This window comes from Chamaea fasciata, unplaced genomic scaffold (assembly GCF_029207755.1).
Source record: "Chamaea fasciata isolate MVZ Bird 193981 ecotype frontalis unplaced genomic scaffold, bChaFas1.0.hap1 SCAF_1, whole genome shotgun sequence".
NCBI lineage: Eukaryota > Metazoa > Chordata > Aves > Passeriformes > Sylviidae > Chamaea > Chamaea fasciata.
Genome location: NW_027094086.1, coordinates 3,509,692 through 3,653,870, shown reverse-complemented (window position 1 = coordinate 3,653,870; position 144,179 = coordinate 3,509,692).

Genomic DNA, 144,179 nt, shown 5'->3' with positions numbered 1-144,179 from the left:
GGAATCACAGAATAACAGGATAACAGAATAATAGAATGGTTTGTATTGGAAGGGACCTGAAAAAATCATCTTATTTCAACTGTCCTCTGTAGGCAGGGTTGTCACCAACTTGATCAGGCTGCTCAGGGACCCATCCAACCTGGACCTGAACATCTCCAAGTGGAGGTGCATCCACAGGGATGGAGTTTTCTGGACAACCTGTCCCAATGTCTCACTGCCTTTCTTCTAATGGACTACAGGGAACAGATCCACAACTGTTGGAGAAACTGGAGCCAATATCCAAATGAGCACAGGAATCTGGGAGGGGTGGAATATCCATAAGAATCTATACGGTGCTATTTTTTCTACAACCGTCTCTAAATTGGGCAGGATGAGGCAGGCTGGGGGATTGGAGGACAGACAATATCACAACTCATAAACCTTTAAATTAAATGGGAGCAGGGCTGTACATGCATAACCAAAACATGCCTTTATTAAGAGATTGGTGGGGGGTGGTGGCTATTTTCCCCTCAATTTCCTTGAAAAGGGGACAGGAATCAGACTTTGGTGGTTCTTGTGGGTCCCTTCCAACACAGGATATCCTATGATTCTGTGATTCCATGAAAATGCCTATTTTGAAAGTTTATTTTGCTATCAGAAAAAAACCAGAATAGCATTTTGCCATATTATCATGTAAACATTAAAGACTAAATTCTCAACTCATTAATATTTCATTAGGTGTTCTTCCATGCCTGAAAGTTCTCTGTGGTAAAGTGGATTTAAGTGATTTCCAGCTTTCCCCACTCCCAATCATTTCTTCCTGTCCAGGACTGTATTTTTCAAACTTATTACTTATGTCAATGCAGCTATAAAACAAGTCAATGAAATAAGCTGGCTCTGAAAATCAGAGATTGCTGCATTTTTTTGGAATATGTGGGTGAGTGTTTCGTTTGTTTTTCCTCCCTTGCAGATGTTTAGTTAATTCAGTTTGCAACATGGCTCCATGACAAAATGGGAATTAATCTGCTGCCTGCTGTCAGAAGAGACAAGAGATTCTGCTCTGTGAGGGTGGTGAGGAGAAGCTGTGGCTGCCCCACCCATGGAAGTGTCCAAGGCTAGGTTGGATGGGGCTTGGAACAACGTGGGATAGTGGAAGGTGTCCCTGCCCATGGTGGGGTGTTGAGACAAGATGGTTTTTATGGTCCGTTCCAAGCCAAACCATTCTGTGATTCTAGGATTCTCTCTAGAGACACGGCTAGGGTTTTTTAAGATGTTGTTCACATCTTCTTTCTGCTCTTTGCTCGTCCTTTTGAACGACAGTCACAATTCAGCCCTTTCAGCAGGATGATCTACCCCAGTAACCTTGGCCTTTCAAATTCAGCAGTGATGATCTGCTCCTCTTGGAATCAGGTCCTGCAGGCTTCTTGTCTTCACTAAATTTGTTTTGCTTGATTTCATTATCTCTACCTGATTTCTCATCTCTTTTTACAACAGCATAAAAATATTCCTCAGCTCCTCTTCAAGCTGTACTGTGGCATTACTGACTGCCCAAAAACATCCTGCTGGAAGCAGCTACAGTCGTGCAGAATTAATGAAGAAAAATCAACATTACACCCAATCTGTTGGTGTTGGAAAATAACAGAAAAAATACTGAGTGACACTCTTGGATCTTGGCCTCCAGCATCCTGCTCCTGAAGTTGACCAGCAGCTGGGGGTTGGGCAGGAGTTTAAGGAGAGATCACTCCTTAGAAAGTGCGGTGTGTCCATACAGCCTCCCAGTCTCTAGTGCCCTGTAGCTCTTAGACTGCCTGAGGAGAGGCCTCCCGTGGATCCTGGTGGATTTGTTTTTCATAGAATAGAGTCACAGAAAGTAATCATAGTATCACTGAAGTTGGAAGAGACCTCCAAGATCATCAAGTACAATGTTTTTTATTAATTCCTCCTTCTTTCTGAGGTTTATGGTTAAAGATGGCAAAAAGGACATTCAGCTGTGTACACAGCAGAAGTTTTCATGTGATGGAAGATGACTGAAATAAAATTGAAGTTTAAATTTTTTTTCTTGAGTTTCTCTCTATCTTAACTAGTTATTTCCTTGCTTAGAGAACAGCCAATTCCCTTTCAAAGGCAGGGTTTAACTGTCACAAAAGCATCATCCTGGCTGTTCTGAGTGTTCAGGCTAACCTAGAGCAGAGGCAGTGGATTTCAGAGGAAAGTGAGAGGGAAGATTAGCCTCTTATGGTCATAAAACCTCCTCCAGACCCCTGGGTCTGACATGAAATCCCATTAAGAGGCACCCCACACACAGCAGACCAGGAAATCAGCATCCCTGCTGCCTCCTGCAGCAAGGTGTCCTTGAGGAAGGTTGTGGCAGACACTCCTTTAAATGTGTGATGTTTTGTGCTCCAGCAGCCCAGGAAAGCTGCACCCTCCCTGCTCCTCCCAGCAGTTCCCAGTGAAGAGGAACATTTTGTTGTCCCCATGAATAAACACCGAGGATGGATTCCTGTTAAACAGCAAGGGCTGTCTCAACTACAGGAAATCAAACCCAACTTCTTTGGCTCATGACTGGATACAGGCTGATAAACGTGAATAGTGAGGAGAAATATTGTAATTTACAATAGATTTCTCCTTCCCTTTACCCCATAGCTTAGAGATATATTCAAAAACAATATTTTTTTGTCATTGTTTTTGTCTTTAATTACACTGATTCCCGAGGGCTGCTGTTTTACTGAAAAATAATCCCGCTTTGACAATGGAAGCTTAAGAGACTGGTGGAACAGATTGAAAACCATTTCCTATGCCTGGTTTAACTGCTTGACTGCCAGCCTGTGGAACTAATTTTCTGGAGAAGTATTTGTACAACTCTCTCTAGTTTTCCCTTGCTATTGGGCTACAATGACACCAAAGGAAATGTCTTGGTTATTGCTCTGCACAGGCACAGATGAGACACAGGGAGAAAGTAGGTGACTGCAGAGAAGAGGGTTTTGGCACTCCTCAAGTGGAAAAACTGTAAAAAGATAGGAATTCAAATAAAATAATACTAATAAAACACATTGTCTTAATTATTGCTCGCACTTCCACGCTAACTGAAGGAGGTGGTGGAAGTAAAACATCAGCTATGAAGAACAAGTTTCCTGCAAATCTCTTGAATTTAGTTAGGTTCATTACGCTGAACTTTGCCAGGTAAAAGATACATGGTGTGACTTAAACCTTAATTTAGTCCTCAGCAGCAGTTCACTGAATTCTGAGAAGGTTTCCATGGGGAAAATGATGTGATTTCCCTACTGATATTTGTGGGAGTTTCAGCTGCCCGAACACTTTGTATGAACTGTTTTTGTTCTGCTGAAGTGAAGGGAGCTGAAACTTTCTGTGTTGATCTTGTGCAGCAGGGTAAGGAGGGTGAATCTGGCAGCAATAGCCCAGCCTGCCCCTGGAGGAGCACCAAGCTTCATCTTCACTGGTGTGCTGTAGAAATTGTGTCTGACTGTTGATTTCAGAGTGAAAGATGAGAAACAGGTTGACATGGTGGTAAAGCAGTGATTCTGGCTGGGGTGGATACCTCAAGAAACTGATATTTATTCAGTGTATTATCATAAAAGCAGGGCTGTTGTCAGGGCCACACTCCTGAAAACCTCACACAGTATTACAGCAACCTGATGGGGGCAACAATGAAATGGATTCTGTGGAACTATTGCTTTCCAGGAGGAAAATAAAGTTGCTCATAGGTTTGTCATCTTCTGCCCTCACAGTCCTCTTTAACTCTTCATTTTCTTCTTTTTTTTTTTCTCTCATGAACAGCAAAGTTGAAGTCAGAGGAGGTTAGAAAATCTAACTGCTGTGCTGTGTGAACGAGGTGATGTTAATACAGATTTAGTTTGGTTTTTGAATAAAAGAAACTATTCCACTTTCCTCAAGCACTACGGCACCTCTTTGGACCTTCATCGAGGGTGGCAGAATGCTGGTCTCTGAGCAGACATCACTGAAACATGATATAATGATGTTATTTTTCTCCCTGGTAGAGACAAAAGTAAATTTTGAACCCCACAGGTCCTTAAGTCCTTTATCAACTTGTTTCAAACTCTCCAGCATGCAAAGTGTGAGCACATGAAGCAAGAAGAACAATAATTTCTAGTGTAAAATTACTCAGAAACAAGGTGAAAATGAATAGAGCAACAACAAATGTGTGAGTGAAGTGTATGTCAAGGGAAATTTCTGCCTTCTCCTGACACCAGCCCCAAAAAATCCATTCATTAGCTGTATATACTCTCTAGCTCCAACAACTCTCAATCTGTATTTATTTGTTTTCATTCTTCCTTGTGCCAAGAACTAGAAAAATATAAATGTAGCATGTCCTTTTGCTGGGGTTTTCCCAGTGCAAAGGCACTTTCTGGGTTTTCTTTTTTATTTTCTTTACCTGGTCCCTTACTTTTCCTTCAGTAACCTCATTAGTGTTCACAACTTTTTTCAGGATTATAACAGGCTTTTAAAAAACCTGCATCATGAGAAGATGCCACTGGACATGACATACACAACTGTCTTTGACTCATGGATTTAAGCTGAAGGAGAGAAGATTTATATTGGATTTTAGGAAAAACTTCTTCCCTGGGAGGGTGGTGAGACCCTGGAACAGGGTGCCCAGAGAAGCTGTGGCTGCCCCATCCCTGGAAGTGTCCAAGGCCATGTTGGATGGGGCTGTGGGCACCCTGGTCTAGTGGAAGGTGTCCCTGCCCATGGCAGGGTCTTGGAATTGGATGATCTTTAAAGTTCTTGCCAACACAAACCATTCTATTTCAATTCATCAACAGTTTCCAGAGACTGAACATATCAGAAAAGCAGGGCTGATGTCAGGGCAGGCTTAAGAGTGTGGAAAACTTTATCTACCCTCTTCTATTTTCTGTCTACTATAATTTTTATTTAAAAAGAGAGTGTGTGGGTGTGTGTATGTATATGTGTTTGTGTGTGTTTGTAGAGGTGTGGTTTAGATATGAATCAGTTTGGTCTAGAAATTTAAATAGAGCTCCTAACTGCTAAAGAAGTGAGGTTTTAAAAGGATTGTCTGGATCTTATGAGTTTAACAGTGGACTCTCATTTATCCTCAGCAAAATCTAGAACTAAGTTTCTAACAGAACAAAATCTAGAGCTAGGCCTTACAAAATCAAGGAATATAAATGGTTGTGAATGTTTACATTTTTTACATCCCTGACTGCAGGATTCAGGTGAGCTGCTGCAATTCTCTTAGTTTGCACACACAAAGCTTCAGAAGGGTACTTTCTCAACTTCTTACTTTTAAAACTTGCAAGAAATTATAAATGAAGATGACAATATCTCTTCCTCAAAGGATTATATATTTCTCGTTAAACTTTAACTTCATTTAAAATCCGTCCTTGATCCTCTTAAAGTATTTGCGTAAGTGAATGAGGGCTGTAAAACATGACTGAAGCTTTCCTCCTTGGGGAAGCAGCTTGACCAATTTACATATTTATTAAATATTTTATATTTTACCAGATTGCATGCACTTCGAAATGTCACATCTTATTTTTGGTCTGAGCACTGCATAACCATAATGGCTATTTCCAGTCCCAGACGAGGAAAAAAAAATAATCTGCATCTCCTAATTTGACCACTTCTAAAGGATTTAAGTTTTTTATTTCTGTGTTTTACTCTGATCTAAAAAATTTTAACTTTTAGTGTTATGAAGTTTTACTAGTTCTGTGCAAATTAATCTCCTGTGAGGCTACATGACCAACCTCTCATTTTCCCTCTGGAGTGAGATTCAGCTTTCTAAGCATCCAAAATGAACTTCTGAACTGTTTTGATGATTATTTTAGCTCTAAAAAGAATAAACACAAGGCTGTTGCAAACCAGAAATGCATATGGAGAAGTGCGTTCCCTTGCGGTACAAGGATCTGTCAAAGCAGAGTTGATATTTCTGGTGTAGTTCCTCCCCTCCCTCACCCTCACAGTGCAGCTGCTGGCATCTGGAGCAGAGACTTTTTCCTTTGTTAATGCTGTACAAGACTGGGGCATGCATGAGATGTCATTACTGGGGTTTCCTGTGAGCAGTTTGGAGTCTGGAGACTGAATGGAGCAAGGCTACAACAGGATGCACAAGATGAGGGCACATGCCCAGTTTTGCTGCTGGATTCCTGAGTGTTGTGGAACAAACTCCTTTGCTCTGCATGTCCCCATTTCTGATGAAGCAAGCCTTCTTCACGGGGTGCTTTGAGGTGTGACTGCTGAGAAAAGAGTGTGAAAAAACCCAATTTTATTTATAAGCCATGGAGAATGTCCATTACTTTCTTTTCTGGCCACCTCTGAAATGCATGATTTCCATGGATGGAACTCTGAGTCCCAGAATCACAGAATCATTGAATTTTAGAGTCATAGAGTCACAGAATAACAGAATCATGGAATCATAGAGTCATAAAGTCTTACAAACATAGAATAGTTTGAGTTGGAAGAGACTTTCCAGACCAGCTTGTTCAAACCTCCTGCCACAGGCAGGGAACCTTCCACTATCCCAGACCTCTCCAACCTGATCTTGAACACTTCCAGAGATGGGGCAGCCACAGCTTCTCTGAGTATTCTGTGCCAGGCCTTCAGCACCCTCAAATGGAAGAATTTCTTCCCAATATCTAATTTAAATTTACCTTTTTTTGGTTTAAAGTCATTCCCCTTTGCCCTTTCATGCTGTGCCCTTGTTTAAAGTTCCTCTCCAGCTCTCTTGTAGAACTTTAGGAACTGGAAGAGTCTCTAAGGTCGCCCTGGATCCATCCCTTCTCCAGAATGAACATACCCAACTTTCCCAACCTGTTTCCATAGCAGAGGAGCACCAGTCCTTGGATCAGCCTCGTGTATCTTCTCTGGACTTGCTCCTACAGATCCACGTCTTCTGTTGGGGGTCCCAGAAGAGGGTGCAGTGTATCATTCTTTTAGGATATATTCTTTAGGGAAAAGGAAATGAAAGCCAAAACCATAACACACCCCAAACCAGATTTGTAGATAAAAATATCTGACAAAAGAGAACTTGTCACATTGTCCAAGTGATCAATTATTGTAATATCATATTGCCCTTATCTATATTTTCAGGAAATGTTTTTTTTGCATCACCCTTTTTGCAGAAGTCAACATATCTGTCATAACTTTTGCCCCCATTTGAATTTTTGCATGGCCCTGTTATGCCATTTCCTTCCTTCTCTTGATAAAATAGAGACCAAGTTCCCTATTGAAGGAAAAGTCAGGCAAGGGTTAGACCCCATAACTGTTTCTTCAGCCTGGGTGAGGTAGGGACAAATTTTTTTTCAGAGTCATATCTTCCCTGGGGAGAGTCCACATTACTCATCCTTTCGTCTTCATAGGTCCTCTGACAGCCTTATCAGTAAGAATTTCTTCCAGGTCACTGCACAATAAGCACAAAATACAGTCTTTAAGACTCTACTAGAAGCAGACCAAGCTAAAAATAGTCCTGCATTCTAATAGCTGGATAGGAACTTTCTGCTGACCAACAATTGCTCCATCTGATGTGTGCTGTGTTGATTTCTTATTAAATGTTAAATATCTTATAGGGGTCAGATATGGATGTGAAAAAATTCCTGTGGGCTGATATCAGTGTCAGTTCAGCCCAGGAGAGTGTCCTTAACAGAGGCAGATGTTATTTCAACACATATTGGAGATTAAGCTCTATTATTTTTCTGGGGTTATAACCTCACATTAAATTGATGGTATTTCTTTTCCATGGATTTATAACCTTGTTATTGCTCATCTTTAACTACAGACACTGCATGACTTTGACTGGAGCTGACATGCATCTTTTAATGCCAGTTAGTCAGGTGTGGATACACACCCATAGCTTCTTCCAGCAATGAAGGTAAATTATATCCTAACTGGGCACAAATGGACACCCTCACAACGTCAGAGCAAGTAAAAGGAAAAAGTATTTCAGATGTTCCTTTCCACCACCCCTTAATTTCCTTCAAGCTGATATGATGTGTCGATCTCAACACATCAAATGTTGATGGCTTACATCAACACATCAAAAAGATGGCAAAGGACAGGATGAAAATTTACATCCCTTTTGAGGGCATTAAATAATGAAGCAATTTTTGTGATGAGGATTCATGCAGGTACTTCAAGGGCCTTGTGAGTAGTTAGAAACACTGTTTTCTAAATGCCATTTCTGTTTCCAAGTCAGTATAGAGAGAAGCACAGTCAGAAGAGGATACTGGCAAAGATCACCTGTGTGGAAAGGCTTAGAGGAAAACTGCTGCCTTCCTGTTTGGAGGAGAGACCACTGCTGCTATGAGGTTAAATCACCCTGTAATTGTGCTCTGCACCCTCCAAAACCATCAAAATTTCTACCGTGGAGATTTATTGTTTTGTTTTGGTTTTTGTGGGGGTTTTGGGTTTTTTTTGTTTGTGTGCATTTTGGGTTTTTTTTGTTTTGGTTTTTGTTGTTGTTGTTTGTTTGTGTGTTTGTGTGTTTGTTTTGTCTGTAGCAATTCCAAAACCATCTCTTCTTTTCCAACAAATCTGTCCTTTGCTGACACCCTGCTTAGTAATCCTTCCCATATAATCAAAAGATCATCAAATCATAGAATGGTTTGGGCTGGAAGGGACCTTAAAGACCATCTAGTTCCAACCCCACACCATGGGCAGGGATGACCAGGTTGCTGAGGGCCTCATTTGACTCAATCTTTCATTGCTGTAGTGCTGACAAAATCATGGTCAGGACGTGGATGAATGGGATTTATGAATCTATGGCCTCCCCTCTCTGACAGAAGGAACAGCCTCAGTGTATGAGCTCAGGACAGGCACCACAGCATTGCTAGGGTTAAAGGAGTTTCCCCAGGTGTTTTCTGAGAGTTCTTCCCTTTGCATTTAATGTCAATAAAGGAGGTGTAAAGATGGATTTTCTTTAATTCCTGAGCATGCAGAAAGCACAGTGTGTCTCAGTGAGCTGTGAACAACATTCACCTTGTCACTGTCCATAACATCTGAGCTGTGATCCTGCCTCGTGTTGCTACTGGCACCCAACACTGAGAAAAGGGTGGGAATTCAGCTCTGAAGGAATTTTTTATAGTTCTGACACAGGATTCTCTGTGCTTCTTATTCAGAAGGTTCTCGAAAGGTCCAGACCTACCAGCCCTTGCTTGGGGGGCTTTACTGATCTCTCTGAAAATCAGTATTCATTGAGTCACATTCGGATATTTGAGACATCTCTGTGAGGTCGGCAGGTGGAACAGGGGATGCAAGAGAGAAAAATCCTTCTGGAGCACCAGTAGGAAGAGAATCAGGAAAGCAGGAAAGTAGATAGATAGTTAGTATATAAAGCATAGAATTATTGAGAATGGAAAAGATCTCCAAGATCATGGAGTCCAACCACTAACCCAACATTGTCAGGTCAACCCACTAAATGATTTCTCAAGGCACCCCACTTACACATTTTTTTAACACTTCCAGGTTGGTGATTCCATCTCTTCCCTGGACAGCCTGTTCCAGTGCCTGACCACCCTTCCAGTGAATAAATTTTTCCTAATATCAATTCAAAACCTTTCCCAGTTCAAATGGGGTCTGTTTTCTCTAATCCTATCTTATGTTACCTGGGAGAAAAGACTGACTCCCCACCTGTCTATAACCTCCTTTCAGGTAATTGTAGTAATAGGAATTGTAGCCAAACCCAGAAGGGATGAAAATGAGTACAGGAGTAATATTGTACCACCTGTGATGGGATTAATTTCAAAATGATGGTGCTAGAAATTTATTATTTCCACAGGAGCTTCTTCAAAATAACTGAAAATATCTTGTGAGCTTGACCCAGAGCTTACTCTTAGTACCCAAAATTCCACACTCATCATGTGGCTGATGGACCTGAAGTACTGCCTTTACTGGAAATGGCATAAAACTTTGTAACCTCAGGAATGATAAAGAGATCCGAGCTAGTACTTAAGGTTGTTGCTGTGATTCATGGCTGCCTCTTCATTTACAGCGGCAGAAACCTAACTCAGGTTTTAGATTTTACACAGCTGGCGTTGAAACTGTTCTGACTAGCAGTGACCACAGGCTTTAAAAGCAGAGAAAAGCCCTCAGAGGTGCAATAAACCAATACTAAATTAAATTATAATCCCGAGTTAGGAGAGCATTTATACACTTGTGTGACAACAACCATACTGAAATGTCTGAAGCTGTGCAGCTACTGAAGAAAGAGCCGAATTAGGACCTACTAAATTAATCTAAAAACTGTAAAAGCACAATCAGCATTAGTTAGGTAAGCTATCTTCTCTACTCTCACAAGCTCTATTTGACTTGGATTTCTCCTGCAGACTGCAGATTCCTCAGATTCTTTTCCTGACTGAGAGGTTTAATTAAACTTTGCCAGGGTTTCCAGTAGAACAATGACACATTTCCACCCGACGGTGGAAGACACAAACTCTCCTTAGGTTCCCTAGGTATTTCTGGATAAATAATACAAAGAGACCTTGTATTTCCTCTGGCCCTGGAGAGCACAAGAATCAAATGTCAGTATATGACACGATATTTCTTCTCAACCAACAGAAAGAACTCTTTGATAAAGAGATCGTTGTCTTCTGTGTGAGGCCCCTGCAAGCACCACCACCATGAGGTCAGGGGATACAAACTGCATAAACTATTTCTCCAGCCTCATCACTGCCTTGATGAGCAAAAGAAACCTGTGAATATTAAAAGAGAAAATGCTCTTGCCTTAATAGTAGCTATCAGGTTGTATGGTGCTGTCTTGAAATGCCCCCAGGCTAAGTCAGATTTCCTTCACAAGAAGCTCCTCACCAGATAAACCTTTTTGCCTGCTATATTTTCCCTTTCTTTCAGGCAATGGAGTAGAGATAACAAAATGAGATTGGGAACTTGACCCTGTTACAACTAGATTTGGGACAACTGTTTTTTTCTGGGACTCTCTTTAAAGTAATTATACTATTCTTGAAAAATACAGTGCCCTGGTAGCTGTTCTTACCTAGAATGTTTTAAGGTACCAGTGTCAATTATTCCTGTGTATTTGTGTCTTTTTTTATTTTAGCTAAATCCAAAATTTGCATCCCAGTTTCATTGTTAGGAGTGGTTTTTGTGCCTGGAAAGGCCATGATGTGGGGGTGTTAATGCTCAGAAAATGTGCATGCAGGGCTCTTACGTGCAAGCTCAGAAAGCTGGCCCCAGATATTCTCAGAGTGATTAATCTGTCTGCTCTTCTCAGTTTCTTTAGTAAATGTTCTGTGACACACTCAATTAAATCTGGTGATAAAACATCTTCCACTGGGATGTCTGACGTGCTTGAAGTTAACCCCACATTGGAGGCTTTCTTCAGCTCGTGGACCTGTTACAAATTCATGGTGCTGAGAGTTTTACTGTGATAGGTGCAGGAGCTCAGTATTTCTTTTCATGGGCTCCTGGCATTTAGAGATGCACAAAAACCACGCCTAAAAATGAAACAGAAACCACCTCAAAGCAAAATACCCCCACACTAACATCACTAGGCCATGTATTCTAATCCTCAATCTAGTCTGGGGTTGTTTCTGCCAGAATATCCCCTGGTGCTGTGTCCAGATCAGTTTTAAAAGCTTTAAGTGGTGATGAGTTCACTGCCTCTGTGGGTCCATCATCATTCAGGCTGATAGATCTGTCTAATAGTGGCTAATGCCTGTCAGCATAAGCCTTGCTCTCAGTTTCTCAGTTTTATCTCTGCTGAATGAAAAAAAAAAAAAAAAAAAAAAAAAGGACTTATCCTTTTGCCTTGCTAGTGGTTGACAGAAAGTTAATTAGAGTGAGAAAAAAAAAAACTTTCTTCCTAGAAAGTTTAGCCAGAAGTGGCTTTGACTGAGGAGTCAGTCTAAAGAGTACTTTCACCACTCTACACACAGGCAGAAGTGCTGAAGTTTCTGATACACATATTTTTGAAGGAAAGCTTCCCTTTCAATATTAAAATGTGCATGAAATTGCACATAGCATCTTGAGTCCCCTGGGAAAGCAGGACTGCAGAATCAATCTTCACAGAGCAGCATGGCCAAGGCTCAGGTTATTTCATCTGCCTCTTCCAGCTGCTGAATTTTTAAACTGTACCTTCAACTCCAACAGTTGGGTTGTGAGCTTCATGCTGACACTGCACGTAGGTGGATGAGGAGCTCAGCATGACCTGGCCATGTGCACTTCCAGCCCAAAAACCCAAATGTGTCCTGGGCTGCATTCAAAACAGGGTGGGCAGCAGGTGAGGGGGGAATTCTGCTGCTCTGCACTGCTCTGCTCTGGTAAAATACAATCCAACTTTGGGGCCCCCAACACAGGAAGGATGTGGAATTGTTTGAGCAGGTCTAGAGAAGAGCCACAAAGATTCTCAGAGGGATGGAGCATCTCTCTGGAGTTGCTCAGCCTCTCATTAGCTGGTCATGCATGGAGGATGGATCCATTTTGATGAAATTATCTGAACTTTTCATAGATTTGGAGCTTGCCCAAGTCACTCAGTATCTGGCGTTATGTCCCAACAAGGATACAGCAATGAGGTAATTTCCTTCTTGTCTGTTTTAAATGGCCTCAAATTGTTGTGTCCCAAATAGGGTTTTGTACTGGGTACTGTCAGCATAGGTGTTTTCACAGAGCAGAAAAGAGAGCACCTCCCTCTCAGGCACTACAACAACCCTGATGCAACAACACCTTCACTTTTGGGGACCCACATCTCACTGGAGATATTCCAGGACTGTCTGGACACAATCCTGAGCCCTGCTCTGGGATGACCCTGCCTGAGCAGAAAGGTGAGACCACATAACCCCACTGTGGTCCCTTTCAAACTGGATCATTTTGTGATTCTGTGATTCTGCAGTTGGGAACAGTTCTGCCAAACTGAAATAACGCTGTGTGAGAGGTGGAAAATAGGCAAAATTCCCATGAATTAGGAGAATGTAAGAAGTCCTCATCACACGAGGATGCCACCCCAGGGTACATTCAGAGGTGGTGTGCAGCAGTCCTAGGTGGCCTCTCACCCAACAGCTTCCAGCTGCTTCCATTATTTACACCAAGGGGAAATGAACTCCATTTTCTCCTGAGGAAGCCTGGATCACCTGTGGGAACAGGATATTTCTGACGAAGAGAAGAAAATGACTTCTAAAATAACACAATGTTGTGACAGAGGCATCGAAATGACAACTCAAGACCTTCTCCTTGAAGTGGTCTAATGAAACCTCCATGCCTTATGTCACCCGAGGAAATACTGCTGATACCTGCTCTGATTTTAGAGGCAGGAATTATTACCTTACAGCATCACTGTCACTCTACCCCAGTCTGGACTCAGCTGAGACTACAAAGGACTTTTAGGGATTTTTTTCCCCCATTCTGAGATTTAAAAACTTCTTTTTAGCTCTTTGTCACTTTCCCAGACAGAAGGAATATTAAAGTAATTATAACATAAAGCTCTGAGCAAAATATTCAGGTCAGCTCATGAGAAGCACTTGACAATAGGCTTGTTCACTAATGGGAGGTGTTTGAAGCAGATTTTCAGTGGACTTTGTGAGTTTCAAATAAGATACTAGACAAGTTTAGTACTGTGGATTATTTTATGTTCTAATTTGGGAGGAGAATGCAGATCGGTGTGTGGATGAATAACCCAGATCCAACTGATGGCTTTCACTGGTGACACAGAGAGAGGCCAGGGCACCAACACTGATATTTACAGTTCAGTATGAAAAAGAAGGACAAAAGAAGATGCCCTTTTCCATGTGTCATGGGTGGAGTGGGAGCTTCAGAAGTTTATTAAAGAAGCCCTGATGCTGAGTAATGAGGTGCAGTGAGGCTTCCTAAACTCCGTCCCAGAGAGAGGAGCCTGGGGGAGCTGGATCCTATCTTGGCCTCAGACTATCAAAGGTTTAAGTTTTGAAACTTTGTCCTGCAGCTATTAATGATGGCAGATCAGGTAAATTTGTACAAAAATGAACTATCATTTAAATATAATGTAATATAATCATGATAAATGATTAAACAAAAATATCTCAATCTGAATTATTTACAACACAGTATGAAAGCTAAAGTACTAGCAGAGTGTAGTATGAAATAATTCATTATATTAAAATAATTATATTAAAGTAACTACATTAAAGCTAGCAAAGGAAAAAATTTTGTAAAGATTGATTTAACTCACCATATCACCATCTGCCCCCACTTGTGGGCAGATCTCTTTCTTTTCACTTTGAGAATTATCCTCGGTAGGTGTCCCCAAAATCCAAGAGAAGTATCTCCACACACGACAAGGAGGAATACGTTAGAAGAACCTTACAGGCTGAAAGAGGACCAGACTTCATTATTCTAAAGATCAAACCCCAACACTATTTATTCTTTTAAGGGTTGTTTCATTTTACTAAATGATTTTAATCATTCTAATTTTGTCTCAAAATTAGACATAATTTACATAGTTTAACATAATTTCTTTTTCTGGATTAACTGTAGTATTCAAAGTTTCAAATTGAAATGTTTGAAGGTTGAAACAGTTTGGATGGGAACTTAGACCATGTGAGGAATTTTGAAATTTTCTTTTAAAAATGAAAACTGCTTTCTGAGAAGATGAAATTTCCCAGAAGACAAAAATTCTATTTCCCAGACACTTCTGGAGGAAAACTCATGAAAAAGTGACATCTTTCCCTGCACTGCAAGAAAAAGTGGTCTCAACTGAGTGCTATTTAATACCAAGCCTACAAACTAGGACTCTTTGAAAAGCATAAATAGCATCAAACAAAAAACATCTCTTGTTTCCTTCAAAGTGGACATCTTACCTCTGTTTTGTATTTCTTTTGGTAGTTCTGGTTTTTAAAGAAAATTCCTTTTCTGACATGAATTGAAATATCATTCCCCTGCATTTGGTTTAACTGTGTGAGCTGATCATCGAATCACAGAATGGATTGGGTTGAAAGGGACCTTCAAATTATCTGGTTCCAATTTCCCTGCAATGAGCAGGGACACCTTCCACTAGACCAGATTGCTGATACAAAATTAATTTCACAAAAATGGGTTTACTTAGGTCAGATCATGGACCCAAGGTTTGTCCAGTCTTTCTCTGACAATTTCTCTCTGACATGGGCCAGTAGTAGCAGCTCCAGTATAGCATAGAACTGGAGATCTTAGAATCACAGCACGGTTTGGGTTGGAAAGAACCTTAAAGATCATCCAGTTCCACTCCCCTGCCATGGGCACGGACACCTCCCACAGTCCCAGGGTGCTCAGAGCCACATCCAACCTGGCCTTGGTCACTTCCAGGGATGGGGCAGCCACAGCTTCTCTGGGCAACCTCTGCCAGGGCCTCAGCACCTCTACAAAGAAGAATTTCATCTTAATGTCAAATCTAAAGCTTTTCTCTAAGTTTGAAGCCATTCCCACTTGTTCTGTCACTCCAGGACCTTGTACATAGTCTCTCTCCATCTTTCCTGCTGGCTGCTTCAGGTACTAAAAGATGGCACGCAGGTCTCCCCAAAGCTTCCCTTCTCCAGGCTGAACACTTCCAATTGTCTCACTCTTTCCCCATAGCAGAGCTGCTCCATCCCTCTGATCAAGTCAGTGGCCCCCTCTGTACTTGCTCCAACAGGTCCATGTTCTTCCTGGGCACCCCAGAGTTGATGAAAGCTTTTTAACCTTCTAGCAACAACCAGTGACTTGCACCAAAGTTAAACTAAGAGAACTTAGAAGGAACAGCAAGAAACTGTATCTTCTTCCTTTCCCCAAGCTCAAATTGCTTTATTTCACTTTTTTACGCCCTTTTGGGATGAAACACTTAGTGAAGAACGTTTTCTTACCTTTATTGGTACAACCCCACCATTTAAAGTTTCACTTCAGAAGGTGCCTAAGCACCCACTGAAGTCCCAGTTGTGTGCTCAGAGTGGAGCTCCTGCTCAAAGAAGGGTTTCTCTAAATGCTGCTCAAAACAGAGGGAGAGTTCATTACAAGCTCTGAACTAAATAAAAAGTCAAGAAGGGGTAATAATAACAAAATAAACGCAGAGGCAATGTTTGTAGAGGAACAAATAACGACTAAATTGCCCATGAATAAATTTAGGCTGGCAATTAGAAGAACATTCCTAATCATTAGCACACTCATGTTCTGGAAACTGATTTTTGGTGGGAATGATGAGGTAAAAAGGAGTCAAAATGGGGCTTCATGGGGCTTGATAAATATCTACAAGGAGTAGGGTCATACAGGCTTGCACTAAGAGACTTAGATTCTGTTACTCTGAGGGTCTCAGGAAACTGCCAGAAACATCACACTAAAGTAACTCTTGAAGCAAATCAAGGTGGTGCAATGTGTTACCTCAGTATTGAATGTGCCAGGTGAACCAAATTTCAGTGGGGCTCTAAGTGGTGACCAGTTACACAAGTTTACAATGGCTGAGGGTCTGATACTACAACTCAAGAGTTTACAGATCCAGTAACAAGTGCATTGAAGAAGAAATATATGGAACATATTTTGAACCTTTATTGATCTGTAATGTTTCTAAATTCAGTGGCCAGTAGAAATAGCTCCTTATTTACAAACACAAAAGAAGCCAAAACTGGTTTCTTGCTCAACTTCATTTTCTTAGCTCTATATGAGAAAACTTTGAATCCCATAATTTACCTCCCACGCTGGCTGTCTCTGATATCAATGATTTTTTTAGATCAACGACTTCTTTCCCCAGGTATGGGACAGTAATGGAGAGAAAAGTGTCATTTGACTTCATTTGTCATATGCCTTTAAGAATTGAACAAGAGTTTTCAAAGCATAAAGATAAAACACTGGGTTTGGAGATTTGCCTAATGACCTGTCAAAAATCAGCCCACTACTGTCCCCTCAGGCAGGGGAAATAATATAAGGATGGTTGCATGATTTCCATTAACAGTAGAGCTTAAAAAGCTACAAAATAATGGGCAGACTGAGTAAAATCTGTTCAGCTTTTCCTTTGTCTCCAGCAGCATCAGAGAAGCACAAGCTCTAAGCTGTTTCCTCTCAGGGAATAATATTCAGGTTTTAAGGAATGTTGGAACAAGTCCAGAAGAGGTCAGAAGGATGCTCAGAGGGCTGGAGCACCTCTGCTACGGAGACAGGATGGGAGATTTGGGGATGTTCAGCCTGGAAAGCATCTTCCAGTACCTAGAGAGGCTCCAAGTGATCTGGAGAGGGGACTTTTCAGAAGGATGTGGAATGACAGGACAGGGGGAAATGGCTTCAAACTGAGAGACTGTAGGTTTAGATTGGATATTAGGAAGAAATTCTTTGATTCTTTACCAGGGTGGTGAGGCCCTGGCGTAGGTTGCCCAGAGAAGCTGTGGCTGCCCCATCCCTGGAAGTGTTCAAGTTCAGTTGTTCAAATGTTCAGGTTGGATGTGGCTCTGAGCACCCTGGGATAGTGGAAGGTGTCCCTGTCCATGGCAGGGGCTGGAACTGGATGGTCTTGAAGGTCTGTTCCAACCTAAAGCATTCCATGATTCTATGACTTGCTGTATGGAGTGTGATCTTTACTTTGACCTGAATTTCTCAGTGTGAATCTCCCAACAATTTTTTCCCAGTCATCCACCATTAGAGAGTTTGTAAAGATTCATTTTTGTTATCCTTCAGAGAGTCATGGAATCATTAAGGTTGAAAAAGACCTGCAAGATCATCAAGTCCAACTTTCAAAGTTTTTTTTTTTTGTAACATTCCTGGTGTCCAGATGTCTTAATGGTGCTGTTTTACATTCTCCACTTTTTCACATGTAGTCAAATGTTTGGTAAAAGGGAATATGGAGAGATTTTAGGAGCATCTGATCACACCATGATCAAAGTGACTTGAAGTCCATTATAAAATCTACCACAGAGGGTCCTGCCCCAAGTGACTTAATGAGCCTGAGGAAAAATCCTGCTGCAGGCCAGGGCTTTGTCCTCCTTGCTGCAGCCTCTTTCTCTCCCTTGAAAAATCATTTTGTTCAGGATTAGAACTAAATCCCAGGGTTGTGTGGAATAAAGCTATCAGGATCACAAAATGAATGCAACCTTTGCTTAAAATCAAAACCATAGCAGGTTTCCCCAGAATGGAATTATTTTACAGACAAACACAGTAACAGATAAAACCTAGAATTCCCTGTAGGCTCCATAGCTTAGTTTATATATAATTCCTCTGCTGATTAGTAGAGTTAATAAAAAATAAAAATGTCTCCCTTTAATGCAGTGAGACTCACATGCTTGAATTTACCTATCTCCAGGATAAAGTTTTAATTACCTTGAGAAAAAGCTGGAAGAAAGATGAAACTCAGGCACCTGTTACAGCTGGGAAGAAACAAAGAGGGCCAGCATGTAGTAATTAAATCTCTATCATCCAGAAAGGAGCCTGCAGCCTGCGGTGTCTTCCTGGTGAATATCACCATGTTTACTTTTAAAACTGCTCCCTGCCAGCATGTCCCAAAGTCATTCCATATACACAGCTGGCTGGGAAGAGGTAGGCCGGAGCTGGGAAAAGCAGGATCTAAAAGGAGAAAGCAAAAAATTTAGCAGATAAAAGGGCTGGGATGGAAACCATTCCAAGTCCGGCAATAGGTGACCTACATTTACAAATCTCTGAAAAATCCAGATCTTGGTGTCCCTCTTTCCTGTAGGTGGTGTGTTTACTAACTCAGTGCTTTTCAGTTCTCCTGGAATTCTTGCTTTTCCAGATAAGGTGATAAAAAATATGGATTTAGGGACTGAAACCTCCCAGAGTAGGAGCAACAAGGCCACAGCTGGAGAGTTTTGTATACGGTGGAAAACTGGTCAGAGACCTTTAGCCACAAGTGTGAGGGATGGCAGTGGCAGCTCAGTGCAGCCGTCCCCAGCCCACCCATGTCACCCCCAAAAATCCACAGGGTTTTGGTCTGTTGGTGACCCTGGGCCATCCCAGTCTCTCTGGGTTTCATTCGTAAAGAAAACCAAACTGTGGCAAATGATTGTGTTGTTGTGTGTAAGGATAAGTGAACAGGCATCACATTTATTTATTCATTCATTTATGCACGTGTGTCCATCCATCCTCAGATGCATGAAGTTATGTCTGTGTGTACATTGATGTGTGAAACGATTTATTAACCTAAAATCACTGCTGGAGAAGTCAATCAGCTGCAGTAAATAGCCAAATGCCTTAGGGCAAAGGGAGATATTATTCCCTTCTGCCTGTATTTAGGTCTTCTCATGGAATCAAAGCACAACAAAGAGGGATTTGAGCTGCCGAAAACTTTGATGCTGTCCCTACTCCAAGTGACAGGTTGAATCAGAAACCTCCAGAAATCCCTCACAACTCAAGCTGTTTGACTCTCTGGCTGGTTTTTTATCAATGAAATCTGTTATGATCACAAGAGTGGCCCTCCTGAGACTGCATGGGCTGGAGGGACCGCAGAATAACTCAGGGCTTCCTCGGCTCATGGCCTGAGCATTGGAATATCAGCCAAGCAATCAACCTCTAATTTCTTTTCTTCTGACCCCTCCCCACTCTATGACCCTGGAGTACATCCTTCCTTCCTTCCTTCCTTCCTTCCTTCCTTCCTTCCTTCCTTCCTTCCTTCCTTCCTTCCTTCCTTCCTTCCTTCCTTCCTTCCTTCCTTCCTTCCTTCCTTCCTTCCTTCCTTCCTTCCTTCCTTCCTTCCTTCCTTCCTTCCTTCCTTCCATCCATCCATCCATCCATGGTGCTCTCCACAGAGAGGGTGAGGAAAGTCCAAAGGTTTTATTCGGATTCAAGCTGCACATGGCACCACCAATGTCTGATAAAACTCTTCTGATAAAACTCTTCAGTGAGCTCTTTCCCCACTCTAGTCTGGTATAATCTTTTAGCTCACAGCTCCACCACAAGATGTCCGTGTTGGGTGTTGGTGGGATTTGGACAACCATTTACTTGTCTTCCTAACAGAGTGGCAAAATAGATTATTTTAAAATGTGTTTTAAAAAACAACGGGCAATTTACAACCTGAAGTGGTTTGCTGCAATCCTGAGTGTACATGCCAAGAACTGAATATGTTTTTAAGTGTAGTTACGTTGCTTCGTTCTTTACCTTTCTCTGTGTGTGTTTGTGTGTTCTGCAGGGATTAGTCATGGATTCACAAAATGGATTTTCTCAGAAAAAAATTCTTTCTGTGTCTTATTTTTTTGGTACAACTTCAACATCTTTTTCAGTATAAATTTTTCTCCTCCTCCTCTCTGTACATTCGTGTGTCTGTGCTGTGGGTGTGTATAAATATGTACATATATTCTGGTTGGCTGGAAGTAGAAAAATTAATTTTCTTTAACAGTCATATCTCTGAGAAGCAGACTCACAGGAAAGCTTTTAAATACTAAATTAAAAGACTTTACTGCTTGGCTTTTCCGGTCAGCTTCTCCTTAATTCTTTTCCTTCTCCCTCTTGCTCTCTCTCTCATTCTTACCCCTGTGCTGAGTTTTTTGCTTAATTAAGGGGAAAGGAAATAGTGACATCAAGTCAAGGACATAATCTCTTTCCAAACAGGCAAAGTCAGAGTTTAATCCTCCTGGCATAGTCCCATCCAGGAATAAGAAAATTCCCTCCTAAAATATGAAGCTGAGTTAAGTTCTGATGTAGCACCTGTTGCAGACTGAAAAACCTTTCTGGCTGTTTCTTTTTTTGCTTTAGGTGCTGAATCCCTTTGTCTGTGGTAGAAATCTCTGGAGGCTGAGCATTGCCACAGCCAGAGGTTTTTGCTGAGCTGTCTGCAGCACCTTGGGATCAGAGGGCCCATTTCTGACTCAGGAGATAATTTCTCTTAAGTAGACTGATAAAATGCTCTGATTCAACCATCCAGAGAAGGCAGGACCAGAATCCTGTGTGGTTTCCTGTCTTCAGGGTGAGAGACAGCTTTCATCACCATTTACTCATGTTGTCTTACAGCACAACCTTTTTTCATTTCAACACCCTGTGTTTTGATTCACATTCAAATTTTCCATTCTGACTACAACCCACCTCAGCTAAGTCCAGCATCTTGCATAATTTATCTACAATAACTTCAAGGATATTCATATATTCATGTTCTTAGAGACCCTTTTTTGGAAGAGATGGCTTGCTTACAGAGCTCTGCTCTCCACTGATGGCAGAGTAGGTCTTCAAACCTACTTTAGATGTAGATCTTACAATTGTTTACCATTAGACATGGTGCTACCACTCTATGAGAGAAAAAAATGATACAGATGAGGAGCAGAACCTCCAGCTTGAATCCCATGGAGATTCTTAGTCTGAAAAGACACAGGGAGATCTCCTCTGATCCTCTTCAACGTGAAGAGGATTCAGCTCCTGTGACAGGAATCAAAGATAATGTCAGGATGCACCTTATGTTTATAGGAAAACATTTTTCCCTAGAGTCTCACGGCCATTTTGCATTTGTGGATCATTCATTATAACATTTTATGCTAGAGGAAATTTGTGATATAAGCTGTCAACTCTCTTTACCGCTAAATTCCTTGCTGCAAACTGTGGCAACCATAAGGTGCCCATATACAACAAATGACAAATGACTGCAGTTGTTGTTTTGTGAAATGCAGCACATTATTCCTCATTCTTCCTACAGAAATCACCTTTATTTGGCATATTGAGGGCTTCACCCATGTGAGCACTGGGAGCAGGTTTTGGAGTGTGGATTGGACTCAGGTGTGCAGTGGGGAGGCTGAATGACAGGGAGTCTACAGAAAACACTTACTTGCACTAAAAATGCAGCTATTTCCTGCCTGCAATGTGGCAGCTGAGATCACAGAGCAATTGTTTCCAGGCAGAGAAGTGTGGAACAGTGTCTCCAAATGAAATTATAGCTTGAGGAAAAGATTTCTTTGAGGCAGGACGGAATGTAATTACCCAAGTTGGACTTCTGCCAGGACAGCGATGTTTAAAACACTTCCAGCTCTTGTGGAAAGTGCCACAGGACCTTTTAATGACTGCAAAGGAATGGGCTTTTGGAATTTATTTTTTAATTTTTTTTTTGTTTGAGTATCTCATCCAAAAGGCAGGATAATAAAATGAGAAGGAAAAAACTATCAAAGAAAGAGCTAATCTTTGCAAAGTGTTGGAATATGTAAATCCCACTTTGAAATGGTAATTTATTAACTTCTTTTTAAGATAAAAATGCAATTAGTTCATTCTTTCATTTCCCTCATCCCCAAAAAATGCACATATATTGTTATCACGTCTTTTGCTCCTGTGTCAAATCTGTATCATTTAATTTTGTTGCAGTGAAACTTGTGGATTTTATAAAAGGTTTTGGTGAGGGTGTTTTTCTGCCTTGTTTCAATTCTGATTGTAAATAAAAGAATATATTACTATATTCAGAAATGATTGCTGTCAAAAATCTTCACTTCATTGAATTTTATAAAAGCTATGGGCTATTTTTATATTAGATGCCATATCAGTAAAGCATAATCAGAGAGTGAAAGGGACTTTTTATCATTCTCAGTTTATTCCCAGAAACACTCTCTTGGGCTCTGAAGGAAAAAAATAAAATATTGTCTGTGATAGAATTGTAAGCTTGCCTTATTTTCCACTTGATCATTTTTGGTAAGGGAATGAATGTAGCTGCATGTCTATCTATGCATCTCTATCCCCAGCACATGATTATTCCTAGCTAGGCAATCCAGCATAACTTTTCTGATTCCATTGCATTTTTATCACATTTAATTAAGATTATGCAAAGCTGGGTTTAACTGGCTGGTCATCTAAATTTGGGTAAGTACCCGTAAATGTCAAGCAAAATATAAAAATAAATAAACGTTAAATGAAAGAATTATTGTAGCTGTGGCAGACTTTATTTGATACCAGTGAAATCTGGATATTCCAGTTCATATTAATACACAAATTTGAACATTCATGGAGGGCATTCATGGAATTCAAACTATTTTCTGCCCATAGGGATTTGAATTGCCATCTAGGACTGAGAAGACACCTGTTCCCACAAAGCTCTAGTACAGCCCATGCTAGTCCAGATCTCATGGTCCTTGGCAGAGCTGCTTCATATTGCTTAAAATATTTAAATATGTACAAGTCTAAAAGAAAAAGAGTGAGAGGGAGTCACTTGTAAAGAATGAATAAGATTCTTTGGCAGTGAAGACAGGGAGGGTGGGATTCACCTCCCATTTTTAGGCCACTTTGGAGTAAATGCCTCCATCTGGATTATGTTGGAATCATAAAATTATAGAATATTCTGAGCTGGAAGGGATCCAGAGAGATCATCGAGTCCAACTCCTGGCTCTGCCCAGGACAGATCCAAGAATCCCAACATCTGGAGCTGCTTCTTTTCACTGGTGCTTTTAATTCAATGCAAAGATAGATTTAGATGTTGTACATGGTGATGGAACTGAAGAAAAAATTAAAGTTGGAGATGTGTGTGTGGTCAGAAAGAAACAACTCATTGAGATACAAGTTAAAGATTTCGTCCCCCTCCTCTGGATGTGTTGTGTCATCTCATGAGCGGAGAAACCCCTGCAGGATGGTTTGGGGTACACAACACCTCTCAGGAGGAAACCACACCAGGTTCAAGTCTGTAGAATCTCTATCCTCTCAATTTCTCTCCGTGAAACGCTCAGTGGAAAATCTGCACCTTCCAATCCATCCTGCTGCTGGAAATTCATGATCCTTCCAGCCTAACACGTCATGATTGCCATTTCACTGGCAGGATTTTTAGCTTTCTGCATGATCTCAGTGTCTTGCTGGATTTCAGTGCTGTGACTAAGGCAGCAGAAGAGGAGCCGGGGGACGGAGTGTGCAGTGATGTTTCCCCAAACCAGGAGTGAATCAGCTCTACTCCAAGTGCTGTGCTGGTATTTCAGCACCTGCCCCACTGAGGAGATGGAAGCACACTTCTGGGACAAGGATACGAATCACTGATTGTCTGCCCCCCCAGCACTGGTGAGGATGAAATCCTGGGATTTGGGCTTCCCATGCCCAGCATTTCTGGTAACCATGGTGTCCAAATGTGTGCATCCAGAGCTCCTGACATGCTGCCTGCAGCACCAGCAGCCTCACGAATTAAGGATTTGCCGTGGTGACCAGAGATTAAACACTTTTCATTAGCAAGTTTAGGGATTCTAAAGCCCTGTTACAGACATCTGCCACCCACACTGTGAGTGGAACAGCTGTACTATGAGAGATTATAAAGCAGGAAGATGAAGTGACGTTTTGGAACTTTATTGTCTCCATAACCTGAGCCTTAAAATCCCATGGAAACAATTATGTTTAATATGAAGCATTGCTGTTTCCTTCTGGGTGGGTTGGCTATTTGCTCCGTCTCCCCATAGAAATTAAAAACAACAATGCATGGCTCACTTTGTGCTTTGTTAAGATTATCTCACATTTCCATCACATTCAAAACAAAACAAAACAAAACAAAACAAATTACATAGAATATTCAAAATATTGTTCTATATAAAGCTCACAAAGCAGGGGAGAGCTGAATTGTTATTTTATATGTTCGTTATTTAACAATTATCACCATGAGAGTTTCTAGAACATAATTTTGTGGCAGAAAATAAATGAAATAAAATAAGCAGCCACCTTTTTTCAAAGTTTGATTCTGCAGAGCTTTAATTCCAATCAGCTATAACAAAACTGATGACAGAACGGGCTTTCAGCATGTTAATGGCATAGCAACATACTGGGTGCACTTGCAAATCCATTTGCTCAGAGCTGCTTTGATCACTTAATGTTCTACATGCAAAAAGCAGTGTTTTCTGAAGGCAACACCCAGTGTGTGAAGCATCTATAAAAGAAAATCATCTCCCTCATTCCTCAGAAATTCTCCATTTGTCCGGCAGAATTTACAGTCACCAAGAGCTCCTGGAGCCCAGATTTTTGTAGGAATCACAGGCCAGCACCACCCCTTGTGCATGAAAACTCAGCTTGTTGTTGCAACCACTGTAAAATATTTATTTGCAAACAAACATGGAGCGTTAGAGGCCACCTGCTCCCAGGGTGTCCAGAGCCCAGGTCCCCACACAGTGAGGCCATAAGGGGACTACTGCTACACTAGGAAATAAAACTGTGTTAGGAAACAATGCTGGGCACTGGAATTTGCTGATAAACATTTTTACAATGATCCCTGGTGGGGTTTTTGCCTGGGCACTGTCTTTACAATTCCTGGATGCTGACGGATAGCTGGCACAGGTCCAAAACCCTTCCCAGTGGTCAGTCTGGATGCAGCAACTTCAAATCCCAGTACAAAAAAAAGTTTAGTTGTATCAACATAGCTTGTTTCTGGCCTCAGTGCTGGAAAATGCACTCAGATCTCCTTAATTTATTTGTGGGCGTGTTGCCTTACCATAAAAAAATATGTGGTTACTGGTTTAGATGCATGCAGGACACAGTTTTATCTCCAGCCTTTGGCACCGTGGTGTGCAAAGTCTTTACAGCTGGAGCTGGCACAAAGCAGAGGCACAAAACACTCCCCCAGTGACCAGGAGGGGCTGTAAAGTGGCTGTTTCCTGGCAAAAGCCAGGAAAGCGTTGGAAATGTTGGAAAGTGCTCTTCCTTCAGGGGCTGCTGCACTGCATCTGACTGATGGACAGAGCAGCCAAGTGTGGGGGGACAGAGATTTACTGCTGGGGATACTGAGCAGATCAACCTGGAGCTCAGGAGTGTGACAGAGCTTTTCTCCAGCTGCCTCCAGGGCTGAGATAATCAGTGACTCAGTGCAGGGTCACATCAGGAGCCTGTGCTCACCCTCACAGCCCTGAGGAACTTCTCAGCCAGGTTTGTTAACTTGGGCTTAGTGCTGGTAACGTGGGGGGAACCCAAAAAAGAGCTGACTTGTGTTTGACCAGCCTGCAGAGAAGTAAAAATAAATATTCAGTTCTCAAGAACTGAAATCTTAAATTAGCCCAAAGCAGGACTTTTACAGAAAAGCTGAAGCATCTCGTTTTAGATGTGACACAGAAGGTTCAGTAGGTAGGGAGAGATCTCAGCAGTTCATCCGTTAACTGAAAGACAAAGTTTTAAAGGGTATTATTCTTAACCTCCTTTGCTTTCCACTTCTGTAGTCACATAACTGGTCAGAAGAGTTATAATGTTTTTTATTTTTACAAAGAGAATCACAGAATGGTTTTGGATGGAAAAGAACTCAAAGATTATTCAGTTCCAAGGCCCTGCCATGGGCAGGCACACCTTTCACTGTCCCAGGTTGCTCAGAGCCCTGTCCAACCCAGTCCTGAACACTTCCAGGGACGGGGCAGCCACAGCTTCTCTGGGCAACCTGTGCCAGGGCCTCACCACCCTCACCATAAGAAGTTTCTTCTTAATATCCAATCTAAATCTACCTCCATTTTGGCTTGAAGCCATTCCCCCTTGTGCTGTCACTGCGTGGTCTTGGAAAATGTCCCTCCCCAGCCTTCCAATACAAATTAACAATAATATAATTAATCACTAAAATCAGTCTAGATTTGTGGAACACCAAATAAAAAAAAAATGTGTAATGCATCCTTAGCAAAGCCTCAAAGCTGGGATATCTTGATGCCTGCAAATACCTCCTTGTTTGTTATATAAGGTGATGGGTAACACACGTCATCTGATTTGAGGTGTCTAAATCTAAGCTCTCATTTTTAGTTATGACAGATTTACTCACCAACAGAGTAATTTTATATCTTGATAAATCATGCAGAACCACTCAGAGAAGCCAGGAATCTCTCAAGCCTCTGCTGGTGAAGGGGGTGGACTTCAGTTGGCTGTCAGGGGATCCTGAGGTGGCTTGTGGATGTTGATGATTTTGATGCAGACAGACACCATGTGTAGTCATGTGAGAAATAGCCAAGGTCCTAAAAGTCTGCCTAGATGGCCACAGCTGGCTGAAATGGGTTTTACAGAATCTGGAAGACCACTAATTCAGCACCAGCTTGGATTTGCATCATGTGAGGATAGCAGCTATCAGGGTGGCCCTCTGGGTGCAGCACTCACAAGCCTATCCCTGCCTGTGGCTGGTGATCCATACTGGTGGGGCAATGTGTGGAAAGCAAGATATGTCTTGAGAATAACATTCCTTCCCTGGTGTAAACCTCCCAGCTGCTGCCTGCAAATGGCTTGGAAAATTATGAAGATAACAATTTCCTTCAGAACATGGGGTTTAATGGAGTCTGATCAGCTTGCCCTTCACCATACTTCCTTTGATTTTTTCATCCGGACATGGATGTAAACTGATTATTGTCAGCCCAAAGACGCACAGTAACGTATGTTGTGTCTTTGTTTAAAGAGGTAGTAACACTGAATGCTGGCAAATAGCTTTACTGCTGAGAAACCTATGATTGTTCAGCCTGGAGAAGGCTCTGAGGTGATGTCATTGTGATTTTTCAGGACCTGAATGGGAACAGCAAAAACGTTGAAGAGGCACTTTTGACATGGCAATACAGTGATAAGACAAGGGGGAATGTCTTTAAGCTGAAGGAGGGTAGATTTAGATTTGATATTTGGAAGAAATTCTTCCCTGTGAGGGTGGTGAGGCCCTGGCATAGATTTCCCAGAGAAACTGTAGCTGTCCCATCCCTGGAAGTGTTCAAGGTCAGGCAGGACAGGGCTTGGAGGAACCTGGGATAGTGGAAGGTGTCCCTGCCCATGGCAGGGGTTGGCATGAAATGATCTTGAAAGTCCCTTCAAACCCAAAGTATTCTATTATTCTGTAATGAGGAGAAGTTCATATGAATGAGGGAAGATGAGGTGGATTTGAGGCAAGATGAGGGCCAGTGGCTGACAAAGACAGACAAATATTTTGGATTTTATCCCTTGCCATTTTTCTTTCTGCTCCTAGAAGTGTTCTTTTTCAAAAATCTCACTTCCATGTTTGACATTGCTCCAGTGCTACAGGAACCTTCTTCATCAACAGATCAGTTATTTATAAAATATAAAAATATGTCTGTTTGTTGAACCATTTTACATGGATACTTTGATTTGTTGGTCCTTCATTGAGCTGACTTCTGAAATCAGAAATGTGTGGCCTTAAATGCCAGGATTATTGACTGAGTGCATGGGGTTGGAGGCAGGTGCAGGGTTACACCTGAGTGTTTGCTCTTGCTGTCAGCTTAAGTTCAGTGTCCCTGGATAAAATGTGCCCAATGCCTTGACTGTATTTGTTTCTTTCTTTGTGCAGCAGCGTTAAAGAAAACAGTCAATGCTTCAGCAAATAGTGGGGAAGGTTTGCAGTATGTGTTACGTGCCCCATTGCAAGAACAAATGAGTTCCATTCTTCACTCTGAGAGTTTAAACAGCAGATTACCCTCTGCACTTGGGGTAGATAATATTTCAGTTCAACATTATTATCTGAATTTTGCTGTCATTACAGAAATAATCAGGCTGATGTTGTGTTGGGTGCAATACAAAGAAGGAGAAAAAAAGTAGCCTGTGCCAGGAAGATTATTTCCAAATGCATTTTCACTATTGGAAATCACATTCTCAGTCTTTTCCGTCCAATAGGAGGACACAGATAATACCATGTTAAGTGTGCTGCTGATAAAAACAAATATCTGGTACTATTCCAGCCGGTCACATGAGCCTGAGATGTCACTATCAGCAAAACTCCACAGATAGTTACACCACTGCAGCACACGGAGCATGAAAAGGCTCTGAATTATTTATAACAACTGTGTCAGCTTCTCAGCAGGAGAAAACTGGCAGAGCTAATTAACTGATATCCCCCAACTGATCTTCCAGCTCATATTTGAGGAATAACTCCAAATAATTCACGGAAGTCAGGAGCTGCTTTGCCTGCGACAGAGTGTTTTGCTCTCGAGCTTGCAGGAGGAGCACATGGCAGGATGTGCAGAACAAGTTTTTTGAGTGGTTTGTAACCAAAATGTGCATGTGTGATTCCGTGCTGGAGCAAAATGGGATTCATTCCATTTTCCTTCCTTGCCCCACTACAGAATAAACCTCAAGTGCTGAAATAAAGGCCATATTTTATGGCAAGTACAGCGTGAGGGTCATTAGCTTTCCCATTCGGCTTCATCAGATGGCTACACAGCAGGATGCATTCCAAATTTATTTGATAGCTTGTCAATAAGCAGCTGCCTTTTAATAGCTCTTAACTTCATGGACTTGAAAAACAAAATGCCTCATGCTCACATTAAACCAAGTGGTCCATCACAGGGATCTCAGCTTTTTCTGGCATAGAAGGCAGAGCAGAAAATGACCTCTGACTGCAGCTTGCACTGTAATTTTGTGAGCACTCATCACCAGGGAACAGAGAGAGTTGCTGGGCTGGGAATTACAGTGAGGAGAAGAGGAGTGGATCCTGCTGGCTGTAGCTAGGGAGGGATGTAGGAAGGACATCAGCAGGGAACAGGGGCAGCAATGGGGACTCCAACGTGTCCCCTCTCTAAGTAGGGACAAGAGGGTAAAGTGATGAGCTTGTCAGGGTAATTCTAATTAGCAGTCAGCTGATCTTAGAGCTGCTTCTGCTGAGCCACCTCCTGCATATTCTGGAAATGCTTAAGGGTGATCAAAACTAAGTATTTCAAGGGAGGATGGGAAAATCCATTGTATCACATCCCATCCACAGGTAGGAGAGACTGTTCTGCAGGTGGTGCTGGGCTGAGGGGCTGGATTATCACAGGTATCTTATCAGCTGGAAACCCATGACCAAGGGTCAATACTTATGAGATCAAAACACAGAATCTCAGCAGTTTTATTATAAAAAGGCCAAACGCTTGCAGACCAGTGCCAGTACAAGGCACCTTTGTAAGATGTGCTGCTTGAAAGCTCTTCTCAGTATTAAATTTCTTCCCTTTATTGTCTCTCCTGTCTCTGAATTCTTTGAAGACAAACTTCTACTGTTACGCAATTTAAAAAAAAAATCTTTGGGTTTAATTTTTCTCCTTATTTTACCCCCAGAAAAACCTGAGAGATTTGCCCATCTGTGTGATTGTCCATTTCTCTGCCATCAGAGTTTGTACCATCCTCACACATCCCATGGAGAAGAAGCAGCACTAAATTGTGTCACCTAAAAACTGTGGAAGTAGAGCAGCATAATTTCACTCAGTGTTGCTTGGTCCTCCTCTACCAGATGGAAACAGACTCACAGTACTAGTTTTGTGCTCTAAACCTCTTTGGTACATGAAAGACCAGAGAAGTCATACCACAACTGCAGACCTAAAGTTTGAAGTTTAGCTCCTTTTCTCATAGAATGGCAGAATGGTTTGAATTGGAAGGGACCTTTAAGATGATTTGGTTCCAATCCCCTGCCACGGACAGCGACACCTTACTCTGGATTAAGATGCTCAGAGCTCTATCCAACTCAGCCTTGAACATTACCAGGGAAGAAAAGTGCACAAACAGTCTGGGCAACTCCCCCCTACCCAAATGTGCTTGGCCAGATTTTCTACATCCCACTGATTCAGCTTCCTCCATCTGCAAAAAAAGATGCCAAGTCCTGCGAAAGCCATTTGCAATCAGCAAGAAGGGAATACATGTTCACAAACTGGTGATTTTCAAATGCAGATCACATCCCCTTCCAGAGGTCTACAAAGAATCCCTTATTTCCTCAGAGCTGCAACCCCAAAGACAGCGTGGCATGGCCTGGTGGTGTGGGGCTGAGTGAGGTCTTGGCAGGTGCAGAAGTGAAGAAATAACCATGAGGGTGGAGTTCAGGACACAAATGAAACCAGAGGAGGGGAATTACCCAGATCCTGTAAAATGGTCAGTGGTTATTCTTTTCGTTCCCCTGAAATCTTCACCTAAGATTATACAGATAGTGTTTTTCCTCTGAGCTGTCTCTCACCCCAATTCCATTCTACTTATTCTCTCTTGTTATGCTGTGAACTTTTATCAGCCTGTTAAACTGACACTGAATAGTCTTTAGCTGAGAGTCTAAACTTGTTCTTATCTATGGATTTATTTGTGGCTGCATTTTATACCTTCCAAAACATCTGTAAATAAAGCTCAAGTTCAAAACAAAGTCTGCTGTCTCCCTACTTCGGTCAACTCTCTTTCCAGCCCTTGAGACACACACAGAAGCAACAAGAATTCTCCTGCTCTGTCACCAGAGTTAACTCAACTTTTAATTCTAATAGAATGATGGAAGAGGAATCATATTGAGTAAGCAGGCACTAACAAAAGGGTAACCACTACAATTATTAACTACAATTTACACCATGTCCTACCCTTTTGGGAAGGTAAAACCCAAGTCAGGTACCAGATATCCATTGTGAAATGGGGTTAGAAGTCCTTTTTTGCTTGAAATCAAGTTCATGACCCCTTCAGCTGAACTGGCTGGAGGAAATTTAGAAATACACTCATTAAATTTCCATGTGAGTGCTGACCATGGGTTTTTTTCCCTCTACATTGTGACACAGGCAACACAGGGAGGCATCATTGAGCTACAAAGTGGATTTCTCAGTAGGCCCTGCCAAAGAGAAAAGGATCATGTCAATATTTATTAGACTTCCCAGCAGCTTGTTAAGTCAGTAGGAGAGCTGAATCCCAGACAAACTCCAATTAGATTTAGTTTCAAAGTGAATGCTTCTTCCCAAACTCTCCAACAGGGAAATGTCACTGGCACTGCTGTGGGCTTCTTTCTTACCTCTTTCTTAACTCTTTGTTTTCTGGCATTATCCCTTTGGTCAAAGTTTTGATGGTGCTGGCATAGGAAGCCTTGCTCTTCAGAAATGGACAATGTAGTGCCCTACACTTACAAAGTGTTAGTTTAAAAAGCCCCTATTATTTACATAATTTTGGCAAAAGATCATGCTTGTGTTGAAAATGAGCAGAATGAGGGTGGATGTAGATTAGGTATTAGGAAGAAATTCCTTATTATGAGAGTGGTGAGGCCCTGGCACAGGTTGCCCAGAGAAGCTGTGGCTGCCCCATCCCTGGAAATGTTCAAGGCCAGGTTGGATGGGGCTTGGAGCAACCTGGGATAGTAGAAGGTGTCCCTGCCCATGGCAGGGGGGTTGGACCTGAATGATTTTTAAGGACCTTCCAACCCAAACCATTTTGTGATTCCATGAAAATCTCTTTTCCCAAGGAAGAAGAGCAATTTCTCTGTAGATGGGGATGGGTGTCATGATTGCAAAAATCCTCACAGCAGCACCTTCAGCTGATTCAGTCAGACTGAATGAGCCTCAAGGCAACCAAAATGTCCCGGTTTTTGAGGACAGCTAAAGCACAGTCCAGAAAGTTTTTGCAATAATTCATTTTCTGGTTTTATAAGTGGAAAACCATCTTTCCTGGAGGTGTATTTTTACTGCATGATGGAGGAGTGGAGCAGGTCTGGAAGGAAGGAAGTGGTGTGAGACATCTCCTTTCTGCAGCACTTGGGAGACTTGGAGGCAAATGTGAGATGTATCAAGCTCCTCTTCCCAGCTTGCAGCCGGGGTGGGACAGGGATTATAACCCAAATTCATTTATTTTGGAGACCACTGTGGACTAATTGCAAAGAAAAGAGTTGTGGAAAACAGGAGAGAGAGATGAAAGTGACTGCTTCATGAAGATTTACCCCCAGGGAGAGCTTCAGGGTGAAAAGCTCTCACCTTGCTAAAGAACGTGGCAGAAGGAACACTTTTCCTCTGAGTACCTGAGAGAAAACCTGGGATTCCCTGGGGAAAACAATAATATAAAACATTAATTCAGATCAGCAGCTATTTCCTCTGGTCCTGTGGATTTTGTCACTGAGTCCTCATTAAGTGCATATCATTAGTCAGAGATATTCCAATGAAAACTTCATTACTCACTGCCTAAGGAAACAGTATTTTTATCAAAACTGCCTAGATTCATGTCCCTACCTGTTTTTTCCCCTTGGGAGTTCAGCCTTAAGTTGCTTTTGAAAGTAAAATTCAGCCATTTCAGCCATATGACCCTGCACTGCCATGAGGAACAGTTTACACTGTGGGCACTCCAGTCCCTCACACTAAACACAAACCAGGGATCTGTATTCAAACCCCTCCTTTTCGGGCTTTCATTTACATTCCTATATCAAAGCCACTACTGCAGAAAAGAGTAAAAACCTGTATTTCTGTTTCAATGCCCCCGTTTTGCAATTCAAGACAGTTTTACTTTACCCAAGGAGCAAGTATTTAAAACCAAAGTGAAAAACCATTTGTTTGAAGTGTGCTTGTGGAGATTGATTTACTCTGTTCCCTTTCTGGGAGCACAAGTATAGAATATAATCCACCTGGGAAAAGAAGATTTCTATTGATAGCTTAATTTAGCAGTCCTTTTTTGCAAAAAACTACTTCTTTTACAAATCAGGTTATGTTCTTTCATGAAGACTCCAGCTGATATGTTCAAAATTCTACACATGTAAATAAACAAACAAACCAGGGATTTTTACTTCCTCGTGCTCTTCATACTTTCCCTTTCCATCTCTGACCTTTTCTTGCCTGCAAATGTGATTATTGAAAAAGCCTTATTTAAGCACACTGTTTCCTTGAAATAGTAAGGCTATTTTTTAAGAGGAAATTTCTACATAATGTCATGTGCAGGGCAAATAAGTTACTGCACTTCCTCCCCCTTTGGACAGTGACTTGTGAAGAGAGATGGATAGAGAAAAGTAATAAGACATAAGTCTTTCTGGAAAGAAAAAAACTGGCCTGTAATCCTGGTACCAATCTAGTAAATCTGAATTCAATTTAGCAGTTCCAGATATTGCCTGTGGGAAACAGCAGGTTGAATTTTAGCTGCTTGATGGAGTGAAAACCCAGATTACCTGGTCTCTAAAGTTATTTTAGCCTAAGTTAAGATTTTTTTCCCCTTTCTTGATAACGTTCATGACCTATGAAAATTCATCTCTGGCAAGGCAAAACAGAAGAGAGCAAATAACAGATCTTTGCCAGCTTTTCTCCTGGGTCTAATGATTTTTCCTACTTTCAACTTCTACCTTGGGTACATTTATTTCCTCTCCAGGATTTTTGTCCCATCTTTCACTGCTGATTTCTCTGAAATATTAGAGAGCCTGGTAACTTCTCTTTCATTCTCAGTCTGCATCCCCTGCATCCCCAAGGGCGTGCTGCAGCTTGAGATGGACTGACTACAACCCTCAGAGCACTGACAAAACACAACTTAAGTAATTTGAAAGTTGGCTAATGTCTAGATTAATCAATATATTGTTCCAAGATAGACTCGAGGTACCAAGACAGAGCCCTGATGTAAAACCTGGGACAGAGGAACAGCAGAACAGATAATGGGGAAAGCAGTTGAGTTGCAGAACTCCTGAAGGTTCCAGAACTCAACCACAAGTGAAACTGTACAGAGAATTGCAGCCCCCTGCTTTATCAAGTTATGAATTTGCAAAAATAAATATTGAAACATATGCAAATATGTTTGTGTTGGGGATTCACAGAATGGTTTGGGTTGGAAAGGACCTTAATGAAATCCAGTTCCCCATCCCTGCCATGGGCAAGGACACCTTCCACTATCCCAGGTTGCTCCAAGCCCCATCCAGCCTGGCCTTGAACACTTCCAGGGATGGGGCATCCACAGCTCGTCTGGGAAACCTGTGCCAGGGCCTCACCACCCTCACAGGAAAAATCTCTCTTTAATATCCAATCTAAACCTGCTCTCTTCACCTTAAAGCCATTCCCATTGTCCCATTACTACCTGACTTTGTAAAAAGTCCCACTGCAGAATTCTTTTAGCTCTCTTCTGGTTTTTAATTGGGTGATTTAAGTTGTTGGAGGTGTTTAATCAGGGTATGATGCTAATAAGTATCTTGAATGCTATAAATTTTATTACCATCATTTGAAAGGGGCAAAGAACCTGTACCAGCTCAGTAGCATAATTCTGCAAAGCCAGGCTTGAGCCTCCTTCCCCATGGAGACCAGGAGTTAGCAAAATTAATTGTTTTGTTTTTGCAATTGGCCATGGCTGTGCCAAGCTTTCAGAGTGGTGACTGACCACTCCTCTAGGCTACAGTGCAGGGGCACAAGAGGAGACCACCTGGAGAGCAACACACTGAATGGATCTGAAGTGGATGATTATAATTTGCTATTTACTCAGCACTATAAATAGCATGACATTTTTCAGTAAGTAGCAAAGCAATAATCAGCTCCCCACTCTGAGGTATTGTAGCTTGTGCTGATATAATGCAAAATTATGCTCATCTATTTATCTTTTGTTGTTCTGACTAATGTGCGAACCCAATCCAGAGCATCCTCTGGTGTCTGATTCACCATGTGCTGCTGGCCTGTGGGATTTGTTTCCCAGTGTGCATGAGGGGTATCCCAGCCCTGGGGACCTGCTGTGCACACATAGAGAAAGACTGAATAACTCACCTGAGACCTCATCAGGGAGCAGAGAACAGAGGTAACAATTAGAGGGAAAACTAACAGCAACCACAGTGTGGTTTCCACTCAGCAAAGTCCCAGGTTATCAACTGATGTGTGCAGGAGAGGTTTGCAATGTTGAGCGAGTCCAGTGTGGGTTTTTTTGGAGTGCTTTACTGTGACAGAAATATTTAACATAGGCAGATGTAGGTGTGGATGGTTTGTGTGCTACACATGTGCATGCAAACAATTCTTACCTGTGTTTCTACCTGAATAGAATTGTGGAAGAATGGAGAGGATAGACCCTGAATATGCATTTTCAGTCCCAGGGCAGCTGGATTGTCCCATGAGCCACCCTGCAACAGCAAACTGGTGACATTTGTGAAAGAGCCCCAGGATTTTACTGAGGTGGTCCCAGAGACCAGAAGTTCAGCCACATAAAGAGATGCCAGTGATGCATCAAAAACTTGGGGACGCAGAGCTCATGTGAGTCACAGCCAAGGTAAAACCCAATAATGCCATGCAGATGTCACTTTCCATCCCAGATTTGTGTCATCTACTCTTTAGGCCTTTATTTGGGGGAAATAACTTTCCCTCCACACTTGAAAAGCAGTTTCTCTAGGCTTCAAAATTCTTCACTCTATGAGACTCAAAACATTTGATACAAGGAGCTTGTCAGCACATTATAAATCTTTTGTCTCCAGATAAACATTAACTTCTCATCCTTCCCTGGCCTCCATCTCTACTCGTTTGTCTTTTATTAACTACTCAGTCTATTAAATTCCCAGGACTGTAACTTGCTTTTCAACTGATGATTGTAGAGCATCTTGCACAAAGACTTTGTCCCAGGGTTGGGATTCTGAGTAAGTGCAGATAATTTTTCTTGTTTATTTTACCTGCAACATAAGGGATAAAAAAGGATTTGCCTCAAGACATTTATTAGCAGTGAACTTTGCTCATGGTACAGTTCCTCACTCCTTCGCCCCAGCAGACATTTGCTGGTAAATTCCAAATGTTCCAGATAAATGAATTAACATTACAGTGGAACTATTTCCAGTTCTGATATTGCCAGCAAAGAGGGAAGCTCTGCATATTTCTAGATGTGTTGATTTGCTATTGGGGATAACTTGGAAATAACTTCTTTTTTTCCTCTTCAGGATGTGTCAGTGGAATAATTCCCTGGATTCATCATTTTATGGGGGGAAAAGAAGTGTTTTTTTTGGAATCAAATAATAAAAGTTGGTGTAAAGTGATTTTATAGAGATATTTTCAGTCAGGCTTATCTCATTTAAGAGATTTCTGCTGAGCCCTCCAACGTGGATATCTGAGTCTGTGAAATTCTGTCTTGGAATATCCCTGCCCTCCATCTGTAAATCTGGAGAGGGAGAGAGCACGAGAGAAATATTTGGCCACAGAGACTTTTAGAGACACAAATTCACTGAGGTTGGAAAATCCCTCTAAGATCATCAAGTCCACTTGATCATCAAGCACTGCCAAGCTGCCACTAAACTGTGTCCCTAAGTGCAACCTAAACACATCTTTTAAAATCCTCCAGGAGCTGTGACTCCACCACTGCTCTCAGCCAGATCTTTAGTCCCTCTCCTTTATTTTTTTCTTTCATCTTGCTGCTTTTCCTTGCTGAGTAAATTGAGCTGGAGATTTTCTGATCAGAGCAGGCTCAGAACCACTAAGCTCACTCTGCTCATGGCAAAAAGATTCCAAATTCCACAAAAAAATCTCTTGGGATAAAGGTCCAGACCTTAAGTAAATGTGTCTCTGGCAATGGAATAATTAGATTTATAAAGGAATTTTTAAAGGAATTTTTAGAAATAACAATACTCAATTGTTTATTTCTACTTGATTTTCTCAGGGTTTTTTTTTTTCTGTAACAAATTAGAAGAGTCTTAAAGATAAAAGTGGTTTTGGTTGAGAAATTGTCATCAATTTTGTGAGGATAAGATCACAAAAATGGCAATTCAGAGGATGAGGTTTCAGTTTTGTTTTACTTTTGAGGTACTGAGCATTTGGCTTGATTTCCTTTCCTTTGTTAGGGGTTTCTTGCTGATGAGGTGACTGCTTATGTGACTGACTTCAGGTATCAACCTGATTAATGTTCAATATTTAAAAAGCTGCAGCTTTCCAGCCTTGTGCCTCAGACTTAAATTCAGAGTCAGCATTAAAAGAGAGATGTTCGGAAATCTGGGAAAAGATGCTGCACACCTAATTGCAACATTAACCAGTAAAATATTAGCAAATTTATTGAGCTTTTTCTGCTTGAAAAAAAATTTAAAGGAAGTTCATTATGCTCTGTAATCCTGCTTAAATATTCATCATGTTTTTAATGAACCACATTCATTTTTAAAATGTTCAACCTGAGACGCTGTCTAGCATGATTTGATAATAATATAATTTCTGTATAAGCGTAAAAGGGACAAGAACAGTAAAAATAATTGTATCTCTAAACACCCTAACCAGTTTTCTCCTGACTAATGAGCAGCTGTTTTTCATTAGCAGCATGGTTTTATCTCTTGCCTATCAACCTGCGCAGCTGGGCTTATTAGAAATAGCTCAGTGCACTGTGGAACGTATGTTTCCAAAACTGCAGAAACAAATGAGAAGGAGGTATTGGAGCTTTTTTCTTAAAAAAAGAAAAATTGTTTCTCTCACACTATTATTCACCACGGTGTCATATCTGGAGGCTTGATGTGGGAATGGGATATTACTGCTCTGCCTGCTGTAGAATTGCAGAAAATAGTTCATACCTTGCAGAACTTGTGCTACAACGAGCAGAAACTGAGTCACAGGGAGCTGAAACCTTTTGCTCAAGGTTATGGAGCAAGGAAGGAGCAACAGCTAAAGCAGAAATTGTTTCATCTGCCTTTTCCAGCCCTCTAACTTCTCCCCCACTCTGTGTCAGACAGGAATCCAGCTGAAAGATGAACAGTTGGGAGAGTTTGGAATTTGAATGGTGTAAAATAGAACAGAGCCTGATCCTAAATATTTCTTTGTGATCTTGCAACTGTCAAGGCAGTTGCAACTTCAGACCAATAGATACCAAGTCAGTAAGATTTTTGAATAGTTCTCATAGTCTTGAAAAATACAGGAATAAAACCTAAGGCAAGCATAGCATGAGGAAAAGCTAATTTTTGAAACAAAAGAAGTTAAGAGATCATAGAGTCACTTGAGGCTGGGAAAAACTTCCAAGATCATGAAGCCCAACCCTTGATCAAATACAACATATCCACTAAACCATATTGCAACCACATTGCAAAGTGTCTGCTTGGTTTGGTTTTTTTGGGTTTTGGGGTTTTTTTTTTGAACATTCACAGGAAGATCCTCCATCACTATTATTTATTTCATTTATATTGTATTTGTTTGAAAATCATAGAATAAGTTGGATGAACCTTAAAGACCATCCAGTTCCACCCACCTGCCATGGGCAGGGACATCTTCCACTATCCCAGGTTGCTCAAAGCTCTGTCCAGCCTGGCCTGGAACACTTTCAGAGCTGGGACAGCCATCGTAGCAGATGTTTGGAATTGAATGAAGTGGAATAAACTCAAACAAAGCCACCTCATGTCAGTGTGGATGTGATTCTTCTGTAGATCACAAGATTGCAGGGAATCACTGGGACTCAGGAATTTAGTTAAAAGAAATAATGCTTTGTTTAGAAGGAACCTCTGGGTATTCCTAGTCATTCTTAAAATAGGATTGTAGCCAATACCAAGTGTGGAGTCAGACTCAGGCAGGAAGGGAGACTTCCCTGCCCTTCCTGCAGAATAAGCTACCTTTACTTTTAATTGCAGTGCCAAAGCAAGACATTATTCTGCAATATTCAGGTCCAGAAGAAATACACAAGTCATCCTCCCCATCAAAATAACAATAAAAAAAACCCCTCTTCTTAGCAGGCCCTAGTGCTGGATGCTTTTTTTATTGCAGCTCAGTGTGTGAATTTAAGGTCTCATTATTTACTTAAGCATCACTTGGTATTCCTGTCTTTAAAGATAAATGCAATTAATGAAAACTTAGAAATAGGTCTTGTGCTTTCGCTCAGAAGTATAATGTACACGTCTCCCTGTATAGTCCCCTGGTGTAGGAAAGCAATCAAAATCCTATTATACCGATTTAACTACCTGCTGCCAGCTTTGTTGACCTTGTTTGTTTGGAAGTTAAAAAGGCAGGTCATGGCAAAGCTGAACTGCACAACCTGGTAGCACAGAGAGACAGCAGAAAGGTGCTCTGCTTATTTACAGGGTGTCGGCAGATCACACCACACTCGGGCAACAGTTTTGGATGGGAGCAGTGTTTTATACTGGCTCCTCCCAAATGCAGAAATCTCATCCTTTTCTGTGCTTTGAAAGAACGCCTTGATTTTGTTTTCCTGTTTTTCCAAAGAACTTGTGAAGCTGGGTTTCTGCTGGGCTTTATTAGCAGTCACTGGTATATTTATAGATGAATAAATACACATTCTGCATCTAGATGGCAACAGCTGAAGCAGCTGCCACATTCCACTCCCAGGAGAGAGATGCACACAGCTCCGTGAAACAGTGGCACCCAAAAAGTCACAATACTGTCTTGAGAATGGGCAACTGATGTAGAAAGAAGATTTAAGGAGGTAATTTATCATAGTAAAGCAGGATAGTTAAGAGCATCCATAAATTACCCTGAAATAAGGAATTATCTTCTTTATTCTGTGGGAAAGAAGTTGTTGCATTGATTTACAGCAAAGACTCCACAGTGTCTCCTGAAAGGAAATACATGTCCTAGGGTGGACCAGGTATTAGTTTGAGATAGAAAGAAAAGAAATTTGGGTCTGTATTGGTTAACCCTTCACTCGTGCCATTTCCCTTTGGGTAGGACACATGGATTGGTGTAGGCCAGCACAACTTTTCAGGGCTACTGCTCAGAGACCTTCCTGGCCCATCCCTGTCTCAGGACCCTAATCCTAACCCCAGCCCCAACCCTGTCTTAGAATTTGCCTAAAATCCACCTAAAATCCCTAGGGGGCATTAATTTGACGGAAGTGGCACAGAGTAAAGCAACGAGGCAAAGCAACTTATAATTCTACCCTTTCTCCTCCTTTTTTAAATTTCACATTTTATTTCCTGTACAGCAACAGGAGCCCTTTATGCAGAAGACTTATGCAAGCCAAAATTCCTCCCAAGACCACTGCAAATGGCTTCCTGTCCATCTGTCCTCTACTCTTCCGTTGTCACACTCATCCTACTAAATGGGGAATTCAATAAGTGATCTGGAATCTGTTTCCTTTTACATGGAATCATAGAATAACTGAGGTTGGAAAAGACCTTTAGGACCATCATATCCAACTGTCAGTCATCTTCACCATTGAACCATGTCCTCAAGTGCTATCTCCACATGTTTTTGGAACACTTTTTTCAGAGAGGTGCAATGACTTGCAGTACATCCTGGTTTAAAGTCATTGTGCAGAAGAGTTCAGCTGAATTTCACACTAAAAGAGCAGATTTGCCCTCTGTTGCTTTACAAAATGAATCAGGGATGACTAGGTTGAGTGTAAATATCTGTATATATTCATGTATATATATATATATGTATGTATAAAAGCAAAACTGTCCTCTTTGGTTTAAGTGGAGGAGAGGAAGATGGCTCACGCCTAAAGATAGAGGCAGGGAAATGAAGCAATACATCACAGAATTAAATCTTTCTGGAAGAGCAGTTTCTCCTAAAAATCTCAAATGATATTTTCCAACTGAGACTCAGAAGACAGGCTAAATCCTCCTTATAACTCCCACGCTCGTTTTTTTCTTTTAGATGAATAAAACTTTCAGTACAGGAAAAACTCAATGATTAAAAATTACAAATGTACTGAATATGCAGCACTTTGATGCAAACATCTTTGCAGTAAAAGGCCAGGTGTTATATTAAACAGTGTTTTTATCTGATCCCTGTAGAAATATTCCCTCTGGAAGTGTGGCAAATCTTTAATTTTAAAGGAATCTGTGAATCCTGGGGCATTTCACATTTCCAAAAGGTGCATTCAAATGCTAATACAGCTTTGGATAAAGCTATGGAATTGCCTCCTGCTTGACAAGTTTACACGGAGAGGAATTTTCTCCTGACTTTTCAGAATTCCTGACAATGGCTGAGTACAAAACCTGAAACTTCAGCACTGGTTGGCCTTGTCCAATGGTATTTGATTGTTGGTGATGTCAGCTCAGTCTTGGCTGGAATTATTGATCACATATATATGTGGGGGCTGAAACTGCCAATTAATCTGTTCATTATTAGAGATAGTTCTGTCGTTTTGCTTCCACCACATTTGCATTTTGCAGCTATACCTACCAGAGGAACAATTGCCTCAATGCAACAACATGAAGACCCTAAAGGGTCTTTCTAAGTGGATTGCATTAAAAAGGAGAGTTATTTTTGATCACTTCTTATGATATGTTGCCTGCATGGCTTGATTAGCTTCAGAGAAATTCAGTTTTCTTTCCTTATTTTCTTTTTCTCTGTTTTACCTTCTTTCCCTTGTCAGTAATTCAAAGCCAAGACTGGCAGAGAAGGAGACAAAGGAAAGCTCAGAACCATGGTTCTGTCTTTTGAAAGGCCTGGACATTCTGCTCTAAGCAGGGCCATTTTTCTTATTTGCTCTCTTTGGATTTTGCTCCCCTCTATTGCTTGTCAGTAAAAATGATCAAAATTCAGCAGGCATGATAGATCTGATTGCAGCATCAGATGTGAAGCTGGAAATGATTGCAAAATCATCATGAAAACCTGGCTGGGGACAGACCTGTCACCATCAGACAGGCTCTAACCTCCAGACTGTGGCAAACATTTGGAGGGAGGTCACATTTTTGAGTAATTAGTCAGAGAGGTCACTGCTGAAACCCCACTTCATCAGTCCTGCTTTGCACTTGTCTGTCTGATTCTCCATCAGAACTGATCAAAATCTAAAATTAGTGACATCCAGCCAGTGACATTCAAAGGGAGACCACAGCAGCCAAAACCAGCCAGGCTATAAATCACAGAATCAAATAGAAAATAGAATGGTTTGCGTTGGAAGGGACCTTAAAGATCATTTCATTCCAACCCCACTGCCATGGGACGAGACACCTTCCACTAGACCAAGTTTTCAGGGTTCCTGAGGAGTTTTTAATTAGCAAGAAGCTCTTTAAATAACAGAATCTCTTTAAATAAAGAGGTTCAATCATCTCCCCATACATGCAAATAAAGGGGAGAAATGCATGCCAAATAAGAGAAAAAAACTTTCCTCTTTAGTTGAATATGATAGTAGTTTGCTATTAAAGTTTAACTAAATAAGGTGTTTTTAAGGAATTTTCTTTAAATTTATTAAAAGAAGAAAGGCTCTAAAGGTCTGCTTTTTTAATATATGTGGCTGGTTGTTTTTTTGTTTGTTTGTTTTGTTTTGTTTTGTTTTTGTTCATTTGCAGATTCTCTGGAACATTTTTTCACCTGAACTGTCTGCAAACCAGTGGTCTTGCTACCTTCTGAAGTCAGTCATTCGGAGGGAGATCCAGGCTTTTGAAAGGTCTGGTTTTCCTCAGCAGTTCTTATCTCCAATTCCCAAACTGAGGTGCAGACTCTGCAGTCACACAGATTGCAAGGGAAGGTGAAGCACCTACTGATCCAGTGGAGAAACTGCTATTCCTGGTGCAGATGTGCACATATTGTCTACTTTATTCCTGGGTATGTTCCTAAAGGCTTGCACACACTTTTTAACTAAAGGCTCACATGGGTGGAACTTGTCTACTTTTAACAGTATTTTAGCAGGCTTGAAAAAAAAATTAATTCAGTTTTACTCTTGGAAGTGAAGTGACAGATGGTAAAAGAGCAGGAGGGTTAGCAGGAAGAATATTGTGGGAGTCTGTGCAGATATACTTAGCTAATAAATAAGGGGGAGATAATAATGCCTGTGAATACATATATGTATATATATATTAAAAAATAAAACATTGCAAAACCTGGAAGCAAGCTTGTTAGTATCTCTCTTCTTTTTAATAATGATTCCTAAATCTAGCAAAGCACTTTTTGAGAATATATTTGATGGAGGAATCACTCTGTGTTGCCATGGTGTTAGGATTTCTTTTTCAGAGTGGAACCACACATTTAAAAAAGAAACCTTTACCTTGTTGCTATGCAAACACGACTTGATATTATTACATCCCCAGAAAGCAGAACAACAATACTGCAAGAAAGTCAATATTCTGATAAGATAAATGCTCCCTCTCTTTGCCCTTTCACTCAAATGCAATGCTGCAGTAATACTTAAATCTGATGAATTCTCTGGAGGCCAGGCTGCAAAATTTCCAGTGTGCTTGTCATTTCTGTATAAAAATTGCCCACTAATATCCCACCCACGGCTCTATTCAGACCCAAACTCCAACCTTGTGATATAAAGGTTTGCTCCCAAGCAGCAAAATTTAGTTCAGGCTTGATAGGATTTTGTTTCAAGTGATTGGGAAGCAACTCTTGTTAAAAAGAGATCAAAGGTCCTTTTTAAGGGTTGTGTTTATACCACTCTGTGCTACAGCTGCCCATTTTATCCTACAAGCAGTGATGTGGTTGCTGCCATATCCATCATCTTGGGCTTTCTCTTCCATCCACTGGAATATATGCAGTGCCAGGTAGCAGCTGGCTCTGCCAAGTCCTGATTCCCTTTTTCCACAGCCCAGTTCTGCTTAAAGATAAAATCAGTAATACCAGCTTTGGCAGCTTTTCCAGTAGAAAGGTACAAGAGGTTCATAACCATAGAATCACCACAGAATCATTGAATTATTTGGGTTGGAAAGGACCTTAAAAATCATCCAGTTCCAACGCCCTGCCATGGGCACGGACACCTTCCATGGTCCCAGGTTGCTCCAAGCCCCATCCAACCTGGCCTTGGACACTTCCAGGAATTGGGCAGCCACAGTTTCTCTGGGCAACCTCTGCCAGGGCCTCACCATCCTCACAGAGAAGAATTTACTCATAGCATCTAATCTAAACTTGACCTCTTTCAGTTTAAAGCCATTCTCCCTTGTCCTGTCACTACCCATTTGTTCCATAATTCTCTGTCAGTGCTGCTGGGGAGGTGGGTGGCTGTTCCATTTCCTGGGATGGGAGATCACTGGCTAAACCAGGCCTGTTTAAGCAGGTTAAATTGAACCCCGACCTCATTTGGAGTCAGTTGCATTACAGCACCTTTAAGATTGCCCACATGAGAAAATTATTTACCCTGCAGATTGGTTCAAACTTAATTATCAGAAATGTAAAATGGCAGCAAATGTGCAGTATCCATACAAAGAAATCAATTTAGCACAGATACAAGGAAACAGTTCCAAACGTGATCATAGGACAGTGCTTCCAGCAAACTTTTGTAACCAGAATACAGTGGAAACTGGAGCATTTCTTCCCTTTCCCCTTATAACATAAAGGGCTGTGTCATACAATGATTGTGGTAGTCCAGCACTGTGCTACATCACAATGTGTCTGCCAGGGCAGCCTGTCACAAAACGTGCCACCAATTAGCCCAGGCACTAATTACATTTTTCTTCTTGCTTTGCACAGGGTCTGTAACCAGGCCATGAAGAGAAACATCCCACCCTGGTTTAGGAGTTAGTGAAAGCAGTGAATGAGATTGGTTCTGTAGCCAATCTCCTTTGATTTACTCCATTAACCAATGAACTAATTAGATTTCTTGCTCCTCAAAACACTTTCTGAGAGTCTGATTTTGGCAGTTACAAAGTCTGACATGAATTTTTCGGTGCCTCTTTAACCCATTTAATAATGGATTAACATTGAAAGGGCTGGAAAGAATAATTAGTGCTTAAATGAAAAGTATTGAGAAAAAACTAATCAGCTCTAAAGCTTGAAAGCTTATGTTTCAGCCAACTCTTATTTTTTTTTACCTGCAGGGTAAATGTTTTCACTTTGAGGTGTTTATTTCTTTTTCACATTCCTCTGAAGTGTCTGTTCAGACACATCATCAGGTTGTTGGACTGTTTATCTGAGTTTGTGTGGCAGCTGCTTTCCCGTAATAAAAAGATTACAAAAATTAGAAATTGAACTTAAACCTCTGAACTTCTCAGTGTCTAGTTCAACTCTCTTTTCAAACAGGTTGCATCTTGCCTGTCCTCAAATGACCTACTCATTAAAATGGTACTTCCAGGAACAGCATCCCAAGGACCATCCCTTCTGGTAATTTCATGCTAGAAAGATGTCCTTGGAGGTCATTGCTGTTGAGAACTCAGAAATTCTGAATTTGAGACAAGAGCATCAATTTCTCTCAGCTGAAAGCAAGGGCAGGACACATCTTTGGTGTGTCTGGAAAGGCTCATTCAGCCCTGAAGCCAAAGCACTCCCTCAAGGAACTTTGTACTTACAGGGATTCAGAAGAGAGGCCTCAAAATGCAAAGAGTGCCCTCCTGTCCCAGCTGAGCACTGCTAGGGAGGGAATTCACTGCAAGATATATAGTGGCATTGAACCCAAAACATTTTACTGTCTTGTTTTACCCTGTTAGGACATTTACAGTGATCAATATCATCAAGCTGATGTCTTGAGGCAAATTCCATCTCTATAACTGCCAAACCTCTCCAAAGACACCTCCTTCTAACCCAACCCCAACATGATCATGAGGCAAAGAGGCTTTTAGTCACATTGCTCCAGGTGGTGTCTACTTCTTTGGTGAATGTACAATATGCAGCACTTCTTCTTTTTGCTTTCTTTTTTTTTCTTTTTTTCTTTTTTTTCTGTCCCTGGAGAATTTTGGGGTTACTTTTCCTGCCGCCATTTGAACTAAATCAACTGTCTGCAGATAATGAGCACCAGAACACAGCTGGTTTGGTGTATTCTATACATTGCCATCTGAGCAAGAAAAATAGAATTTGAATGCATTTTACAGCCATCCACATATTAATCTCTCTGATAATTTCTGCACAACATTCTCGTAATATTCTACAAGGGCCATTCCCTTGCTTTGCTTCTCTTCCTACAAGCAGCCTGTCCTGAGCAAATTTTCTTTCACAAAGAAAGCAAGATGCATTAAGTCTTGGACAGCTTCCTAAACTGAAATCATCTATCCAGTGAGACTGTGAAATGAAATTTCTCTTTATTTATTTTTAATAAAAAATTTCGAGCTTTCATCTGGGCCTCCTATAAATTCAAGATTTAATTTCATGGTCTCGATTCCCCAAACTTACTGGAAGATGAACAATTATCACTGCTCTCTAAGTTAATTTCTTTCTTCAGGACAAGTTCTTTGGTGGCTGTTTCTCTGGTGACATCCTCTCTGTTTGCCCTAAGTCATTGATCTCATATTGGCTCTATGAAACAGTAGGAGGGTTTAGGGTTAAGATCAGCAAAAGAAAACAAAAGCCAATGCTCTGAACCTCAGTTCTACTTTTGTATCATTGAAAACAAACATCCTTGAACAGGTCCCAGCAAAATTTCTCTGTAAAGAAGTGACACTCCAATGCATAGAAAATCTCTAAGTATGGTGAAGAAAGTATGGGCTCAGCAATTTCCTGAGCTTTTTAATAAACACTAGCTAAATAAATGCAATTGTGATCAAATCAGATGAATCAGAATCAGATAATCACCTTTGAATTTCTTTTAGGGATTCCCTAAAAGCTACTTCAGTCAGATTTTCTTCTACAGACATATTTTGTGCCACACCAGCACTTCTAATGATTGTAGCAGTTTCTATCAGGTGATGCTTTTTATTTTCTAATCACTCTAATCATCCAGTTGAACCCTGTTGGCCAGAGTAGAACAGAAATACCACCCAGCAATCAACAGGTTTACCCTTTCTATGGGAAGACTGGAGCAAAAAGATTCTGATATTCTTAAAACCTGTATTTCAGCACTGTGGGTAGCAAATACCCATCAGTGGTGATCAACCCATTAATGGACAGAATTAATTTTGACACTGCTTGTATTTGATAGCTGAAGGCTAAGATCACTGCAGCTGTGTTTTTAAGAATCCTCCAAACCTGTCAAATGAGATCCTTTGCTCCAAGCAAAAGGACCCTGCACTCCCTGCAGCCATTTTGCTCCTTATGATATTAAGAATAATTTTTCTGCTTGGAATTTGGAAGGACACCACTGGACATAAGCAGAGCTAGGCTTTGAGGAGCAGATTTTAGTACTGTGGCTCTATTTACACGACCCTGTGATCAGGCACAGTGATTCACAGTGCTGTGTGAGGATGTAATATCACAGGATTGCTACTGCAGATAAAGAGAGATCCCTTCCCTGGTCTGTTCTATCAGACACAGTGAACTCAAATGCCCCAGCTCTCCATCCTACTAAACCTTCCCTATGCTGACTGCTAAGAGATCACATCAATCCTGCTTTTAGTGTTGTCACACATGTAACCATCTGGCATCAGGACAAGTGCCAAAACATGACTTGCATATTTGCTGGTTTGGGGGACAGACGTGTTTGACTGTGAGCTGAGCCAAATTTTTTAGATATGCACAAATATTGCTTCTCCCCACAGCTTGGAGAACACAAGTTTTCACAGAGCTTGTTAACTCTAGTACTCATTCCCTGCATTCTGCCCCTGCTCTGAGCTGTAAAAAGTCTTTATGTTTGGCAGGTCAGTAAAAGCCAGAGCATCATCCTGTTTATTTTATAGCTAACTTCATTAGCAAGAAACAGCAAGGACTGAAATACAAGGCTGTAAAAGCCCAGCTTAGGTCTGTATCGAAATGTAATTCAAGTAATTAGTCCACTTAAACTTTCTAATGTGATCTCTTGGTTTCCAAAGTGCTAAAATGCTTTTTAATGGCTTTTCCACGGTTTTTCATTGGTTTGGCATCCTGGCTTTCGGCATGAAAGAACAGGCCATATCTTAATATCTCTGTTCTTTGTGCCAGGATCTCAGATGGTACATGTTGACGTGACACCCACAGAGCCAGTTGAAATATGTCACTTTTCACCAGCTGAACCTTGTCGTGCTTTTCATTAACAAGTCTCAAAGAACTCAGCTGTACTTCCAGTTCAGTCTCCATTTCTGCCTAACAGTAAGAAAAGAAATCAACTAAAAAAGTAAGTTCATAACTTTGCAGTGAATTGCTTTGCACTTGTATTGTGTAGTTCCTTTTCTTGTGCTTAACAGATCTGAAACTTAGACATCTTGGGACTCCACCTGCAGAGCTGCCTCCAGCTCTGGGGACCCAGCGCATGAAGGACATGGAGATGTTGGAATGCGCCCAGAGGAGGCACCAAGGGGATCGGAGGATGGAGCAGATCTGCTGTGAGGAAAGGCTGAGAGAATTGGGGTTATTCAGCCTGGAGAAGAGAAGGTTTCAGGTTCACCTAATTGTGGCCTTCCAGGACATGATGAAGGGCCTGCAAGAAAGATAGAGAGGGACTGTTTACAAGCACATGTAGTGACAGGACGAGGAGGAATGGCTCCAAATTGAATGAGAGTAGTTTTAGATTAGTTATTGGGACGAAATTTTTTACTCAGAGGGTGGCGAGGCCATGGAACACGCCGTGCAGAGAAGTTATGGTGTCTCCATCCCTGGAAGTGATCAAGGGCAGGTTGGATAGAACTCTGAGCAATCTGGTCTAGGGGGAGTTGTCCCTGCCTATGGTAGGGGGTGGAACTGCATGACCTTGAAGAATACTGGACTCAGTTAGACCATGTATGTTAAACATTCTGAGGACCTCTTTAATGCCAGAAACTGTAATCCCAGCTTTCTTCTGAGTTGGTTTGAGTTCCTAATGAATTAAAGGACATGTACTTTGACATTTTTTCCCTTCATTTTCTTATGCTGTTTACTCGAAACTGGACAGAAAACAACTTCCATTCTGTGGGGGAAGGGTGAAAAAAAACAACAAAGCAAAGTAATTTCAAAACATTTTATTTTTAATCAGATTGAATCTCATGGCAATCATATGCAAAGCTTGATAAGAAATGGTAATGTAGCCTAGACAACTTTCCCAGAAAGAGAACTAATCAGATAAATGTTTTCTGTATCAGAAAAACACTTAAAAGTGTTCAAAGCAACCTTCATAGCCTTTGAAAAAGTATGCATAACTTTTAGACAAAATTTTGTGAACAGTTTGCATGGGATTCATATCACTTAATTTCATCAACAAGGACAATAAGTCTCTAAGCTAAACTGAAGTCTCCCTCCAGAGCAGAACATTATCACTGTCATGATGCTGATTTGGTGACATAAGCAAGACAGAGTATGCAAGGAGAGGTAATACTTTTGTTATGTCATTTTACACAGTTGGAAAAACCTAAACACATCGTTCAGCTGCTCACACTTCAGATCTGAAACTGAAGATGGAGGAAAAAAATGCACTTCTAGTGGGTGATTCATCCCTTCTTAAGATAGATTGGGTGACTCACCCTCTGTAGGTGCCTATTCATCTCTATTGACCAGAGAAGGATTCTGGCTGACAAGTAACAGTAAACACCTAACTCTGAGACAGAAAGAAAAATAGAATAGATGATATGGACTCCACCTTGCAGTTGTAAGGGTTTCTCAAATGAACTTTATTCTTCCTTCCATTTTTTGCATTGATTAAGGTGCAAGTTCTGAGTATAATTACAATTCTTATTTTTTAGATGCTGACAACCCATACATTGTCCTGTGAAGACCAGTCAGAAACATTTTGCTGTTCAGAATGACTAAATTATCTATCCCCAGAGAGGCGTTTTCCTCTCTAAAAAATTCAGAGCACTCCTGGAAAACAAATCTAGGAAACTTAAAGGATTACAATATCTCACATTAATATCTGGTTGATTTCAGTCAATGATGAAATGACAAGGTAGTTATTGGTGCAGAATGTTGTAGAAAAAACATCCAGAAACTGCTGAATACATTCTCTCTGTCTCTCTGATGTTCTCAATAAATTATCCCATATTTTTCATATGACATAAGCATACAAACACCTTTCCTTTTTTTGTCTCCCACTGTGATTAACAGTGAATTTTAATAATAACCAGTGTAATTAAAGGTCAATACTTGCTGGACACCATTCCTAAATCATTCTGGTAAAGGACAAGTGTTCATAAAGGGTAAATAAATACATCAGTGTGCATGAAATGCCAGCCTAACTGGAGACTTCTCCTGCATGTGAAGTATGGCCACTCAAGACTGATAAGGTGACTCAAGAGTGATAAGGTGGTATGTATTGTCAGAAATAGTATCACTTGTTCATTTAGTTGGGCCTGAGACAGAAATTGATCCATTTTATCTCTCTCTGGTGGTGTTGGGCCTTCTGGAGAGAGGAAGGTCAAGAGGAAGAGCCCTCTAGTAAGCTTGAGAAAAAGCAAGATAACTCTCAAAAGAGACCAAAACCATCTGACAGTTATGATTCCCACAGGCATCTTTAACCAGAGACCAGAAACAAACTAGATGTGGCTTCCAGAGGCAGATCAGGCTGAACTGACTCAGGAGAGACTGGATGTTGAAATACAGTCCTTGAAACCTAGTCACTTCCATCTTACCTCTATTAAGTTATGGGGCTTTTCCCCCCAAAACCTATGACCGTTTCTGCCCCTGGTTGGTGAGTGAACAATGACAACAGTAACATCCCCTGAAATTTCATCGGTTCTTTTACAAGATGCTAGGTAGGCATCGTCTTACTCTACTCTGGGTCCCTTCCAGGTGTCTTTGCCTACTCTGGACATGCACAACAGAGACAAAGACAGAAGCCTGGGGAGATAACTTCACTCTGGATGAGACTGAAGACCGGATTGCATTTGCATAGACGCCACTGGAGGGGAGAGAGGCCAAAGCAGAGCAGCCAGAGTTCTGTTTCTCTTCATCTCTCATGAAAGTCAAATATCTCCACTCTTCCAAGCATGCTTCCAGCTGATGAGGTTCATCCACCCTGACTAATGGACCTGCTGAGAGAAGCCAAATGCTGCAGAGCATTATGTGGCTCACTGGAGAGCCAAGACTGGCATGCTCTGCCTATCCTGAACCCATCTGTAATTTGCTTAATTCTTTGAATGCTGTAGATAACTGCCAGATGATTGCTAGAGGTACACATATATTAGAGGCTGGCAAGGGTAAAGATGAAAATTGTGAAAATTTAGTTATTTTTTGTCTTGTGTCCTTTATAGTTATAAAATTATTTATTAGTGACTAAGTGCCCTGACCATTGCTTTTTTTTTAAAAAACATTTTCCCACTCTTTCCAGCAAGCTATTAAACTCTGAAATAGATGAGTTTTGCTTCTTGTGAGAATTTCCATAAAGTTTAGACTGTGTGCTTTGCCAGGTGTTGCAGAAGCAAGCAAATCTCCAGGGAAGTTATGCAAATGGTGGGATGCAGAGCATGGCTGGGAGCACACAACTGTGTGGATACAGCTCTGGCTGTGGACTCAGCAGGGTATTAGTCCTTACCTTGCTTTCTCTCTCCTCTGTGATTATTGGCACATCACTCCAGGCTGTCCTCTGTACCCAAAGCAGTAGATTGTAATGTATATATTTGTCTAAGCTGTCTCCACTCTCTTCATCTGATTTTCACGCAATCACAGAATTACCAAGTTGGAAGAGACCTTAAAGGTCATTGAGTCCAACCCATGCCCTAATCCTTCAACTAAACCATGGCACTGAGTGCCACATCCAATCTTTTTTAACCACATCCAGGAATGGTGACTCCACCACCTCCCCAGGCTGACCACTCCAGTACTTTGTCACCCTTTCTAAAAAAACCTTTTTCCTAATATCCAACCTATATTTCCCTTGGCGCAGCTTGAGACTCTATCTTCTTGTTCTGTCAGTTGCTGCCTGGAGAAAGAGACCAACCCCCACCTGACCACAGCCGACTTTCAGGGAGTTGTGGAGAGTGATAAGGTCACATCTGAGTCTCCTTTTCTCCAGGCTAAACAACCCCAGCTCCCTCAGTCGTTCCTCACAGGGTTTGTGTTCCAAGCCCCTCACCAGCCTCGTTGCCTCCTCTGGACTCACTCGAATGTCTCAACGTCCTTCCTGATCTGAGGGGCCAGAGCTGGACACAGCACTCAATGTCGTTCCTAAACTGAGACACCCAGAACTGGACACAGCACCCAATGTCCATCCTAAACCGAGGGACCCAGAGCTGGACACAGCACTCAATGTCCTTCCTAAACTGAGGGACCAGAACTGGACACAGCATCCAATGTCCTTCCTAAACTGAGGGACCAGAGTGGACACAGCATCCAATGTCCTTCCTAAACTGAGGGACCAGAACTGGACACAGCATCCAATGTCCTTCCTAAACTGAGGGACCAGAACTGGACACAGCATCCAATGTCCTTCCTAAACTGAGGGACCAGAACTGGACACAGCATCCAATGTCCTTCCTAAACTGAGGGACCAGAACTGGACACAGCACTTGAGGTGTGACCTCACCAGGGCTCAGTACAAGGGAAGAATGACCTCCCTGCTCCTCCTGGCCACGCCGTTCCTGATCCAGGCCGGGTGCTTTTGGCTTCCATGGCCAGCTGGGCACACTGCTGGCTCTTGTTCAGCTGCTATCACCAGAACCCCCAGGTCCCCTTCTGCCTGGGCACTATCCAGCCACACTGTCCCCAGCCTATAACGTTGCAGGGGGTTATTGTGGCAAAATCCTCTTTTATTCAGTAGTTTCTTGTCTTTTCCCCTTTTTAGAACCCAGAATGTAATCACTGCCCTCCTACCGCCACCCAAATCAGTGTAATATTTTCCGCACTCTCCACAGGCCCTCAATACCTCCTCTTTCTCCTGCAAAGGCCATATGAGTGGCCATGGCCTACTTGTGCCTACTCCCTTAGGCCTCACCCTAAAAAGTAGGGACAAGATTAATTGATTTGTTTCACTCATGACCTTCTTTTCCATAAATTTCAACTTTTTCAGGCTGGGAGTCCTCTTTACTGTGTATAGTTACCAAGTCTTGCATAGATTAATTTATTTTATGTAAGTGAAAATCTCTTATATCTCAAGCTTCATTTAGATAAAAAGGTGAGAGTTTGTTAGGTTGATCCTTTGCTGAAGAAACTTAACCTATTTCCTACTACACTCATTTACCCTTTTGCTATTTATTCACTTAGCACTATCAAAACTCCCACTTTCTCTGCGAAGACTATGGGAATATACAGCAAGTGATGACAAAAAAAGACAAAAAAAAAAAAAGAAAATCAAGGCTGTGGGTTTTGTGTCCTCCAGATTAACTTTCCATTTTGAATAAATCCAATACCTACCATCAAGTTACTGAAGGCCAGTCTTAAATTCTCTCTGGCTCCTTTCAGGGATGCCCCAAAACTTTCAATTTCAATTTTCAATTGATTCATTTCAATTCATATCTGGACAGAAAGTCCAGATCTCATGGACAACTACAGAGTCCTGCCTTACAGATTTGCTCCTCACAATTCATTAAAGCTGAGGGCAAAGACTCCACCTGTGGACAAAGTCTGATTGCCAGAATTCACTGATCTGTCCTTTATCCCTCCATCATCCCAATCAAAGCACTGCTCAAATATATTTTGGGTCCAGTGAAATGCCAACCCAGTTCATGACTTTGATCCTGAACATCAGCTGAGGACTTGTTTCCCTGCAGCCCCTGTGTTTGACAAGACGTAGAGACACACTGTTTGTGTTTCATGAGAAAAATGTTGATAACACACCGATAATTTAATTGTTGTTAAGTCATGTTTATCCTCAATCAAGAAATGCTTAGTTTCCTGTGTTCTGCACAGGAAGCTGGGAAGAAAAATGTCCAAGACAGTTGACCTGAGCTGGTGAACGGGATGTTCCACACCACACATCACCATTCCCAGTACATAAAGTGTGGGGGAGCTGGCCTAAAGGGGTCAATTGCTGCTTGAGATGGTGAGTAATTGTACTGTCCATCATCTGGTTATTTTTTATTGAGTTTTATATTTTATTTATTTCTTTAATATCTCCTTTCGTCATTATTATTATTATCATCATCATCATTATTTTTATTGTACTCCAATGATTAAATTGTTCTTTTCTAAACCCACAGGTTTTACCTTTTTCTGATTCTCCTTCCTCATCCCACCTGAATGGGATGGAGGGAGTGAATGAGCAGCTACTGGTGCTTAGTTGTGTCCTGGAGTTAAACCTTGGTAACACAGAGGAAAAAAAAAAAAAACACGTAAAGACCCCATCCTAATATTTTATGAATTCTTGAGCACAAGCTTGAAAAATGCAGAAATAAGGCAAAGTGTGCCAAATAAATGTTTCAATACATTGGTTAAATGTGTCTTCCACTAGGATAATTGCACAGTTGTGCCTGCTCTTATCTTGCCTGCTTCCAGGGAATATTTTTGACCCGGCCAGACCATCCCTTGACACTTGGACTCTCTCGCCACAGAGATCTGCAAGAAACAGATGATCCTTGAAATCAGAAGGTGTGCAGGGCTGAAATGGCTGTTTGAAAGGCAGAGACATAAGAGAACCCTGAACAGAGAAATGCTGACCCTGACTTAGAGAGACACAAGCTGCTACAAACCTCTCTATGTCCCAGGACCCAGCTCTGACAGAGGCTTGGTGACCCTGATGTCATGGTTTGAGTGCACTGCACATTATCAGGGAGGTGTTCTGTTCCTTCAATTTGGCCTTCAGGCATGACAAGCAAGAGAAAGAAAATTATTTTATTTAGAGACATCTGTTTTGAGATATTAACTAGTAAATAATGCATAAGTTGGGATGGTTCTTTGGCACCACAGGGCTGTGTAACTGATTAAAACAAATAAAAGAACCATGAAGTAATACTGAATTTTACACTTGGTCCATTTTATGCTAGATAGAGCTAAATAAATCTGTGAGACTATGAGCAAAAGGGAAACAGACTTTTGCTTTTTTTTTCCTTGTTTTTTTTTGTTTTGTTTTGTTTTGTTTGTTTGTTTGTTTGTTTGTTTTCTTGTTTCCCCAAGGTTAGCATTTCCCTAAAGCAGTGCATGATCATTCCCACCAAGGAATGTTAAGGTCGTATTCTGTCTGGTAAAGAGGGAACCAGACCATGGTATAGCTGATGGAAAACAGCCCTTGGCTCAACCATCCTTCCCTCCCTTCCTGCAGTGCAGCTCAGTCATTTCTAAGTGGTTCAGGTAATAGCAAGAATTCCAGGAAAACCTCCTCTGATTTTGGATTATGTAGAATTTCTCTTCTATAGCTGGTGGAAATTCAGACTCATCATTAACTCAGCTATCCATCCACTGGGAGAGAGGAAAAGGTAAGGAGACAGACGGAAGAAACATCCCCACCTTCCTCTAGCCAAGCTGGAAGTAGTTTCTTTTATTCCATTTGTTTTGTGCAGGAATAAACTCACTTTCTTTGCAGGCATTAACTTTTCATCTCCATCTCCTGCCTTGGCAGGGGGCTTGGACTAAAGGATCTCCAGAGGTCCCTTCCAGCCCTAAAAATTCTGTGATGCTGTGATCTGTGTTGAAGTCACCAATTGTCTCAAATGGACATAGAGTTTAATTTTGGATCAGTTTTCCTAGTCAGGAGGACTAAAAACTCCACCATGTTCCCTTAAGAATTTGGAACTGAATGAAAATCTGGGGTAATTGTTGAGTAGAGATACAATGTTGAGTAGAACCCAGATTTGGTTGTTCCTATGCATTTTAAGGCCATTTTGCAAAGCTGTTGGGCATGTCCCAAAATGTGGCTTTCATGAAGATTTTATCTGTCTCTCTGAAGAACACATGAACATCCAATAGTGGGAGAGGATGAGTTTTCTTCCTGGCAGAACAAGCACTCAAGGAGAGAGCAAAGGGAGGTCATCAAGGCTAGACGAGCAACTGAAGGTGCATTTCTAAACCAAATGGACAAAGCTGCTTCCCCAGGATGGCACACCAAAGACACAGACAGGACAGAAAATGGATGAAGCTCCAAGGTTCACACTCCTCATTGTAGCTGAGGGAGGCCCTGATGTGTGTTCTGCACAGGCTTTATTGGATAATAATTAATTATTGATTTATAAGGAGAAAATCTTTGCTGTGAAGGTGATGAAGGACAAGAATAGATTGCCTGGGGAAATTCTGGATACCCCATCCCTGGAAGTGTTCAAGACCAGGCTGGATGAGGCCTTGAACAAACTGGTCTAGTGGGAGGTATCCCCTCCCACGTAAAGGGGGTTGGAATTAGATCATTAAGATGCCTTCCTACACAAACCTTACCGTGATTCTGTGATTCTATGTCTTCATTATACTATGATATGACAGAGTAGAAATACTAGTAAGCTCATTAACTGAATACTTTATGTCAAAAGTTTATCTTGATCCTACAGGAAATTGGATCATTGATGATGATGGTCCTAAAAATCTGGGAATTTTTGGTCCATTGATTGATGATGATGGTCCAAAAAACTGGGAAATTGTCTTTTGAAGTGTCGTTCAGTGGTGTTTCTCAGCTCAGAGACATTGCCTTAATCTTGTCTGAATGGATTTCATTCAGGTTTCCATAAATTCATAGAGATTATTATGAGAGAAAAAAGCTATTCAAATCCCAGATATTTCTAAAATAGGCACAGTCTTCAGAATTCAGTTAAAACAGCCTCTAGAGCCAGGTTTAGGGTCACAGTGAAAAGGAAGAACATCACAAATTCTTAACTCCAGTGAGACACTAATGTCATGCTGAATGATACATTTCTGTGATTTTTGTCCTTTATTTGTAAATAGTTGCCTTTCACTACATTATATCAATGCTTATAAAATCTGATGGGCTTTAAAACATGCAAAAGGATTAAATGAATTTAGCAAAGATCTGAGCAGTATTTAGCATTTTGTACAGAATTAATATATCCCCCTGTGTTTAGCATCTCTCCCCCAATACCAATGAAGTTTCTACTAGAATTAGTAAATCTGTTTAATTTACTTACTTAGAAGAAAATATTTAATTGATGCCACAGGAATTTTGCAAATTGCTCTAGTTCTGATTCTGATTATTAGGAAACCATGTCAAATGTATAAATAATTTATGGTCTTAAATTAGTGCTCCTTCGTACTTTAAATCTTGGGCATAGATGTAGGCTTAGAATATCTCATTATAACTGCTTTAGTCATACTTATTTCTTAATTGAGGTTCATATTAAGGTGAAATAGAAGCATATTTAGGATGGAGATAAGAGAGTCATTGTCATTATCTCTAAAGGACAAAATGGTGCCAGTCTGTAAAAGTATTTAGTCAATCTCAAGTTGTCTTGATTAAATGAAAGTCTGACAAATTATTTTAGGCTTAAACACCTAAAATCAGAGTAGGTGGAAAACAATCTAATAAACTTAGTGGGAAGTGGGATATCTCCTAACTCTCACTGATGGGTGACCAGTTAGTCATTTTCTGCAATGAGTTTCAATTTAAATTAAGAGCTTGTTTCTTTGGAGCTTGATTTGTCTTTAAGATTAGCTGAAATATTTTTAGAATTTTTTAAGAACAGCTGCTTTTTGTCTTGGTGGTGTTTGAGGGCATTTACTTGAGTCATTTATTGCAATCATAATGATGCTGTGGGCAACACTTACTGAACTTTAGTTGAGAGGTAGGAAATTTCATCAGAGGCATCTGACTCAAGCCTAGCCTAGACCTAAACAGACTCAGAATATTTATCACACATCAACATTTTCACTGAAACAAAACTAGGAACAGCAGGAGAAATATTTACAACATAAAAGCTGCAACTGTAAATTGGCACATAATTATCCTGTTGTTGGTAGTCTCAGCACATAGGTGAAATCCTAACTGTGCAAATGGTACTGAATTTTTGTCCACTTTGTCCACAGCAGGCTCAGACACTTTGGTGGGGCATAAATGAGAGGTTTGATTGCTGTTGCACAAAGGGAATTATTGTGAAGCTGAGCCTTTTTTTTTTTTTTTTTTTTTTTTTTTCACTTTTTTCCCCAGGATTTCCAATTTTCTTCCAAGAACACAGAAGGAGAAAGCTATTTGAGATCAACTATAAGGCCTGGTAAAATCCTTATTTACTGAAGATATCTCGTAGTTTTTAAACTCTTTGGGAAAACACTCAGACAGGATATGCTGGTTCACTTCCTGGTGAGCTGTCAGGTGCTATCAGACATGTCCATGCCAGTTTATTTCTCAGGAGAGGATGAGAGAGGAGAGAGGAAAACACAGATCTTTCCATCTGCTGTAATCCCTTTGAGCCTGGAAGGATTGCAGGCAATAGTAGGATAACACACATACGGCTGCAGCCCATAAACGTTCCCCTTTAGGTAGACCACAATTCCCAACAAATTGTTTAAACCTCCTCAGCCATCACAGGATGGATCAGTAACTCCAGAGGGTGATTCATCCCAGTCTGAGATGGATGTCTAACATAAGTGGGATGAATTACTCAGCAGACACATTATGTCTCTTCTGAGGCACAAAGGGACTGAAATAAGTATCTCCTAAACTGTGGTGAAAAAAAACCAAAACAAAAAAACCCCAACAACAACCAACAAAAAAACCCCCACAAAAACCTTACAACAACATTTTTAGTGTTACAGAATCAAGGCATTACTTTATTCTGGCCAGGATGTTGTTCTGGCCAGGATGTGCAACAGAAATAATTTCATCCACACGGGTTGTGCAGAGAAAATCCTTCCATCACACATGAATTTTAGTAGATTTTCACATATTTTATGCAGTCAAAACCCTGAGAAATTCGTTGGTTTGATATTCATTTGTCCCAAGTAGTGCAGTTCTTATTATTTGGGTTCTTACTGGATATGAATTTCTTTGCCTCCAATGGCAATTAGGTTCTCATTCTTATCTCTCTTTATCCAGACCAGGTGTCTCTGACCATGCCAGGCGTGACGGTTGGAACTGCTGTTCATTAATGGTCATTAATGGTCATTAATAGTCGTTAATGGTAGTTAATGGTCATTAATGGTCATTATCTTTTGTGTGTCTTCTGTGCTACCCCCAGTCTGTTGAGATGTTCAGCTCATCAGACCTTGCCTGGTGGAACAGTCCCCTGAAAAGGAACTTCAATCCCCTTTCCCTGGCACAAAGGAGAACAAAACTGACTTTAGTTGCATTAAAAAAAAACCAAACCAAAACAAACTAATAAACAAAACCCCCAAAAACAACAACAAAAACAAACAAACAAAAAGCCAAACAAAAACCAACTTTATATCTTTTCCAACAAGTGGAGAGAGTGAACTCAGACTGGTGGTTGAGACAAATCTGCATCCCAGTGTGTGATCAGGAACTCAAGGGTAACAGGACACAGAGACATTTTACAACACCAAACCTCACTGTTATTCAGCAGCCAATGTTTAATTACTCAAAAAAAGGCCTGCAAAACTTGGACAAACAGAAGCTGTTTAAGAAAATAGGTTTCCCCAGTTGATGAACAAAACTACAAATATCCATATGTATACACAGAGGCTCTTAGAGTACACCATTAATATGGCAAAAATCCCCCTCCACAATAAAACTTCATTATTCAATCTGAAGTTTGAACATCAGGGAAACTTATTCACCTCTCTAAGGACTATTTGTGAAATCTAGGGATTGAGATCTAATGTATTCTTCTGTCACTTGCAGTTAGTTACATGTTTCTTTGTGTTCCCCTCTAATTTCATATTAAAAAAATGAACTTATTTGCTGCAAAGCCTTTCCTGCCAGCTAGTGAAACAAACTATGGTAAAGTTATCTTGCTGTTGGTCATAAAATTCCCTTTATTTTGTTTTTGTTCTTCATTATTCGCCACAGAGTAAAGGATTATTCCAATATTTTACAGTCACTATCTAAAGTAGAGTGATTTGTCTGTCGTGTGACATGCTATCAATCATCCAAACAGTTCAACTCTTCAGGTATTCTGTCTGAATGTGAAAATAATTAGTGCAAATAAAGTTATATGGGTTAAAGTTATATGGAGTGAATTCCAACTCCAGGTTTTATCTTTTCTTTTAAAGTTAGTAGCAATATATTTCCATGGAACTATGTAAAATATATTCTCATGGATGCTTACGTTGAATGGCAGTATTATACGTATTTTTTTACTATGTTAACTCATTATATTTAGTCACCCTGTTCCTGTGCCTTTGAAGACATTTCTCAGATGACAGGATTGCCTGATTCATCTCTAAAGCCTCTCCACTTTTAGCTGTCAGGGCCACTGAACTCACACAAACATGAATGGACTTTTCTGCATTTCTTTGGCTCTAATGGCACTGGTCATCTTTGCTGCTGAATGGCTTCATCTTAGAAAATCTTTTCTGGCTGTAATAATGTGGCCTTTGAATCCGTCCTCTTGCTCACTTTTCACTCAGTGCGCTGTGCTTGATCTCACAAAGTCCAAAATTTGTGATTTGAAGACAAACAAGAGACACAAATGAATGATGAGCTTCAGATGAGACAACAAATCACTGATGGAAACGTTGAAACCATTATTTCTGTGTACATCCATGGGCATCCAAACTTCTCTGGGCAATCTGTGCCAGGGCATCACCATTCTTTAAATGAAAACTTTTGTACATAGACATTTGAAATGCACTTTATATAAGCTGAGAAAATACTTCCTTTCTTCCTTTTCCCTCTTTCGTCTAAAGCCTGTTGAATCTAGCAGCCTTTACAATTTTACATAAAAGAGTTTGGTATTGTTGTTGCTTAAATAGGAACCATTTAATCATCAACTCCATTAGAAGACTAACTGGAACTTGCTATTCTTTAATTTACTTGCAGACTTTTTGCTCTTGCTAAGTGTTTTTGGTTTAGTGTTCTGGAAATAAATCATTAGCAAATGTGCTCAGTAAAGCCTGGAGGAACAAATTACCTGTTGAGGTAATTTGAATGCTATTTTTTAATGCTTTTTATTTGTGTGTAGGAGGATGGACAAAGCTGGGGCTTTTAGGAGATTTACCTACTCCTGAAAGTGTCACTGTTTGACTGTGTGGTCTCAGATAAATTATTTGAGCCAACCTTTTCTAATTTGCATGACTAAATCAAAGTATGTAAAAAGGGCTTTGTTGTTTCAGGAGTTCAAGCACTGCTGCTCTTACTTCAGTTGAAAAGTAATTAATCCAGAAAAAAAAGTGTGACTTGCAGGAGAGGTGTGATTTTTATGTCTCGGTGTGTGCTTATAGTGTATAAAGTCAGGGCATTGTGAGCTGTAATTCTTTCCTAAAACCCCAAAACCTGCAGGATAAACTATACTTTGCTAATAAACATGCTCAAGTTTAAAAATATTTTTATCACTTCAAATTTAATCTGGAATCCATCCAAATTTTTTTTCAGTTTTGTAAAACTGATGTAAAGCTGTTTTTTCCTGTTATTTTTCCCTGAAAGATGTAATTGAGTTTGAGATCCTTGAAGATGTTCTTGCAGACCAAAAAGGAGGGTGGTTTCCCATGAACACCTTACCCAGTGGTGCCAGAATTCTAACTCTGTTTTGATTTCCATGCCCACAGGATTTCAGCCAGAATAAACAAACACTTTAGAAGGTATCTGTGCTAAAATTGTGTTACAGATTCAGCCGGCAAATTTAGATGTACCCAAACTGTTTCCATCTTTTTCTTCCTGGTGTGTACAGCTTCCTCTGCTTGTTTTCCCAGACAACAGTGATTCCATTATATTATAGTTTACACAGCTCTAAATCCATCAAAGGCATTTAGTAAATCATAATCTCTACATGGCAAAAATGGGCTGCATTTCTATACAAAGAGTGAAATCCACCTTAGGAACAGAAACTCTGTCATTAGATAAAGATTTAGATTTAAGATTTTGATAGGGAAATCCAATCTGGTAGCCCTGAATGGGCCACTGAGGGTCTGAGACTTGTAACAGGAATATCTTGGTGCTCTCATTTGTATTCCAGCCCGAAAACAGTTTAAGGGTTAGTTGGGTGTATTGTTATAGGCTTATCCGAGTGAATAATAGAGGGACAGAAATAATAACAGGAGGTGTCTCAGATTTCCAGGATATAGCCTGAATAGAGGCCTCTAGGGTGCTAGGCCAGTGTATTTACTGTACAGTCATAAGCCCACTCATTAAAAGACCATTAAGCAAATTAGAAATGGGGTAACCACTCCTCACAGCCTGTTGTTTATTTGCAGGTCAATGTAGGCTAATCGAGCTTTTTTGTTCTTCACAAACACTTCTCACGACATTAACAGATTTCAGTAAAAATCTACTTCATTTATTACCATTTCAGGCTCACTGGAAGAGATAAATAGGACGTTAAACATGTACAGAAGTTTAAATTAGCAAAATCCCATCTGTTCTCATCCTTCCTCTAGAAAAGCAGGAGCCTACAATCCATCAGTCTTGTGGCACCAGCCAAGCAATTAAGGCTGCTGACACAGTCCTTTCAGAGTGACACGTTGGAGCTGAATGCAGAGTGAGTTTTGGTGTGCAGTGCACGCTCTGGGGAAGGGGGATAAAACCACACAGGCTTTTTTTCAGCCCTTTTCCACCTCAATAGAGCATTGAAATGGCAGTTGAGAGGCAAGGAAGATAGTTGGCTCACCCCAAAAATCCAAAATTACCCAGTTTTATAGCTGAAGCCAACTCTGCTGCAGTAATAATGACTTTTCTATGGAGAGATAATTGTGGGGTAACGTAGTTAATATTCCTGATATTATCAGCCACACACCAAAATTATCATATGAATGAAACCCACGTGTCAGGTATCACATACGAAGGAGGATTCAGGACTTAAAGAGCTGCAGGAATGGTTTAAAGATGGGCTTTGATAATGATTTACTGCAAACCCAGCAGTCCTCAGAGGGACCATGTAAGATTTGATCATGCAGCAAAATCTCAAGGAAAAATAAACCATGTCCACAGTATGAGATCCTTGTTGGCTTAGATTTTCTGTCAGCTGGGAACTGGGAGTGACAATCAGCACCTTTCCAGCACTTGAGACAGTCTCAGGAGATGAACTCGAACAGCTCAAGTGCTAATATATTTCATTTCAGTCAGGAAGCAAGTAATGTCATGTAGAATTATGATTTCTCAAAATGGGAACTTCTATTTCACTTTCTATAGAAATTTCGATGTATTTAATTAAATAGTCTTTTCTTAAGAACAGGATTATGGATCCTAATGCAACTCTGCTAAGAAATAAATTATATCAAGATGATCTGATTTGCATAGATCTGATTTGATTTAGATATTTGACTTCCTCCAATGTTTTGAAGGAGGACTCAAAATCTAGCAGGTCACCTCTGTCAGAGATTTACCTGCATTTCTCAAAGGATGAATTAAATTATAAGTCTTTAGGTATTAGGACAAAATAAGAGGAGATAATCTTGAGGTAAGACAGGCTTAAAAGCCGAGGAGGACTGGGAGAGTCTGGGAGAGATGGGCCTGGAGTAGATCACAATAAGTTTCATGAGGAACTGCAGTGACGGGGCACAGGAAACGGCTTCAAACTAAAAGATTAGATCAGATGTTGGGGAGAAATTCTTTGTGAGAGTGGTGAGATCCTGGCACAGGTTACCCAGAGAAGCTGTGGCTGGCCCATCCTTGGATGTACCTAAAAATTGAAGATGATACATGCAACATTTGAAATACCTGTAATTTTTTTTTAATAAGAATAAATTTTATAGTAGCTCCTATGTAAAGGAATGTCAAGGTCAATAGTCAGGGATTTAGTCAGTACCCCAGTTAGCAGTGCTGCTATATTATTTTTCTCTTCTGAATCTGTTTCATGATTTCCTCAACAACACAGTCACAATGTTGGTTCACTCTCCAGTGCTTTCTGAAAAAAAGGAAAGTGGGAAACAGAGGAACCTCTGACTGTTTCCAGATCTTTTATCCTGGCTCACATGAGAGAATGAAAATTCTGCTGTTTGGATCTCTTCTCCTCCAGAAGCTCCAACTATGTTATAGTCCAGCAAAGAGGGAACCAGTTCCTCTTCATAAATCACCAATGGAAAAGTCAAAATTTCATTGACCTAAACTCCTTTGAGCCACATTTGAATTAATATTCAACTGAATGATTGTTTCAGCAGAGTTATAAGAGGAAGGTGATGAGTAAATCAGGCTGTCTTGATACTTAAGACAGGCAAGCTTTGGGTCCCTGCAGAGGAAAGGGAATGGGAGAGAGCAGTAGGCATTTTATTAAAGAATCAGGGAAGAATTGTAATTATTTCAACTTCACCCTATAGTAAATAATAGGAAACTATCCATAATTCTTATTAAATGGTACATTTAACTTCCATGTTTTTTCTTCTTTGATAGGCTGGAGAGAAAATAACACTACCATGGGAAGTGGGAAATACAAAACTTCAGTCATGCCCTGACAATACCTCTGATGAAGGAAAGGTGGAATCCATTTATTGAAAGCTTTCTACATCTGAACAAATCACCCACAGCTACATTTATTGGCACTGAAGAGCTGGAGCTTAAATCAGTTGTGGAAGCACTGGAATCTGGTAATAATGCCTGAAGACACCTGAGACCTCACGTTGATAAAACACCAGACTTTTAAGAGACAAGTTCTTTTGGACCACCAAATAGATCCCCAAAGGGATATTCTGGGGCATCTCCAGCTGCACTGATGTTTTTGTTTAGCTGCCTTAGTTGAAGTTATACACAAGAGAATCGATAGACTTAATGTGTAATTCAAGTCCTCCTAAGGTAGGAAGTGAATGAGAGGAATTGTGCTCCTGCCATTCTGTGCACACAATGTCCCCCAGCTGCAGCAGAATCTCAGATAACTTGGTTCAGCATAGACACCTGCACTGTAGGCATCTGAATTTAGTGTGGATGAGTCCTGCTAGGATTGAATTCAGGCACTCTGAATATCTCCAGCTGAGAGATGGTGACACAGGGAGCTCAGCTCTAACACCACCATCCTGGCTCTAACCTGCTGATATTGGGCTCCTTTGTTTTTGTTATTGCCTGTTATCCTTGGTGGATACCCTGTGATTAATATGGAAAAGTGTTACTGCTGCTGTGATTAACTTTTCCAATTCTAAGGTTTGGCTCAACAGTATCAGTTTTTCTGCCAGCCCCAAGCAAATATTAAAGGCATGCTGGAAATGATGACATACCCCATAAAATACTGGGCTTCTCTTCCATATAAACCACATCTGAATTGAAAATATTGTTCTTCTTAGATAGACACTATATTTCTTCCCTCTGCCTTGCCACAAGCAGGCTCAGGGAGATAATGACCCTGGCCTTAGAAGGCCACATTATTCACCTTGAACAGTAGCAAGTAATGCACTTTCAGTTTGCTAACAGTACTGCTTCCCAGGCTGAAATTACCTGGCAAACATAGATGGATGAGCAAATGGTCTTCAGCAAGAATTGATTCTCCCTCCTGGAGCTTTGCATGTTTGTGTCTTTGTGTGTTTGAGTCTTCCTTCTTCCCACTGATTACTGAAAAAAACCCTTTTTCCCTCCACACTATAGCACAGTTCTGCAATGAACTGGAAGATGGATACCTAATCTAAGATGAATGCAATGCTAAAGGGAAAAACCTTCTGATTGTTTTGTGGAAGAAGAAAGAAATGATTGAGAGTGTCAGAGTCCCTTGTCTATTCCCCCGAGAGCAGGTTAAAAAATCCATACTCCCTTACATCATTTGAATGCAATTTTTTCAAGACTTTTTCTGGTATTCCCACATACTTATAAAACCCAGAGAAAGAACCAAAATAGTTAATAAATAGTGCTGAAGAGGAAGTTTGGAAGGGGATGGAAACTTAGGAATTTCAGGACTTGCAGACATTCCTGTGGGTGCACCTCGAGCACACAGACTGTTCTTTGAAATAGTCAGGGTCTGAGGAAGTGTTGCTGTTGTTGTTATAAATAATAATAATAATAATAATAATAGTAATAGTAATAATAATAATTTCAATTATTAAATGTTCTTATCTCAAGCCTTTACCTTTTTCTGATTCTCCCCATCTGAAAGTGAGTGAGTGGCTGCCTGGTAATTGTGGCTGGGATTAAACTGTGGCAGTCAACTCTTCATTTGTCTCCTTCATATGTAGAAATATGTAAAGAAATATCTTCTATGATAGTACTTATTTTTTGGCAGCTGGACAGGCAGCTCTGAGACTGAAAGGCAGGGTCTGTACACCAGGAAAGCAGAACTCTGCATGCCAGTGCTCTCAATCCTCTTTAAAAAAAAATCATAATTCCCAGCAATTATGCCCAAGTTGTCACCCAGTTTACCCTTGGCAGTTGTGACTTGCAGCAGGAGTTAAATGCCCAGCCTACTCAGAGGTGGGTTTCACTGCTATAACTCAATGGTCTTTCCATCACATTTATTGCAATCATCTCCTTTGGATTTTGTCTAAAATAATAAGGGCCAAATTGAAAATACAATGAGAGCCATGGTTATCAGAACATCCCTTGTGTCTGAGAGTGATCAGTCACATGACTACAAAATCTAATGTGTATTGAAAACCCAGTGCATTTATTTATAACTGAGGCTATCCATTTAAATTCCCTGGCTCCAATCATGTTCAGATAAACAGCTTGAGGCTGCATTATTTTATTTTTAAAGACATGGCTTTGCTGTGCAAACACAACTAACAGAACCCATCCTTGATGCTTAATTTTCTTCCTTTAACTTCCAGGAATGTTTTAGTAGGATTCATATTTTGATTGCATTTGCTGTGGGGGCAGAAGGAAAGGAGAGGGCTGGAGAAGAGTCTGGGAGCACTTTTAAAAGACTGAGGTGAAATGTTTTTTCTCTCTCACTTTCTGTGAGGAGCAGAGGAGCCCAGCACACGTTGCATTAACCTTGCAGTGCTGCTGACTGTGTCTTCTGCTCCTTCCATGGGAGGAAAAGCACCTTTGGCGTGGAATCACAGAATCGGAAATGTTGGAAAAGACCTTTCAGAACAAATGCAAGTCAGCACAGCACCAATTGTTGTATCCAAACATTTTTTGAACAATTTCAGTGATGGTGACTCCTCCACATCTCTGGACAGCCTGTTCCAACCCTTGAATCCTTGAAGTTTGTTCTGAAATCCAGTCCAAACCTCCCCTGGTGTAACTTGAGGCCATTTCCTCTCATCCTGACACTTGTCACCTGGTAGAAGAGGCATCCTCTAGTAGCACGTTAGTTCATACCTGTTAAGCACCAACAGCAGATCAAACTCCAAGTCATTTTTGTCAGAATTTCAACAGGAAAATGTTTTATTTCTAAAATATGTATAAAAAACCTCGGTAGATTTTTCCACAAGATAAAAATGCTGTCTAGTATTGTTAGTTATATTTCATTAGTGTGAAGTATATTTTATTCAATACTCTCTGCACAATAGTAAGGATTTCATACAATGGTAATCTTAAGATACTCATTTAGAGGGAAATTTAAAGGAGTGTTTTCTTTATTGAAAGGAAAACATTTTGACTTTGTCAGAACTATAAGATGAAGTGATGATGGTTCATTTTATCATTTTCATGTTAAAAATGCCACAGAAATAGGGCACATTTCTTTGAAGTGTTTAGATTAAATTGCACTTTCTACTGAAAAATTGTCTTGTCAATTTTACTCGTGGCTGATTTTCCTCCTCCTTTCCATCTTTTTGTCCTATGTATGTAAGGTTGCCAAGCCATCCTTTCCACTTAAAACTACCCAGTTTTGGGGTATGGATTTCAGGGGGAAAGAGTAATAGTTTCTAGTGCTGTTACTGATATAGCAGCACATTGCATGATGTTAGCAAAGAGTTGCACTGTGCTTCTCCTCACTAAATTTTATTGAATTCAAGACAGAGAAACCAACTCAGATTCTTAATTTCTAGTGCCCTGACACGGACCAGGAGCTGAGTCTCTGAATCATGGAAGGTTTTGAGTTGGAAGGGACCTTAAACATAATTTTGTTCCACCCCCCTGCCATGGATAAGGACACCTTCCACTATCCCAGGTTGCTCCAAGCTCTGCCCAGCCTGGTCTTGGACATTTCCAGGGATGGGGTAGTCACAGCTTCTCTGGGAAATCTGTGCAAGGGCCTCACCACCCTTACAGGGAAGAATTTCTTCCTAATATCTAATCAGAGCCTGCCTTCTTTCATCTTCAGGCCAGTGTAATCTGTAAATAACGTTGTTTATACCCACTTCAGCCATATTTGCAATATGGGCCAATTTCAGACAAATTTAACAGAGAGGCAGAAGTCACGAACATTACATTCTTAAACACTTTGTGCAAATAGCCTAATGAAAGAGACAGAATTGTTAATGTCCCTGCTTGGAGAGAAATTGCTCCATTAACTGAACGCTTTGCAGACACAAAAGGATCCCTTCAGGATCCATAAGTCCAGGAGGAACCTTTGGCACTTTGTTTTTTTACGAACCATTTACCAAAAATCATAAGACAAAACAGTCCCCCAGATGCTTCTATTTATACAGCAGACAGGCTGGCTAATCCTCAGAGTGTCAGGAATCTCATATTTGCATTTCCACAGTTGCATAAGGATATAATTAATACTGAACTATAAAGTTAAACAATAACACATGCCTAAAATTGCCTGGAAAATTAAGGTGTTGCAAACAACATTCAAAAGTCCATTATGGAAAGTTAGGGAAGCCTCAGGAGTGTCAAATAATCTTCAGGATCTTTCCAATATTTACAACCCTTCCAGATTCACCAGGGTGCCAGTTCACCCAGTGAGATCTTGCCATTAGCAGCTCCTCTTTCTGCATGAAAAACTTGCAGCACCCTCACTCTGATGAGTTAAAGGTGCATAATTTAGAAGATAATATTACTTTGTTTGCTTAGGCAAACTGTGTGAACCATGCTTTTGAAAAATCCCATTGCTACGCCAGAATAAGACTATGGCATTGCAAAAATTACATAAAATTAGGGAATAGTTTGGGTAGGAAGAGACATTTAAAGGTTGTCTAGTCCAACTCCATGCAATGGGGGCATATAAAATCATAGAATCATAGAATATCCTGTGTTGGAAGGGACCCACATCACAGAATCACAGAATCACAGAATCACAGAATCACAGAATCACAGAATCACAGAATCACAGAATCACAGAATCACAGAATGTGTAGGTAGGAAGAGACCTTCAAGATCATCAAGTCCAACCCAGCCCTAACATCTCAACTAGATCATGGCATCAAGTGCCACATCCAGACTTTTTTAAACATGTCCAGGGATGGTGACTCCACCACCCCCCCGGACAGACTATTCCAGTAATTAATCACTCTTTCAGTGAAAAACTTAAAAACTTCTTCCTAATATCCAACCTATATTTCCCTTGGCGCAGCTTGAGGCTGTGTCCTCTCGTTCTGTCAGTTGCTCCCTGGAGAAAGAGACCAAACCCCACCTGACTACAACCACCCTTCAGAAAGTTGTAGAGAGTGATAAGGTCACCTCTGAGTCTCCTTTTCTCCAGGCTAAACAATCCCAGCTCCCTCAGTCATTCTTCATATGGCTTGTTTTCCAAGCCCTTCACCAGTTTAGTTGCCCTCCCCTGGACACGTTCAAGCATCTCAACGTCCTTCCTAAACTGAGGGCCCAGAACTGGACGCAGCACTCAAGGTGTGGCCTCACCAGTGCTGAGTACAGGAGAAGAATGACCTCCCTGCTCCTGCTGGCCACACCATTCCTGATCCAGGCCAGGAGCCATTGGCTCTCTTGGCCACCTGGGCACACTGCTGGCTCATGTTCAGCCGGCTGCTGACCAGAACCCCCAGGTCCCTTTTACTCCTGGACACTGTCCAGCCACACCATCCCCAGCTTATAACGCTGCAGGGGGTTATTGTGGCCAAAGTGAAGGACTCGACACTTGGATTTATTAAACTTCATCTTGTTAGACTCTGCCCATCCATCCAACTGTTCCAGATCTCTCTGCAGAGCCCTATCTTCCAAGCGGTCGACACACGCTCCCAGCTTAGTGTCGTCCACAAATTTACTAATGAAAGACTCAATACCCTCATCCATGTCATCAATGAAAATATTGAACAGAGCTGGTCCCAGCACAGACCCCTGAGGAACCCCACTGGTGACTGGCCGCCAGCTAGATACTGTTCCACTCACCACCACTCTCTGGGCCTGGCCATCCAGCCAGTTCTTTAACCCAGCAAAGAGTGCTCCTGTCCAAGCCGTGGGCTGCCAGCTTTTCTAGGAGTGTGCTGTGGGAGACAGTGTTAAAAGCCTTGCTGAAGTCCAAATAGACAACATCCACAGCCCTTCCTGCATCCACCAGGCGGGTCACCTGGTCATAAAAGGAGATCAGGTTGGTCAAACATGACCTACCTCTCCTAAGCCTGTTCTGGCTGGGCCTGAGACCCTGCCCATCCTGTAGGGGCTGCGTGATGACACTCAGTATAAACTGTTCCATTATCTTGCCAGGAATTGAAGTCAGACTGACTGGTCTATAATTACTGGGATCCTCCTTCCCACCCTTTTTGTAAATGGGTGACACATTGGCCAGTTTTCAATCTTCCCAAACCTCACCAGTGAGCCGTGAATCATTGAGTCCAAATCCTGTCCCTGCACAGGTCAGTCCCAAAAATCTCCCCCTGTGCCTGAGAGAGTTGTCCAAAGGCTTCTGATATGAACTATAGGAAAATGAAGGTTGACGGGCGAAGAACAGCTGAAAGTTAGAAATTTTTGTCTATTGGAGCAGATGCATTTGTTCACAAAAGGGAGGTGATAGAGCTCAACAGATCGTTTCTAGGTTTCCTGGAATATTTTGAGATTGCAGAGGGATGGCACCAAGACAAAAGAGTGGGTGAGAAAGTATGATATAAAATCCTAATTTAAAACACATTTCATACACAGCACTCTACACACACTTGTAGGAAATCCCAGTGCAGATCTCACAATGGCCAAAATCTTCAGGCATTTCTGCATTTACTTGGACATAGCTCCCCTTCTTTTCTGTGCAACTTTCTCTCTCACTTTGGCATAAATTCCTAAGTGGTTAGGCAGCAGACCTCAAAAAACTGAAAAATTTTCACTCATTTTAGCATAAAATAAATAATTTACATAGTTTTACATGAGATGCATGATCCAGTTCTGGAATTCATCATCAGAGCGTGTTATGTAAAGCAAATGTACACAGAGACTCAGGAAGGGTTAGGAGCAATTCACAGAGAAAAGGTGATTCAGGAGTTGTAAAGTCTGGTGACTCAGATTCTATCAACTTCTTGAGCAGGTGTAAATCTCTGATTTATTGAGAGGGTAGCATTAATCTATACTTGCCTTGTTTCTGATGTTGTTTCCATCAACATCTATAACATTCTGTTCTCAGAGACTGAATGTTGGGCAAGAGGGACTGCTGCCTGATCCAGTTGAGCAGCTCTCACACAGTTTTATTTGCAAATGCAATCCTTGGAATTAAGAGGAAAAAGCAATTTTATGAGCAAAGGCAGCATGACAGCACTAGGAGCAATTGTGAAATGTTTTCCACTAAAAAGCTGAAAATTAAGAGGTCTGTTGTTTGCTTTCTAGCAACTAAATGTTCACATTTCAGTTGGAAGCTAATTAAAGACAAAAAAAAAGTCAATAAAATTTTGCTGGTGAAACAGTTGTTTTCCAAAAAAACACACGTTGTCCCAATATAAATAGCCCCTTTTTTGCATAAAATAGGAAAGCCCAAACCAAATCAAACCAAAAGAACTACCACACAATTTTTTTCGTGTAAATACCATAGTGAAGTAATGACAAATATGCGCTTCACACCCTTATCTAAATGAGTGTTGAGAAAATATGCAAAAAATCATATAATCATTTTTTCCAGGCAACAGAGAGGTGATGAAAGACAGCCAAAATGACTTCACAAAGGACAAATTGTGCCTGACTAATCTGGTTGCCTTCTTTCATGGAGTGGCTGGATGATAAGGGAAGAGCAGCTGATTTAATCTACCTCAGCTACTGTAAGGCCTTTGCCACAGTTAGACACACCTTCCTGGTCATTGAACTGGAGAGATTTGAGTTTGCTGGATGGATTGTTTGGCGGGTTGGGATGGCTGTATCCAGCAGGAACGGGTGTCCTATGAAGAAAGGTTTGGAGAGTTGGTATTGTAGCCTAGAGAAGAGAAGGCTCCAGGGAGACCTTATTTTATAGAGTCATAGAATCATAGAGTTGTGGAATCGTGGAATCATAGAGTCACAGAACCCACAAGGATCAGCAAGTCCATCACCTGGACCTGCACAGGACAATGCCAAGAATTGTGCTATGTGATTGAATGCATTTTCAAACACTTCTTGAGCTCTGTCAGGCTTGCTGCAGTGAGCACTTCCCTGGAGAGCCTGTCCCTGTGCCCAAAACCCCTCTGGATGAAGAACTTTTTCCTAATATCCAGCCTAAACCTCCCAGACATGACTTCAGGCCATTCTCTCGAGTTGTGTCACTGTCACCACAGAGCAGAGATCAGTGTCTGCCTCTCCTCTTCCCCTCACGAGGAAGCTGTAACTGCCATGAGGTTTCCCCTCAGTCTCCTCCAGGGTGAACAGACCAAGTGTCCTCAGTCACTCCTCATGTGGCTTCACCTCCAGACCCTTCACCATCCTCGTGGCCTCCTTTGGATGCTGTCTAAGAATTTTATATCTTTCTTACATTAGGGTGCCCAAAACGTCACACAATATTCAACGTAAGACCACCCCAGTGCAGAGCAGAGCAGAGCAGGACAATCCCTCCCTTGCCCAGCTGGTGATGTTGTGCCTGGTGGCCCCAGGACAGGGTTGGTCCTCCTGGGTGCCAGGAAACTGCTGACTCATATTCAACTTTCCATCTACCAGGAACATTTTCACTGGTTTTTGGGATATCTCAGGGCCCTCATTTGCCTTCCAAATGGCACCTACTGACTCTACAAAAGAGCCACTGACCACCTCAGCTACTCATAATTTTTTCTATATAAGTATTATTATAGAGTTTCTCCAGTATAAAAGAATTGATGTTATTTGGGGTGCAGGGAAGAGAGTAGATGTTTTAACTGAAAACACCAGTGACCTTGATTGAAAGTCAGTATTTTTTTTTTATTTTCTATGCAGCTGGAAGAAAACAACTAAAAGAGAACAATCTTTTAACAGTTTCTAAACTTGTTAAAACTTTTCAAAAGTCAGCAGCCCAAAGAATCCATCTTAGGAATTATTCAAGCTCAGATGCCAAAGGCATCCATTTCAATATTTAGCAAATCTCATGGTTTTAGGTATTTGCTCAGGACTTTGCACTTAATGCTGTATGAGCAAAGAAATACAACAAGCAAAGGCTGTGCTGGTCTCCTGCTGAGGTGGAATTTTAGAGAGGATGGGTAAAATTAATAGATAACACTGAGTGGCTAAAATGACTTGATGAGGAAGCAGAACTGTGGGATCACAGAGGTCACACCAGATAGGAGCATATAAGCACCCAGGCTTATAATTTTATCCTAAATTTTTGCATGTTTTCCACACTCACAATCAAGATAATGCTGCAATACAACAACAGAATTTTTTTTTTTTTTTTTTTTTTGGTCTCTCATCAGATCTCTTATCTTGCTATCTGGTCCTCACTCTTTCTACACTGATATTCAGCTTTAATCTGTCCATGATTTACCATGCCTCAGCATCCAAATTCCTGGAAAATATTTTTTAAAGAGAGGCAATTTTCATGTCTCAAAGCTTGCTGAAATCTGAATCTGTACCTCTCTACAGAATGCCAGGCTCACTCCAAGATGAATCAATGCTATTCCTAGACATGGACAAACATGGAAAATATGGACAAACATGGAAAACATGCACAAACAGGCAATGCCTACAGCAGGAAAGCTGTTGATACTTATTTTCTACTTCATTTGGGTCCTAAATTCTTGGTTATCTAATAAAGCATAAAGGCTGATTCTTATTTTGATGTTTGGGATTTTTACAAAGCCCCTTTCCTGGATGGATTCTCTAATTAATAATGGAAACTTATTACGTCTTCCTCTGAACAGGGGAACTGATAGGGTCTCTCTTCTCTCTTGTCTCCTTTTCCTGTGATTTTTGAATATCTGTCATTTTCCCCTCTCTGTCAGTTTGGCCTCTCTGTCAAATATGTCTGGCCAAATTTGTTAATTGTGGAAGTAAATTGGTCAGGAAGACTAAAAGAGCAGAATTAAGGATACTTTTCTGGGTTTATTTTTGGTAGATCCTGTTTTGTGGAGGTCTAACTTCGAAAAAAAATTATTTCTTCATGGAGTAGATACATAAGTTGATGCACAAGATGCAGCAAGAGTCAGACATGGAAGAGGAAAGCTGATGGAGCTGGTTTCCTTAGGTGATAAATTCACATTGTTCCATTAAAATCAGTAGTCTGGGAGCTTCTAGCTGTGAAACCTTAATATAACTACTAACTCCCACAAGCCCAACCATCTGACAAAACTAAGGAACAATCTTTCTATAAGCTTTGGGTGCATTCCCAGCACGCTTTAGGAAATAAAGTAAGGTATCTAAGTTGGTTGCCTCTCTGTCAGGCATCTCCAGAGGATAACTCAGATCAGCTGTGCTAAAACACCTGCTGGAAGTGCTTGTCTTTCTCCTCTGAGTATCTGGGAGACCTAGGTAACTAATTTAGACTAGGCACATGAAAATTAGTTGTCCAAAGTTAGGTGAGACAGCTCTCTCCTAAAGCAGCTGCCGTTTTATAACAAGCCACCTTAGTATGCACAGGAATGTGGATCCTTCAGGGCAAGAAATTCAATAGAGGTGCTAAGAACAACAATTTATCAGCCTGTTATCTGTGACATAGAAGGAGTGAACGTTGCTATTTGTGTCTGAGTTCCCCTGAAGAAAAATTTTATAAGCAATTTATTTTGTACAGGGAGAAGTGGTGTCCTGGCACAGCTTGAGGGGATGACAAGGATCGTAATATATAAATAATACAATCTATAAAGATGAAATATTTAGAGGGATTAAAAATGTAATAAAAGTCTAGAAATAGCCACTGTTCAGGCATGAGAAGGGAATTTTACATTCACCTTTTTTATATATACAGATTAAATGTGAAACCTGATTCACCACCCAATTATTGAGGTTTTAGTCTCCTATTGAGTGGAGTCCCTTAGCATGTGGTGAAGTTAAGAATATGTGTGATACCTCTGATGGAAAGAGGCTCTTGTGTCTTTTTGCTAATCTGACCTTGCAGTAAGACAGGTCTAAAAGACTGTTCAAGATGTCCTGTAGTCCAGCCATGTTCTTCAGCCTGTAAACTGTGGCTTCTGAGAATATTTTTTTTTGTTAGAAGATGATCTGAAAAACAAACATGAGTAGTTTAAACACTAGTGCAAACCCTCCTGTGTGCAAGGAAACAGGAGAACAGGCTGAAGGGAAAGGTTAAAAAGTAATAAATGAACAGTCAGTAATAAACACATCCTTAATTGAGTGGATTAATAAAAAAACTTTGGCTACACAGCATAAAGAAAACTACACTTCACTCCCCAGAGAAGAAAATCCTCCAAAGGCATCACTGAACTGTTCCACCTCTCAAAATGATCTCATAACTAACTTCTACATAGATGTCCAATTTATCAAAACCACCAGTAATCAAGATTCAGCCGCCTTATAGACAGCATTCCCTGGTACTTAACTATCCTCAAAATTTGCGAGATTTCATTTAGGTTTAACTAAATTTCTGCTATCACGTCTTTTCTTTTGATTCTCCTGATTTTTAGCAAAACCAATTCCATCTCTTTCAGTGTTCCCTTAAAGGCCATGTGTTATAGACCTCTGATCACTCCTAGTGCTGCCTTCTGCCCCTTCTCCAGCTGATTTACATTTTTATTGGATTTAGTGGCCAGAAATGAATGCAGATGTTCACCTGACAGTTTTCCAGTGCTAAGAGGAATGGAAGGACCAGCTCTGATGTCCTCCCTTTCTTGTGACAGTCTGACACTGATTCCTGTTAAGCCCTTGATCCGCTCTAATCCCGCAATCCTTTGCTGACAAACTGCTGCCCAGAGTTTCACTTCTTTACTTATATCTCCTAAATTCCAAAACAATGGAAATTATTCACTCTGTAACCATCAGCTTGAGAGCAGACAGAACCCCACCTCTGGAGGACTGCAAGCTTCTTGTCTCAGTGGTCATCCTGGAAATACCTACCCACCTTAAAGGCCAGTGCTATTCCTTCCTACAACAGGTAACTTTAATGGGAAGGTTGATTCAGTTCCTGGGGGAGTCAGTGTTCATCTGTTCCAAGGGATCCAGATGATCAAATGAGACCGAAGACTTACCCTTTGATGATTTAGACAAGGTCAGAGCTAAGCCCAAACTCAACTGTGCTGCTTTGTTCTTGTCTTATTGAATCACATCCTTTCTTTCTTGTACAGGTTCATACCTGTTGGAACTCTGAAGACTGAAAATTTCAAGCTTTCTCAGTTGAAGGGTGCCAACGTTGCCTCAAGTAAACACCTCATTCAACCTGAGCCCTTGGAAAAGGCTTCCAAAATTGACTGATAGCACAGAAGCAGTGTATGTGTACTTTAGATACTCTGGATAGTATTGTGTGATCTCACAGGGTGAAAAACTTAGATTTGGGATCTCAGAGTATGGCAAGATACTGGAGCCAAGATGGAGAACTTTGGGTGTGGATTAGTTGTCTTTTTGCACCTTCTTCTTCCTTCTTCTTCACAAATCTGGGTGGCTTTCTCGAATTGGGTGAAAAATGTCTGCATTGTGGATTTCGGGTGATCACAATTGGATTAGAAGCATATATAATACAGATGTCAACTGTTTTTTGGATACTTAGGACTTAAATAGCCTTGAATAGACACCATTTTGGTTCACTTTTTTGACTTGTTAGAGAGAGCTCACATCTTGTGAGTTTGTAATAGATAACGATAATAAATTTCAGAGTGAGACCTCAAACCGAACATCTCCTGAGTTTTTTTCACCCTGACCTTGGAGCAGGAAACAACCAGGAATTCCAACACACACCCAGGTGATTTGAAATTCCAATATTGCTCTCCAAAGTATTTTCACCCTGATCTAAGGGAACATGCTCCATTTTTAACCAGCCAACAGAAGAAATGGTCAAAGCTGACTGACAGACCCAACAGATGACTACAGCATCCACCCTTTCATTCTGATAAAGAATCACTGCTACCTCTTTCCACTCTGCAGCAGTTTCATCAGGGGTTCTGAAGGGAGGGGAACATTTCTCTGAGCTGATCAGACAAGAAATAAAAGTTGACTGCCCAGGATACATCCTAGAAATGCTTTTGCTCTCTCCTCTCTCTGTCTCCTTGCAGCTGACTCCTGTGGCAAAGGGAGGGTGCACATCATGAACACAGTGCCCTGGATTTAAGCCCTCCACAAACAATGGTATTCCTTTAGAAGGGAAAATAATAGCCTCGGCACTGTCAAACATATGTATTTTAAATCAGTCATATAGAAATAAATCTCATTTTATCAGTGCTGGAGTCTTCTCCTGTGGCACTTAATCATGGCCCCCACGGCAGCTCTGCCAGCACAAGGGCTGCAGAGCTGGGCCCAGAGATGGCAGTCACAGGCTGGTGCTGTTCTATTATTCATTTTTAGGCTGCCAGTAAATTACAAAGGAGAGATAGGAGCCCCATTTTACAAGGCAATAACAGCCTGGATTTTAGCAGAGAACAAGTCACTTTGTCTGGATTTCAGGCAATAAATCAAGGCCCAGTTGTTCAGCTATTATTTATAATATTTTATGGATATTGCCAAATAATTCAGAAGTGTGATTAATGCAACCCACTCCAGAAGCTCTACACTGTGCCAAGCAAATTATCAGGGCTCTATTTGAGTAGGGAAAGATGACATAGGAGAGGTATCCATACCCATTTTCTTCTTCCTAAGGTAATAGATCAATCTTAAATATCCAAGTTTCCTTGCATGTTTCTTCTTCAAAGGGTACTCCATCCAACAGCCTTGAAAAGATGGGAATTCTCATGAAGACACTGGTCAGACACCTACTGGACATGCGGCTTTAGGACCTAATTTTATTTGACTTTGAAGTTATTTCTGCTCTGAGGGAGCAACTAATTCTGTTGCTTTCAGTGGTACATAAGAGGTCTGCATGTTTTCCTCAGACTTCCTTAAATATGCTTACAAGTGTCATAATTTCAGCTATTCTCTTCTATCAGAACTTTCAGTTGTGGAGAGAAGTGCAAAATTTATTCCAAAGTCCAAACACGCACATGCACAGAGTGACAAAAATCTTGTAGAAATCATGGGCAATCAGTCTTGCTTCAGATGACAAGACCTGGCTGAGAAAATCCTTGGATCATAGAAGAACAACCCTTTATTTACTGCTTGAAACTTGCAGATCTAAGATAAATTATAGCAAACTGCTACCTGGTACGTCTTCTGTCAGAATGTTCAGAGATTTCTGCTTGGACAAATTTTATACTCAGTATCTATTTGACCACTGCATTAAATTTTTTTTTTTCACTTCCCAGTTCACCTCAAAATGTCTTCAGTGCTCAGATATGCGCAGATTTTTATCGTAAGAAATATTACTTTAAAGACACTCTCCAAAACTTTCACACTTACATTTTTTTTAGTGAATACTTCTAATAGGGTGTGCTCTCAGTATTAAGGCTTGTGCATTGACTGAAATTGCAATAATTAGCCAGTCAGTAATTCCTTTCCCTTCCCTCTGTTCTTCCTCTCTCCTGATTCACAAATCAGAATAGACAATTTATTGAATTAAAAATTTCCCATGTAAAAGAATCTTTCTCCTAATTTAGTGTCTTTATGGTCCCTCCATGGTTCTGGAAAAGTGGAGGAGAACCCAATTGGAAAAATAAGCAGTTCAAGCATATCCTGATGCATAAATCCACCTCATTATCAGTGAATCTCAGTTCAAATAGGTAACTTGAATGATTTAAAAAGTTTTCCATTATTTTTCTCTCTGTTTTGGTGAATTTCTAAACAAAGCAGTCTCAATGCACTGTTCTGCAGTAGGGGCTGTGATCCCTCCTTGGCCACTCAGGAGGAGGTAACAATTTCTCTCTGGTAGTTTGGAAGATCCTGGAGAATAAACTGGCAGGATAGAGGGTACCCAGAAAAACTCCAGAAAATCCTGGTTTCTGAGGCATTACGGTCACTTCAGTATTTAAGGTGAATAAGTAAACAAGACATTCCTGCTTTGAGTACATGAATAGTTTTATTCAGAAACTTTGCCATAATTATTCAGAACTAGATCAAGCATCTGTCTCACATGATAAATCCTCAGTTTAGCTTCTGAAATATCATAGAAGGGGGTTAAAAGCACAGGATTTTTCCTCAGTGAGTTATAGATATGTGTAAATATATTTACATGTAAATATATTTAAGATGTTTTATTATTATGTATATATTATGTATAAGAAGTCCATGTATTCTATATAAATATACATACACATTAAATAACTGTTACAATCTAAATGGACATGGGATATAATTATATGTACTGTATCATACAAATGTATTTTATTTGAGTATTAATCTTCTAGATGCACATTTTTAAAGAATCACAGCATATTTATATTAGTTTATTGCCTACTAGAAACTGAAACTTTTCCCTTGGAGCATTTTGCATTTTTGTTTATTTAGGTAGATATGAAAATAAATATTACTAATCCCAATGTTAAATTCCTGCCTGCAATTTTCCTCTAAACAGGCTAAACACCGTCGTCACTGCAATGAAACCCATGGCACCAAAGCCTGCAAAGAGAATTGAAGCCTTTAGCAAGAGTAATTACAGTTGTTCCACATTTCCCAGCTAATGGCTTAATCGAGTGCCTGGAACATGTGATGCTTACAGGAAAAACCATCATTCTTATAACTGACTTTTCCATCCAACTCCCTCTGTCATTTTGTGTGTTTTCTTGGGCACGGAAGTGGAAGTTATTGTGTTTTTGTCTTACAGAAGCTTGTGCCACATTTAAGCAACAATTAAAGATTCTGTTTCTGATGCAACTGTGTACCAGTTATTAGGATTGCAGCATTCCTAAAGCTACAGAAATTAAATAGAATCTCTGATCTACCTTTACTAGTAGCATAGAAGAATCCTGATGTGAGAGGGGATCGGCATTTGCTCCTTCTAATTTCATATACATGGGGCATATGTTTTCTTTTGAGAAAGTTTGAGCTGCAGTAGCAGGAGTTTGTCTGTTTGCCTTCTTCTGAACACCAAAACCACCTGTAGAAAACCAGATAATTGTCCCAGAAAAGACAATTTTTCATCATAGTTACTTTCATTGACTCCTAAGATGATTTAGGCATTTAAATCCATCCTTTTCTCAATTTTTAAAATTTTCTTCATTTTCTATCTTCTTTTGTTTTGCTTTCACCATCCATTCAGTTGAAAGAGAAAGCGAATAACAGGGCTTTGAAATTTTCTGATAGAACAATTTTCCATTTGAAAGTGACAACACAACAGAGTCTATATGGAACTGTAACCCCTATAGCTATTTTTTAGAGGTTATTACCTACATGCTTTGTAACAAGATTGTTGCTTTGACTATAATAGAAGTGCCTTGGGCCCTGACCTAATATTAACCACCCAACCCTGTTTTTCCTTGTGGATTGAAGAAGATGACCTCATGAGATTTCTGTAACCTCAGTTAATATAGATATATCCAAGATTTATGCTGCTGCAATAAAGAAGCAGTTAAAATATTGGAATAGTTTTCTCTGGAGTCATAGGATTTTGATTTTTTAACAGATTACTTGCTTGAAACTAAATTTGAAAACACCCTAATCCTTGTGGTACTCAAAATCCATATTGAATAGGTTTCATACACAAAGCTAGTACTCTTTTATTCTTTCTGAGTATTATTCCTGGCATAAATAGACAGATGTCATTTAGCATTAAAGGATTTAGGATATGGTTTATAATGACCTTTGAGAACATTCACAAGAAGAAAATATGTTAGATTACATTTTAACTTAACAGAAAGCAGCAAAAGTCAGTGCACTGAATGGACATCAACAACAAGAGAATTGGAGCTGTACCAGGAAAATGGAACCAAAAGGTATGACACTGGTATTCCACAATATTCTTAACTTCTACAGGCTGTGGATTTCAGCACCATTCCATGCCCTTAAACACAGATCATATGTCTTTCTGTTTAAAAAATATGTCTTCCACCTTAAACTCATACTGGTGGGTTATATTCAGGATCTATAATATTTTTTTTATGTATAATATATTTTGCTGTATGATGTACCAGAGTGTGGCTGCTTACGATTATGATCTCTCAACTCCACAAAGTGCTCTCTCCTTGAGACATAAATACCTACTTGCTCAAATACATGGCGACCATTCGTCTACCTGAAAAAAAAATTCATGCAAAAGAAGAACACTTTGGGATGGTTTTTTTGAGCCATTTCTCCCACAACAACTTCTCTCTTTTTATATCTTTTCTTCTGCTCCAAGTTATTATTATTCTCACTCAGTCCCGTATTTCACACAACAACATGTTTATTGGCAGCAATGTGAGATGTCCCAGGCAGCACAGGAATCCATAATTTACTGACTCCCTTTCCCTACAGTGAGCATTAAAAGATGTTCCAACTGATCTCATGAAGTTCCTTGGTGGCCTTTGGGCTGATCTGAGTGGCAGCAGGTCCTGTGGGCTACCTGAGGTTCAGGCTAAAATACCAAACTGAACTTGTCCAAAACTCAGAGCTCTCTGTGCTTGTCTGATACTTTTAATTTATGTGTGCTCTGCACAGATTGTGTCTACACTTAGGAGGAACTCTGACTTCAATCCTGAGTAACATCCGCGAACTATCAGGTCAGTTGCCTATTTATATAAATTCTCAGGCAGCTCCTGCAATCAAAATCACCTGGGGGCTCTGATGGTGCTTTCTACATTCTGATTTTGAAAATGGTTTTCCCCTGGACCACTTGGTGGAAATGGGTTCAGAAAGGAAGGTGTGTCTTGGATAATTTAGGGACTGGTGTGCCTGTCTCGGTGATAGGGGAATGCAAATGCATCTCCTGTCCCCTCAGAAGCTGTGTCACTGTCCCAGTCAAGGCCAGAATTCAGTCCAGGGGACCAGGCAGTGACTGGGTACTCAGAGCAGAGCTGAAGTTCTCCTGGATTCTATTGGATCTATCATAACTTATTACAAAACAACCATGAAGGTGATTAGAAGGGTGGAACACTTCTTATATGAGGAAAGGCTGGGAGAATTGGGATTTTTCATCCCAGAGAAGAAAGGTGTTCAAGGCCAGGTTTGACAGGGCTTTAAGCAGCCTGGTCTAGTGTAAGGTGTCCCTGCTCACAGCAAGGAGATGAAATGAGATGACCTTTTAAATCCTTTCCAGCCCAAACCATTCTATGATTCCATGAATCCACATCCTTGAGGGCAAGACTGGAAGTTCAACAGGACAGCACAGGACACCAATGTGGTATACAGGAGAAAAAATTCCCCTGACCAAATGCAGGCATCCCATGTGAGATAAGATAAATTGCACCTACAGTTTAATAATTTCATGACTCTCTCCTTAGCTCTTAAAAGGAGCACATAGAAACTTGCTTAAAAGGTGATGCCCAACAGAGAAAACACCCATGTTAAACCCTACCCCTGAGCTCTCTTTGCAGTCAGTCAGGAGAGACCGGCACCTTGCCTGAGACTGGAACACTTTGCCATCTGGAGGTGTTCATCTTTATCTGCATTGCCTGCAGATAGAGCCTAGAAACCTTCTTAGACTTCATCCAGAGTTCTAAATTAGACAAGTTAGATTTCACCAGCAAAAATACACATTTTTAGTATCAAGTCTCCCCCTTTCTGAATCTATTAGAAGGGTCCATGTCTTTAAGGCAAATCAAATCCTAATAAAAAGAGTAATGCACTTCATCAGACAGCTGAACTTTAACATGCTGTATGTACATGTAATTTAGGAAGATATTTAATGGTTTGTTGGGGTTTTTTTTTTCCCTATACAAATGTCCTTAAAACTTAGTTGTATTTCCTCGCATTATTTAGATTGAGAATATTGTTAAGCACCTAGACATGTATATTAAAAGTGTTAAAACCCAGTTCTGATCAAAGGAATATGACTCGAGATAGGGGATTTTCTGAATAATTTAAAAAGCCCTGAACATTTTGTGCCAAATTATGAGTATTGATTGCCATAGCTGTTAGGTGTTGGTGTGACTTTAGAGGTTTGTATATACAGCTGAACTATCTTGTCCAAAGAGCAGGAAAACCTACAGAAAAGTGGTAATGTTAAATTAGGAGAATGTTGAACGATTTAAAATGGACTCCTTGTATCTGTTATACTGGCAAATATTTATCCTCAAACACAAGACTGTGAAAGAGTAATGAAAAAACAACAACAACAAAAAAGACAACATCTAAATTTCATTTAGTTGTAGTATTCCCCCAAACTGTGGGATTTTCAGCTGTTTTTTAGTTCTAATCACATAAAACTTGAAATAAAGATTTGACAAAGCATGCAAAGAGATAGTCTGAGGAAGTTAATGAATCGTTATCATGTTATGCAAAGTGTCCAAGGCCAGGTTGGATGGGGCTTGGAGCAACCTGGGATAGTGGGAGGTGTCCCTGCCCATAGCACAGGGCTGGAATAGGATAATTTTTAAGGTCCCTTCCAACCCAAACCATTCTGTGATTTTATGATGATTATATGAATTCAGCTTCATTCTTTACACCTCTGACAGGAAAACATTTGCATTCTATTTACATGTATTTCTATAAAATTGCCTATATATAGGGTAAAAGCATCCCATATTTTTCTTAAGTCTTAAGTCTTGATAAGCAGATTACGTTGACAGTACCTCATACAATGAAATTCGCAGCTCAGATATGCTTTGAGTAAAAAATGTACTTGATCAGTTCCCAATTTTATAGCTTTCAGTCTTCTGAAAATTTTCCTGTCACATATGGTGAAGTAAGAAAAATAAACTACCACTGTCTGCCTTCTGCATAATGTTCACAAGCATATTTCATCACTTTTTCCTCTCATATTTGTCGTGTTTTAGAGTAAAATCAGGATTAGGACATGTTTCTCAATCTTCCATATGAATTCTGGTCTGTTCTTTTGCTTCTCTGTCCCCTGATCTCTGTATCATAAATATGTCTGTGCCAGAGTGGAGCTGCTGACTGCACTGCTCTCTTGCGCTTGAATGGAATTATCTTTCTTCCCCTCACTTGAATGGAAGGGACGGAAATGCACAGGGAATTCCCATCCCCTTCTTGATGGCCACTGTAGCAGGATATCTTTGCAACACTTCATTCATTAAATGCCCTCCTTTCTCAAGTACAATTGCTTATTTTCCCAAACTTTGACACCAATACTAGAGATTTAGGACGTGCATTGTTAGTCAAAGAGTGATTTTTTTGGGGGGGTTTCAGTGGTCTGCATTCATCCAGTTAAAGAACTCTGATGTCAAAAGACAAAGGACAAAAAGAAGCGCGGTCATAATCCACAATTCAGACCAGTTAAACTTGAAATCTGAAAGCTGGAGATGTGATACTGCACCATCAGATGCTGGTGGGGTATTGCCCTTCACTACACACAGACAGGAAGGAAAGGCTGAATTATTTGTCAAATATAAATGTTTGAAACATTTTTCTGTGGAGAACACAATAGAGATAATGGATTCATTTCCTTGCAGTTTAACAGAGATCTGAGCGCATATCCTTTCAGTAACAAGTAGATTTAATCCAGAATTTCTATTTTCTGCAACCTCCTTTGCAAGCACTGGATGGCTCCTATAACACATCAACTTCTCGCTTCTGGTTTTGGTTTGGTAGAAGAAAGAAGGAAAAAAGTCTAGTCCGACTTAGCTCTTTCAAGATGAAGGGCCTCGTGTTATCTCCAATCTAAACAAACAAAGGAAGATAAATTATCTATTTTCTTGCAAACTTCAAATTTTATAGCCTCTGAAATCTAAAGTGAGGTGCTCCTATTGTTGTGATGAGCTACTACTTGATTTGTGGCCACAGATGTTTATGAACTAAGGGATTGTGAAAAATTGTGAAGTTTCTGTTTTTCCTTTGTCCAGCAGAGCTCCTTCCTTGGCTAGGAAACAATATTCTCAGCTCATCAGACACAGAAAACAAACATTAGCTTATAGCTCCCTAATATCCTCATCAATAACGAGAAGATTTATAAGCATTAATTTACGCCTTTTATGTCTGTGTTTTGTGTCTATTCCCATTGTACAGGGAAAAAAAAAGGAACAATTTGTGTGATAAAGAACAGATCTGTAAGAGGTATGGAACCCATTTGCATCTTGTTCCACAGCATCTTCTCAGAAAAGCCAGATGTCCCCATGTATTGCAGCAGTTCTTGTCTGCAGCTTCACTATTTCACTCTCATCTAAAGCAAATTATTTGAGGAACAGCCAAGGTACACTTGAGACACAGCTACATTTCAGGGAGGTGTGAATTAATTCAGATTTGGATAACTTTCACAATTGCATAGCAGAAAAATCTTCACTGCTTTTGAAGTGGGTGGGACTGATATTCTCCACTGGAGTAGGCCAGGTTTACAGGGTCAGGTTGGTTTTAAGGCCAGGTTGGACAGGGCTTGGAGCAACCTGGGCTAGTGGAAAGTGTCCCTGCCTATGGCAGGGTGTTGGAACAAGGAGGGCTTTCAGGTTCCTTTCGACATAAACCAGTCTATGAATCACTCTATGATTCATCCTATGATTTTACTACTCCATCAGCCAATATCTATATCAAAAAATGCCCAGGAGTAAAAAAAAAATCAGTCTGAGTGCAGCAGAGCATTAAGTTCTTCCAAGAATGCCCACAACAGTCACAGCTACTTTGTCTGCATAAGTAGCACATTCACCTTTCCTAATCATTGTCCTTCTAAACACAGGCTTTGGACTACATTTTCTAGCAGAAGCCACTTGATATCCTTCATTGAACACACTTTTCCATTCTTAATTCAACTGATCAGAGCCAGAGGTTTCTTCTGTCCCACAGGCTACTGAGTCCATGAATCAACATCAACAGCGATACTGAAATGGGGTTTAATAATTGCCACACTGAGAGAATCCTGTCTTTTTACCTCATCAGTTGATATAAATCACCGGGGCAGTTTTTTAGATTATCCTAAATATCTAAAAAGTCAAATATCTTTCTTCCTGCCTCACACTCACCCCCCACAAGAAAATCGTTACTCCCTCTATTCAGTGTGAGTTGCTGAAAGACTACTTAGTTAAAAGTTCAATGAAATTTTATTACCTTGATTATTACAACAATGCAATAAATTTATGTAATGTTGATCCCCGGTGTGCTGTATCTTTTATAATTTTTCTCAGGTCAGATTAAAGTGGTTTTACACACATTAGAATTTTACCTTCAAAGTGTTAACCAGTTATGTATGGAAAATATAGTGACATCTCTATACTTCACTGATTTCCTGCCGTTGTCCCAGAATAACTTCTTAATTATTTTTCTAGCAATTATCTTGAAATCTAATTATAAGCTCTAATTTGTTGAAGTTGCAGAGTTGCTATTATTTTCCAAAATAAAATCAGGCTGGCTGGTAAAATTCTAATGACAGATGAACTTATTAGAGATTTCTCAGCTACAAAAAAACCAAAAACACCCAAAAACAACAACAAAAACCCAAACAAAAAATAACAAAAACAACAACAACGAACAAAAAACCCATTCTGATAATTTTGAAACTTTATCTAAACATTTATTGAAGTGTATAGTCCTTATAGTGCCCATTGAAAGGCACCTCAGAGGAAATTACTGAGGGATTAATAAGAGGTTAGTTCTCAGAAAAGAAAGCTGTTAGACTATTATTTGTTTAAATCCAAGGGAATTTCCATTGCTTAGAGCATTCTTGAGAAGGCCTTCTGTGACCAGGAAAGTTCTTTGGGAATAGTCAGTTCTTCTTCAGCAACGGAGCAAATCATCTCTGTACCTCCTCATCACAAGCGTAGCTGCTGAAATCAGTGGGAGCTGCTCTCCCCAGAGAAGACGAGGTCACACCTTCCTGGCAGTTTCCTGAGAGGATGGACCAGTTTCCCAAGAAATTTTTTATTCAAGGGATAAAATCTGTGACCCTCTGCCCACCTTGTGAGGGGTCACACACACACAGGGCTACGTCAGTATCAAACCCAAGTTTTGTCTTCAAACACCTAACCACCCTGGGAGCTCTTCACCAGGCCCTTGATGTGAGGTGACAGCGTTGTGCTGTGTCCCCCTGTAGTAAAGCATCCCCCACCCCCAGCTGGGCATCCCTGTATGAGGAAAAAGTTTCAGTTTACCTTCAGACATTTTAGGAAGTTTAACTAGAAAGTTCTGTGCCCTTCTCATTGTAACTGACTTAGTGCCAGCACAGAGGCATTGATTGGGGTCGGAAAGAGTAACTCAAAGCCTGTTGCTGATTTCATTGGGCCAAGAGGCAAATATCCCACCTGAACTATTGAGCTAAAGAGAGAGAGAGGACAAAGAAGTTCGGGGCATTTTCGAGGTGTTTAGCAGGTATGGGACCTGCCCCTATACTGTGCTTTGGCTTTGCCTTTGTGTTTGCATTGTTTTCTTCCCTTATTAAAACCTTTTTGCTTTTTCAAGACACACTCAATCATGCTGTCTTGCTAATTGATATAAGCCATTTCTCTGCAAGTGCTGGACCCTCAGAAGCATTGGGAACCCCAATATCCCCCAACATTCTCTGCCTTGCTGTCTTTACTGCTGCTCCTTTTTATCCTGTGCCACAGGATAAAAGTGCCCATGCTGTGTTTGGGAAGAGATGAGCTTAGCCTGCGTCATGGTGTAGCTTTGTGGTGATGCTGAACCCTCGCACTGCTTTTCTTAACCCCAAGCATGGAAGTGGGACCTGAGTTAAAAGATCAGGTTCACCTCCTACAACCAGCTCTGGAAGTGGAGTTGAAGTAATTGCTAGATGTAGACTTGAAGCGTGGGAGAGAAAGAAGAAAAATAGGCTTAAAAAGAGGAATTTCCTTCCCTTGTGACTGTAAAATCCTAAAATGCTGTGAACTCCTACATCAATAAATCTGTGCATTTTGCCGAAAGGTGATGTTTGCTCTCTGTGAGTTGTGGGTGTGTTGTTTTTTTTTTTGTTTGTTTGTTTTGTTTTGTCTTTTTTTTTTGTTTATTCATTTTCTATTTTATTTTTGTGACTATTTTTTTTTAAATTAATTTTTATATTTTCACGGTTATATGTAACCAGGAATTGCTTTGACAAAGTTGTGGGTTTGAAGTCTGTTAGAAAAAATCTCTCTCTGAACATTTAATCAAGCCCACTCACTGGGACTGAAATGTTACTGTGTAGTCTCCAAGTTCTGAAAAGAGGCAAAACCAGCACACTGAACACACAGTAAAATGGCAAAATAAAATCTATTTCATAAGAAAGTTATGTGGGCTTTTTTCCCTCTTTGTATAAAAAAGCAGCTGCTGGTGCTTTCTCTTTTAAACAAAACAAAACAAAACAAAAAACCCCCCCAAAAACCCCCCCAAAAAAACCCAAAAAAAAAACCCCACACCAAAACCAACTAAACAAAAAAAGTGATATACAGAAGGGGAAAGAAATCAAATGACTTTCTGAACCCAAACTGAAAATGGCTATTTTAGAGAACTGCAGAGGTATTTATTTTTTGAGTGCCCCCTCGTGACAACCTTTAGCAGGCAGGTAATACATCATCAGAGGTCTGTGCTTCCAGCAGCACGTCCATTCCAGCAGATTGCTTTGAAGGAGCAGAGTAGAGAAGGGAGTCACAGTCATCAATTACAACTGCTCCCAACGTGTCAACAACTCCATGACTGAGATTCTTCTCAAGCCTTGGAGAATCAAAGTGGGAAAAGCTCCACCAGCGGTAATTTCCATGCCTTTTACACAGCAGAAAAAAATAGAATTTGCCCGAACTTTCTCGCTCAAGGCCAGCATTAATTATGCAATGAAATACATTTGTTACTTTTAATATGACTAAACATAATTTAAGATGATGGGTTTTAACGATATGAAAATGGAGAGTCTTGCTTTGCTTACAACCTTTGATGTGTTTTGGCATATTTCTTCACTTCCCTAAGGCTTCATGAAGTTTGTAACATTATTTATGTTGTGGGGCCTCCAGCAATACAACATTTTCCTAGACAGAGCACATACCCTGAGAAGAAACCAGGCGTATCTGGGAAGATGTGAGTAAGGAAAAGGGAATTTGATTCAAAGCCCACTGAAGGTTTTGGAATGACAACTCTCCCCTCTAAGTTTTGGGTCATCTCTGTGACCACTTCAGGTCCTTTTTTGCCTCCCAGCCCAAGGACTGTCCACTGGAATATCTCTGATGGTGGCAACAAGATGAAATTCTAGTCCTTAAAGAGGCAAAAGTATTTTTTTTATAAAGTTGGATCTTCCTCTAACCACAGTGAAACTCCAGCTTTTTTTTTGGCACTAGAATAAAGAAATAAATTTTATTGCAATGGAAGCAATCGTAATGAAACCAGAGTGATTATCATTTGAACTGAGAAACTCCACCTTTCATGAGTACAACACCTGAATTAGGTGCAGGACATGCTGAAATCCCATGCTAAATCACCTGGGTTTTTTCACAGTTAGGCATTCCAGTGCCTCTAAAAGCATTTCAGCTCTGCCTTTCAGGTCTCAGCCTCTGAGTGGTTGGAGACAATACTGAAGAATTTAGCATATACAGAATTGGAACTTATGAGTGATGAAAGAGCCACTCAGAAGACATTTAGAACATGATCTGTGATGAGGAAGGAGAATTTGCAGCTAGACAAAGCTCAGAAAGCCTCCCATTATAAACATGAGTCTTCACTCCAATGTGAGCACCACTGAGATTGATCATTCTCTGAAATAAAGGCCATGTTCTCCAATCGCTTTAAATGGCACCAACTCAGCGGATCAGAAAGTCAGAACTTTCCACTTTACTTTAACCAGCAGGACACCCTGAAATGAGCTTTTAAGCTTAGCTGGAATGAATCTACAGAGAAATTTTCATTTTATTCTGAATAACCAAGGCACCCACGCTTCAAACACTATTCCCTTCCTGGTGCATGGCAAAGCAGTTTTCAGAGTCCTTGACTTATTGAAAAGCTCTCTGCTCCCTGTATGCACTGGAAGGCTGATTGAGATGACCTTACATATCTGCAGCCCATCAGCGTTTTCTTCTTTTTCCCAGGAAGGAGAATTGTTTATGAAATTATGTTTTCAGCAGCAGTAGCAGTCAGAATTCTGATTAGGTGAGTGGTCTGCCCCTTGGAAAAGGAAAAGGGATGATGCAGAAGCCAAAGTTTTAATTGCTTTGGCAGTTTTCCCCATTCATAAAAATTCAGGAGAAAGAAAGGTTCAGGACAGGGCCATGTGCAGATGTGCTGCTCATGAGCACTCTGGTGTTTAACAGACTCTATTAAAGTACTTTATTTTTGGGGGGTGTGCACTTGTTTTAACAAAATCATCCCAGAGATCCAGCCACAGACTAACCAGCTCTTCTCCAGCATATTGCTCAAGAAGGTGACCATTCCTGGTCTTCCATGCATTTCAGAAGAACATGGGAGACTTAGCTGAAATGAAAATTCTGCTCATACATTGTGTTGTGCAATGATGTCCTATTTCAGAATATCGAGCCTGTTAAGGCATCTATGCCAGAAAAGAAAGGGGGACAAATGGAAAAAGAAAGTGATTCATAGAACTATAGAGTCAAAGGATATCCTGAGTTGGAAGGGACCCACAAGGATTGTTGAAATTCCTGGTTGTTTCCTGCTCCAAGGTCAGGGTGAATAAAACTCAGGAGACGTTCGGTTTGAAGTCTCACTCTGAAATTTATGATCGTTATCTATTACAAACTCACAAGATGTGAGCTCTCTCTAATAAGTCAAAAAAGTGAGCCAAAATGGTGTCTATTCAAGGCTATTTAAGTCCTAAGTATCCAATAAACAGTTGACATCTGTATTATATATGCTTCTAATCCAATTGTGATCACCCGAAATCCACAATGCAGACATCTTTCACCCAATTCGAGAAAGCCACCCAGATTTGTGAAGAAGAAGGAAGAAGAAGGTGCAAAAAGACAACTAATCCACACCCAAAGTTCTCCATCTTGGCTCCAGTATCTCGCCATACACCGAGATCCCAAATCTAAGTTTTTCACCCTGTGAGATCACACAATACTATCCAGAGTATCTAAAGTACACATACACTGCTTCTGTGCTATCAGTCAATTTTGGAAGCTTTTTCCAAGGGCTCAAGTCGAATGAGGTGTTTACTTGAGGCAACGTTGGCACCCTTCAACTGAGAAAGCTTGAAATTTTCAGCCTTCAGAGTTCCAACAAAGGATCATTGAGTCCAACCTCCTGGCCCTGCACAGGGCACAACGAGAATCGCACTGTGGACTTTTGAGTATTGTCCAAACACTTGAACTCTGGCAGACCTGAGGCTCTTACCAATTTCCTGGGGAACCTTTCCAAACTCTGCAGCAGAACCTTCAGACATCAGGCATCCAGCATCTTCCTTGAAATCGTGATGAATCCATGAATTACTGCTGCACTTGCTGTTATTAATAAAACATCAACAACCAAGTGTCATTAGATAAGATCTGAAAGCAGCAGCATGTTATGCCCTGACATGAAAACTCCAGTTATTTACAATATATTTAAGATTCCAACATGAGGCCTAATGCAATTAGTCAAAATCATTTTGAAAATAGCTGGAAATCCCTAGGATGCCTCAACAGGCAAAAAGGAATTTAAGTAGAGTTAAAAAGATGCTATTAATGACCCTGCTGTGATGGAATAAAATAGGAGCTGTTACTCCTTGCTAAGCAAATGAAACCAAAGATATACTACTGATCTCTGCTTCCATGGCCTTAATTCCTAGTGGAAATTTTCTGATTTCCTTTCTCATAAATACATTTTCCTTCAGGAATTTAACATACATCTTGAACAAATGCCAGATTGCTTCAAATAGCTTGGTGCTGGGTCCAGGTTACTCTATAAGTCAGTCAGAGCTCATATAAATTCCACTGGGTTGTATTTTTCTAAGTTTTGTAAAATGAAGACTTTGTTTTTGCTTTATAAATTTGTAACTGAAAATGTCACACATTTTAAGGATTTATTGTGAGGGTAATTAGTGAAAACAATGTTGTGTGCTATGTACATTTGAGAGAAGTCTAATGGATCAATTTATAAAAACATGATTAAGGTCATTAAACACATTACAACGTGTACTGCATTTGAGTTTTAAGTGTCTTTTTAAGATTTCTCTGTTTACTGTGGAGATCTGAGGAGTTTGGTTTTGGCTCATTAGTTTGGTTTTTCTGGTTGCTCTTTTTCTTCTCCAGATCTCTGCCCCAAGATGAGATATTTTGCATTGTTGATTTTGTCTGGTTGGTTTTTCAACACAATATTAATTTTAATCAAGGAGGTTGGGCAGAATGCATTATTTTTTTTCAACATTTAAAGAAAAATAAAGTTTTATTTCACTGCTAACAGGTTTTTGCACTCTGTGTAGGGGCTTGGAAGTTTCCAGGAGTTCTGATGGTTTCATATTTGTGAATTTCACTTGAAAGTCCACTGAAAATTAATTATGTTCAGACAATTTCTTAACTGCCTTGCAGCAGAAGAAAACTGCCAGATGCTCCATTTCCACCAAGTCCCACAATCCCAAAATGAACATAAATGAGGTTGCAGGTGCCCTTTTCATACAATTCTTACCAATAAACTAGAAAATGCTATTTTTCCAGCAGTTTTTCCAATAGTTTGGTGGTGCCCAGCTCTTAGAGGAAGCAGAAAGAGGCACGAGTGGGAAAAGCAGAACTGCAGAGGGATTGGATTAAGTTTGGGGCTATACCAGGGACAGGTTCTAACATATTTTTTGTCTGTAGCATCTTTGTAGTGCTATTTAGATAATGTAAAATTTAAGTAGGGTGGTGCAAAGAGGGAAGTGCACAGGGTAAGAGATAGGCTTACTTTCATGTGCAGGAAACTGGAAGATATCCTGAAGGATAGAATATTTTTCCTGTCTCTGATGCTGAGCTCCTCACTAGAATTGAGCAGTCACTGCTGACTGCATCTTCATTTTCTGAATGGAGAGCATAAGACATCGAAGGAAAGAACAGTTCTGGATTGAGCTCTCCCAGCTAGAACAGAAGCCCATTGGAATTTGCCTTTGATTATACCAGACCACCAAATACCCTGGAAAAGCAGTGTCAGCTCCTCAGGTCCATTATGACAGTGTTGAGTATTTTCACAAGTATGACATTAATAATCCCTTCCCCAACGATCTCCTCCCTTTTCCCAGAAGTGATCTGGAAAGGTTAAGTCAGGAATAGCTCTGAGAAGCAGCTGAGTAGAAATGAAAGGAGTTATAACAAACACAGGATCTATTCAGTGAGGAGGAACCAGGTAGGCTGAGCCTTTGCCTCACCCTTGGTTGCCAGAGCAACACTTCAGAGTGTGAAATCAGTCATTTAGTTACAGAAATATCTGGGTTTGTCAGCACACAAAAAGCTCCCAAATATCCCCCAAATCCACATCCCATATCCCACCCTGTTCTTCTCTTTCTTTGGCTCTGCGCTGTTTGGATTGTCCTAAAACTCCCACTCCAAAATCCCATTTACTGATCTGCTTTTTTGACCTGGAATCAACATCCACATCATCAGTTCTGTCTCAGGATGAACTTTCTCCCTATTTCAGTTGTCCAGGAAACATTCCTGGCCACAGATTCATGTGTGTTGCAATTTTTTCTCAGTAACTGTCTCCTCTGGAGTGTTGTATGTCTTCCAGTAGAATGAACAATGTTTCCTGGGAGTCTCTAGATCTTCCAGCAGAGTCAGCTTCCTCCCAGGGTGGCTTTCTGTCTTTTGTCAACCTGTGTGGGACAGGCTCGATGCCACAATGGCAATGCTGGGAATGGGGAGCACTATGCTGAAAGGGAAGAAAGGATGCAGGGGGAAGCCACAAAGCCACATCCCTGTGTTTTCATATTAAACACCACCCACTACTTCTTTAATTTTCCTCTTTTTTTTTTTTTTATTCTTAATTTTTTTTTTTAATCACCAATGTGTTCACCAAGTTTGCATGAAGACATGGAAACTTAAAATTTAATCAACTCACTAATTCCAGGCAAGCTGCAGCTTCTTGTGGTTTTCATTTCATGATGCCTGCAAGGAGAAGGCTGTTTTGGGTGCTCTTGACTCACACCGAGTAATGAAGAGAATTTGTAAATTGAGCTGTCAGCTGGAGCTTGGCTCTGACTCCCACTGAGCCCTGGATTCAAAGGTGGCAGTAAATGGCCAGCCCCTCTGCTGCAAAAAACCCCCATTTTTGTCATTTCCCACGAGGAGCTCTTCTCTGGTTGCAGGATCCAACTTTAAATCACAACAAGCCTCCCCCTGCAGTATCCTTGGTTCTTCATATGCAAATATCAGGGATGTGCGGATGAGCTTTTTCCCTGATATTTTTCTCTCACCTTGCTCTTTTGTTTTTCTCCCACAGGAAGTTCAACAGCTTTGGAGCCTGGCATCCCAAATTTTGTGCCCAGTGAAGAATCAGTGGTTAAATCTTGATGTCCTGGAATTTTTTTAGGAAATACCTCCTTTAAACCCTCCTGTTTTTGTAGCAAAGCCCTGATTTCCAAAGCCATTAACCTGGTGATCAGGAAGGGAATGTTCAGGGACAAACAGCCACAAAAAAACTGTTCCTTAAATGGCTCTACAATTTATCATCCATGTCTCTGACTGTATTGACTGTGTATAATCACACAAGGTAACAATGTTGCTGAAATTATACAAGTACAGTTATCTGAATTAATTGTATTATGCTTTTCTAACCACACTTCTGTTTGTGTGATAAAATCCATGATGTAGATTGGCTTTTTTGCCACTTTCTCCTCCTTGTAAAATTACCTCATGAAAAATGGGCAAGTAGATATTTCAAAAGAGTCTCCAAAAAAACAGATTGAAAGAAAATAGGAAGAGCAGGCCAATGATTTTAGAAAGGACAGTGTGTAATTCCATTTGTATTAAAACTAAGAAAGGTTTAGAGCAGAGCAACAAGATGATAAAACCTTAGAAACAGCTTGGAATAAATGAGCAGATTAGGCATCTTCAACCTGGAAAATAAGTGACTGAAAGGAAAGATGATACAAGACTGAAGACACATGAGTGGCACATAAAGGTTTTAGAAGGGATGAGAATGAAGTCTGAGAATTACTCTGTTCCTTTTGTCCAGGGACAAAGTGAGTCCTCTGGAGCACTTATTACCGTTAGTTTGTCTGATCCATGTTTGTGATATGGGCAGAATTTAAAAAAAAAAAAATAAAAAATTGTAATATCAGTGAAAGAGGTTTCAATAGGTACTGACCACTTCGTATTGATTCATATTGAGAGGGAGGAGGCATTTACTGAAATGTAGATATTTCCAGTGAAAGTGGCTACATCTGAACTGTGTCCCTCCAAAGCTTCCTTTATAGTGATGGAGAGAGTCAATCAACTTAGTGAGGTCTAGGACTTCCTCTCACCTTAAAATAGATAGATGAAATAGATTTGACTGATTGCAACCTCCACAGGCCTGTGTCATTCCATGGGCTGCAGAACAGAGACCAAGGTTCAGGTGTGGAAATTTGCACTGTAATTAAAAGAGTGAGATCAACCTTTCCGTTTTGTCTGGCTGCCCTGGACACTGATTTCTGTGGCTTTCACTGGCTGCTTGACAGTGATTGCACCACTTCCAGGCAGTCTGTTCCAAATCTTGACCATCTTTTCAGAGAAGAAATTCTTCCTAGTGTCCAATCTCACTGTGCACTTAAGGGCACTTGACTGGAGTGAAACTGACAGTGACTTACCCAGCTTCAGTTGCAGCATGGCAGCATCTCTGATCTTTGAGTAACTTGTCTGTATTTTGTGTCTTTTTAATGTATGTGTGAGCACAGCTGAAAAAAACTAGTCGAAAGCAGTATCAGCACCAGAGGGAAGTGACCATCTGCTGTCTTTAGAGAGAAATCTGTCTTGAAAAATATTATAGAAACTGCTTTTCCTTCTTCGTATGTGTTCTGGACAACTTGAAAAACACAGAAACCAAATGCTCTTGAGTACACACTCCTGGTAGGAAAGAAATGTTTTGTAAGAAATTTTATTGTAAGGGCTTGTAAAGAGAGACAGAGAGAGACTTTTTACCAGGCCTCTTGTGGCAGAAAAAGGGACAATCATTTTAAACTGAGAGTAGATAAAAATTGGAGAGGAATATTTTTATGATGAGTGGTAAGACCCTGGCACAGATTGCCCAGAGAGGCTGTGGCTGCCCCATCTCTGGAAGTGTTCAAGGTCAGGTTGACTTGGAGAAACTTGGAATAGTGGAAGGTGTCCCTGCCCATGGCAGGGGGTTGGAAGGAGCTGCCTGAAGGTCCCTTCTAACCCAAATCATTCTGTGCTCCTGTAACACTAAACTTTACACCTCAGCTTTGGCTAATTCCATGTCTCTGTGGTTATCCCAAAAAGACAAGAGATTTGCTCAAGAGAGGACATCTTAGGTACTGAATAGCAACTGTGAAGTGGAAGAAGTGTCTGGTATCAGACAGTTTAATGTCATAGCTGAACACAGTTCTGACAAATGTTTTTGTTTCTGTTTTCAGGGTTTTCCAGATAGGATTGAGTTGATTTAGTTCCCAAATCCAAATCATACTGAACAGGAGCTAACAAAATCTCAACCTTTCTCTTCCCGAGAAAGAATGATCTATTTTTAGTCAATTGAAGTGTTAAAAATTTTGTATCTTTTCATGAAATCATAAAATGCTAGAATGGTTTGGGTTGGAAGGGACCTTCAATACCAGTTCCAACACCCTGCCATGGACAGGGACACCTTCCACTATTCCAGGTTGTTCCAAGCCCCACCCAACCTGGCCTTGAACACTTCCAGGGATGGGACAGTCACAGCTTCTCCAGCCACTGGTTCCAGTACCTCACCACTATCACAGTAAAGAATTCCTTCCCAATATCCAATTCAAATCTATCCTTTTTCAGTTTGAAGCCATCCATGCCATGACCAGGGAAAAAGAATAGATGGCAAGTATCTAACTTTTAATTAATTTAATGGACATCATTATATGTTCATCTCAGTGAATGAGGGACTCTGGTTCCACAATATCTGAAAGCTCCTCCACCCTGCACTGAATATTTGGAGGATGGAAAAGTTGCAGCATTAGGAATCAATGACGTGTTGCACTGACTGTTCCCTGTAAAAGACTGCAATGATGGATCCCCAACAGTTTTTTCATTTAATTCATCCTGTTCTGAGGAGGAGGAATTATATTACTCTAAGACACTTTTAAAAATAAACTTCCAATATGCTGAAGCCTCAGTGCCTTTCCAAACTTCGAAATGAGTAAAGCTGTGTGCAATATAGTGACTCTCATATCTGCTCTAAAAGCCTTTTCTCACCTCAAATTAGTCAATAATTGTGAAGCATGAGCCAAAATCACTATCTGCTGTTTCTGACACAGCCTCAAAACAAAGTCTTCAAACTGGGTAATTTGTGTTAATGGATGACAAATGGAACTAGTGGGGCAGATTAGTGCCTGTTGGAGGTTACAGTCATGCTCTGCTTGATTTACACCTCCTGAAGTTCTCTTCTCCATGCCACAGATGGGTTCCAAACTTTTTGGAACATGTCTGGTCTCCCTGCCTTACTATTGACACTTTCCTACACTCTGGAGTGGGTGTCTGAACCCCAGAGTGGAGCTCTGTTCTTTATTGGCTCTAATAGATAGAATTGAATGACAGTGGTATTTGTTCACTCCTGACAATCTCCAAAGAATCTATGAGAAACAGCATCTCTGTTTTTTGGGATCTTCATTCTCAGTATGTCATAATCATAGAATTGGGGGGTTGCCTTTTTCTTTTTTTATTTTTTTGTCATGCCTTTCCTCTGTGCCGCCTTCCTCCACTGTGGGGGCTTTCCCCATCCAGAGAAAAGGCTTTAATCTCTTACCCCAAGATGTGATCTAGATTGTGTGTTGGATTTCAGCATATATTTTCATATATTTTCAGCTGGGTTCAGACTCTTCCAAGAGGAAGATGATAACAGTTGATGAGAATAGTTTAGGACCATATGTTGCTACAAACCAGAAGAATTAGGCACAGCCCGTACAACTGTGCTGCATGGAGTGCAGGCTGAAAATAAAAACTGAGGTATAGCCCCAGACAAAAGCTGCAAATACTAATTAGCACCTCCTGAGAAAAACAGGCTTTTAATTGTTAGTTGTTAACCATAACTGGTCTAATGGTCACTGCATGAGGAGCTGTTTTCCTGAGGAAGGGGAATATTGGAAAATTCCATGTGCATTGGAACAGTGTGTCCAAAGCTGTTGCATTCACTAAGAATTTCATCCTCCTGAAGCAAAGCAATTTTTGGCCTGGAATCTGTGGAGAGCTTTGCGAAAGAAAACACAAACAGAAGAGGGCTGGTTTCTATTGTGTGAGGACGTTTCACAGCTAAGACACCATTTTAGGGTCATTCCTCCAGGTTCCACCTCTGTCCTAGCTCAGCTGCAACACTTCATCCTGGTTGTGCAATGTATTTTTAACTTAACAGATATTTAAAAAAAAATTAAAAAAATTAGGAATCACCCTGTAGATCTTAATAGGTCTTGGGCCACTCTATTTTAACAGCGAATAAATGTGTATGCAATTTATCATTAACATTAAAAACAAATCTGGCATCTTTTAATTAAGTATTAAGAAATACTCAAGTGTTTGTGGCAAGTCCTTCTGTTGTGTTTCTTTTCTTTGATTTAGAATTTATGATTCAGCCAGGGGTAAATCCTTTGTCATGTGTCTTATTCTTGTTCTGCTCTGAAAGAATCATGGAATTGTTAGGGTTGGAAAAGACCTCCAAAATTAACCAGCCATTAAACTGACCCAGCCAGCTCCACTAAACCCAGTCCCCAAATGCCACATCTACACACCTTTTAAACCCTCCAGGGATGGTGACTCCACCCCCTCCCTGGACAGCCGGTTCCAACCACCCTTTCACTGAGGAAATTTTTCCTAATATCCAATTCAAACATCCCTTGGAAGAGAGCATTCTGCATTCTTACTCTGCTGCATTTTTACCCCATTTAAAAATCCTGGAAACAGTTAAATTGCCTGGAAGATTCAGTATAATTTCACACATTATCCTCTGTAGAGCTGAATCTATTTCTTTTTCTGCGGCTGCATCATTAACAGTTAAATATTTTGTATTTCTTGCTGTGTGTATATATAATGTAGATATACTCTCCAGCTCTCTGCAGAGTTATAAAAAGCCTCCATTTGCCCCATGTGACCTTGTCACCACAAATTGCTTTTAGATTCTGTGTCATTTGAACAAGCACAGCAATTCACTTTCATGTTCCTGCAACTTCTAAGAAAGAAAAAAAGGAAAAAGGGGGGGAAAAGGGTTCCAGAGTATGCAGTGTATGTCCAGGCTCATTCTCACTTTGACACACTTTTCCCCACCTGCCTTTAAGGCCGGAGTTCAGGCAATTCATGCTACTGACATGGAACAATTTCTATTCAATCACACTTACTTGGAAACATGTGTTCTGCTTGGGCTCAGAGGATGAGCTGCGCTGTGCTCTAGGAAGGAAAACAGAGATGGATTTGCTCTCAAGTGAAGTTATTTCAGTGAACTGGTAAATGAAAGGGCCCTGAACTGAGCAGTTACAACATTAGACTGAAAATGAGGCCTCCAGTGTTTTCTGTTCAGCCATCTCCTTGGAGGTATTTGTAATACAGGAAATTAGGAATTTATCATGTACTACTAGGAAATACTAGGAAACAGCTTTCCTGGATAAATTGTGGCTGTCCCACCCACAGAAATGTTGAGGGCCTGGTTGGACAGGGCTTGGAGAAACCTGGTTTGGTGGAAGTTGTCCCCATCCAAAGCAGGGGATTGGAATGAAATGATCTTAAAATCTCCTCCAACTCAACTGATTTTATAATTCTATGACAGAGAGGATGGACCCAGACTTCACAAGGGCATGTTATGAAGGACTGCAGGTAATGGACGAGAGTGGTCAGAGAAATTTCTGTTTGGTGTAAGGGAAAAAAAAAATCTCCACAAAATACATAGTGAAATATTGGAACAGGGGCTCAGAAGGCTGGGGTGTCTTTTTCCTTGAAGATTTTCAAAACTGAGTTAACGAGGCCCTGAGTGATGTGATGTATGAACTCAACTAGGCTTTCAGTAGAGGATTGGTCCAGAGGTGTCCAGAAGTCAAGACAACTGCAATTATTTCAGAATTCTGCATATTAAGAGGAATTAATAGCTTTACTTAAAAGCACTGGCTGTAGGGCAAAATGGACTTCTCAGTCAGCCAGAGGTAATAAATCTCATGAAGACTTGGAGAGGAAATGACCCTTCAAGGAAATGTTTCTCCATTACACTTCACACAAGCATAATGGAGATTTCAGTCAGTAAACAGCTTCCCTGAAGTAACAACTGATAAAGCAGCATCACATCACACAACACACTGGATTCTTCTGGGTTTCCTGACTGTTCCTTGAATTTCCATCACCATGTGATGCCTTCACAGGCTGGTTTGTATCTCTAGTTGTGTGTAGACACTCTTTGTAAGCAGTTACTTTAATTATACTTCAGAGTTCATCAAAATAATATTCCAAAACCCTTCTTCCAAGTTTTTTTTTCAAGTAAAATTTAAGGGAACAATAAAACCTAAAACATACTACAAAAACCTATTTTTATTAAAAAATCATTCTGGAATTGGACTTTCAAAGCCCATGACAAAAAGAATTCTGGCAGGCATATATTATTCAGTTTAGAGAAAAAAGGAATATTTCTTTATGCTCATGCAGCCATGGGGGTGTCTGTTTATACAGTTCCTCCTCTGTGTGGACGCTGGAAACTGGAACTGGCTTGGGGGTCAAAGCTCCCCTCCACTGTCTCATGGAGAAAAAGCATTAATTCCTCATCTAGAAATAAACATTTTTTTCTGGCTATATCAGTTTCCCTTTGTCTGTTTTTCTGGCTAGATTTTCTTTTTTATACTCAAAGAGAGTCTGAGTTTTTCTGTTTTCCTATTGTAATTTAAAATATTAGTGGTCTCCCCCTGTGATTGCACCTTCTTGACTCAGGTTAAATTTCCCTTTTTTATTATTTTCTGGCCCTTTAGCACTAAGGGGTTGCAAAAAGGGTGAACTTCAGCCCCTCTTTTTGGGCTGAGACATTCAGCTACATGTGCTCGAGTGAAGCAAAGCCAATGCAGATGCACCCAAGAGCATCTTGTGGCTTCCATCAATATTCTGTATAACCCTATCTTCTCTGTGAAAGGGAAAATGGAAAACGATACCTAGGAAAACCACATGTCTGGGAACTTTTTGTCATTCATTCTCCTTGAATTGTCTGAGCATGATCTGTTAGTGATGCTAGAGGGCCTGTCTCTGCATAATCTTTTTAGTATCTATTTATGGACCTGCTGTCCATCAATTTATTTAATTTCAATTTGAACTTCTGGTCCTGTCTTCCTCTGTTCTGGGGCAACAGAGTACAGAATTTCACTACCCTTTTATATAAAAAAGTATTTTGTTTCACCCAGCTTCCCTTGTTTTATTGAATGTCCCCCACTCTAACATTGTGGGATCTGTTACATTCATCTTATCCACCATCTTTATGGTTTTGAACAGTTGAATTTTTTCCCTTTATCTGCCTTGTGTGTTATAAAAAGAAGGATCCTGGGTTTTACAGTCTCTCTTTTTAAGGCATCTGTCTCTGTAAGGCTTCATTCCTTTATCATTTCCTCTCCTGTTCTCTATGTTTTCCTCAGCCTCACTGTGATGCTCAGACAAGAATCAGAGGCTCAGAGGAGGAGGGGAGGGAGGCACAAGGCACAAGGTTGGAGATTCCCCTGTAGGCCCAGTGAAGACCATCCTGATCCACGTTGTCCCCCTGCAGCCCATGAAGGACCATGATGGATTAAATATCTGTTTGTTCCAAAATCTTCTCTTTTCCAGGCTGAACAACCTCAGTTCTCTCAGCCTTTCCTTGAAGGGGAGGTGCTCCACCCCTCTGATTACCTTGCTGGCCCACATATGCTTAAAAGGGAGTTACAAATTTCCATGGGTCTACCCCAAACACAGTTAAAATATCACAGAAACACACAAAAATGTTATGAAAATCAAAACTGTTTGAATTTTCATCAGTTTCTTTCATTCCAGCGCCAAACCAGCACAACATTCCATGTTCTGAGCACTTGGATGGTGTAATGATTCATGCTTTAAAATAGTCTTGCTGAGGGAAAAGCAGACTTAAATGCAGGCAAGCAGTGGGCAACAAAATGCAAATTGATAGAGGAATTAGCCATGATCCACAAGGAAAAGATGAAAGATCAGAATGTGTAAAAGAAAATAAACCCCATCTTTTCCATTTTTGTCCTACTTCTTTCTTCCCATCATCTATCCATTGCTCTCTTTTCTTTCTTCCAAGGCTTACCTCTAGCTCTAATTCCACGTTTTTATTGTAAGACAGAAATATATTTCAATACAACTTGAACTCATTAAATAGGTCAGGGAACATAAATGATTATATAAATTCTAACACCCACCCAGCCTGCAAAAAACACGGTTAATTTGCCTCTCATCCAGAAGCACCTAACACCTGAGGATTGTTCTAGCTTAAATTCTGATATTGAAGAGAGACTAATCTGGGAGCCCTTGATACTGTCCTAATTCAGCTTAATTTAAGTAAAACCTGTTAAATTTTATGAGCATTACCCTTTGACTCTGTTAACATAATTAATTGAAATATGAATGCATGGATAAATCTCAATGGAATAATATTAAAAAAAATAGAGATATTTAACCTTTTCTTATACACCAAGAAAATATCTGAATTATGTTGCCCCAATGTGATTTCTGAATTTTCTCAGAGCAAGGGTATCCTTAATGGCTCATTGTGATGGCGAGGGAAAGGACGACCATTCTGTGCCAGACCAGATCCCACACATCAAACTTCTCCTTTGCTGTGACTATTTTCATAGAACCAGATTCTCTGGCTCCTCAGTCAGGGTGACACTTGCAGCCCTATGACAGAAAAAGTCAACAAAATAAGTAATTATTTACTAAGATAACAGCTTGGATTAAAAAGTAGACTCTGAAATCTGTTAAAAAGGTTGTGAAGAACTGAGGAATTTCGCTAGAGAAGGTTGTCTACACATATCCCCTCTGCTTATGCTCACTTTGTAAAAATCAGCAGCTGACTCTACCTGGAGATTAGATTGAGTGCATCCTCAGTCTTTCCCAGAATTCCTGATATTACTCTAAGGACAGTTTGTGCCCCTTGACTATCTAAGGAACGGGGATAGAAATTTGAGCAGAGAAGAACACACTCTCCAAACTGTCATGCCCAAAGGAAAATGGAATTACTCTTCAGTCTTTTCTCAGATGTACATATGAAAAGTGTTCAGAGCTGTTGAGACCAAGAGCAAATCTGAGGCAATATTTAGAGCAAGTTCTTAATTTATTTAAGAGTGGGCAGCCTGGAACATCACTGCTATAGCTCCTTTTTAACCTGTACTGTGAATTTCTCTTCTAATACTTTTTCATTATAAATATATTATAAATAAAATATATTTATATTATATAAATAATATACTATTTATTTATACTATGTAAAATGGTATATTTTACATGATATACTCAGAATATCGTGTGTGGGAGGAGGGAAACTGAAAACTTCCCCAGATTTTGCCATCCACCTTTGAGGTGAACGCCCTCCTCACTCCTCAATGCAGGGTGGAGAGGTGGCATAAAGTCACATTACCAAATTTCTGCCTATAGTTGCTCTTTAGATACCTCCCATGCTTTTGGAAATATTTTACACAGTTTATGGGGTGTTAATATGTTTCCCATCTCTCTGTCTGTAATATCAGCTCCCCTCACAGCTTTGAAAATTGTACACAGTTCCAGGAAAGAAAAATGTTAATCAATAACTTTTAGAAAACACTAAAAGCTGCCCCATTTTCCTCTCTGAATCTCTAAATAACCTTAAAGCAAACTGTTTAGCTATAGAATTAGGGGGTGCTGAATCTGCTCTTCTGTAATTCCTTTCCAATGTTTTCCTTCATCACCTGTCCTTTTTTCTTTTCAATCTCATTCTTTCTTTTATTTCTCTTTAAACTCTGAGATTGCATTCATTAGCCTTGTAAGCTAATTTAGGGTATTTGTCAAAAAATTCTTGTGTAGAATGTGATGGCATTTTTCTACGGTGTTAGAGTGCACAGAATTTCATTACATGCTTTATAGACATAACATTACAGACAACTTCAAATCCAAGGCCCATTCCAAACTTCTTCGCCATTTATGATCTTTTTAGGAAGCAATGTGAAGTTTGATTGAAAATGACAAGGACACAAAACTTTGATCAAAGGGCTTTATTTTTCATTCTTTTAGCCATCAGAAAATAAGGGTTTAAACAGATTGCATCTCCCAGTCAAAAGTTATGATTTAAGCAGCAACTTCTCCCTGTTTGTGATGGCTGCTTTTGTGGTTTTTTCCTTGACTGTTTTCTCTTACTGTCCAATCCCTCAGGCTGGTTCTTGGCAGGAGCACAAAAACCCCAGATACATCTTCCTTACAGGTGCTCACAGACAATCAGTGTGTCAAGCTGAGCAAAAGACAGGAGTGTCAGATGGATCTGTGGAGACCTGCTGGGCAGGGAAAATGGGATGTTACGAAAATTAGAGAAGTAGGAAATGTCCAACATGGAGCTGTCAGCTGATGGGAAAGTGGGTTTAAGGTATCAGGCATGTCCTCAAGGGAGGGGCAGTCTCCAGCTCATTCACGGTTTTTACAAATGACTTCAGAGTATTGTCTTTGTCTCTGGTGGGATTTATTTTCCTGAAGGTGAAGTTGAGATAATAACAATAAAATTTTTTATTTCACCTTGGTCATGTTTGTTTGACTGTCTTTAACTACTAAACATTCATTGGCACGCAGCAGATCTGGGCTGCAGTTTCTCTGGGAAGGACCAATGAGAGTCTTCTGTGTTGCCACAACAAAAACAAGTAATAACGAGCTATTTTAATTATTTTATGTTTATTTAGTTATTTTATGAGTTATTTTAAGTACTAAAGATGCGGTAAATTTGATCTCCACTTGGAGGCTGAAATTCTGTAGGGAAAACCAAGAGGAAATAGTTTTAGGATGGAAAGAGGTAAGTTTAAATTTGACATAAGAAAGAATCTTTTTTTTGATGAGTGTTGGTAAGACACTGGCGCAGGTTGCCCAGAGATGTTGTGGATAGCCATCCCTGGAAATGTTCAAGGTCAGATTGGACAGGGATTGGAGCAACCTGATGTAGCAGAAATTGTCCCTGCTTATGGGAGTGGGGTTGGATTGGACGATCTTCATGTCCAAAGAAGAGCAGTGAAGCTGGTAAAGCATTGAGAGAAAAAAGGATTATGAGGACAGGCTGAGGGAGCTGGAGGTGTTTATCCTGGAAAGGAGGCTCAGGGGAGACCTTCTTGCTCTCTACAAATACCTGAAAGGAGGTTATAGCCAGGTGGGGATCGGGCTCTTCTCCCAAGTAACAATCAACAGGACAAGAGGAAATGGCCCTAAATTGCAGCAGGGGAGGTTTGAATTGGATTTATGAATAATTTAGGAATAATTTTTTCATTGAAATGCACTTTAATTAGTTTTAATTAAGCACCAAAACAGGCTGCCCAGGGCAGTGGTGGAGTAATTCTATGATTCAATAAATTACAGTCTCTTCCAGCCTAAACCATTTGATTATACTACAATTCTATGATGTCTCCCTAATGCTTGTTTTCTAGAAAATGAGAACAAAATCTATGTGAGATTTCCTATTCTGCTTTGTTTCTGGCCTAAATCTCAGGCTGGGGTTGAGACAGGATTTTTTCTTGTTTCAGTCTTTCTAACCTTTTTTAACCTTTCAAACTTACCACCTCAAAGAGCATTTCCTGGATTGCTGCAGTGATTAAAGCCCATTTCGGGTACATAGGATCATGAATGTGTGGAAGAATGAAAGAGTCAGGACAGGGTCACAAAAAAAAGTTTTCTTAGATCCTGGCAAGGTGTCTTGGTTTGGAAAGACAGGTGTCTGCTAAGGAAGGCAGGAGCCTCCCTTGAAACGGAGAATGTAAACGGCCTCCCTCCAAATTATTATAATTTTCAGATTAAGGGGGTCTCAAGAAAAGACATAGGAATAGGAATAACAGTTCTTTACTAGGAAAACGAAAATAAAAATGCAGTAGTACAAAAAACAAAAATACAAAAAAAAATCACAAACAAACAAAAACCCCCCAAACAAAACAACAACAAAAACCAACAAAAAACTAAACCAAACCAAACAAACAAAACCAACCCCCAAAAAACACCCCAAAAACCAAAAAAACAGAGTCAGAATACAACCTGACAGACTGTTGGTGAGGCTGTTGGGAGCAGTCCAATCGACAACCACAAAAGCGGTTCTATTGAAGCAATGATCCTGTAGAAGAGTGTAGTTTTCCTCTGAAGGTCCAGTGGTGGTGAGATATGTCCAGTTTTCCTCTAGGAATCCAGTGCAAACAGGCTGTCCTGGTTTTCTGAATCTCAGGTTTTTATCCAGGTAGGAATGCTTGGCTCCTCCCTCTGGGTGGAGCATCTCCCAGTGGGATGATGTAATTTATCAGTCATGCAGTGAGCTTCGATGGCCCATTAACAGCAGAGATCCCCTGGAGGGAGGATGGGTATGGAAAATATAAAGAACATTGCCCCACCTGGTTTTAACAGCTGGTAATGGAATACATACTTTTGGTTACATCTTTCATTGCAACCTTAGACACAAGGAAATAGAAGGGTTTTTATTAATATGTGGAGGTAGCCAGTGGAAACTTCTCTGTGCCATTCTCAGAACCCTCAAACATGCACAATACAGGGACACAGCAGAAATGAAAAATTAAGCTGAAAAGTCTTTTGTGACGGTGTGGTTAGCCAGAAGTCTGAGCAGAGAAAGATAACCCTATTTACTGAGTCCTGAGGGTGGTGTTTCAATGAATGTAAAGCTCCACGACCAAGGTACCAGTACCAGGAGCAGGTTATATATGGAAAAGCTATTTCCAAGGGAGTAGTTTTCAAGCTGATTGAAATCTGCATAATTCCAGTGAAAACAGGATAGTAAGATGTTGAGGATGAGAACACAGTCTTAACCTTCCCTATGAAAAAAACCAGAACCTTTAAGGTATAAAACTACCTCTAAAATCATCAAATCCAACCCTTTAATCCAGTGGTGCAAAGCTGAAACAACCTCTTTCTTTCTGCAAAAGTTTGGGTGCATCAACATGTAATTAGGTACCCACCAGACCTGCTTTGATATTTGGAGTCAGAATATCCTGCAGGAGCAGAAAAATCAGAATTAGGTGGGGGAGCAGAGGCAGAGCCCCGTATCTAACAGGCATCTTGGGGCCTCATGCTCTAGGATTTCAGAAAAAGGGAAAGGTGATTTTAATTCTAAACCTGTGCCCCTCACTTAAAAACAAACCTTTACAGAGGGAGAGGAGGATGGAAGTGCTGTCTTCTTCCCCTCCAGTAAAAAATTTATCTGTAGATGAGAACAGAGAGGATGGAGGGCCTCTGCCAGCTCTTCTGCCCTATAAGAATTGTGCTGACAAAACCTCACTTTTAGATACTGAATAAGTAATTTAAAATTTCCCACTGGCTTAACTTCCTTTTAATACCTTTCTTCTTCTGATGCGTTTCCTAATTCCCGAGCTTACAGGAATATGTATTGTAGCATCAAATGTAATGTTTAAATGTGTGGAACATAGGATTTTCCATACTGGATCAGGCCATGAAGTCACACCAGTCCATAGCCTGCCTATGGCATGGTTGTTATCTCGTAGTTCAGAGGAGGAAGTAACCAGGCAGAAAATCTAAATGCTGAATTTCCTTCTTGCCTGGAGACAGCATAGACTTTCCTCTGGGCTTTGGAAGTGGAAAATATCCAATGATATTTTGCTTTCCACTACTTTTGAATTTCATTATTACCTATCTTCTTCAATTTAATTATTAAGAATTTAGGAAAATTAATTAAAAAAATAAAGTTTTCAACTCTCTTTTAATGCTCTGGAAGTGGAAAATATCCAGTGATATCTTGCTCATGGCTGCTTTTGAATTTTCATTATTGCCAATAGTAAAAATTTTATTCTTGAGTGGAAAATTGAAAGTTTATTATACTCATATGCACATATATACATGTATGTATGTTAGGTAACTCTCACATTGATGTTTCAGTAGCCTCTTATTTCTTTGAGTAGTTTCCATGTTAGATGCTGGTCTATGAACTTTTAAAATTGTAATAAATATATAAAAATACATAGTAAAATATGAATATGTGAATGAGTATTGGTGTCTATGATGTCACCACAAGATCCAAAACTGTGATTCCCAGTTTTAAAGCCAGAATAGAGTATCCTGGAGAAAGTATATTTTCTTCAAAGAAGTAACACAGGGATTTTGCTCTTCCAGTCGCTGTCTTTGAAGGATGTAAACATTTACTTACAAGCTGTGGGGCTTGAACAAGAAAACATTTAAATGCTTTGTCAAGTTGGGACACTGATTTGATGGTACAAATGTAAATAGGCTTAAAAAGAAAATTAACTTATATGTGATTAAGATGTTATAGTATTTATTTGTCAAAATCCTCCTCTCTCTTTCAAAAGTTTTTTTCAGCAAATCAAGAAAAAAACCAACCGAACAAGCCCATGTCACTTTGCCTGTGGTAACCATTGAAAAGGAGAGCAAGTCCTGGCAGGAAACAGTGTGAAAAAGGAAGATATTCCTTTGCAAATATGATCCAGGAAACTTTCTTGTCTACATAAACCCTCAACGTACAAACCGTTTTTGTGTAATTTTATCTGACCCAAATACAGCTGAGTTTGGAGGGCTGGAACAGTCAGCACTTGTCAGCTTAGCTGCAGTCAGTGACCAGATGAACATTGTTAGCACCCAGCCAGTAAGAAATAAAGCACATTAGTTTGAATCTCAGGGAGAGAGAATCAAATACTGTGAGTCGTGACACTTCTTACAAGGAGCAAGGAGTTTCCTTAATCAGTTATCCAGGCTCAGCTAACATTCAGAAACTTGTTCAGCTGTGGTTGCTTATTTGAAATATTATTAAAATTCAAATCCAAGTGCTCCAGAATTAAAAAAAAAAAAAAAAAAAAAAAAAAAAAAAAAAAAAAAAAAAGGTGTGGGTATAAGAAACCCCTTTTTTTTTTTTCCCCCAGTGAGGACAATCAAGCAGAGGAACAAGATGCCCAAAGTGGTTTTGCAGTCTCTGTTGAAGATTTTCTGTGCTCAAAGCCCTGAGCACCCAGATCTGCTTTCATCACTTACAGGGTTTGCGGAGGACCTGTTTATTTATACAGGTCTTTTTCATTGTTGTTTTTGTTGAGTTTAATCTTGCAATTCACTGAAAAAGTTCTAACAGGAATGGTATGAATCTGCAAAGTTACACTAAAGTCAGAAGAGAGGAATCAATTTACATGAATTGAAACTCTTTCCCCTTAATTTAATTTCCATATGCACTTATGAAGTTTTGTGCATGTCTGTTATATTTTTAATTCCTTTCTGGAATACAAAATTTGCCTGGTGTGTTTTCATTAAAATCCAATATTCTGCTTCTGTCAATATTAATCTTTCAAAAGCTTATTGATTAAAGTTACTGTCTTTCTTCTCTCTTTTTAATTGACTCAATTTAGAAAAATGAATTTAAAAAAATAGAAGTTTCTAACACCCATTCTTGAGAAGAAAATTGTAGTGCACAGGATATTTATTTGGTCAAACACTGCCATCAGCTAAAGCTGCCACTGAGAAGAGGTGGCTGCATCTACTTTGGAAATTTCTTCCCTGATGGATGTGACCTTTGTTTCAATTTTGTTTAAGTCAAAAGAAATAGTTCTTGATTGTTTAGATCAGCAGTGGGCAGAGGTTGGCATTAATGACACAGGATGGTGCAGCACTGGAGAGCACCTTGCTGTACAAATGTGACACAATTGTTAAATTACTGAATTTCCTGTATTTTACCAGGTTCTGCTTAAATTCCCCCTAATATCCACCACAGGTTGCTCTGTGGGTTTGAATCCAGCCCTCATTTCCACTTCCAAAAGAGGCTTATTCAAAGCTTTCCTTAAAAACAACCCTGATTTTGAATCCAGAATTAAAAACCCAGTGCCTCATGCTCAAAACCTAAAGGTGTCTTCCACTGTTCTGCTTTCTCTAACCCAGAGCTGACTTAACAATTAGATCCTGCACAAAATTCTTGCCAGATGCACTTAGACAGTCTTGACTAAGCCTGATCAACTCTCAGCTTCCCTGCAAAGATCTCAAATAGGCTTCTCTCTTTCTCTATTATTTGTTGCACTCTTGTCCATTTCAGGATAAATTCTGTGATTCTGTGGGACAATCTTACTGCAATAGACTGGCATTAGGTACCCCAAGTCTTATGCTATACAATAACATAGCATAACATAGCATAACATAGCATAACATATAACATAACATAACATAACATAACATAACATAACATAACATAACATAACAAGTGTATTCAAGCTGCATACTGGGAACAGCTTAGGTCAGTCCAGGACTTCATTGTTGAGGAATTTCTCTGAGAAAATGGATTTTTTTTTTCCTTATGAATATTAAAACATGGTACAATGAAGATCTCCACAGCTTTGCTATTTCTTTTATCCACAGCTGAAACTTTTTTGTTCCTACTGCTTGGAAAGGTAACATTTCTCTAAACTCTTTCTTCAGACAGTGCCAAGCATGATGCCCAGATTTGTTTCTCTCCCTGAATCCTCTCCAGCTTTCCTTTTCCAAGATCAAGTGTTGTGAACTGAACATGGTATTTGCTCCCCTGTGCAGTTCTTACAGACAGACTCTGCCCTTTCTGCTGTTCCAAGATTCCATGGATGACATCATGCATTAACTGGGCTTATTCTTAATTAATACAGTCTCACTTTCCAAATGGTTCCACGTCTTTAGATGATATGAAACTTCTTGAACCCTCTCTCATCATAAGACCTTGAAAAGCAAAAAAACAGCCTTTTTCTGATGAGTGATTGCTTGAGAAAGCCCAGCAGTTCACAAAAAGCAGTGCTAAAGGACTGATTAATTTCCATTCTTCCATCTGCACCAGAAATACCGGTATCCAGGCAGGAGAGGGGATATTTGATTAGGTGAAGCTTACGTGAGGGACTATTTCAGTATGAGAATTGCAGTACAAATATATTATTATCTATCTCAGAATACACTGGGATAGTCAGTCCCACACTCATCACACCACAGTATATGAATACCTCAGGGATGATATAATAATGAAATTGATCTAAAAAAGGCAGTGTAATTATATAATTATACCTTTGCTGCTATATTTCACACATAGAGACTATTTATAATGAATACTCTTTTACTTTTGAAAGGATCTACTTTCTTCAATGAGAGACAGTGGGGTAATTAATAGACAGGAAAGTTCTTTGGGGAAAGTCTTAAACCTTAAAGAGAAGCTCAGTGTTTGCATTTGAGCAGTTGATAGCCTCCTTGCACCTCAGGATTCCTCAACAAGAAAAGGTAACTAGCCTTCTTTTTACCGCAGTGTGCCTTCTTTGGTTGGATACTCAAGAAATGCTCATTATTTGGGGATTCTTTACCCAAATTTAGCAGCTAAAATGCAAACTTTTAGTCTGACATAGTCATCCTGGCTCTTCTGCAGTCGATAGGGAGAAACTGGAACCACCAAGAAGAATAATTTATATTACCAAGGGTGTCCAATGGGTGGGACAACAGACCGTGGCTGGAATTCCTTAACAATCAAAGGAACCATGGAATCAGAGTCATAGCATAGCCTCATCTGGAAGGGATCCACAAGGATCTACAAAGTCCAGCTCCTGGCACTGCACGGAACAATCTTAGGAATCACACCATGTGCCTAAATAACGTGAATAACCAGTTCCAGCTGGTTCTGGATGAACACAAGCACTTCCCTACATTTGTGAAGTTTGGCTGTCTTGCATTAGGGCACAGATTTCCCCTTCAGCACTGCATTTTCTCTCACTTTATATGAAGCCCAAAATACCTACAAATTCAATGTGGCATGAAGGCACAATTTTATGCTTATATGTCTTCATGTATAAATATTTATAGATACGTGATAAAGTCACTAATTATAAAAATGAAGTGATACTACAACACACAAACTGGTCTGTCACTGCGGTCCTGAAGGGAGCACAACAAAACTTCTGCATCTTAAGTAGCAGAAACAAAAGGGAGACATGAATTCCTTAACACATAAAAATGTGCCTCTTTCTGCTGCTTACTTGACAAATGTTTTTTTAAAATGAGGGAAAAAAATCTTCAGTAAAACTTAAACCCTTTTTCAGGGAAGTATGGAATGGGGGGATTTTTTTAATGCATATATTTGAGTGTCGCTGCCTTCAGGAGGACTAAGAAACATGATAAAGTTAACTAAATATCATCATGGTAAAATAATGCATCTCTCAAAATTGGGAAATGTGAAAGGATGGCTATAATTGATTGGACTCCTCTCAAAGGTCAAATGCTGCCAAGAATTGGTATTTGTGGTTTTTTCTATTGCTGTTTCTTCCATTGACTTTCCTTTCTGTAACACAAATGTTAAAAAATTCTCTACCAGCAACATTTTAATTCACAAATTTAATTATAGCTCAAACACCTGCAAGCAGTTATTAAAATTTCCCTTTAACCATATTCTCTTATATGATTTTCAAACACACACAAAACCCTAATTAAATTTTGTTTGTTTTCATGCCCAATTTGCAATTTCTGATTTTTCTTTTCTTCATTAATTAGATAAGGAAAAAGTGATCGGGTTTTAATTATTCAAGATACGTGTGAACACATCTCCATTTTCAATTAAAGGTGTTATAGGAGATTTGAAGAGAAATTAACTAACACAGTAATTTTTTTACTATTATCCGGACAGAAAACGTATATCATGAGATGCTATCAGTGGCCTTGTTTACTCTTCTTGGGAAATTCTAGTGTATGTTGTAAATGGAAAGAATTCAGTTATAGGAGAAAGAAATAAAGGTCTAAATCTCAAAAAAAAAAAACCAAAAAAAAACACCACAACAAACCCCTGTGAATTCAGCACCTCTGACTTATTTTAGCAGGATCATTTCCAGTTATGCATAACCTAATTTCTCTAGAGGATTTTACTGGAGCAATGTGGCACTTGGTGTACAACCCCTCCAGTGAAGAGAATTCTGTTTTCAGGGAGTTCAAAGTCAGATTTAAAACATAGTGGTAGTCCACCTTCCTAATTTTATGAGCAAAATATGCACATGAATTGCTGTTAAATGATCTTCCTAAAGGGAAGGAAAAGTCAATGGGATGACAAATGCCAGTGAGCAGAGCATAAATACACTGGGAAAGACCACAGGCAAATCCATAGCTCACTGTTCATGCTCAGTGCCAAAGAAATGAACGACTTGGGTGGGCATGTAACACACCTTTGATAAAGACCTAAAGCTCCGAAATCACCAGGTGTCAGCTGAAGAGCCTCCTAACTTACCCTTGGGCCCTGAAGAGCTGCAGCCAGGCCATGGTGGCAGTCATACAGTGCCTGCTCTGAATCATTTGTCAGGAATGACAATGCCTCTGCCTTGTCTTCTTGTCCTCTCATCCCAAGTGCTCTGCAAAGCCCTTCAAACCTGTCATTTGTTCTCTGCTCTGAATAATGTAGAAAGGGAAGTCTGAACCAAAGTTGTCAGAAGCATTTAGAGATAAATAAACTACAGCATAAAGGGAACTGTTTGTGTATGCTTTGGATTAGCTTAACCTGGTTTTAGGAAATTGCAGATATACCCAGGACATTAAATATGTTTTCTTCCTTATAAATTATGCAAAGAAAGCAATACTAACTTTAATGGAGACATCTCTCCAAAATGAAGCAATCTCAAATCATCAACACTGAAGCATGTCTCATTGGTCCCTGTGATTTCATCACACTGCAGCATTGCACTGACAGTCTGCTTCAAAATTTGATGTGCTACATCACAGCACCCCAGAGCCAGGGAATCACTGATTTTGAGAAAACCCTCGAAGATCATCAAGTCCAAACATTAAACCAACACCACCAAGGGCATGACCAAAGCCTGTCCCCAAGTGCCACATCTACACATCTTTTAAATCCCTCCAGGGATGGTGACTCCACCGGCCTGTCTCAGTGTTTGAGAACCCTTCCAGTGAAGATTTTTTTCTTTATATCCATCCAAACCTGATGCAACTTGAGGTTGCTTCCTTTTGTCCAGTTACCTGTTTCTTGGGAGAAAAGACCAGCCCCCACTTGGCTACAACATTCCTTCAGGTGGTTGTAGACAGTGACAAAGTCCCCCTGAACCTCCTTTTCTCTGGTCTGAGCCTCCCAAGATCCCTCAGCTGTTCCTCATGGGATTTGTTCTCCACTGAGGGGAGAGGCTGAAGGACCCTCAAAGCAAATACCACAGACTTAGTTATGAACCTGTCATGGTTTTGAGCAATCCAAAGCCCTCTGTTGTGTATAGAAACCATTGTTCTATAGCTGTGGGGGCTGTAGATATTGCTCCAATCCTTCTAAAATGTAGCTGAATCTGAGAACTGCTCTTGATTCCACGTTTTAGCTAAAGGCAGCACTGCTGCCTACACAGTGCTCAAAAACCTAATATTTGGAACAGCCAGGACATAATAATTTATAACCAGTAACACATTTCTTAGCTTTCTATTGTCACTATAGTCTAAAAAGATTTAGGATCTAGGAAGTCTTAAGGACAACACTGGTCAGGACACAAAGGCTGTGTAAATTTAACAGTGTTTGGGCACAGACCCAAGAGGTGAAGTGCACCATCGACACTGTTGATCTCAGTAGTCCTTGGCAACCTTTGGGCCTCATGTACCCTTACAGTCTTGTAAATGAAAGTGAGGCAGAGCCCTGGAATTAGCCTTGTCCAGGGACTAATTGGAATCGTGGAAGTGGCCATCATGTTGATGGCTTGGAGAGTTTGATAGTGTGCGTATGGTAAGATTATTTGAGTGGATATCAGCTGGAGGCCAGGCTGTGTAAAGCCTTTTGCTGAGGTGTAACTGGGGCAATGACAAACATTTCATTCTGTCTGTGTTGGACACTTGTCTTGGATCACAGATTCACAGATTGGTCTGGGTTGAATGGGATCTTAAAGATCATCCAGTTCCAACCTCCATGCCTTGGGCAGGGACAACCAGATCAGGCTGCTCCAAGCCCTGTCCAACCTGGCTTTGGACTTTTCCAGGGATGGATGGAAGCTCCCCACTCTGAGAGTGCTTGGCACTGTCAGCTGCTCACAGGTGGTTTTCTCAGACTTGCCAGCTACCCTGAAGGCTAAGGATAAAGAAGGCAAATAACATCACTTGAAGAATTCCTTGGATCATCTTTCACAAATTCTTTAGACTTTGTGTCATACATTTTCCCTGCTTAATGGAAAGGGAGAATATCTGTCAGACTTTGCAAATGTCTGGGTTAAAAGGGTTGTAAAATGGGGCTTTGCTGTGTCTGTCATTGCAGCTTTTTAAAATGGTTTGGGTTTTTAAAGCCCTATATTCCCGTAGAGATAATTAAAGCTTTTTCAAACCTAGTTCAATAGCACTGTTCTACAAGTCCTAAAGGCTGCTTTTTCAATGAGGGTATTTTGCCCAAATTTCCTTCAATAGTTCTGAAATCTCTGAGCAGTCACCTAAAATACGTGTCCTGGTTCTGAAAGGACTGGGCATTCACCACTGCAGCTTAAATGAACTGCAGAATCCTCCCTGCCATGGGAAATGAGACCACTTGTTTGTCAGGAATTACTTTGGCTTTGGAGTACCAATGAACCCAGGCTTTCCGGAAGACATGAGTGTTTTTGTGTGCCTGGATTTGTAAGGTGGGGTATTCAGACACAGACATGACCAAGGATATTGAATTGTGAAAGGTACCACACAGCAGCCATGAGAAAATCAGATTTTTTTAAAGGTGTTCCAAGCTAGACATGCAAAATGAAAGGTCACATTTAAAAATTTCCAGAGATACCCGCAGGCAATTATTGCATTCAGAATTCTACAGCTTTAATTAGCAGAGAATGAATCATTCCATAGGGGGTGAGTCAAAAAAAAAAAAAAAAAAAAGAGATGAAGAGTGGTGGAAATGAAACTAAATTTCAGCAATAGACAAATACTAGTTCAGGTCCAGGAAATATAATTATTTGAAATCAGACCCAAAGTGAGTGATAACGGCACAATAGAAGTTGTTTTTCTATAACAATTTTCAAACTTTAGGTAATCAAAAGCTTCTTTTTCTTTTTTTATCTTCTTTTAATTTTTTTAACAAAGCGAATACATGAACTGCATGTTTAACTATCATTGAATGTTGTAAAAATATGTATGGATTCATTTCTCAGTTAACAACATGACCCATGGCAATTAATATTTTTTATTTACAGAACTCAGTGCTGATAATGGAAAACTGATAGGCATGCTTAATTGGCTTTTAACTACCTGTGTCTTTTTATAGTATTTTCTTCTTTGCCCAATGGCAGCAATATTCCTGAGGATTTCAATGTGAGTTTAATATGTTGCTGATTTTTAATTACATTTTTATTGCTTATGCAAATGCATGTTCATTTGTATGGCAAGCCAAGGGTCAGTAACCAGGACAGTTTTGTCATGTTTCTCTCTTCAGGGCCTTCACTCAACAGCATTGCAACTTCTTCCTGTTCAGTTTTTCCCAAGTGTGGGAGAATCGGCCCCTTGTCCAACTCCTTGCAGGAGAGTTCATGCCAGAAGTCTGTCAGGACTCCTCATATGCAGATATCATGACTGGTGGATGGTGATCCAAGCTTTGAATTGTCACTCCAAAAATCATTCTCTTTGCAGGCAGCACTCCTAAAGGAAATCTGGCATCACCTGGAGCTACCTGCTCGTGTTTATGAACTTTCCTCACTCTTGCTGGCAGATAATCACTTCCTATCCCTGGAGCTGTCCAAGGCCAAGTTGGATGGGCCTTGGAGCAACCTGGGATAAGTGGAAGAGTGCTGGAAGGGGGTGCAACAGGAAGACCTTTAAGGTCCCTTCCAACCCACACTTTTCTGTGATTCTGTGAAAATTATTGGCCAGACAGAGGCAGAAACTCCATGGAAACTGTTGGTACTGGCCTCAGGGCTGGAGGAACTGGCACCATTACTTTGGAGCTTATTTCTTTCTCCTTTTTTCCTGCTTTCTTGAAAATGGAAATATCACTGGAGAGGACATGACCCAAACAACAAATTATACCAAGAACCAGTTTCATAGAATCACAGAATCATTAAAGTTGGAAAAAGCCCACAAGATGAACAAGTCCAAACTTCTACTGAGCACCTCCATGGCCAATAAGCCACATTGCAAAGTGTCACATCTAATCCCCTTTGTTAAAATCAGTAGCCAGTGGAGGCTGATTTATGTCTCCAAAGCCTTTTGAAATGCCTCAAAAGCTTGGACTCAGAGGCAGAAAGGAGAGAGAATGGAAATTTATCCTGAAATAGAACGTGTTTGGGAAGCTGAGTCAGGGATCTTCATAGCTATGAGAAAATTCAAGTTAAAGTTGTCCCCTACTCTCTGCAGTATGTACTCTGTTCCTAGGAACCAGATTGTCAAAAATTCCTCTGAGGGACCCATATCGGCAGTGATCCTAAATATTTGAAGGAAAAAATTACTTGTTCTGACATCAGTAGATGGCACTGTTTCTATGAACTATCGACTCACACCCCCAGAAATGCAGCTGCATCTCCTTCGTATTTCCTACACGGGGAGAAATCTAAACAGAACCAAACAAACTAAAAAAAAAAAAAACAAACCCAAAAAAAAAACCCGACAAAAAAAAACCCCAAATGAAAACCACACCCCCAGGAAAAAACTAAACAAAACCCACAAAAAAAACCCCCAACCCAACCAACCAACCAAAAAAAAAGCCTTGCACACAAAATAACATTTTAAAAGTGTAAGATTAGTACTCTGAAGTTTGAAAATGCCTGAATTAATGTTGCTCATTATATTTTATCTTACCCTTGCAGGCTTTATGCAGTGTGATATTGTCTTCACTCATATGCTCATATTTTCCATTTCCAGAGGACTGCTGCCTTAGTTAATGCAAAGAATAGAGTTGATTTGAGGATAAGACAACTGTATAGGATAAAGAAAAATATCCTTGATGAAATTCCAGGCTTCAGTGGTCTTGTGTATAGGGGAATGGGTGGAGGCCCAGCATTTGTGTCTTAGAAAGGAGGTGTGTGGTTGGTCACTGAGTTACACATGAAGAACCTTCCAGTACCTAAAAGGGACTTACAAAAAGGATGGAGGGAGTCTTTTGACAAGAACATGCAGTGATAGGACAAGGGGGAACAGCTTTGAACTGAAGGAGGGTAGATTAGATTTGATATTAGGAATAAATTATTTACTATAAGGGAAGCAAGACACTGGCACAGGTTGTCCAGAGAAGTTGTGGTCTCCCTGTCTTTGGAAGTGTCCAGGGCCAGGCTGGACAGGGCATGGAGCAATCTGGATAGTGGAAGGTGCTCCTGCCAATGACTAGGGGCTGAAAGTGGATGATCTTTAAATGTCCTTTCCAACCCAAACCATTCCATGATTCCATGATGATTCAATGGTGCTATGATTCTCTGATAAGAGTGAACTTGTTGCACCCAAGGTGTTCTGGATGTGTTCATACAGTGACCATTCACCTGGCTATCCAACCACACCAGAAATATCTGGAAATATCCAAATAACCAAATTCCTGAAGTGCCCACTGGAAAAAGCTTCTGCACAGGACAAAAGTGAAGATATATTGAAAGAACGTGTTTTGATCTCATGGATATCCTTAACAGCATCACTTGACAAGATCCATCTCATTAAGATATCTGTGGAATGGCTTTAGGGTACCTGATTTATAGTCAATTCATGTGTTTTCAAAATACTATTTCCCTGTTTGTTCTTGAATCAATACAGAGATACAGAACAAAAACATATCGACCACGTGTCATACGTCTCCCTGATCTTGGTGATGCTGCTATTTTTGTCAAATTTGTCAGTTGCCATTTTGTCTTTTTTTTTTCTTAATTAGTTCTGATCCCTACTTCCTGGCTCAGTTCCTTGTCTCTGTCACACTGTCCTGCTAAATTCAATCCCCCTTTTCTTTAACCTGTTTTTTCCTTCCCACTGAATTTTCTCAGTTTTTCACTTCTCTCTTTCACCAGCATCCCCCACCCTGTTGTCTGTCTTACTCCCCTCTATCCTACCAGATGTTATTTCACCTCACACTGTAGTCCCTGTTGAACTTGTAGAGACTTGTAAGTTATTTACAACTTATCCTTCCCAAAACTGGTTTCACTTCCAGTCTGTCCCAGCTTAATGCATCTACGCAGTTAACCACCCCCATCAACCCCAGTCTGGTAATCTTTAGTCCTCTGTACATCATCACATTCTGTTTTAACCAACACAATTTTGTCCTTTCGTTTTCCATTCCCTGCTATTTCTTGGAAGTGTACAAAAACGGATGTCAGGAGAACATGAGAAGCATGGGCATTGGTGTCTGTTGATATGTCCCTTTTACCTGACAAGAAAAAGTCTCAGAAATACATGAACCGTTACTTACAACATTTCTAGGAGTATTAAAGGTAGATAAGTTGTAAGAAAAATGTTTGGCAAATGAGAAACTTAGACAAAGTCACCAGCAGTTGAAAAGTGTAACTTGGAATGGAACAAGACAGGCTGCCTTATTATAAGTAGAATTATAATTTTCTATGGGATATAGTAATTTTCTGAACTTTAAAAATCTTCCCAATTTCTTATGACAATTTTTCATGCAATGGAAGTAACAAAACCAGGGATGCCACAAGGACAGATAGAAGGACCTTCTCCTGCCCTTCCCCACACCAGTTGTCATTCTGACTCCCATAAGGAGCAAAATTACTTCAAACTCAACATTTCAACCTCTTAAGTGTCTCACTGGAAATTCTTCTTTGCTTTAACCTGTACAGTGAAAAGAAACTGGAGAGAAATGAGTCACTTCACCTGCTGGTTTCCTGCCCTGACATTCAGGGGTTTCTCAGGTACAACATTTTTCTAAAGAATATATTTATCTTTGGCGTCCCCTTTCTGTTTTCTGGGCTTGCTTTGAGGTGCTGGCCGCCCCTTGGGGAGATGCTGCTCTGGAGGGCCACTATCAGAGTCTGGAGTGATCCCAAGTGTTCCTGGCATCCCAGAAGCTACAGATCACCTTTGCAGGAGCCTCTATGAAAGCTGTCACACCTCTGCTGTCAGCCTTTGTCCGACTGAGTTAACAAAATCACATCAGGAAAGGGAAAGGAAAGACAAGGCTGAAGTCCTTTGTCATAGCTTAGAATGTGAATTCCCTTCTTTGCTGACCAAGCAGGAGCAGAACCAAAGTGACACCACACAGGTCTGCACTGCCTGTACTGTCCAAATTCCTTCAGGCTCAGCAGAGCCCTGGGAGACCCGGAATTCCAGCTGCATAATGAGTTCAGAAGCCACCACAGAAAACATTAGACTGAAATTCTCAACCTGATTAATTTTCCTAGAAAAAGCACTTCTGTCTGCAGCAGAGATTGAGCACAATCTGGGGAAATGACATTTGCCTGCTTTCATGTGAGGGTCAGCTCTGGTTTCCTCCACTAAACTCAGGAGAAGTTATTGCTTATAGTTAGATAAAACGTAAGTTATTAACCTGTGGTTATTACCAGTATTTATTAATCTGAACCTAAATCTTGCTGCCCAAAACCCCCTGAGACCCCATATATTGTACACATGATGCACAAAATAACTGGGAGAATGTACTTCCTTAACATCTTACTTTAAATAGTGCTTGAAAGTACTCTGGGGTTTAATAAGTTTTCCAGTAGAAGAGGAATATATATATAAAAAAAAAATTGGGAAGTCTGCATTTGAGTATTGCAGAGGCCCTTTTTTTTTACCTTTTTTAATGACAAACTGAAACAAGGAAATGTTCTGCATTTTCCTCAGTGCAAAACACTTTGGGATCTATGGGTTTACAGGTCTGGTGCAGAGCTGAGTATTGCTATCATCACTGTGGATTGTTATCAGGGAAGATATCATGGAACTGATCTCTTTTTAATGATGTTGTACTCAATTACTACCTACCCTTGTCTTTCGTCTTCATGTGTTTCTATTTCTGGATGTGTTCAAAAAGAAGGTGGGGGTCTAGGGAAAGGGAGAGGCATTTTCCCTGGTAAATCAATTAACTTCTTCAATCCAGCAAACTGTGAAAAAATACAATAACTCTCTTTAAATGTTCCATTAGGGTCCAGTAACAGCTCATTAGATTATACAAGGTATGTGTAATTGCCCAGAAAAGATGCACTACCTTCCTGCAATGCTTAATTTAATCTCCACTCTTTACATACAACTATAACCACCCACTAAACAAGATTCATGGCCTCGTGCTTGGTGCTATGTGTGTACGAGCCTGTGTTGTAAATGTAAAGATGTGTTTAAAAGTCAGAACCGGCATGGCTTTATTTCCACTTGCTCGCTCTAATCTTACAAAACAAGGCTGTGGAAGTTTTGCATTGTCCTTATAGAACGTTTTCCACTTGGCTGGAAACACCTCACTGTGCTTTGTGTTTGCTGCACGGAGGGATTGTCCCCCTGTGCTGGGCACAGGTGAGGCCACATCCTGAATAGTGGGGTCAGTTTTGGGGCCATCACTGCAAAAAAGACACAGAAGTGCTGGAGCGTGTCCAGAGAAGGGAACAGAGCTTGGGAAGGGGCTGGAGCACAAGGCTGATGAGGAGCAGCTGAGGGAGCTGGAGGGCTCAGCCTGGAGAAAAGAAGGCTCAGGGGGCATCTTCTCTCTCTCTCCAGCTCTGTGACATGAAGTTGAAGTGAGGTGGAAATTGGTCTCTTCTCCCAGAAAACAAATGGCAGAATGAGTGGAAAAGGAACCAAGTTGCACCAGGGGAGGTTTAGATTAGAAACTGTTAGAATATTAGAAAATTTAATTTTTAAAATTAAAATTTAGATTTAAATTAGAAAATTGAATATTAGAAAATTTTTTTTCACTGAATGCATAGCCAAGCACTGGACCAGGCTGCCCAGGGAAGTGCTACAATCACTGTCCCTAGAAGTTTTCAGAAGGTGTGTGGGTGTGACACTTATGGACATGGCTTAGTGGTGAACTTGGTGGTGTTGGATTGGACTCAATTATCTTAGAGATCTTTACCAACATAAGTGATTCTTTGATTCTCTGTGAGGTCCTGAAGTCACTGAGCTCTACTGGTAAAGGAGAGAAAATCTGTGAAAATAACTGTTGTATGTATAATTCTACTGTTAAGTTTTCATGTAATAGAGGTAGTTTTTTCTCTTTTTCAGCTGTCATGGTAGAAGATGCAGAGACTTGAATTTCTCCCACAAAGCCTTGGCTTTTACTGTGTGCTTCCCCTTAATATTACAACATGAATTACTAAATATCTCTCCCTTCTCCTCCAGCACAGAAATGTGATCCCCATGAGCAGCTCTGCCTCTGTTCACCTCTGCAGCCTTCACAGCTGAGTGCTTGAGCACCCCAGAATCCTGCCAGGGCCATTCACACTTCTGAGCTTGAGAGTTGCCACACTTCCTGAACTCAAGTTCTGCTAGGGGAGGTTTAGATTGAATATTAGGGAAAAAAATTAATTGAAAATATTTCTAAGCATTGGAACAGTCTGCTCAGTGGAGTGGTGGAAACACCATCCCTGGGATTGCTCAAAAAACTTTTAGATACAGCACTTGAGGACATGGTTTGATGATGAACACAGCAGTGGATCTGGGTTAATGATTTGACTTAATGAATATAAAGATCTTTTCTAACCTTAACGATGTTACAGTTCTATGTTTCAGTCTGAGAGGGGTCACTGGGTAAAATTCCTGTTTTTTGTTTATTATTATTACAACTATTTCCACTTTCCTGCAAATGGAAACACTTGACCAGCTTGCTCAGAGAAGCTGTGGCTGCCCCATCCCTGGAAGTGTCCAAGGCCAGGCTGGATGGGGCTTGGAGCAACCTGGGGCAGTGGAAGGAGTCCCTGCCCATGGCAGGGGGGTGGAATGGATGATCTTTAAGGTCCCTTCCAAATCAAAGTTTTCTATGATTCTGTGAAATCTCTCACAAGAAAATCTGTTTTGCTATGATCAATCAGATAAGAAAAGGAGAAAAGCTAAAGCTTTGGAACTCCTCTGTTCCTGCAAATTTTTTTTTTAAAGTAAACATATATTTTATTTAAGTAAGCATATTTTACTAAAAAAAACCCCTTCCCCCTCCTCCCCCCCTTCTCTTTCATATTTGATGATAACTATAAAGATTTTTTTTTAAACCTCATTAATAAATATTTGGGTGGTCTGAGCTCCAAGCCAGCAAAAGAAACTGGGAGGGATAGAGCATTGTGTTTCTAGTTCCAGTTCTCTGAAAAGTGTCTCCTCTACTGCTCTGCATCATTCCACATTTTTCCCCTTCCTGATAAAAGGCCATTTTTCTTTCTGTGCCAGAGTGTACAGCACATCAATCCTTATTTGTAGGTCAAATAATTTCCAGACTATTGGTTTATAACAAACAAATAGAGGTTTCAAGTTTTCCCTGATGCAGGGCCGGTTGGACAGTCACTGATTTTGCTGGGTTTGAGGATGTTAAAATGGCACTGGGGTAGAAAATATAGAGCTTTCCAAAGTGACGTGCTAGGCACAGTTCAGGCATACATGTGGGGATGTGAAATTAAAACAGGCCAGAGAACATTGTTTCACTCTCTGGAAAAAAAAAAAAATCCTATGGAAGCTTAAATTCATCCTACATTTTATCATGTAGTGATTTGCCCTGAAGTTCCCACCATGAGGAGTTTCTTCAGGATGGTTGAGATTTTCTGAAACAAGGTGAAGCACCTGGACAGTGATACACAGTCCAGTTGAATTAAGGCAACATGGAGTCATCTTGCAGCTGAAGTAAAAATGAACACTTTCCCAGGCTCTAGCCATGAATATTACCAGATACCTCTGACATTTTAACCTATATTGAGAGGTGTCATAGGTTTTGTAAAGAGCATATCATTCTATTCCATTTGGGTGGAGCAGAATTGCTTATCTTTGCTCAAATAGGTCAGTGTCCCTTATCAGATGGTGAAGTGCTACTTATCTCTCTTCATTGTTTCACTACTTCCATGGGAATGTCTTCTGCTAATGGACCATTAAGAGCTCATCAATGACATTGAACATTACAGTGCACTATTGGAAGCTGCTCCACACAGGGAGGAGGAGCCAAACCATCTTAACCTACAGAAAAAGCAGCCACAGTCTCACTAGGTATCTAGTTTTTTCCACCGGATCCCTGGAGGAAGACCGGACCCATCTCACCATTACTGGACCCTTTTTCTTCAATGGGACCATCTCTACTCCAACAGAATCACATCTGCCACTCCAGGAGGGCTTACTGTGGACTGCTTCCAACACCCTGAGCAACAGGGTGCCAGGTTGTATTTCTGACTCTGTCAGGGTTTTCTAGGATTTCTTGTTTGTTTATTTGTTTGCTTATTCTTCTGTACTACAACATCTGTATTTTTATATCCCTAGTAAAGAACTGCTATACCTATTCCCAAAATCTTTGCCTGACAGCCTTTTAATTGCAAATTTATGATAATTTGGAAAAGGGGGGGAGGGGCTTACATTTTAAGGGAGACTCCAACCCTCCCTAGCAAATACCTATCTATCTAAACCAAGACAAGAGGTAAGACATAAGACGGAGGATGACTTAGAGACCCTTGTTGTTCTGTCTGGGCACCTTAAAAATTTCAGATAGTTCAGTGAGCGCAAATGTTTTCAATCCTCCAGCCAAGCTGAAAATATTGCAAAATGGAGAAATATATTGAAATAGACCCCAGAAATGAAAAGGCTTTGCTGTTAAATAGTCCCACAAAATGAGCTTCCTGGTTTCAGAAAACATTTTTGTTTGACTCCAATAGAAGCATCTGGGTTTAGTGTTGTTTTGGAATTGGTAAGTTTTTAAGTTAATTTCGGAAGGAAAAATAATTTCAGAAGTAAATTACTGAAAAACTTCATTATGAAAGTTCTTGCCTTCCTACCTTCCTGTCTCCTCTTCATTCTCCTCCTCCCCGTCCTTTTATTCTTCCTCTTAATTTCTCTTTCACTTTATCTCTTTCCTTTGCTCTTTCTCTTAATTACTATGAATTTGTAAGATTAACACAGAATTTTACAGCCAAACTAATATGCAACAGCAAAATGCTCTGTGGTGTTACGTGTAAGATAATTTACAAACTCACATGCAAAGCCAAATAACAGGGTTGGTAAAATTCACAGAGGGAAAGCAGAGAGGCTCAGTTCTTCCCCATTCCGGGCCTGTATTTTCCTGCACCTCTTTTCACTATTTCTACACAGCACAAGAGCAGCACGGAGACCACTGAAGCGGGGTTTAATTGTGAAAATCAGATTTTGTGTGTATGCAGACCTAAACTCCCTAAAAACTGCACAAGAAGAGATAAATGACACTTACAGATGGAACTTGCTTCTGTATGAAGATGGTGAAGGGCACTGAGGAGAAGCCACGGGCAGAATGACTGAGGGTTCTTGGCTTGCACAGCCTGGAGAAGAGGAGACTGTGGGGAGATTCATCAGGGTCTGCACTTTCCTCATGTGGGGAAGAGGAGGGGCAGGTCCTGATCTGTTCCTTGTGGTGACTGTGACAGGGCCCAAGGGAATGCCTGGAGTTGTGTCAGGGAGGTTTAGGTTGGATATCAGGAAAACATTCTTCACCCAGAGGGTGTCTCGACACTAAACAGGCTTCCAGGGAAGTGCTCACAACACCAGCCTGGCAGAGTTAAAAAAACATTTGGACAAGACTCTTAGGCACAGGGAGGGATTGTTGGGGGCTTTCCTGTGAAGGGACAGGAGTTGGACTTTGACTATCCTTGTTGGTCCCCCCCAGCTCAGGAGATTCTATGAGTCCATGATTCTATGTCTTTCTTAGCTACAGCACTCTTTGGAAGTCACTTGTGCCTAAGAGGTCCCCAGAGTGCCTCTCCGCAGGGTTACCAGAGATTTCCACTGGGGCCATGTAGTGACCACAGGTCTGCTGTGACAAAGCCTTCATGAATACCTGTGCTGTAAAACGCAGAGTAACAAAGAGCCCTTACCTAGTGGGAGTTTGAAAATTCAAATGTCAAGCAGTGGGATAAAGGAGAAGGTGGTTTTTCTTTTCCCAGGTGCTATGTCTTTACTGGGCCTAGTAACAGATATGCAGCTTCCACGAAATGTGTGGGTCTGAGCATGTTTCTGACCATTGGGTCCTGGAGAAGGAGAACCAATTCCTATTTCTTTGAACAGGGGAGATATAAATGACTCAAAAGATCATCCTTTTTCCAGCCTATGTTTAAGCACATTCTTTAAAGCCATCAGAATCAGGCAATTGTTTAATTGGGAAGTGAGTTAATGCCATAAGAAATAACGAGATAGTTTTCTTTTCCTTAAAATGCAGTTCTTAATTGATACAATATTTTAAGTCTCCTTACTAAGGCATAGTTACGACTTTACTGTGTAAAATGATCTAACTCCCACCAAGGACCAAGGCTTCTCTGTCTAGGCCAAGTTTTGTCAGTTTAATACTGGTTACAAAATCACTCTTAATTTAATCCTGGGCAAATGTAAATCTAATTTCCTGCAGTGGATGTTAGTGGTATTGTTTCACACCAGCCCAAGTCTCATCAGAAGTAATCAAGCACAGCAATGGAGAGATTGTTCTCTATAAGACAAGTGACAAGCAATCTCTGAACAAAACTTATATTTCCATGCTTGGTGTAAAAACACTATGATGAAAAAAAATGATAAATATCGGGAGCACAGTGGTGGCAAATTGGACAGCATTAGGAGTTAAGTGGTGGTGAGAAATGGGAACTGACACAATTTAAATGAAATTTTAAATACAGGTTTATTCACTGCAAGAGGTGTTGGGACATAAACCATTCGTTCATCTTATTTGACATCCCCCTCCCTCTGAAAAATTTTGAGAATGCTATTTTCCACTTCTATGGGAGTGAAAAATGCAAAGGTAGATGTGTGTAGGAGAAAAATTTGTATCTGTGTTTAACCAAAGTGTCCTTTAACACCTCAGCACCTTAATCACTCCTCAAAGTGTGAATAAGTGGTATCTTCCTTTTTCTTTCCTTTTTTCATTTTTCTTGGCAGAAAACAAAACCATACACGCTAGTATGACTTGAAATATTATGTGACCTAGGTTGAATGGACAGATGAACAAACTACCTTATGGGAGCAGTTCTAACAATTACTGAAACTTGTAACCATTCTTCATAATAAGCCCTACCATCTACCACTAATAATACTAATACAAGCACTTAGGGTAATAATATCCCAAATTTAATAAGAAGGCAGCAATCGTAGTTTGCTCTGTGTATGTGTTCCAGCCACTTTACATACATTATCAAGTCATGGATCATTTGAGAGTGCCTCAGGGAAAATAACGTGGTAAATGTTGTATAAGTATTATCTCCAAGCGTTGGACCCGTTTGCTGTGAGCTGATGCCACTTTCAGCTCCTACTAAAGCTTAACTGGTAAAAAAAAAAAAATACAAGAAGAAGTAATTTTAAGTGGGACTTACTTGCATTAGTCTGGCTGGGTGTGCATCTGCAATTTGCACACATAATTAGAGCACAGGAATGCCACAAGTGACCCTTGTCTCATCAGGAATTCAGACATCTCCATGTTAAACATGAAGCTCTGGCAGTATTACTCCCCAGTGAGCCAAGTGCACATATTTCAAATCTTACTAAAAAAATTGTTCCAAATGTAGAATACCTCTGAGACAATTAACTCACCATTTGTGATGAGAAGAGAAAATCTAAGCTTCAAATAAAACATTTGAACAAGGACTTCTTGCTCTGTTTTGAGTAGGCAACTTGTTGCAGGGATGGGAGCGCTGCAGTACATCAGAGAGGGCAGCAACACTTCCAGGGCTGTGCTTGGGTGACAATCCTGAAGGGAAATAGATCTTCTGGGCACTACCTGAGAAACAGAAAATTATCTTTTTAGCATCAGTGGAGAGCAGGGAGCTCATTACAAATGTGTAGCCCAGGTCTCTCAGCCCTTCACTCTGTACATCAATCACAGGAACAGGCTACTTAAGTCAGTCCAATTATTTCCACTGATGTTCTTGAGCTTGATTAAGATCTGAATTATGACTTCATGTCTTGTCTTCTCAGTGGGGGAGCTTTTAAACAATCAAGACTGGCCTTCAAGAATAAATGGATGATACTGTGAGAGTGGTCTGAACTCTGATCTACAGCACACGAACTACCGAGTGCTCTCTGAACTCCTCCAAGAGCCAGAGATTCAAAGAGAGTGAAGCAAAGTATTTCCCACCTTGGCTGTGAGCTGTCCTTTTGGAGTGGGTGGGTTTTAAGTCCATGAACTAACAGGAGAATACAGGCAGGAAACTGGGCGAGAGCTCTGGCGCAAAGCTGGTCTAGCAGCGTGGATTTTGCATTTGAATGTGTTTTAAAAATAAAGCTCATCACTGAATTCAGTGAGGGCCTTGCTGTGTCTTGACTGTGTTCTGAGGAACTCTGAGGTGCACAAGTCCTATTTTGGATCTGACTTTTTCTTTCCAGCTCATCTCAGGACCAGAAGCTGGACTTGATGATCATGGTGGATCCCTTCTAACTCAGCATATTCTGTGTTTCTGTGATCTCCATGAGTAATCTCTCTGTTTAATTTCTAGCAGAATTGTTTGAACAAGAATTTTTCTCTGGACTGAGGTGCTGAAGGTATTTTCACTCTTTCTCTGGGCAGTTTGCATCAAACTTTCATTTTCTTCTTAAGTGTAGATGAGGGCACAGAGGATAACCCAAACTTGTGAAGGGTTGTGAAGGGGCTTGTTGACTGTTTCACACAATCTTCACACTCTAATTTTACTAGACATTGCATTTTCTGAATGGCTGCAAAGATGGTCTCTCTCTCTCCAGACTATCCATGTCTTACTGTCATATCCCAGCAGATTTAAATGTTGGCTGTTTGTTTGTTTGCTTTTGGGCATTTTGGGCTGGTTTTGTTCTGTTTTGTTTTATGTTAACCTGAAGAGAATTCCTCAGTTACCTGAGTCTTCCAAGAAACTTCATCCATGTCTGGGGTGGAATTCAGGTGCCTACACAGAAATGTCTAGAGACAATTTAAAAGCCCTTGGTATCAGTGAGTAGACAAGAGCATGGAAACTGCAGTGCTGTGTTGAGTTTGAGTTTGCAAATGGATGTCAGGCAGGAGACACTGAGACATTTCAAATGGCACCAAAAATTAAAAATTGCTTTCTTGGAGAAACAGAGAATATAAATTTCTGTCTGCTTAAGGAAAAATAGAAATGACATTAGTGTTTCCAGTAAAATGTGGGAATTATTTCTGTGGCAGTGTGCTCTGTAAGAGTCACAGGGGAGATGTATATAATGACTCCTACAGCTTTGTTATTTGAGATGCTTATTTGAAAAGTAGGAAAAGTGAGATGTTAGGGAATGGCTTAATTCCCTGAAAACAAGTGACAACTGTAAGGGTGACCAGAACTAGTTGCTTTGGGTTTATTTTGAACATATAACCAAATTTTCCTAGCTTGAGACAATTAAATATCCAATATTTTATTTGATTACAGATAACCTGATGCAGATTCTGCTTGCAGAGCCTGGCATCCACCTTGTTGTGATCAGTGACCTCAGCTCTGCTCTCTGACTTGCTGTGGGTTTGGATTTAGGGCCATAAGCTCTAACCACTTCATGATTGTGGCCTTTTTTCCCGTCAAGTAGGAAGAGTTCCACCAGGCAGTGAAATATTTATTTGTTGGTTAAAAGAAAGTAGTGATGAGAACAGAAGCGTTGGAGAGCAGTGTGGTTATCGAAGGAGGTTTTCCCATAGGATTTATTTGTTTCTTTGTTTGTTCACTGTTGCAGAAATCTTTTGTGAGACCAAGTGAAAGCAGCTAGAAATGAAGAGCTGGAGCGGGGTGAGCATTCCTGGAAATGCCACAACCACTTAGGATGACAAGGTCAGTTTATATGTGCTCCCTCTCTTCTGTTTCTGCTCTGATCTAATCAGCTGAATCTAGGCAAGGGGAAGGAAAACATCCCTGCCACAAACACTCAGTCTGCAAAACTCCTCCACTTTCCCTCAGTCAACAGGGATGCTCTCTGAACTAAGCATCCTGGCTTTTCAGATGCCAGGAGGCATTTTGTCATTGCAAAGATTGAGTTTTATTTTGTCTCATTTTTATGGGGGAAAAAAAGAATGGAGAATAATGAATGGAAATATGATGCAGATAAGGAGCCCTCGGTGCTTGACTGCAATCTTACTTTCTGGAAGTCAGAAGATATTGAGATTTCTGTTCAGGTCATGGTGAAATGCATCTTGCTCCTATTTTCACCTTGTAAAGCACAGTTCTCAGAGACACTCATGTCTGGCCATTAAAAACAGCCTAAATTCATGTTGTTTCATGGCTCAGTTAATGGAAATTTTGGACCACATTTTCCCTATGGAACCCCCCAAGCAAGGAAGGTTTAAGTTAGATACTAGAAAAAAGTTACTCACTGAAAGGGTGGCCAGGCACTGGAGCAAGCTGAGCAAGGAAGTGATGGATTCACCATCCTTGAAAGTGTTCAAAGACCATGTGGATGTGTTGAATGTGTCAGTTTGGGGTGAACTGTTTGACTTGATAAGTTTTGAGGTTTTTTTCAACCTAAACAATTCCATGATTCTACATCCAGCAGAGCTGAGGTTGCACTATCTGTCTGAGGAGACCATGAGGAGCTCCTGATCTGATATTTCCTATCTTAGGTTAGTTACAACTAAAATAAAGCTATTCTGGGTTGAACATATCATTTACAACATTTAGCAATTTATTTTTATAAGGTCCATGGGTAAAGAGGAGATGAAGGCTCAGACATCAGGCAAGCACTGATTCTTTCAACTCATGTCCTTTAACATCTTTAATACCTCAGCCTCCATCTAGAGGGCCCCACCTTTGGTACCACATCATTAACATCTTTTTTGCATGTTTTGGGGCCACCCCAGTTTTTTGATCAACACGCTTCAAAAGTCTGAGCATAACTTCATGCTTTCTTTGCTCCCACTCAGGTCTTGGTCCCCTCACCAAATACACAGCCTGTATATGAATTCATTCCCTGGTTATTTTTGCAGTAGACAAATTATTTTCCCCCAAAAGAAGAGCCAACACTGACTGTGGGAATGAGCAGCTCTAGGGACCCTTTCTTATAAGCACTGTAGTAAAGATTGCACCAGTTGTAACTCTACACACCTGTACAGTCCTCCAAAACTAATCCAAAACTAAAAATTTTCAAGCCTCCCAAATACCCACCAGATCCCTTCATGCCCAGCTCTAAGGCAAGCACCCTGTACTTTTTATGTCATAAAAATACTGTACTATAATAATGTCTCTCTGGTGGGTTGTGACATATTTTTACACCATCACAGGCACTTCAAAGAGGAAAACCATACACACACAAAAATATCACTGTACTTGAGTACCAGAGGTATGCAACTACTTGATGCTCAGATGAGACAGTTGTCTGCATGTTTTCGTCTTACTGTTTTGGAAGACAAACCAAAACCTTGCATTAAAAGACCGCATTTTACCCCAAGTAAGCTCAACTTAGCAGGATAAACTGAGAGAAATTGATAATGTGTCAATGCAGAAGACTTCTCTGGCCTGCCATGGGTACTGCTTGTAAAGAATGTCCAGCCCATGGGAACTTTGTGATTACAAACAGTGACAGGCACAGAGACAGCCTGGTGAACAAGAGAATTCAATGTCCTGGGAAGACCCAGAAGCACTAGATCTGAATGTTGGAGCACCATCTAGTGAACACAGGAGCTCACCTTTATTCTGTGTGGGTGTCTCACTTGGCAGAAGAAAAAATTGTGCGAGCAACAGCCCATACACCCTTGTTCTATGCTGAGTGCCCAGCTTATGCTAACTTCTTGCAAGCTGCAAATATTCAAGAGAAAGAGATTTTCCTCTTAATGATTCTTCTGGGTACAGGAATGTCTTAAAGAAATCCTCTCTTCTCTCTCTATAGGATATATTTGGGAAGGTTGTCTGCACTTTGATGGTGGTGATGGAGAGACCTTTGGGAGAAAACTGATGGCAGACTAATGCTGAATGCAGAAACCAATGCATGAATCCCAAAATGGTTCTAGCTGAGATATAAGGTACCTCTCTGCTCATGAAGAGTTTCTCTGTAACTCTTAGATGACCAGATTCTATAAAGTCTAGCCCTAATCTACAGGGTTTTCTCCTTTTCTCCTCCTTGCTTTAGAGATATAGAATTTTATTCCTTATTCTACTTAAGTTGAAAAGAACCTCTGGAGGTGAACTAGGCTAACAACTTCTCAAAATATGAGCAACTTTGGATTTACACTACATTGATCTGGATTTATCTAGTCAGTCTTTTAAAAATACCTCCAAGCCAGTCTATGCCTCAAAAATTAAAATATGCAGTAAATAACATCCTGGTTATGGATTCTTGTGTCAGAATCTTCCACCTAGTGCAGGTTATGATGAGGAGGTCACCAGAATTAGTCATGGAGAGCAAAATTGAAAAATAGCAGTAGAGAGTCATTCTAGAGGAGTCTCTTCCTCACAATTAATTTATGAATACCTTTTCCTCTCCTACACAAACACCTTAATGAAAGATGACAACACTGCACCTAAACCAGTGGAGCAGGAGGTAGGGCAGATGGCACATTTGGAAGAAAATAGGAAGGAGTTGAGTAGCAGAAAGGTCAGCTTTACAGTCTATTCCAAAACAGGAGGATGTGAGAAAGTTTGTGCAGGTAAAGGTGGCTCAGCTACTGTGTGAGGTAAAAAAATATCAGAAATTCTCAATATGATGATGAAAGAACTGTAGTGCAAGTCTGAGTGGGATTCAGCTCTTACTTAAGGGTTGGGATTTGCCTGGTTCAATGAAGGTATTGATAGCACAGACTTGAACTCCCTTTGCAGTCAATAAGAGTCTAATTAATTGAGTAAATGCAGTTTAGTATATGATTTGGGTAGCCTTAGAGAGACATCCACACTTGGTCAGTTGAAGCCTAAGCAGCACAGATCCTGCCCCCGAGAGCAGGACTGGACAACCTAACACCCCAGAGACAGACACTTATGTTGTAAACTAATAAAATATATTCATTAGAGGAATAATACTTAATTTAGACTATCAATGGATAAAATGACAAGAAATTCCTTGACCTGTACATAAACTGTGCTCCCTTTCTGCACATGACAAAATTTTAAGATCCACATATTGTATGAAAGATTTGCTAGATTTTTTGCCAGTCTTCTTTCCTTAAATAAGCCCTTTTGGAACAATTGCTGGCAATTTCCATCTTGTTCAATCAATTTGCTCTGAATATTAAGATATTTTGGGTTCCTTTACTGCTTTAATTTCAACCTCCCAAAATCTTTGCTGTTCAGTCTGCCTCATTCTGCTCACGCTTTGACTCATGTCCTCTTACCATTGTCTGTTTTGTGTGTTTAGGCGATTTTATGTCAACCTTTCTCCTTTTTTTTTCCTTACACTCCTCCATCATAGACCCATAGAATAGTTTGGGTTGGAAGGGACCTTAAATATCCTCCAGTTCCAACCCTCTGACACAGTTAGGGACACCTTCCACTAGAACAGGTTGCTCAGGACTTCTTCCAGACTGCCCTTGAACACCTCCAGGGATGGGGCAGCCACAGCTTCTCTGGTTAACCTGTGCCAGGGTCTCAAAACCCTCACAGAAAAGAATTTCTTCCTAATATCTAATCTAAACCTACTCTCTCCCAGTTTGAAGCTGTTCTGCCTTGTGCTGCCACTCCAGGCTCTTGTAAATAGTCTCTCTCCATACTTTTTGTAGGCTCCCTTCAGGTATGGGAAGGACGCAATTAGGACACCACAAAATTTCTCCAGGCTGAAGAATTCCAATTCTCTCAGTGTTTTTTCTTAAGAGAGGTTCTACATCCCTCTGATCATCTTGGAGGCCTCTTCTAGACTCTACAACAGCTCTGTGTCCTTCCTGTGCTGGGACCCCAGAGTTGGATGCAGCTCTGCAGGTGAGGTATCACCTGAGCAGAGCAGAGGGGCAGAATCCTCTCCCTTGCCCTGCTGCCCACACTGCTTTGGGTGCAGCCCAGGACACAGAGGGTTTCTGAGTGCACATTGACAGTTCATGTCCAAATTCTCATCCTCTAGCACCACAAAGTCCTTCCCTGCTCTTGATCTGCTCATCCTGATGCCTGAATAATTTTTAATGTTTTTGCATATATTAATTGCTTGTAGAATGCTGTTACATAGTTATGTACCTCCTAATATTTTTCCTACCCTTTCTCTTAAATTTTAGAACAATAAATTAAATTTCTAATACATTCTTGAAATACTGTTTAGTCTTATTTTCAAGAAGAGAATCTAGAAGGAGTACATTTTGTTTTCCAACAAGAATCTCAGAAGAAGTAACAAGAATATGGGACAAATAAGCCCTGGACTATCTCCAATGGGGCAGTACCTGGGGAAAAATTACTTAATCAACTGCTCTTCTAATTAGATAATATCTGTTAAATATGCTAAGTTTTTTAACTTATAAAACAGTAGAAATGCAATACTGGATGTGCCCATGACTACTGAGACACCTGGAAGTTTCCAAAAAAGGTCTGCTTTTTATTTTACTCTTTTAACACCATAGCAAGACTTTTCCCCTTGATATCAGGCAGGAATCCTGGATTGACTCAGGGATTGCCCTGACACAGGTACAGAACCAGCACTTGGCCTTGTTCAGCCTCATGAGATTCCCATGAGCCCATTTCCCCAGCTCGTTCAGATCTCCATGGATGGCATCCTGATCCCTCTGGGTCATCCTGAATGACTTCTTTTTCCATCTGACACCAAGAAAGAGCTTCTAATCCTGAGCTCCTCATCAACTGAGAATCCCATAACATCACTGACCAGGACAACTCAATACAGCACAGGGAGCTCTGTGTGCCATTCTAAGTCATCATAAAAACATTATGAGGTATTCATAAATTCATAGTTTTAATGTCTTCATGCATTGTTGTCCAGATGATTCGTGGGATAAACAGGGCCATATTTTGAGCCCTGTGACAGCATTAATGAAACTGAAATGCAATTAGAAGAGAGTGAATTATCAGCAATTCAGGCTGATGCTAACAACAAATGGCAATAAAAAGGTGGGTTTGATTGACCTGAAAGAGAAGAGAGGACCTATTTTATACATATTATGTAAATGCTACCAGTTAAGATGAGAAGGAATAAGAAGAGAGACTTCCCTAAGGTTCCCAGTTTACAGAAATTAAAAGGAAGAGACACTCATGAGTCACGTTTAGTGGAGTGGAGTGGAAAGAATCAGCATTTCCTGTGCCATTTGTGTATTTTCAGCTCTCCTCCACAACACTCAAGTTTTCTGCCTAAATAAATCATTTTGGAAGTCCCAACAGCAGGAGAGTGATGAATGGGAAGGCAGAAGGAGAGTGAAAATGAGCTAATCTCCCCAATACATTAGAATAATAATTCTTTGTCAGTCCTAACATTCAATGAAAAATGACTCTTGCTAGTGCATTAGTCTGGAGAGGAGGTTTTGATAATACAGCAGTGGAAAGCAAAGATTCATCTTTGAATTGAAGGAAAGTGAGGGGATTAGAGGATCGCTCAGAATAATTCAGATGCAATGAAATACAGTTCATGGCATGAGAAGAGCTAACACAATAGCCCCAATCAAATATGATTTAGGCACAGTTAGAAGTAGTACTCTAATTACCGGCAATTGATTTAACTAAAGTGCTTCCTGCAACTCTGTAAGAGTGAAAAAAGGGATTTTTTAAAAAAATTTTTTTTTTTTTACAATGAAACCCATGCTTTTTCAATGGTTTCTTGGTTCCAAGGAAGAGAACTATTGGTTCAGCTGGGAAGTTTTTATGGAAAAAATCAAAGATATTTTGCCATCAATAAACCATCAGGCATGGAAATCTGTTTCCTAGAAAGTGGCTTGGGATTGTATGTGAACAAAAGTGTCCTCAAATGTCAAATCAGTGTTACAAAGAGGATAAATGGGCCACCCTGACTGTTTTAAGCCACTTTAAATCTCTTTTTTTTTTGGTAACACAAATTCCTGGAATCGGGTGGGGTGTTGAGACAACTTCCTGGGCCAAGTGACTTGAGTGGGGAGTTTGTCACTGCGGGCAAAACGTGCTCTGAGTTGTAGGAATTCCTCCAGGAAGTATAAAGTATCTATAGGGAGACAGGCAAGAAAACTGGAGTCCCAATTGTGCAGATATTAAACAAACATGTCTTGCTTGATTTGTGGGAGCCAGGCTGATGCAGCTGTAGGTCCTCACCACGAATAAAACAGTTAATGTTCTAGAAAAGGATCAGGTAGCAAAGACTTGTGACCCTTTCACCTCCACCCTGTGTCAGCAATAGTATGGTCAGCAGGGCCAGGGCAGTGATTGTCCCCTTGACCTGTCACTGGTGAGTCTACACCCCAAATCCTGGATTCAGTTTTGGGTCCCTCACCACCAGAATCACTTCGAGGTGTCCAGAGAACAGCAACAGAGCTGGGGAAGGGTCTGGAGCATAAATCTGATGAGGAGCAGCTGAGGAGCTGGGAGGGCTCAGTCTGGAGAAAAGGAGGCTCAGGGGGGATCTTCTCACTCTCCAAAACTCCCTGACAAAAGGCTGCAGCCAGGTGTGTCATTCTCTTTTCCCTGTTATCAAATTACACGATGAGATGAAATGGCCTCCCATTGCACCAGGGGAGGTTTGGGTTGGACATCAGGAAAAGCTTTTCACTGAAAGGGTTGTCAAGGGTTGGAAAAGGCTGCCCAGGGAAGTGGTGGAATTGCCATCTCTGGAAGCCCTCAAATAACATGCATGTGTGGTGCTTAGGGGTAGGGTTTAGTGGTGGGCCAGCTGATGTAAATATCTCTAAAGTACTTTGCCTAGAAGGGGAATTTTAAATATTTGTAGAGTTATGAGCTATGAAAACACAATAGTATTTTACACAGGTATAAAAGAGGTGAGAGGACACGTCACGTGTACACCAGAGCATGGAGTTAACAGGATAACCAACAGGATGTGTCTCCTTGAACTCTGTTTTCACTGTTTTTGCAAGTTCTATGAGTTTTGATGATTTCATCCTTGGGAAAGGCACTTTTTGCTAATCAGCCTTAATTCCAGATTGGCTGTGGTTTTTGTCATTAGAAGTCATAATAGCCACTCTGCACTCAAACTGTTGCTTTGTCAAAGTTACCCCTCCAGACAATTCCACTGCCAGAAGTCACATAAATATGGCACCATTTCAAGGCTTAAATTAACCCTAAGTCTTTCCTTTTAAATAAGAAGGGAGGTAGCTAGAAGAGATGGGCGTCTCTACTTTGAACACAAGATGAAGTAAAGATCAAGATAATTTCTAAATTGTTGTAATTTCATGCCTCAGTGCTTTAAAGGAGTCCTTTAGAGTCAATTGACTCTTTGATCATTGACTAAAATCTAATAACTTTGGCAGCAAATGAGGTGTGAAATGCTGTCAAAATCACTTCAATAATACCTGTGTTGAACTAAACCTTTTCATCTCTGTGGTAACAGTTTGTAAAAAAAGCCACAGTTTAACAATTGATGGCTCTAGAAATCAACATGCTTTTACAGTGAAAAATATTTGCAATGTCCATCTCAGGTTTCAAGTCCAAATCAATGGACTTGACAAAATCCAAATCAAATGGTGACAAAAATATTGATGGACTGTTACAAATACCCAGAATATTGTATGTAGACTGTATTGAAACCATTGCAATTCTTTGTAAATGTAGTTTTGTTTCTGCTCAAGGATTCCAGAGAGATTTTAAGAGTTGACTTTAATAGGTCAAAACTTTTGCGTTATTTTTCATTTAAAGTAGAAATTCAAGTACCTTTTTTCCAAAGGAGATACCAGGTAATGGTCTGTAAGTAGCAAATTCCAAAAGCCAGTTTCTAAGTTTTGCTCTAGAGTAGAATTATCTCTTGGGGCTGCAGCAAACAATGTGTATGTCAGCCTGCACGTAGTGTGGATGAAGATTGATTTTTGCATTCAGGACTCCTACATCCTTTCTTTGACCTTTTCCTCAAATTTTATGTGTGACTTAATGCATTCTTGGACACATCCAGTTTTCAAAATCTCTGGAAGGTGACGAATAACACTGTCTGACAATGTTCTTTTGTGAAGGAATTGGTTGATATGTATAAATACACATGGTTGCAGGCTTTCAAACAGGTAGTGTCTCAAAATTAAATTTTTTGCAAGTCCTTAAAGTTTAAAATTACTTTTTTTCATTCAAAACAAAATCATAATTTTTATTTTCATTTCCACTGAACTGAAATACTGTCTCCTTTTTGAAGAACCAAAATAAAATATGGTAGCAAATTTACTTCCTTTTTGACTCTCTTCTTCATTTTATATTTCCCTTCCTTTTATACAGGTCATTAATACTTTATACCTCGTTCTGAATTACTATGAGATCTTTGAATGTGAGGCACAATGTAAGCATGAAGTACTAGCTCATGTATATTACAATTACAGTTCCAGGCAGAACTCAATAAGCAGAGGGCATATCTGATAATGTCTCATATTCTGTCAGAATAAGGAAAAAGTACATGATAAAAAAAAGCTTAGAGGTGACCCACAGGGAAAGTAATGTCTTCTAACAAATCTGGCATTTTTTTCCCAGTAGAAAAATAATGAAGTGAAGAGAAAGATGAAGAGAAATTAAAGAAAAAAAGTTATGCCTTGTAAAATATTTAGAGAGACAAGTTCAATTGATAGTAAAGCAGACAGGTACATTTAGCAGGACCAGAATTGTTCTCATAGTCTTTGGTTTCTGCTCAGATAAAATTGGAATTACAGGATGAATAGAAACTGTATTTCTCCCTCTGTCAGCAAAGGCAGCAGAAGTTTTGTGACAGAAATTGAAGTATAACTGGGTTTTTTTCTCCTCTTTAGGTCATCTCCATATCTGAATGAATTTAAATGGTAGGTTTTGTAAAACACTGAACGGTGCATTTCTTTTTGTATTGAACATGATCAAATGACGTCTATTCTTGATGCCCAAATCAAGATAAGAGACAAATGGCACTGCTGTGCAGACCAGCCACTCATTTTATGGGCTGTATTTCAGTCCATGGACCTGGCTGCCAGCATTCATCCCGTCCTGTTTTGCCAAATCCTACTCATATCACCTTGAAATGAGTTTTCAGCATTTTCCATCTCTATTATTGGTACATTTTGAGGTTGATTCAGCTCATGCTTTTCTTTTGAGAAGCTGGCAAGTCTGTTATGTTGGGTTCTGTTTGCACTAGATGGAAAAGACCCTTTAGGTCAGGCTGTCCCCTCCCTGTGCTCCTTGGAGCTGATCCCCCCCCTGTTCCAGTTCCCCAAGTGGTTACACTGTCACCGATTGCCCAGTGAAGATGCTTTATTGTCCTATTGGGAAAAATTCTCAATATTTAGGTGACATTTTCTCTGTTCGAGATTCCTATCTCTGTTTCCTTTTCTATTTCTATTCCAATTTCTAATGCATGACTTTTTTTTTTTTTTTTTTTTTTTTTTTTTTTTTTTTTTTTTTTAACATAGCCAAAATAATTTGTGTCTGTTCCTGGTATATTCCCCTCTCAACTGAGCAGTTTTGAATGATTAATCCATTACACTTACTCTGGTTTTGATTTTGTTAGGCAGTTAACCTACTGCTTGCATATGAGAACAAGAATAGTTGCCAGACCTTGGAATGTGAATGGTTTCTTACAAGCCTATGCAAACATATATACTTAGGTGAGAACTGAATTTCTTTTTTTTTCTCTCAGAGATAACCCCCATTTTTTTCTAATGGCTTTTTCTCTACTTTTCTGTAAAGTCCCTTTATTTTGGGTTCTTTTTTTTTTTTTTCAGGCAGAGATCTCAGCCTGTTTCCCTTTTCTCAATCTGTTCAAAATTTTGTAAAATGGTCCTTCCCTGTGTCAGACCAAAATTAAAATCTAAAACATAACATGAAAAATATCCTGTGAGCTCATTCTAATGATGGAAGAATGATCTTCTAACACTATCTGACTGCTGTATGGCTTTTTTTTGTTTTGTTTTGTTTCATTGCTTCTCTGGGGACTGTAAATTTCTGCATCTGCTCTTTGCTTTTCCTTCTTAACCTTTTGAATTCCTTGAACGGTGCATCTGTCCTGATGAAAACTGTGTGTTCATCTCCTGTATATCCATTGGTCAACAGAGTTGTGCTGTTTGCTCTTCTGTCTCTTCCTCACGAAGAGAAGTATAAAATAAATAAAACAGAAACACACAGAAATTTTTTACACTGTTCAGTAAATGTCTACTCATAATCTGGCACACAGGGCAGTCGCCAATGTGAATGTATTTTTGGCTAGAAGGTGATAGTGAGACACTTTATTAAGCATGAAATAGGACTGCTTATCATGCTTCTCTCATGCATGAACACACACCCAGACAATCCTGTGCCTCAATAATTTACACTTCTCTCAAAGCGACATTTAGTCACCCAGCCATGTGTTACTTGCTCCTGTTCACATTTGTCATGAGATGGTTGGTCTCTTCCTGAAGGTCCCCTCAAGAAAACCACCAGCCATGGCAGTATTTTACTTTATTATGAGTTTATTTTTGCTTTACCTGTGTGCAGTACTCTGACTTTATTTCAATAGGATGCTGGAGATAAAACTTTCTTCAACCTATTGAGTGACTGATCTCATCTTTTTTATCATTACTCTACTTTTGTAAACCTGCCCTACAGATCACAGGAGAGAGTGAGGAGCTGTGCTGGACACTGCTTCCTTGGAAATTGTTGGGGGTTGGGTTTGTTCCTTCTTTCTCTGGGGAATTTTTTCCCCACGGGTTGCCAAGGGGACCAGGTGTTGGATACTTGAGAGTGCTTGGCTGAAACAAAGAGATGGACAAAAGGTGGAAGGGGGAGATAACGCAGGTAAAAGACACAGCTTGAGGCAGCTGCGTGCTTTTCGGCTTCCAGCGTTGGGGAGACGCGTGTCGGCCGCTCCTCGAGGATCTCAGCCGCCGCAAAGCCCGCCGAGCAGAAGCTGCGCCGCTTTTCTGCCTCGCCTTCGAGCTGCTTCGGCGCTGCTCCTCTTGCTGCAGCGTGACCCAGCACTCCCTGCGCTGCCGGGACATCCTGCCCCTGCCTGCCGGGACACCCTGCCATCCCAGCTACCAGCCCGGGACTTTTCCACTGTTCCAGCTTGGTGCTCTGAGGATCCTGCAGGGACACCGAAACCAAACTGCCCTGGGTTTTGTGAAACAAAGCCCTCAAGGTTCTTGGTACTGTTGTAGTTTGTCATTAATGCTGTAGTTGTTTGGTGGGGGGGGGAGTTTTTTTTGTGTTTGTTTGCTTTGTATTACATACTAGTAAAGAACTGCTATTCCTATTTCCCAAATCTTTGCCAAAGAGCCTCTGATTGTAATTTTACCTAGCAGATACCTGTCTTCCTAAACCAAGACAGATTTTGGCGCCCAAGTGTGGGGCTTGAGGGCACTGAGAAAAGAAAAGGGAAGAGAAATAGCAGTTCTTAACTAACCTAGTACTTTCTTTTGTGTGCGTTGGATATAAAAACCTCATTAGGCTGCATCATGTGGTCTAACTTAGCCTGGTTTGGGTGGCATGTGGTTGTGGCTGTATTCCTTCCATTTGCAGGCCCTTATCTAAACATGGGCCCTATAACTAAGGCTACTGTGACTGTCATCCAGTTTATTTTATGGCTTAATAAGGTGAAGAACTCATGGATTTTTAATTTCCTCTGGAAGGCAGGCACATGGATTCAGGGCTATCGTACACTTACTGTGTGTTTTTGGAGTTACTTTAACAATGGTACCTACTGTGAGGAAATGACACCGGGGGAAGTTTCTTTTTCCCAACCCTTTACTCATCTCTTTGGGTCTGCCCCACCAGTTTTTGAAGGGTTTAAATCCTCTCTGAATGCTAATGATATCATACAATGGCTGGTGCTGCTAATATGCGTATTCTGTTTAGCATTCAGAGATAAGGGAAGATTGACCTGGATAACCACCCTGATACCTACCCCACAGAATAGGGATGATACCCCAGAGCCTGACTCTGCCCCACAGCCTGCCTCAGAAAGGACCCACCCGGATTGGGTTGAGGCTCTGGTAAAAGAGATACATGAGATGGGCCAAATGCTGAAGGAGTACATTTCCCCAGCTCATGAAAAACCCTCCCCCTGCCCCGAGAAGGCAGAGACTGATGGTGCAGCAGTGGAACCCACAGATGTTACAACTGTGCAGGTTCCAGCTGAACCACAAGGGCAGCCACAGCCAGCAGCAGTCGCCCCTGTGGAAACAAGGAAGTGTAAAGTGAAATCGTCAGATCCTGATAATAAGGGTAAGAAAGGAGGGTCCTCACAATCCACAGAAGAGCCACAGGTTGAGATCATCACTGAGTCCCTGACATATGAAAGTCTACGTAATCTGCAAAAAGATATTGCACGACGAGGACGTGAGGCTTATACAGCCTGGCTACTTCGAGTCTGGGACCTTATGGGTACAGGTGTGCAACTGGATAGTGCTGAAGCAAGGAATTTGGGACCCTTGACCCAGGACTCAGGTATAAATCAGGTATTTGTAAGAGAGCAAAGGCCCCTTCCCCTTTGGGAACGACTTCTAATGAGTGTGAGAGAGAGATTTGTCCACAGAGACAGAATGCAAGAGCACAACAATAGAATGCGATGGAAGACCCTTGAGGAAGGAATCCAACAGTTGAGAGAAGTGGCAGTATTGGAAGTACTTTTTGGGAGGACCGGACAGCATGATAATGACCCCGACAAGGTTAAATGCACAGGGCACATGTTGTGGAATCTGGCAACTCATGGACCATCCCAATACGCCACATTCATCGCAACAATTAATGCCGAGGATAACCGAGAGACAGTGGGTTCTGTTGCCAACAAGCTCAGAAATTATGAAAGTATGATCAGTGGCCCAATGCAGGCTCATGTCTCTGCGGTGGTGAAGGAACTCAAAGAGGAGATAAAGGAGGTGAGAGAGGAGATGAGAAGGAACAGTTCCCATGTAGCACCGGTGCGAGTCACAGGCCCCAGAATCAGAGCCCAACATCCCCCAGCAAGAGAGAGAGAGTACACCCCTCGAGCTGACCTGTGGTTTTATCTGCGGGACCATGGGGAGGACATGGGAGCGTGGCATGGGAAACCTACTTCTGTCCTGGCAGCACGGGTACGTGAGCTCAAGGAGAGAAACGCTAACAGAGGGAGTTCCACTAGAATGAAGGTAGCCTCAGCCTCCCATGAGCAAGCTGCCAGGTATTACGGAGGTGGGAATGCTGTGTCAGATTCCCTCGAAGGAACCTCTACCATGTATGTCCAAGAAGGGAATAATAACCAGTGCTAGAGGGGCCCTGCCTCTAGCCAGGAAGAGGCACGGGAAAATCGGGTTTTTTGGACTGTGTGGATTCGATGGCCTGGCACATCAGAGCCACAAAAATATGAAGCTTTAGTAGATACTGGGTCGCAGTGTACTCTAATGCCATCAGGACATGTGGGGGCAGAACCGATTTCCATTGCCGGGGTGACGGGGGGATCACAGGAACTGACTCTGGTTGAAGCCGAGGTGAGCCTGACCGGGAAGGAGTGGCAAAAACTTCCGATTGTGACCGGCCCAGAGGCTCCATGTATTCTAGGCATAGACTTCCTCAAGAATGGATATTATAAAGACCCTAAAGGACTCAGATGGGCTTTTGGAATAGCTGCTGTGGAGACAGAGAACATTAAGCAGTTGAACACCTTGCCGGGACTATCAGAGAACCCATCTGCAGTGGGACTCCTGAAGGTAGAAGAACAACAAGTACCTGTTGCCACCTCGACAGTGCACCGTCGGCAGTATCGGACAAATCGGGACGCCGTGATCCCCATCCACAAGATGATCCGTGAGCTGGAGAGCCAAGGGGTGGTCAGCAAAACCCACTCACCCTTCAACAGCCCCATCTGGCCTGTGCGCAAGTCTGATGGAGAATGGAGACTGACTGTGGACTATCGTGCATTGAATGAAGTGAC